The 144,179-nt window shown below is 46.3% G+C and overlaps 3 protein-coding genes across 3 annotated transcripts; 2 read left to right on the forward strand and 1 right to left on the reverse strand.

The window, feature by feature from the left end:
- Nucleotides 1-3,415: 3,415 nt before the first annotated feature.
- MARCHF9 (membrane associated ring-CH-type finger 9) lies at nucleotides 3,416-56,724 on the reverse strand (the record flags this gene model as incomplete). The annotated part of the gene is made up of 4 exons (XM_081844991.1): nucleotides 3,416-4,412; nucleotides 22,967-23,159; nucleotides 24,507-24,662; nucleotides 56,335-56,724. 4 exons carry the CDS (start codon nucleotides 56,722-56,724, stop codon nucleotides 4,084-4,086), a joined length of 1,068 nt encoding a protein of 355 aa, XP_081701117.1. The 3' UTR covers nucleotides 3,416-4,083.
- A 500-nt stretch (nucleotides 56,725-57,224) lies between these two features.
- Nucleotides 57,225-59,472, forward strand: LOC309332199 (uncharacterized protein; the record flags this gene model as incomplete). Its single annotated transcript, XM_081845187.1, has 2 exons — nucleotides 57,225-58,077; nucleotides 59,282-59,472. 2 exons carry the CDS (start codon nucleotides 57,225-57,227, stop codon nucleotides 59,401-59,403), a joined length of 975 nt encoding a protein of 324 aa, XP_081701313.1. The 3' UTR covers nucleotides 59,404-59,472.
- Nucleotides 59,473-116,046: 56,574 nt separating this feature from the next.
- On the forward strand, nucleotides 116,047-139,493 carry CDK4 (cyclin dependent kinase 4). The gene is made up of 8 exons (XM_081844957.1): nucleotides 116,047-116,198; nucleotides 120,048-120,287; nucleotides 126,526-126,661; nucleotides 127,161-127,328; nucleotides 129,155-129,264; nucleotides 133,831-133,881; nucleotides 136,086-136,221; nucleotides 138,558-139,493. Exons 1-8 carry the CDS (start codon nucleotides 116,050-116,052, stop codon nucleotides 138,648-138,650), a joined length of 1,083 nt encoding a protein of 360 aa, XP_081701083.1. The 5' UTR covers nucleotides 116,047-116,049; the 3' UTR covers nucleotides 138,651-139,493.
- Nucleotides 139,494-144,179: the final 4,686 nt, after the last annotated feature.

The raw sequence follows: 144,179 nt of genomic DNA on the forward strand, positions 1-144,179 counted from the left end.
TGATTCCTGGACCGTCCGTAGGCCGGATTGAGAAGGCGATTGGGCCGGCCCTGGCCCTGGCCCCTAGGCTTTAGTTTGCCTACCCATGCTATAAGGTCTCATAATGGGGATTGTTGGACTGGGTGCTAACTCCTACGCTTCATGAAGTGGGTTTCTCTCATCTGGTTTTTCTCCTCACCACTTCCCAGGATTAATTGTACCTAGACCATCCCTCACAAGCAATGATCTAGTCAACTTTTTAAAACCTTCACTGATGTTGTTTCTATAAGATCTCTTTCTGTTTGGTTCTACTGCCTGTCTCCCTGTCCTCGTCCCCCGCATTGAGCAAGACTGTTTTCCCTGATATCCTTAAAACCGAAATCGATGCTTTGGAAACTGCTGCCTGGGGCTACGTAGACTCAACTGTTCCATGAACAAACATTTGCATTTGTTTCTGCAAAAGAGCGTCAAAATTCCAGAGGTTCCTACAGATACAGACTTCCTGAAGAAACCTATTGATAGCTACAAGTCAAGGATTAGGGTCAGCAGCCATCTCCAGCTGCAATCTCTGTGTTGGCCCAATAAAAGATAGAAATTCACCTGTTTTGTATTTCAGACCAGAGGAAGAGATGAGTAAATTGCAGAGACTGTCCTGGGACTAAGTAAGATTCATATCACATACACCATCCATTCCTATACTGCAAGGACCTGTATTTTGGGTCATTTTGTGGCTGCTTTCTGGCAGGTTTCAGAAAGAAAGTAGGGTTGTGGCTCTGGGATCGTGTTTATAAAGCACAAGGCCCACTCCTACTCCGTTCTTCCATCACCTTGGTGTTTCTGTTGCATTGAGTACCCCCAGCCTAATCTTTTATTCAGAAAAGAAACTCCACATTCCATACAGCCAGTCTAACAATGTCGCAAAAATTTGCATAAAATGCTTAATTTGCATAAATGCATTCCGGTTGCAGAATCTTCCTCTCAGTGGCGAATATTCTTCCAGGCATACAGATAGGGCTGGATGTTTAGGCTGCCTTTAAAATACCTTATATGCATGATATGCCAATGCAACTCAGAATCACACTCAGAAGAATCAAGTATGCAAGGTTTGCACCTGGGCATGTATTCACTTTGTACAATGGCTCCTAGGTTTTCATATCGTCAAGGCAGCTGGGAGATTCAGACACGCATACAGTAGAGCTGTCTTGGGACCAAACAACTTCAGAATGCAGGGTGTTCCTGCTCTTAAATTGTATGGATGTGTCTGCACTTTTTTATTTAGGAAACCCTTCCTGAATGTAAAATTCTAAGATATCAGGGAGGTTAGCCTGGAACTCCTCACTAATGTATCATTTCCCCACAAATAGAGTTTTTGACATTGAATACTCCTTATGCAACCCCTACGTTTTGAAGTAGTACTATTCCAGTAGCTGTTTTTACTGAATATGCATATTGCCCCATTTTGATAGATGCAGAAGTGAGAACTACAAGGGAATGGATACAGGGAGAGGCAAAGATTCTGGAAGTATGTTACAGCGAAAGAATGGCAGAGGTGCTGAACTAAGCTAGATGACTGCTATATCCATAGCACGCAGGAACATACCTGTATCTAGGGTGTGTGTTTTTCTTACTTATTTAAACGTGGGGTGAGTCCTTACTGGGAAGGCAAAAGGTAGAGAGGCTTATCTCATTCCACTGCAGTGTGACAGGAATGCCATCTGTCCCCCAGCTCACAAATATGTAAGGGGCTAAGAGTCTTACGAAAAAGTTCCCTTTGACATTAAATTGGACTCCCCACTGGCTCTTGGCCATGCATACAAGATTGGTTTTTACCACTTCCAATCCCTCACCATCAATGGGAACATGGTAGCTCACCATGCAATTCCAACTGCACTGGCGAGGGAAGAGATAACCCCCCGTTCTCCATATCTGTAATTGAGTAAACAAAGCTGGATGTGTAGCTGTATACTATGTACCTAGCAAACACCTAGCTTGGCCCTGATCCCGGCAGCTACAGTAGAAGGGACACTGGTCAAGGCACACAAAGTTCTACTCTCTTAACACCTCCAGCCTCTTCCAAATCTCCATTGGGTTTCCACATAAACAAGACAGCAAACTTTCCTTCTGTAACCGTATGAACTTAAACACACACCCTTTTCAAAAAGCACAGAGCTGAAAATTCCTAGATGCCAACTGCAGCAACAGATGCCATGTTTGCACCGTGACCCCAGGGAACAAAACAACCTACGTGTACAGAGCGTAAATTCCAAAATGAGGACATGTGATTGAAAGTTCTTTGGGAATTCTTACAGTGGGTCATTTCAAGTTTCTCTTGAACTCTGCCCTGATGCAGTACAGGCAAGAAAGAGGCGAGAGATACCGTATTTTTTGCCCTATAAGATGCACCAGACCACAAGACGCACCTAGTTATTGGAGGAGGAAAACAAGAAAAAAAATATTCTGAATCTCAGAAGCCAGAACAGCAAGAGGGATCGCTGCGCTTGCTGTTCTGGCTTCTGTGATAGCTGCGCAGCCTGCATTCGCTACATAAGACGCACACACATTTCCCCTTACTTTTTAGGAGGGAAAAAGTGAGTCTTATAGAGCAAAAAATACGGTAGTTGCCTGGGGCTGCCAAGGCTGCAGTCCTAGGCACCGGTTAAGGTAGGTGTGGTGGGGCAGAACGACGGAAGCGCCCTCCTAACGCCAGCTTACCTGGATGGGGCTGGGGTGGAGTAGAGCAATAGCGAGGTCAGGGCCACACCGATGCACCAGCAGAGCCAAACCAGCACAACCATCTGCACAACCCTGAGCTTGCCACTGCTCTGCCCTGCCCCAGGCCATGCAATGAAGTTGAAGTGACGCCACTCAGCTCTGCCTCAACACACCAGTTGCTATTGCTAGGCGTGATCAGGAGCGAGCCTCAATGAAGAGGTGTACTTCCAAGTCAGCAAGCATAGGATCGGGCCTTAAATGTGTTTGGGTCCTTAAAACCAAGGCAGCAATGGTCGTTCTTAAGGCTTTAGTTTCTTTCTTGCCAGAACCGTCCGTAAAACATGGATGAGGGCCCTGTGGGCATGGCGAACGGTCAATAATAACAGGAGTTGCAGTTCAGCAACATTTGTAGGGCCACAGATTCCCCATCCCTGTCCTAAAAGTTAACACAAGGATCCCTTCGCTGTATAAACATCCCCATCATCTCCACATGCCCGCTAGCCGAAACATTGCACATACCCTGACCTGACTGGAACAGACTTTTTGAGCGGAAAGTGAACAACGCAACTGAAGGACACCTTCATGTATATAAACAATTCTTTATCCTTCCATTGTCAGAGAGAAGGAGAAAAGAAGAGGGGCAGAGGGAGGAAGAGAAGGAGATTTCCATGCATTAAATTAAAGATGAAATGCACAGGTAAATATATCTTATTGCAAGATGCCATTTTGCTTTAAGAAACATGTTTATTGCACCATTATTATTTTGGAGGGATGGGTAAAAGTTCAGAACCTCTCTGGTTGGTGTCTCCCAGTCAGAGAGACCAATGGGATGGGTTGGAAAGGCAGGATGGGTCTTCTGGCAGGATTTCCTTTGAAAGATGAGGTAAAAATGTTTTCAAATATCTGGATTGGTTGGCGCCAAGACTCGTTCAGAAGGAACCAGGCAGGGGCTGGTTGTTTTTTTGTGTGTTGTTGTTGTTTTGATTTTTAAAAAATTAAATAAATAAATAAAAACCCCACCACACTTCCAAGGAGTTTAGTCATAACAAAGGAGGGGTTTTTTTGGGGGGGGTTTGGGGGAGGGGGGGTTGTCTCTCCTTTCACCACAAACTGGATGGAGAGAGAAAGAAAAAAAAAATTCACATTGATGGGAGGGCAGGAAGGTGCAACCAAGTTGAGGCACTCCCCACGCACAACAAGGAAGAGGCGGGTGGGGTCTGCGGCGGCAAGACCACGGAACCAGGCAACCTCCTGCGTTGGACAGTATACAGCGTGCGGCCCGCCCCGTAAGGGCTCGGAATGGAGCCTGTGCGGAAGATGAAGGCATCAGCTTCTTCCTTCCATGGGAACCGTGGAGCCTCTCCCTCCTGGCAAAGGCCCCGTAGGCTGTTATTATACCGTCGTGACCCTCATGACAACCTCGCGGCTGGAACTGGAGCCCCCGCGATGTTCGTTAGGCCGCAGGTGGCTGAGAATGTGCAGAATTGTATAACCACAGTGATGGTTCAAAATAGTCCTAACCCGCTGGCCCCGCTGGGAGGTCCTCTCACTCCCCGAGGAGGGGTTCGTCCGTGAATTCCGCCCTCCGGGCTTTGTGCTCCCGCCAATTGGTTCCCCTAGGTCCTTGGCTTTGTCATAGTTCAGCACCTTCCACTGCTGGTTCACCGCTTGCCAGCGCTTGAATATTCGATACACCGAGGAGCCTTCGTGGATAATCAAGCCTGTCAAAAGAAGGAAGGAAATATAAGATGGTTGCCTGGGTTCAGGGCTGGGGGAACTCTGAAAATAGGGTCCAATAAGGCACCTCAGTTTCTTTTAGCCTCTCATCATGTTGGCTTGATCTTTGACTCCTCACTCTCCTTTGTTCCCCATATTCAAGCACATCACAAAAATACAGCCCTTCTTTGTCTCTTCTGCTCTTCAGCAAAGACTCAAGAAATTCTGACCCTCACCCTGCTTTTCATCTTCTCTTGCAACCTTCTCCTCTCCACCCTTCTGTGGTTTTACCTATGTCCCTTCACTTTTATCAGGCACTCTGACAAACGCATTTGCCTCACTCCTTGCTCTGACCCATATCTCCTGAAATTGCTACGTTGGCTTCCAGTCTGCTTTGTGGTCGATCTCTTTGTTCATATCATCCCAGCAACAAATCCCTGCCCAGGTCCAGAGCCCCTCCACTACCACCAGGCACCACCCTTGCTCCCGCAAGCAATTCCAATTGCCTTTCTCCCTTGCTGCCCCATAAGCTTGGAACGGCCTCCCAGCACACACCTGTGTGACCCCTCACTCTCACTTGCACCAAATCCTTCCTCAATCCATCCCTTGGAGCCTTTGACACAACCCAAGTTCTCTTGCTACACTTTAGGGCACAGTCCTAAGCTTGTCTACCCAGAAGTACTGTATTTTTCACTCCATAAGACACACTTTTTTCCTCCTTAAAAGTAAGGGGAAATGTCTGTGCGTCTTATGGAGCGAATGTGTCGTCCCTGGAGCCAAATTGCCCAGGGGCAAAAAGCAGATCGTGCTTTTTTTTGTTTGTTTAGAAAGAGGGAAAGGGGGTGTTGAAACAAAGCCGCTGATCAGCTAGCGATCGGGAGGGGAGATAAGGGACTCTAGCAATAAAGGAGGCTGCCTAGGAGGGGGGAGGTAAAAGCACATGGATCCTCAGGATGTTTGCACTGGGTCACCCCAAATTCACCATCAGATCACATAGCATGTCCATGGCTACAGCCTGCACCAAAAAATCACACATCCATTGTTTCGTGGGGCTGCAATGGCACAAAAACGTGGTTACAAAGCACGGATCCACATGGATTCTCAGGATTTTTGCACTGGGCTACCCCAAACTCACCATCAAATCACATATCATGTCTGTGGCCACAGCATGAACCACAAAAATCATACATCCACTGTTTTGTTCAGAATATATATTTTATTTTTTTCCTTTTTTTCTAAAAACTTATGGAGCGAAAAATACGGTACGTCAATGGGGCTTCCTCACTGGTTAAGCAGGGTTAGGACTGCAGCCTACGCCTTTAACCAAGGCCAAGCACATGCAATTGGAGTGATGGCACATTATTTTCCCCACTTGCCACTCCCTTCCCTTTCTTCTATCAAACTTCAGATTGGATGCTCCTCAGGGCAGGGAACTGCCTTCTTGCACCACACAGGTTGAGGGTACTATATAAGCAAATGAACAAATGAATACAGTGGTACCTTGGTTCTCAAATGCCTTGGTACTCAAACAATTTGGAACCCAAACACTGCAAACCTGGAAGTGTTCTGGTTTGCCAACTTTTTTCGGAAGCTGAATGTGCTCTGTTTTGAGTGCCACGCTTCTGTTTTGAGTGTTACACTGAGGTCTGTCTGTTTTTGTTATTTATTTTGCATTTTGTTTTTGCGGCTCTTTTTTTTTTGTTAGTGTGTGGAACCCAGTTCAGCTACTGATTGATTGAGTGACTGCAGTACATTGTTTATTGCTTTCATTTTATGGATCAATGGTCTCGCTAGATAGTAAAATTCGTGTTGAATTGCTGTTTTAGGGGTTGTTTTTAAAAGTCTGGAACGGATTAATCCATTTTGCATTACTTTCTATGGGAAAGTGCACTTGGTTTTGGAACGCTTTGGTTTTAGAACAGATTAAGTTTGAGAACCAAGGTAATAATAATAATAATAATAATAATAATAATAATAATAAAAATAATAAAAATAAATAATAATAATAAATTTTATTTATATCCCGCCCTCCCCAGCCAAAGCTGGGCTCAGGGCGGCTAACAACAATCAAAATAATCCAACATTCTAAAAACATTCATTATAAAATTAATTAAAATCAAATTGATGGCAACCATTAAGCAAAATTCTGTGCAGATTGCCAGAGGAGGGGGTCAGGCTGCGACCTGACCAAAGGCCTGGTGGAACAGCTCTGTCTTGCAGGCCCTGCGGAAAGATGTCAAGTCCCGCAGGGCCCTAGTCTCTTGTGACAGAGTGTTCCACCAGATTGGAGCCGCAGCCGAGAAAGCCCTGGCTCTAGTTGAGGCCAGTCTAACCTCTCTGTGGCCTGGGATCTTCAGGATGTTTTTATTTGCAGACCGTAAATTTCTCTGTGGGACATACTAGGAGAGGCGGTCCCGTAGGTACGAGGGTCCTAGGCCGTATAGGGCTTTAAAGGTTTAAACCAGCACCTTAAACCTGATCCTATACTCCACCGGGAGCCAGTGCAGCTGTTATAGTACTGGATGAATGTGATCTCTCAACGAAGACCCCATAAGGAGTCTCGCTGCGGCATTTTGCACCCGCTGGAGTTTCTGGGTCAGTCTCAAGGGCAGCCCCACATAGAGCGAGTTAAAATAATACAGTCTGGAGGTGACCGTCGCATGGATCACAGTGGCTAGGTCAGGGCGAGAGAGATAAGGAGCCAACTGCTTAGCTTGGCGGAGATGAAAAAATGCCGCCTTTGTTATAGCTGTAATCTGCGCCTCCATAGAGAGGGAGGTATCGAAGATTACACCCAAACTCTTAACGGACAATGCTGGCACTAATTGCACCCCCGCAAGAGATGGGAGTTGCCCCCTCAATCCCATATCGCCCCGTCCCAGCCAGAGGACCTCTGTCTTCGAAGGATTTAACTTCAACCGGCTCCCACGTAACCATCCAGCCACAGCTTCCAAACATCTGGTCAGTGTGTCTGGGGCCGAGTCAGGATGGCCATCCATCAACAGATAGAGTTGGGTGTCATCGGCATACTGATGGCAACCCAGCCCAAAACTCCGGACAAGCTGGGCGAGGGGGCGCATAAAGATGTTAAAAAGCATCGGGGAGAGAATCGCACCCTGAGGCACTCCACACACCAAGGAGTGGCGCGATGACAATTCCCCCCCCGAGCGCCACCCTCTGTCCCCGACCAGAGAGAAACGAGCGCAGCCATTGAAGGACTGTGCCCTGGATCCCCACGTCGGCAAGGCGGTGGTCCAGGAGTTCGTGATCGACCATGTCGAAGGCTGCTGACAGGTCTAGAAGAATCAGCAGCCCCGACCCACCTCGATCCAGCTGCCTGCGGAGATCATCTGTTAGGGTGACCAGAGCCGTCTCGGTCCCATGACCAGCGCGGAAGCCGGACTGGAATGGATCGAGAGCCAATGTTTCATCCAGAAACCTACCAAGCTGTTCAGCAACCGCTCTCTCAATCACCTTACCCAGGAATGGAAGATTCGAAACCGGGCGGTAATTGGATAAATCTTTTTTTTTTTTTTAATAAATATTTATTAAGGTTTTTAAATATAAATGCACACATAATAAACAATCTTACTTCTTTTACAACAATTTCAACACTTCTGGATAAATCTAAGGGATCTAATGATGTTTTCTTTAAGAGCGGACGCACCACTGCCTCCTTCAGTTCCCCTGGGAATATCCCTCCAGCTTAGCCTGAGTTCGTCACTTTGCCACAAAGCACCCGTGTCACTGGAATAATTTCTCTTCTGCGGTTCTGTGCGTGCTCATGCGATTTCCACGCAGGGCCTGCACATATGCATTCGGACGGGGGAGACCCAGGTTCAAGTCTCTGCTCAGGAACAAAGCTTTCTGGGTTGCTTTGGGCAAGGTACCATCACTCAACCCAAAGCCATTTCACAGGGCTGTTGTACAAGAAGAGACTGTGCCTTGCATGGCGAAGTAATTCTGTTTATAGCTCGTCCTCATGATTTGTGAAGGGATATTGGAAAAGTATCCACAGGGCACAGGTCCTCTGTCTTGCAAGACTTGTCACCTAGCTTTTTCTCCTGGCCTCTAGTTACTAGGCTGCATCTTTTCCTACGCCCCAACCACCTACCCAAAATAAAACCTGCATATCGAGCTGTGTAAGTTAAGCATATTTGCATGCATTATATGGTTCTGCATGGATGTATTTCTTGAGCGTGGGGTGTTGAGCTTTCCTGGCAGTTCCCTGGGTAGATTTTGGATTATGTTGTGTGCCGTTTTGCTCCTATTCCCTACCCAGATTAAAAAACAAAACATCAGCTTTCATTTTCCATTTTCATGGAACCCAAGCCAAGAATCAGTTTTAGTCTGGCATACATGAACTAAGGGCAACAAAAGCTCAAGAAGACATAGCTGCTTTATGCTACATACTCTGCCCCTCTCACCTCCTTCCCTTCCCTTTCTTTCCCATGTGCTGAAATTTAAATGTGAAGGCCCTTGGGGCAGGGACTTGTCTTTTGCTTACTGTATTTTTTGCTCTATAAGACTCACTTTTTCCCTCCTGAAAAGTAAGGGGAAATGTGTGTGCGTCTTATGGAGCGAATGCAGGCTGCGCAGCTATCCCAGAAGCCAGAACAGCAAGAGGGATTGCTGCTTTCACTGCGCAGCAGTCCCTCTTGCTGTTCTGGCTTCTGAGATTCAGAATATTTTCTTTTCTTGTTTTCCTCCTCCAAAAATGAGGTGCGTCTTGTGGTCCGGTGCGTCTTACAGAGCGAAAAATACGGTATATCACTCTGTGGCATAACATGTAGCATAGTCAGAAACCTACCCAGGCTCCCTTGCACCCTTGGCAAGGAGATGTATCTGTGCCCATGTCCCTTGTGCCCTTTGCAGACGAGCCTATGCACCTTGCCCAGCCACCCAGAGCAATGGAGGACTCCCCAAGGAGTGTGCGGACAGGGGGGGTGAGCTCCGAGCCACTCCAAGCCAGAGCAGAGAGGTGCGATTTTTGCACCCTCCTGGGCCCCCACTCTTGGCAGAGGCCAACCCCTAGGTATGCCACTGGGCATAGTGGTTAGAGTATCAAATTAGAACCTGGAAGAAAACAGGGTTCAAATTCCCAACTGGCCATGAAACTAACTGGGTGGTTTTGGGCAAGTCACTACAAATGTACAAATGATGGTGGCAGAGACATAATATTACATGTAAAAAGGACCCTTTCCTCCCTATGATAATGCACAGACCAGATTCTTGGTAACAAAAGGGTGTAAATGTGTTAATTCATGACAGGGAAACTGCCTTTGGATCATGCAGACTCAGGAGAGTGAATAAACAAACATCTGGGAAATGTTGGTTTTGTGATTAAGCAAATACGAAATACCGTATTTTTCGCTCTATAACACGCACCCGACCATAACACGCATGTAGTTTTTAGAGGAGGAAAATCCGTAGGCATGCCACCCATAGGCATTCCCTCCATAACACGCACAGACATTTCCCCTTACTTTTTAGGAGGAAAAAAGTGAGTGTTATGGTGCAAAAAATACGGTATATTTGGTAGGAGTGTGAAATAATATGAAACCTTTAGAAATAGGTAAATATCATTATTTCGGAGATAATCAAGTACGTTCCACCTGTCTCCATGTTAACCTATTATTTGGGGCATGCCAAAATATTATGTTAACGTCATGCTTGGGGAATTGGCATATAAAATAATTCCGCAAGACTGAATGTTGCAGGGAAACTTTTCCAAAATATTGAAAACCTGGCTAAATCTGCATCACGTGTCTTTGTTAACTATGCGTACCAATAAATTAGCAATGTTGATACAATTACAGCAGCATTGGTGCCCTCAAGTGTTGACCCCCATTAGCAAGGCCCTTGTGTGCTACAACATGCACAGTCTCAGCCAGTCAGGCCCTTTGGCTGGGGTTAATGACAGCTATAGTCCCAAACATCAGGAAGGCGCAGAGTTTGGGAAGGTTTATTTACAGGAATTTCTGAGGGATGCAGGGTGCATTCATTCAGTGTTTTGGAATAAGGTTGCGACGGAGGTTTGATAGATACCGTATTTTTCGCTCTATAGGACGCACCGGACCATAGGAGGGGGAGAACAGTTCCCCCCCTCTAAAACAAGGTGTGTTCTGTGCGTTCAAGGTGCATTCACCCAAAGCCTGCTTTCCCCCACCGCCAGCCCCAAAGACCAGGTCGGGGAGCAGCGGGAAGGCGCCGTGCCACCTTCCCGCTGCCCCCCGAGCTTGTGGAGCTGGCGGTGGGGGGAAGTGCTGCTTTCCCCCACTGCCAGGCCCAAAGATCAAGTCGGGGAGTAGCGCAGAGGCGGCGCGCCCCCTTCCCACTGCCCCTGGAGCTTGTGGGGGTGGCGGTGGGGGCAACCGTTGCAGCCTTCCCCCCACCTTCGTACAGCCTTTGTAGCCTCCATAGGTGAAAGCGCCCTGCTGCCCTGCGAAGGCTTTGCGCAGCCGTCCGCAAGCTAGAACAGCGAGGTGGAGTGCTGCGCAGCCTGCATTCGCTCTATAGGACGCACACACATTTCCCCTTAATTTTTGGAAGGGAAAAAGTGTGTCCTATAGAGCGAAAAATACTGTAATTACATGTGTATAGAGGGTGATGTGCCTGTAACGCCTTTTTTTTGTTTCCTTATTTCTGTATGTGTTGAAAAATAATCCCTCTCCCCTCCCGCAACATATTCTGGAACTCCAAGAGCACCAGCGAGTTATAAATACCATCTCCCAACTGGATGCCACCCAGTGACAATCAATCGCGCTCCCGCCATCCCCTAACGTGGGTCATTACCATGCGACACGTGTCCCTGTTGAATCAATGGGAAATGGAAAAGTCATTCATTCATTTCCCAATGACAGTGCACCGCTCGCTTCCCACAAGGGGCCTAGCTGTTATCATTCTGTCTCACCAGAGCTCATTCATCAGTGCCACAAACGCGGCTCGGCCTCTTTAGTGAATGTCATTGGCTTCCAATTAAAAAAGGCTTTCTCTCCCTTTGACGGTGCGCGGTGCTGGAGGTAAAATCTCTAGCCATCTGCTGAGGAGCCCAAAGGCAAAGGCAGCCACAGGGCGTACCGAGCCCTAATTATGCCGCCCACGCCTTCAACCACGCACGAGGCCATCGACAAAGGCACATGACACAAAAGCTGCCGGCAATCTTCTCATCAGGACACACCTTTGGAGAAAAGGGTAACTGCTGCCCACTGAACAGATTAAACATGCATCTAAATAAAATCACGGGTGCCCAGGAGCACAGCACTTTAACCAGGGACCTTGGCTCTGAGAACCTAGTGGCTATTAAGCTCAGTGGCAGAGTGCAAGGCTTTGCATGTCTACCAGCTCCACCTGGTACGCAGGCGGAGACCCTACCTGCCCACGGACTGTCTCACCAGAGTGGTGCATGCTCTAGTTATCTCCCGCTTGGACTACTGCAATGCGCTCTACGTGGGGCTACCTTTGAAGGTGACCCGGAAACTGCAATTAATCCAGAATGCAGCAGCTAGACTGGTGACTGGGAGTGGCCGCCGGGACCACAAAACACCAGTCCTGAGAGATCTGCATTGGCTCCCAGTATATTTCAGAGCACAATTCAAAGTGTTGGTGCTGACCTTTAAAGCCCTAAATGGCCTTGGTCCTGTATATCTGAAGGAGCGTCTCCATCCCCATCGTTCAGCCCAGACACTGAGATCCAGCTCCGAGGTCCTTCTGGCAGTTCCCTCATTGCGAGAAGTGAGGTTACAGGGAACCAGACAGAGGGCCTTCTCGGTGGTGGTGCCCACCCTGTGGAACACCCTCCCTTCATATGTGAAGGAAATAAGCAGCTATCCTATTTTTAAAAGACATCTGAAGGCAGCCCTGATCAGGGAAGTTTTTAATATTTAATGCTGTATTGTTTTTAATACTTGATTGGGAGCTGCCCAGAGTGACTGGGGAAACTCAGCCATATGGGCGGGGTATAAATAATAAATTATTATTATTATTATTATTATTATTATTATTATTATTATTACAGAATCCTAGATTCAATCCCTGGTGTATCAAGGTAGGGTTGAGAAAGACCTCTGTCTGAAGCCCTGGAGAAGGGTACTTGCCAGGCCTTGTAGACAAGGATGGTAGATTGGGATCTGCTGGTAGATCCCTGGATAATTTGCAGTAGATCAGTGGTTCCCAAACATTTCCCTGCATGGACCACTTGAAAACTGCTGAGGGTCATGGGAGACCACTTAATGATTTTTTCCACCTGTTGCAGCTATTATAATGTAATGTACTGTATGGCTTTTAATTGTATTTGTACAACCTCTTAAATTTCTTTCTATTGTATTGTACTGTATTGTATTTTCTCCCATAAAATTCAAATTTTAATACAATAACATACAATATAAGAAAGGAAAGAAGCAATAGAAAGATAATTAAAAATCAACCTGAACATTTAATGTGATGGATGTGCCATCTCCCATATTCAGCCACAAATCCACAGACATGACGGGGACCATCTGAATGAAGGCGGAGTAGATCAGCCGATGAGCTGGTTCCCAATTGTATAACACTAGCAACATCAAAACAACTTTCCCCATCAAATTAGGCTGCTGAAATGAAATAAGGCTATCCAGGAGGTCAGGTCAGTTCTGATACCGACAACAAACTCCCTGGCTCAAAAAGAACCCTATCCTTTCATTCCAAGTGTATTTCATTAGCACCTGGCTCTCTGGTAAATTTTGAGAGGTTCTAGCTTAAAAAACCCCAACCAAAACAAAACAAAACAAAACACCACAAAGCACACCTGACAGGCTGTGATGTCTGCCCTCCCCTGGTGTAGAGAATGCTGAATTGGACGGGCCAATATTTAAATTTTGGGAGGCTTGGCTCAGTAGTCTGCAACTGGAACCGCAACAGAGCCCGGCTGGAAACCAGAGTGTCAGGCAGAAAACCTACCTCGTACCAAGTCAGACCATTGGCTGTGCAAGTCTAGACCAGTAACTGGACTCTGGGTAGCGGGATGAGGGCCAACAAACTGAGTTTGAAACCACTGGATAGCTCAGTTGGTTACAGCATGGTGCTGATAATACCAAGGTTGCAGGTTCGATTCCCATATGGGACAAAGGCATATTCTGGCATTGCAGGGGGTTGGACTAGATGATAATCAGGGTCCCTTCCAACTCTATGATTCTATGAATCCTGGCAAGACAGAGCTCAACTTCTAGTCAATATGCTTAGGATTGCACACATAGTGGATGGAGCCACGTCAGTAGAGGAGGGAATGTGTGGTATTGACTTGGAACTCTTGTATATAATTCAAGTGAGCAATATATTTATTGCAATATTCAAACCAGATTAAGGGGCATTGAAAAACAAAACATCGGCAGATGAAGGTCATAGACTACATGGGACTAGCAGAAATGACCGGCAGAATCCGAGACCAGGGAAAAGAGTCGGCGGAAGAAGACTGGAAGAAATTTAAAGACTATTTGCAGAGGCATTGCAAAATTAATGGACATTAGAGGGATGTTGGACAGAAATTAAGTGGTTACCAGCTGTAATGTAAAGGTTGAGCAATAAGTTATAATAAGTTATAACAAGTTATAGTAAGGATTTGCTGAGTTAAGAATTTGAACTGGAATACAAAAGGGGGAGGTGAGAGGAGGTCTGGGAAACAAGTTAATGGAAATAAGTAATGGAAACTATATTTGTTTTAACTGTTTTTTAATTTTGTATCTTTGTATTTTTGTTACTTTTTGTTACTTTTTGTTTTTTTCTTCTTTTTTCTTTTTTTTCTTCTTTGTATTAATTTGGAAACTCTAATAAATATTTATTTAAAAAAAAGAAAAAGAAAAACAAAACATCGAGTCAGCTGCACATAAAATTTGCTCCCCCAAGTTCTATGGTTTCAATACAGCAGATAACAGGGGCACTTATATCTCAAAATTAATAATTCCAGTCCAATGCAGGGCCTTTATGTTGGCCTGACTGAACGTTTTCCCCTCAAGTTTTGTCAAGGCCAGATATTTAAACATCCCCAGAAACGACAGACATTGTGCATGTTCTTTGAATGTGTTGGACATTGTAGAGCAGGCTTCCTCAACCTTGGCCCTCCAAATGTTTTGAGACTACAATTCCCATCATCCCTGACCACTGGTCCTGCTAGTTGGGATCATGGGAGTTGTAGGCCAAAAACATCTGGAGGGCCGAGGTTGAGGAAGCCTGCTGTAGAACATATCCCTTTCTACTGTCCATTGTACAACCAGCTACGCAAACACGTGCTGTTCCCTTTTTTGGGTAGCCTAACATCACATCACCATGAAAATATTAGATTCTATCTGTCTGACATTAACCCAGAAGTAACTGCAAGGGTGGCTGAGTTTTTCTCAGTAGTATCTCTTAGAGTGGCGCATGGCACTATTTAGCGGGAAGAAATCCCACTGAAAATCCTCATCATTATATTTACAGATAGGTAGCCGTGTTGGTCTGCCATAGTCAAAACAAAACATGACAAAGCCATTTTTCACCTTTTCACCCCTTGCTTTTTCCTGTAAGACCTATTGCAGTCGTTAAGAGTCGTCAACAGGCTCATCACAGCTATCTGCCAATCACCCATTCCCACCACCCTCCTGAGTAATACCCCTCCCCACCTTCCCACTATATAGAAGGGTCTGGAAACTTCTGTTTCAGTGTATCTGAAGAAGTGTGCATGCACACGAAAGCTCATACCTAGAACTGACTTAGTTGGTCTTTAAGGTGCTACTGGAAGGAATTTGTTTTGTTTTTTCTCATCATTATATATTTGACATGGCTGTTTATTTGTATATATTTTAAATTTTTATATATGGATGTTGTATGATGTTTGTAATGCTTAATACAGTGGTACCTTGGTTCTCAAACTTAACCCGTTCCGGAAGTCCGTTCCAAAACCAAAGCATGCTTTCCCATAGAAAGTAATGCAAAACAGATTAATCCGTTCTAGACTTTTAAAAACAACCCCTAAAACAGCAATTTAACATGAATTTTACTCTCTAACGAGACCACTGATCCATAAAATGAAAGCAATAATCAATGTACTGTACTATAAAATAAATAAGACAGTATTGTAGATGAGGAAAATTAAATTATTATTTTTTCCTACTTGCTCTGATGATAGTCATTGTTTGGAGGGGGTGGCTTTTATCCATTTCCACAGTCAATCAATCAATCAATCAATCAATCAATCAATCAGTAGCTGAACTGGGTTCCACACAGTCACAGAAACAAATGAACCGAAAAAGCCTCAAAAACAAAAATGCAAACTAAATAGCAAATCCAAAAGCACCAAACTTAATCCAATCCGGAAGTCCGTTTGACTTCCTAAATGTTTGAAAACCAAGGTGCAGCTTCTGATTGGTGCAGATGGAAACAATAGCTGACAACTGCATTGGACTTTTGGCTTCCAAAAAATGTTCGAAAAACGGAACACTTACTTCTGGGTTTTCGGCATTTGAGAACCAAGGCGGTTGAGTACCAAGGCATTTGAGAACCAAGGTACCACTGTAAAGGTTTGGTGAAGTAAGCAAGCTGCACTACAGGTGCCATCAGCCCCTGGCCATGCTGGCTGCAGCTGATGAGAGTTAAGGGTCCAACAATGCCTGGATGACCAGTTTCCTCGAACCAGAGCTAAGTTAAATTTGATGTGGAATCAGTAGAAAATAAAGTTATGTAGCCACTGAAGGTTCACTACTGCCCCAGCAAAAATGGATTAAAACACTACCTAAATTCAAGAAAATGACCAAAAGCATTCCTGTGAGGTAAGACTTAGCCTTCCACTATTTTTATTTTGTCTTCAAATGGTTGTTGACATTAGTCAGGGGTCTTCTCTGTACTATTTTCAATGTCCTGCTAAACCCTGTTTTGTTTAGGCAAACCTACCCAGGATCATAAAAGGGACACGGGTGACGCTGTGGTCTAAAACCATTGAGCCTAGGGCTTACCGATTGGAAGGTTGGCGGTTCGAATCCCCATGATGGGGTGAGCTCCCGTTGCTCGGTCCCAGCTCCTGCCAACCTAACAGTTTGAAAACACGTCAAAGTGCAAGTAGATGAATAGGTACCGCTCCAGTGGGAAGGTAAACAGTGTTTCCGTGCGCTGCTCTGGTTCGCCAGAAGCGGCTTAGTCATGCTGGCCAAATGACCTGGAAAAACTGTCTGCAGACAAACGCCAGCTCCCTCGGCCAGTAAAGTGAGATGAGTGCTGCAACCCCAGAGTCGTCCATGACTGGACTTAACGGTCAGGGGTCCTTTACCCAGGGACATATAAAGCTGTCATTCATTTTAAGATGTCATTCTATGTTATAATTTACATTATAACCACTGATTTTATTTCTGCTTTGAAATGTTTAGGTCTTGCTTTTAACTCCTGACTCTCATCGATAATGTTTCTTTCATGTAAACTGCTTAGGGTTTTTTTACAATTCAGCAGTATACCAATTCTGTTAAATGAATAAAAATAAAATAAATACACAATGGCTTATGTGGGTGTGCATCTATCTTCTCAGGTACTTAAAAAAGCACCTCCACACCCAACTACCATATATTTTGGAAAGCTGTTGGGACTTTTCACTATACATTGGGACACCTCTTAAGATACTGTAACCAAATTTTGCATGACAGTTCTGAGATCAAGGAACAGGTTTTGATCGATGCTTGGATACAATGGGCAGCCATTTTGAATCAAGATGGCGGGCTGAGCCTTTTAAGACTGCACTGGTGTTTTGGTTTCTTGCCATTCCTGAGCGAAGCCAGGTACAAGGCTGCTAGTATCAAATATGTTCCTGTCACAATCACACCAAAATGTACCGAAGACTAATTTAGCATCACTGGTCACGCTTCTGATAAGTATCAGGATGTGGCAATGGCAACAAGAGGAGATAGCTTTAAAAGGGGGTTAGACAAAAGCACAGTGGCTGAGCCAATCAGTGGCTAGAGGCTACCTTTCGGATTTGAGGTACGATGCATCTGAAAATCTATTGCTGATGGGTTTGAGGGTGGGAACATGCCTGGGAGATGGAGTCATTTTGGACTCACAGCTGTCCATGGAGGCACAGGTCAATTCTGTATCCAGGGCAGCTATCTACCAGCTCCACCTGGTACGCAGGCTGAGACCCTACCTGCCCTCAGACAGTCTCACCAGAGTGGTGCATGCTCTGGTTATCTCCCGCTTGGACTCCTGCAATGTGCTCTACGCGGAAACTACAACTAATCCAGAATGCGGCAGCTAGGCTGGTCACTGGGGGCGGCCACCGAGACCACATAACACCAGTCTTGAAAGACCTACATTGGCTCCCAGTACGTTTCCGAGCACAATTCAAAGTGTTGGTATTGACCTTTAAAGCCCTAAACGGCCTCGGCCAAGTATACCTGAAGGAGCATCTCCACCCCCATCATTCTGCCCGGACGCTGAGGTCCAGCTCCGAGGTCCTTCTGGCGGTTCCCTCATTGTGAGAAGCAAAGCTACAGGGAACCAGGCAGAGGGCCTTCTCGGTAGTGGCACCCGCCCTGTGGAACACCCTCCCGTCAGATGTCAAAGAGATAAACAACTACCTGACATTCAGAAGACATCTTAAGGCAGCCCTGGTAAGGGAAGTTTTTAATGTATGACATATTAGTGTATTTTTGGTTTTTGTGGAAGCCGCCCAGAGTGGCTGGGGAGACCCAGCCAGATGGGCGGGGTACAAATAATAAACTATTATTATTATTATTATTATTATTATTATTATTATTATTACTTCTTTCATGTCCTGCTTCTGAGCTTCAGTGGAAGAATCTGGGTTGGCACTGTGACAGATTAGAATGGCAGGCTAATGTGGACCTTTGGTCTGAATCGGGCAGGCATCCTTTAATTTCCTTAGCTGCTCACAGCTTTTACTGGGGACAGATTGCGCATGAAAACCTGTAAAATTGGCGTGCTCCGATTGAGGTAGGCAGATTTAGGGGTTTTATGGCACTATGGCAACTAGGCCATATTGAGCCCAACACGGACGTCTGCTGTAAGCAGTTGTCTCCCATCTCTCCCATGCTGTTGAAGCATAAACTTTATTCTGTTAGCAATCAGGCTTCATTCCCAAAGTATTTTATGAACTATTTCAAAACACAAACACGCAAAACAAACATAAATCTGGCACTTGGATTAATATCTTCGCTCAGAAAGGAAGTCAGGTCCAAACGTCCAGAGATCACGGGAAGACACAATTAAATGAATGTGTGTGCACAGCGCCATTGAATGGTCGGGGACCATCTGATGCTGCAGCCAGCGAGGGCCTGGCCCATCCCCTGAATGGGTGGCCACAGGCAGCCCCACAGAACACCATAGATATTGACCATATTTTTCGCTCTATAGGGTGCACCAGACCATAGGATGCACCTTGTTTTAGAGGGGGAGAACAGGGGGGAAAAAATTCTCCCCCTCTCTACGCAGTGCCCCTTCAGCGAAGCAGCAGGAGAAACGGAGCCCCTTCCATTTCTCCTCCCGCTTCACTGAAGGGGCGCTGCGCAGAGAGGGAAAACTGTGCAGCGCCTCTTCAGCAAAGCGAAGCCTGGAGAGCTAGAGCGATCAGTGTGCACTGACCCCTCTCGCTCTCCAGGCTTCCGGCGGCTATCCGCAAGCCTTCAGAGCACAGTGGGAACTCCTGCTGCGCTCCGAAGGCTTGTGGATAGCTGCCTGAAGCCCCCAAAGCGCAGCAGGAGTTCCCACTGCACTCCGGGGGCTTCAGGCGGCTTCAGCGAAAGCAACGCAAAGCCTCCGGAGCGTGGGGGGAGCTCTCCCTCTGCGCTTTGGAGGCTTCGCGTTGCTATCGCTGAAGTCAAGGAGCCTGCTTTCGCTCCATAAGACGCACACACATTTCCCCTTAATTTTTGAAGGAGGAAAAGTGCGTCTTATAGAGCGAAAAATACAGTAAATGGATGCACGCACCACAAAATGAATGTGGCTGTGCCTCCAAGTCTCTGGTTCTGAAAAGCTGTTTGCTATGCTACGTATAGCCTTTGACACATCATCATTACAGTGGGTTCAATTGAGTTCCCAATTTCCCCCCACCCAGGGGTTATTGCAGCATTATTTCTCTGCCTCCCCCCCCCCGAACTCATCATTATGTTGAATATTAAAAGTACTGGAATTGTGTTATGTAAATCACCCAGGGATTTAGAGGGGGGTGATTGGCTTATTACACTTGATGTCACCATAGATGGCTTGGCACACAAGAGGGGAAACAGAAGTGAGGGGGCAGATGGATCCAGAAGGTTGTGCTGGGGTTGAGAGTGGGGAGAGGATGAGGCCTGGATGGTTAGTAAACTGCACTATGACATGCCAGCCTAGATGACTGGCGGCTCCTCCTTCCTCTGAGGATATTAGCTCAAGGGTCACAGCAGAAATACTGCATGAGTTAGAGGCCTGGGACTAATTTGTGTATTACGGCATTGGGCAATTGATATAATTTGTGTCACCACTTTCCTGAATGTGGTGTGTGTCAAAGTCCAATTTGTGGCTTACACCTTAACATTTCTTTCCCCTTTAAATTAAATCCTGCTATTGGTTCCTGAGCTACTTAATGGGTCTGGGCTTCGGCTGTCTCACTGTTTCAGATCCTTCAGCAATTTTTGCCATCCCATTTTCAAGACTCATCTCTGTAGCCATGAGGCCTAGAAACCTTAAGAGAGGAGAGCTGGGTTTCTAAAGCCTGTGGCCTCCTGATGAAGGAATGGGTTTCCCAAACCCAAAACTGACTGTGCAGGCAGTTTGAAACTGCACCAAAATCCCTATTTTTCCTTAGCTAAAATCCATTAACTTGAGCTCTGAGTCAATGTATAAACAAAAACACGGCACCAGTAGAACAGAGAAAGACACATCTGTACCTTAACTTATGTGCTGACCACAAAAGACGCACAGAGTCCGGAACAACGCCAAAGCGTGTTCTCAGGGATGACGACCTCTTCCTCCAAGATAAGAGTAGGAAGAGGAAGATCTTTTTATGGTCAGAAGCACAGGATATATATACTGCATGAAACTTGTCATTTCTTTGGACTTGCTGTGGACTTGATCACGCAAGTGCCTTCTGCTATCCGGAGAGCAGAATAAACTCTTTCTTCGAACCAACCTCGGTGTCATTTGACTTCCTTCCTCCTGTCCCGGAGCAACGCAGACCCAAACGGTGAACTCAAATAAGGCTACACTGAGGCTTTTGTTAACGTTTCATTGCTGGCTGGTTTGTGCCTGTTAAGCCTGCGCAAAGAGCCAATTCCGACATTTTACCCATACGGATCTGTGGAGACCTACGTCTTACAACTTGCTGTCATTTCCCCCTGTGTTCAGAGTGTGGGTGTGTTTTCTCTTTCCTGCTTCCAAATGATTCTCAGAAAATTCCGAACACCTTGGGATGTTTGTGTGTGTGGATTGGTGAGACGTTGCAATGTGCTGTAATCATTCTACGCTTTGACTGACCCTGCCACTTATAGGGGAAAGATGTATCTCACTGGCAGAGCATCTTCTCTGTATGTAAGAAAGTCCCAGATGCAATCTTTGGCATTTCCAGGCAGTGCTGGGAATGTCTCCTGTGTGAATCCCTGGAGAGCGACTGGAAGGCTGGGGATACAATTGTAGATCGGCCAATGGGCAGACTCAGTATAAAGCCAGCTTCCTATGTTCCTGTTCTAGGAAAACAAATGGTTCCCACAGAAGCAGCGGCTAATTTCTAAAATAAAAGGTGCTGGGGCTAACTTCAGCAGGGAAGCCATACCCCCCTCCTCTCAGGTTTTTATTCTTATTCTCAGGCAAGGTGCAACTGGCCATTAGTGGCAAAAGCAAGGTACTCTGAAGAGGCTCAGAAACCACTCTCCAAAATATCATTACCAGGCACGGGGCTGGTCCCAGGCTCTGAATAAAGGTTCTTGGGCTGAATTTGAAAATTCTGTGTCTAGAATGTATGTATACATTCATTGCCGTACACAGTGGTACCTCAGGTTACATACGCGTCAGGTTACATATGCTTCAGGTTACAGACTCCGCTAACCCAGAAATAGTACCTCGGGTTAAGAACTTTGCTTCAGGATGAGAACAGAAATCGTGCTTCCGGCAGTGCAGCAGCAGCAGGAGGCCCCTTTAGCTAAAGTGGTGCTTCAGGTTAAGAACAGTTTCAGGTTAAGAACGGACCTCCGGAACAAATTAAGTACTTAACCCGAGGTACCACTGTATAAACTATGCAAATTAAGCACACCTATATAGTTCGTTTTGTATATTTCCCCCTAGGGTAAAGGGACCCCTGACCATTAGGTCCTGTTGCGAATGACTCTGGGGTTGTGGTGCTCATCTCGCTTTACTGGCCGAGGGAGCCGGTGTATAGCTTCTGGGTCATGTCGCCAGCATGACTAAGCCGCTTCTGGCGAACCAGAGCAGCGCACGGAAACACCGTTTACCTTCCCACCGGAGCAGTACCTATTTATCTACTTGCACTTTGATGTGCTTTCGAACTGCTAGGTTGGCAGGAGCAGGGACCAAGCAAAAGGAGCTCACCCTGTTGCGGGGATTCGAACCACCGACCTTCTGATTGGCAAGCCCTAGGCCAGGGGTAGGCAACCTAAGGCCCCTGGGCCGGATGCGGCCCAATCACCTTCTCAATCCGGCCTGCAGATGGTCCAGGAATCAGCATGTTTTTACATGAGTAGAGTGTGTGCTTTTATTTAAAATGCATCTCTGGGTTATTTGTGGGGCATAGGAATTAATTCATTTATTTTTTCAAATATAGTTCGGTCCACCAGATGGTGTAAGGGATGGTGGACCAGCCCACGGCTGAAAAAGGAAGCTGACCCCTGCCTTAGGCTCTGTGATTTATCCCACAGCGCCACCTGCACCCCATATTTCCTCCTAGCGAGGGGGAAATAGCAAAGCAAAGAACTGGAGCCCACATCCTTCCCAAAGGAAATCTCAATCAGCCCCTCCCACCTCTGCACCTGGGACCCAATGAGATATTGGTAACTATTTACCATCTCCACATCCTTAAACTCTCCCTCTCTGTATATATGATTTACTTAGATTTTTGGGTTGACAAATTCTGAATGTGGTAACAATAGGCTTGCATGATGTTCAGGAATTCAAACAGCTCTGCAATTTAAAAAGGCCAGAGGGGCTGGGGAAGGTGGGTGAAAGAGATTTTAACACACGGTGGCTAATCGTTACAATCTCAAGCAAAAGTAGGATGCAAGAAAACTTGTCTACAGAGAACTGCTTTCTGACCTCAATAGAAGCATACATTCTCCATCCTAATCTCATTTCCTGTGTTACTGTGCTGCCAAGACTATTGCCAGGAGGCACTACTTCAGAACTGGCCTTTCCTAATGGTTAGAAATCTCCTGAAATCTACCATCAAATTCCTTTGCATCGAGTTCCACAAGGGAATCACAGAGCGGACGAAGCATTGATTTTCCTTTCCCCTGCATCCAGCAAGCTGCAGGGATCATGCTAGCGGAGAGAGCAAAACAGGGGGAACCCTCCCGTTTGTTTTTCTAAGCAATGAAAGCGGGCTTGGCTGGCTGGACTCACTCACCTATGCAGACGATGTCCATAAAGCCGTACATCCCATAGCAGATCTGGAAGAGCAGGTCCTGCCGCTGCCACTTGGCCGAGGGGCTGAGCGACGACCAGATGAGCCACGAGATGCTGGCGATGAGGAAGAGGGAACCCAGGATGATGGCTGCGATCTGCACCTTTTCGATCACCGTCAGGGAAATCGCCTGCCACTGGGGGCGGGGAGGAAAAACAGCACATAGGAGCGAATGCCGGCAGGGTGCTTTTGCCAAACGATGGGCAGAACAAGCCAAGATGGGATTTTCCCATGAGGCAGAGGGGTGCAGAATCTTAGGGTGTCGATGCACAACAAATGCAATACAGAGAGCTTGGGCATTGGCAAATATACAAATGTTTAGGGAAGTTTTTTAATGTTTGATGTTTTATTCTGTTTTTAATGTGTTGGGAGCTGCCCAGAGTGGTTGGGGGAACCCAGCCAGATGGGCAGGGTATAAAAAATACATCTTCATCATCATCATCATCATCATCATCATCATCATCATCATCGTCATCATCGTCATCGTCATTATTTATGAGCCGTTCCAAGGGTTGTAGCCAGTGCTAGCCCTGTTCAGAACAGAACCACTGAAACTGATAGGCATGACTAACTTAGACCCATCAGTTTTGATGGGTCTACTCTGAGTAGGACTACTCCCCATGCTGCTGCTTCCCATGGCTTCTTTCCCACACCCTACGACAAAACCAGATAATGGGAATAGAACGGGGGGGTGGGAGGCGGGATGCCACAGGATAGTGGTTTTTGGAATGCGCTGCAGGATATATCCTCAGGTTCCTTGAGAACTTACTAATCTCCTTACTGAGGAAGGCTTGAGAACGGCAGACAGGTTTCTCCAATGTGCAATCACCGGGGGTGCACTGAGTGCTTCCAAAGTCATACCCTCAGTTGGTGGAGCAATGCTGAAGTGCAATAAAGGCTTCGCCAGGTGAAATGTGCACCACACAGAACAATGGGTGAGGAATGTATGGCCATCAGAATCTTTTTTGAGGTAGTTAAGACTGCTTGGCAGGCCTAGATGTGTATGTGGGCTCACACACATGCGCATCATCTGCCATGCTTTGCTGTTGACTCCCCTCCTCCCTGCAACATGTGGCCTGCTGGTAAAAAAGTAATACACCAACCAGGGTTTTAACAGACCCTCCAAGTGTTCCTACATTCCAGGGACAGTCCCAGTTTTACAGAAGCCGTCCTGGTTTCCGATTTGACCCCAGAATGTCCCGCTTTTCCTTAGGACGTCCCTATTTTCATTGGAGATATGTTGGAGGGTATGGAATTATATGACCCCCGAGCCAAGCAGATAAGTAGCTATAAAAAACATCAGAAGGCTGCCCTGCATAGGGAAGTTTGTAAAAAAATGTTTAACGTTTTATTGTATTTTTTTTATATGTTCGAAGCAACCTAGAATGGTTGCGACAGCCCAGTCAGGCGGACAGGGTATAAATAGTAAACTTTTCATCAGAGAAATGTTGTAGGGTATTGCTTTAGCTGTTTCGGTGCTTACCTGCAAGGGATTCTTTGTGCTAATGGCTAAGACCTGGTATTTGAAATAGCACAGTTCACAGCTCCAAGAACCTCTCTCGCTGATCCAGCGAATCAGGCAGGGCTGGTGGGTGCAGCGAACAGACCCGTCGCAGCGACATGGGCTTAACAGCTCCCCCTGCAAGGAAAAAAGCATAGGAGAGTCAGGGAGATCTTCGCTTACTGGCTACAGGCTTCCTGGACCCCGCTGCTGAGACTTCACGGAAGCTATCCATGCCTGTCCAGTACCAATCATGACAAACCATCACCACCACCAAGAGGATTCTGGGTAACACCGGCCATCTCTAAGCCTGGAGTCCATTAAACGTAAAAGGACCCCTGACCATTAGGTCCAGTTGTGACCGACTCTGGGATTGCGGTGCTCATCTTGCTTTATTGGCCAAGGGAGCCGGCGTACAGCTTCCGGGTCATGTGGCCAGCAGGACTAAGCCACTTCTGGCAAACCAGAGCAGTGCACGGAAACGCCGTTTACCTTCCTGCTGGAGTGGTACCTATTTATCCAGTAGCACTTTGGCGTGTTTTTGAACTGCTAGGTTGGCAGGAGCAGGGACCGAGCAACGGGAGCTCACCCCGTCGCGGGGATTCAAACCGCCAACCTTCTGATCGGCAAGTCCTAGGCTCTGCCGATCCATTAGGTCTCCTCTATTTAAGAAACCACCACCACCACACCACAGAAGCGAGCCTGGTTCGTTAGTGCTGCCTGCTTAATGTGCTGGCAAGGAGAGCAATTAGCATCAATATTTCAAGCTCGCTTGCAGGAAGTATTAATGATAGGTTAGGGATATATGCCTGGACAAGGAAATTGCTGTGGATTCCTGTCAGCTGGGGGGGGGGGCAGAGCAAGAGGTCACTACTGGGTCTCTGGCCACGTATCCCAACAGCAGGAGAATCCTGTTGCTAAGATCACAGCAACAAAGGAGGAAAGGGGCAGGCTGCAGAGAGAAAGCAAGCAAGCAAGCAGGGTAGCCAATGACTGGATTAGTCAATTGGTAAAGGAAATTAGGAGCAAGCTCTCAGCTGGATGGAGTGGCCCGTTGGTGCTTGGCATTACCTTAAACATGCAGGCTTAAGTTGCTAACTTTGAGATTGAAAGGAGGTAGGGAGTCATGTAGGGACACGGGTGGTGCTGTGGGTAAAACCACAGAGCCTAGGATTTGCCTATCAGAAGGTCGGCGGTTCGAATCCCCGCGACGGGGTGAGCTCCCGTTGCTCGGTTCCTGATCCTGCCAACCTAGCAGTTCAAAACAACACATCAAAGTGCAAGTAGATAAATAGGTACCACTCTGGCAGGAAGGTAAACGGCGTTTCCGTGCGCTGCTCTGGTTCGCCAGAAGCAGCTTAGTCATGCTGGCCACATGACCCAGAAGCTGTATGCAGTCTCCCTCGGCCAATAAAGCGAGATGAGCGTCACAACCCCAGAGTCAGTCACGACTGGACCTAATGGTCAGGAGTCCCTTTACCTTTACCTCGGGAGTTATGTGGCTCAAGGCTGGCTTTCCACAGAGAATGACCTGCCCCAGCCCAAAAATGGAAAACGAGCGAGGTCCCAACTAAGAAGAATGGCAACATAAGCTGATGGAATATTTGATGCTTGCGGACTTAACATATAGAACAAGAGAACAAGAAGAGCATATGTTTAGAGAAGATTGGAAAGTGTTTATTGAATATAAGGGGAGAAATTGTGTACACTTAAAAACGTGGGCAGCATTAAGAGAAATTCAACAGTGTAAATAAGTTTTGATGGATGTAATAATGGAATACTGAGTGGTTTAGTTTATGTAAAACATGCAGGGATTTTATGATATGCAAAATGAACCATGGGAAGAGAAGAAGGGAAGTCACTGATATTTTAAGGGTGTTTAAACGAGTATTCTAAATTGTGAAACAGAAAATGTAATAAAAATTATATACAGTATATAAAAAAGAGAATGACGTGCCCCCAATAGCTGTCAGAGGGTGGGGCTTGGCAAAAACCTGGCACTTGGCCCAAATAAAGAGCAAGACAAGGACCCACACCAGGGCCCCACACAGCTGCTTTCCCTTCCAATTTAAGTGGCAAGCTTAACACAGGCCAAGCCACACTGGGCCAGCCCAGTGGCCCATCTATTCCAGCATCCTGTTCTTCTGGTGGCTGACCAGAAGGCCACAAAAAGCAAGACATGAGCACAACAGCACCCTCCCTATATCTGTGTCGTTTGGCCCTAGCTCGGAGGGCCAGTGGGCAGAGGGTGAGCTTTGGATATGGGAGACCCAAGTTCCAATCTCTCTAATGATGACTTTACTGGGGATTGTTTTACAGTTCTGCTTCCCCTGTAGAGGCACTCCCCCCCCCCCATTAGCTAACAGAAGCAGTCCTTGAATTCTGATGTTGACTCTTGTTTGCATAGGTGGAGGATACACAGTATAAAAACATGTATAAAAACTAGCCTACCGTAAGGTAAAGGTAAAGGGACCCCTGACCATTACCGGTAGGTCCAGTCGTGGCCGACTCTGGGGTTGCGGTGCTCATCTCGCTTTATTGGCTGAGGGAGCTGGCGTACAGCTTCCGAGTCATGTGGCCAGCACGACTAAGCCACTTCTGGTGAACCAGAGCAGCACACGGAAACACCATTTACCTTCCCGCCGGAGTGGTACCTATTTATCTACTTGCACTTTGACATGCTTTCGAACTGGGCAGAAGGAGGGACCAAGCAACTGGAGCTCACCCCGTCGCAGGGAATTGAACTGCTGACCTTCTGATCGGCAAGTCCTAGGCTCTGTGGTATAACCCACAGCATCACCCACGTCCCAGCCTACTGTACAAAAGGTAAAAATTACATTAGTGACTAGGGCTGGGCGATATCTGGTTTTCAACATTGTGATATATCACCAGCTAAACATTGTGATATGCTGATCTATCACAATGCCTGAAGTAAGGATGGAGCTATGTAGAGGCAACTGGTAGGCTTCGCAGTTTTTCTCAGATTGTGATTTTTGCATAACCCACCCACAATGATTTGTGAATGATTTGTGATGTATTGCGTGGTCAAAAATGGTGAAACCGATATCGCGATGTGGACTTCAAACCAGTTTTGGAGGATAATCAGTATGTCACCTAGCCCTATTAAGTGACCCCCCACCTACTTTTGCCCCTGCCCACCAGTGCCATGTGGCCCTCAAAAGGTTTCCTAGAAGGGAATGTGGCCCTTAGGCTGAGAAAAAGTTCCCCAACCCCTGATCTAGCACAGTAACAATAAGCAAGAGAATGAAACAGAAAGATAAGCAAAATTAGAAGAACGTTTCAAAGCTTACGTCAGACCTTTGAGTGGCACAAAACTATTGGGAAGGAAAGCGGCTTTGAATAATTCAATTATGTCCCTATTGTTACAGTCGTGGGCCTCTGCAGAATTATTAAAAATCCAGCCTTCTATTTTCAGTCATTTAAGCAGGAAGATGGGACAAGACAGGAGAAGATTTAAAAAGAGGTAAAGGAGATGGGGATGAGTTTGTGCGCAAGGAGTTAAGAGTGACGGTTCATGGCAGGTGCTGCTATGCTCAAAGCACACCAGAAAGTAACAGGTTAAAAAACACATTGAGTTTTCATGAAATCCTCGTGAAACTGTACATCATGGTAGCATCGCAAAGCCTTTTTTCTTGTGTATAGATGCTAGGTAAAGGTGAAGGTAAAGGTAAAGGTACCCCTGACTGTTAGGTCCAGTTGCGGACGACTCTGGGGTTGCACGCTCATCTTGCTTTACAGGCTGAGGGAGCCAGCATGACTAAGCCACTTCTGGCAAACCACATCAGCGCACAGAAACGCTGTTTACCTTCCCGCCAGAGCGGTACCTATTTATCTACTTGCACTTTGAAGTGCTTTTGAACTGCTAAGTTGGCAGGAGCTGGGACCAAGCAATGGGAGCTCACCCCGTCGTGGGGATTCGAACCACCGACCTTCTGATCGGCAAGTCCTAGGCTCTGTGGTTTAGACCACAGTTGGCTGTGGCTTCCCATCCTGCCTACCACAATGCAACATGTAATATAATACAAATTCCCAGTCTGGATCCTGGGCACTCCTTGCACCTTAAGTTCATCAAGTATATGCCCCTGTTGTTTGAGGCTCAGAGGATGAACCTGACATCCAGGGCTTTCTCAATGATGGTACATTTCTCTTGGAAACTCCTTACCAAAGGAAGCCCATCATAGAAGTTTGCTCCTTAATTTTAGCCAGTGTATTAAGAAGGCCATTGGAAAAGATATGGTGAATGGGTGGCACATCTGTCAATCTACATGCAAGTTTTGCACCATTTCCCAATGTTCTGTGCAAAGAAAGCCTAACACATGAACCAGCTCAAAGCAGCTTTAGGAAAATCACCATTACTCAACAGAGCCTGCTTTGTGCTCTACACAATAAATTCGTCCTGGAGACTGTTCTAAGTCTGCATTGCAACTTTGCTCAGGCCACGTGGACACTCATTTCTGATCTTCAAACCACCACCAAAAACATATAGAGCACAGCCCTTTTCATGCAATCCTGTCGTTCCCACATGATTTCTTCATTGTTGCCAGTGGGGAACCTTCAGTCCATGGGGAAGTCTTGGGCTACTAACTAGGGGCTCCAATCTGACCTGATTTTTGTGAAAGCACCCCCCTGTCAATCAGGTGACACCATCCTGATGGCAGCTGATGGCTCGGTTCAATGGGTACAGCCAACCTCTGCTTGGTTCAGCTGCTCATGCCAGTTTCCCAGAGGCAACTGGAGCGCACAGCCAATCCCTACAGAAAGCATGATGAACATGAACACACCCCCCCCCCTCACACAACACCTGATATGTGAGATGGTTCAATCCTCAGTGTTTGCTAAACGCAAATAAAGCAAACATGCTGTGCAGGGGTTGCTAACACTGTGTCTTCCAGAAGTTGCTGGACTCCAACTCCCATCAGCCCCGGTCAGCAAGGGATGATGGGAGCTGGGAGTCCAATGGCAGAGGGCACCATGTTATAAATCAAAGTCTTGTTCTGAGCAGTGGGAAAGGGACAGCAGGGTAACTGAGTAGATTCTCCATCGTTCTGCCCGGACACTGAGGTCCAGCGCCAAGGGCCTTCTGGTGGTTCTCTCGCTGCAAAAAGCCAAGTTACAGGGAACCAGGCAGAGGGTCTTCTCGGTAGTGGCACCCGCCCTGTGGAACGCCCTCCCACCAGATGTCAAAGAGAAAAATAACTACCAAACTTTTAGAAGACATCTGAAGGCAGCCCTGTTTAGGGAAACTTTTAATGTTTAATAGGTGATTGTATTTTAGTGTTCTGTTGGAAGCCGCCCAGAGTGGCTGGGGAAACCCAGCCAGATGGGCGGGGTATAAATAAATTATTATTATTATTATTATTACCTTGATATCATGGGATGCTTCTCTCTTGGCTGCCAGAAAGTGATGCTGGTGATCTAGCAAAGAATAAGGGCAACAAAGGACTCCTCTCACTAGGTGATTTAAACAGTGCCCCCCCCCGAGGGAGGGGGCTCCCTCTGTGCAGTTGCTTATTTCTATACCCTCCCAGGTTCTAGGGCTAGATATTTTTTTTAAAAGGACTACAAAAGAGAAAAATGGACCCTCCCACCCCCAGGTGGTGCAGCTGCTATGTGCCACTGTGCTCACAGCCTGGGTTGACTGAAGCACAATGCAGAATCAAACTGGAGGATGGGGGGGGGAGACAGACAGAGTTCCTAAATTGGGTCACTGTATCCAACAAAGGGAAAACAGGAGGAGTGTCTCGCTTTCCTCCTTAATCCGCTGCACACTTAGCTTGTCTGCCCTCCTTGCAACCCAGCCACCCCCCCCCCCCCTCTACAGAACCATAGCTGCAGTTCAGGGCGGCTAACAACAATAAAATAATACAACATTCTAAAATCATTTCATTATAAAATTAATTCAAATCAAATTGATGGCAACCATTGGGCTAGAGTTCTCTGAAGATTGCCAAAGGAGGGAGTTGGGCTGTGCCCTGGCCAAAGGCCTGGTGGAACAGCTCTGTCTTGCAGGCCCTGCGGAAAGATGTCAAGTCCCACAGGGCTCTAGTCTCTTGGGACAGAGCGTTCCACCAGATCGGGGCCACAGCCGAAAAAGCCCTGGCTCTAGTTGAGGCGAGCGTAACCTCTCTGTGGCCTGGGACCTCCAAGATGTTTTTGTTTGAAGACCGTAAGTTCCTCTGTGGGATATACCAGGAGGGATGGTCCCGTAGATACGAGGGTCCTAGGCCGTATAGGGCTTTGAAGGTTAAAACCAGCACCTTAAACCTGACCCTGTACTCCACTGGGAGCCCGTGCAGCTGGTATAGCACCGGGTGAATGTGATCTTGCAGAGAGGACCCTGTAAGGAGTCTCACCGCGCCATTCTGCATCCGCTGGAGTTTCTGGGTCAGTCTCAAGGGCAGCCCCACGTAGAGCGAGTTACAATAATCCAGTCTGGAGGTGATCAGCAGCCTCACCTGTCCTAGGGAGCCTCAAAAATAAGGGATCAGCAGCCTCACCTATCCCGGGGACAGTCTATGGGATACCTAACAATCTGGGGTAGCAGTGGGAAACGGCGCTGGAATAAGAGAATTTCCCGCAAAAAACGGGAAGGTTGACAGCTATGGGGAGGAAGCAGGCTCTGCTCACAGAGGCATTTGATGTTGCCCGCAGCCTCCCGCCTCCCAACATTCCCTGGACTTTATTTGTGGATGCCATGGATGGTAGCACATTCCAGAGAAGCCTTCACTTCAAAGGACAAGAACAGGTTCCTAGTCCTTATGGATGAGATGACAAGCTTTGACAGGTGAAGGAAGTGTCGGTGATAGGCCAGGAGAGAGAATGTGGGAGGAGCCTCCAGTGAAAATAACAACAACCCTGTAGCAAGGGGAGCCAGCACAAAAGATAAAGGCAGGCCCTGTCTGGACCAGTTTCAATGGGGGCGCTGTCACCAATTCTCTGTTCCCTGCACTCCCCGGGGCCAGATGGTGGAAGATGAAACTGCAGGCAGGTTGACAAGAAGACTGCCCACAAATCCTCTTGGTTCTGGGATGCAAGTGGTTCCAAGAGCCAATTCCCTGGCATGAGCTGCTATAAAGCTTTCAGGTCCGTAGCATGCAGGCCTGACTTGTCACTAAGATGGCCAGGTTGTGTCTGAACTTCACAACATGGAACACACACACACACACACACACACCTTCCATCACATACCTATACAGTGGCACCTCAGGTTAAGTATTTAATTCGTTCTGGAGGTCTGTTCTTAACCTGAAACTGTTCTTAACCTGAAGCACCACTTTAGCTAATGGAGCCTCCTGCTGCTGCCGCACCGCCGGAGCCCGATTTCCATTCTTATCCTGAAGCAAAGTTCTTAACCCGAGGTACTATTTCTGGGTTAGCGGAGTGTGTAACCTGAAGCGTATGTAACCTGAAGCATATGTAACTTGAGGTACCACTGTAGTATCTCTGGGTAAGAGTTAGTCTTTAACCCCTTTTCTCTAACCGCATGTTTTCTACAGGCAGTGAATGTCTTCTTCCTGGAGATCTTTGTGCCCTTCTGCTTCAAAAACATGTGTCCTGCTACAGAATTATGACCCTTTCCTTCATATGTTCAGTTTTAATGGTAATATGTTTTACAATGGCTTTTAAAAAGGGGGGGAAGCAATGATACGAGCCAACAATATTGAGCATTGCTATATTCTTGAGGCTCGGGGTGGTGGTGGAATGCAGATCTTCCTGACTATAACTCACTATGAAGATACAAAAGGAACTCACATTTCGCACAGCAAAGGCTGAGTCGTCTTGTTTTGCGCTTCCCCCTTCCCCCCCAAGCAATGGAGAAAACTCAAGGCTGCCTTTGCGCCAAATGTTTCCTTTGGAGGAGGAGAGCAACTTATGGTGTCTCCATAGGTTGGGCAGTTATTCTAGGGGCACAGAAGCAAGCACACAGGCAGGCAGGCAGGCAGGCAGGGATTGCTAAGGACACAAGGAGAGCCCAGCTGGATCACGCAAAAGTTCCCATCTTTTTTTTCTTTTTTCTTTAGTTTTTATTGTTAAAATAATTCAGCATTAATACACACATATTGCAAATACACAAGCATACAAACATACATTTTATACAATCCTTAAAAATATTCAAACATACCTACACTCAATCCCACAGATAATTCCTTTTCCCACCACCATCCACCACCCCTCACCCTCTGTGTTAGACTTCCAATCTACTGAATTGCAATTTCTTTCCACTTCTATTACTTTCTTTCACACACCTTTAACCTAATTTCATGCTCCTTTTTCTATTACACATTGTAATCCATCTTATTTAGTATTTCAGTATTTAAAACGGAACCTGTTTATTCTAATAGGAGTTCTGATTTTTCGATATGGTTTTGCAAGATTCCTTCCAGTCCCTGTCTATTTTCTCTTTTGATATCCTTCCAATTTCTCCCATTGTTTTAGATATATTTGGAGTATTGGAGCAAAAGTTCCCATCTAATTCCAGCATTCTGTTTACACACTGCCCACCCAGATGATTCCTGCAAGGCCCACCACCAGGATATGGGTGCAATAGCACATGGGAACTGGTATTCACATTGCTGCTGGTACTGGAAGTAGCAAACAGCCATCCTGACTAGGAGCTGCCGATAGTCTTGTCCTTATTGCCTATTCCAGTAAACAGGGCTAGAAACTTGGGTACAGAAAAAAAGGCGCCCAATAGCACCTTAAATCTAGGTTGTGGTTGCCACAACTGAATGTCTTTTCACCAGGGACTTGGACTAAAGGACAGGGTCTCTTCCAATGCTACAATTCTATGATTCTGTTGCTTAACTCCTACAACAATTCCCTTGTCCCAGTACAAGAAAGAGAAACACAAACAGTGGAAATGGAAATGGTATTAACGATATGGAGGTTATTAACAGTAGACTAAGACAGAGGTTTTTGAACTGTGGTCGCCAACCTGGCTGGCGCTCAGAAGTTGCCAAATGCGCCTGGCACCTGCCTAATTTCAAACAGGGGAGTGAAACATAAAAAGTAAAAGGTAAAGGGACCCCTGACCATTAGGTCCAGTTGTGGCTGACTCTGGGGTTGCGGCGCTCATCTCGCTTTATTGGCTGAAGGAGCCGGCGTACAGCTTCTGGGTCATGTGGCCAGCATGACTAAGCCGCTTCTGGCGAACCAGAGCAGCGCACGGAAACGCCGTTTACCTTCCCACCAGAGTGGTACTTATTTATCTACTTGCACTTTGACGTGCTTTCGAACTGCTAGGTTGGCAGGAGCAGGGACCGAGCAACGGGAGTTCACCCCATCGTGGGGATTCGAACCGCCGACCTTCTGATCAGCAAGTCCTAGGCTCTGTGGTTTAACCCACATATGTATGTATAATTTTTATTACGTTTTCCATTTCTACATCTGAAAATAAACATTTTACATACTGTTAAATATCCAACGACATCCCACCTTCTCTTTCCTTGTTTCGTTTTCTTAATCTTTCATTCCTGCATATTTTGCTATAACTATATTAATCAGTTATCCACTTTTACATCACTCAGGCGTTAATTACACTGTTGACTTTATCTTAATGCTGCCAGCGTTTTCAGCTGTGTACAGCTATTTTCCATATACTCAATAAATATTTTCCAGTCTTCTTTGAATGTGTGTTCTTCTTGCTCTTTTATTCTATATGTTAAGCCTGCAAGATCTGCATATTCTGCCGTCTTAACTTGGCAGTCCTCTTTGCCTGGGACCTCCCTCACTTTCCATTTTTGGGCTAACAAAACTCGGGCCGCCGTTGTTGCATACATAAAAAAATTTTGGATTATTCGCAACAAAAAAGATTCCAGTCTTTTTGGGAAAGGTATTTTAAACATTTTTTTCAGCTCATTATAGATCATTTCCCAATATTCTTTTACCTTTTACAAGGCCAACAACATACGAAAAAACGTTCTCTTCATTTCTTTACATTTCCAACACATATCTGATTCTGCTCTATACCTCTTAGCCAACCTACTCGGAGTTAAATACCACCTGTGTATCATTTTCACATAATTCTCCGGTCAGCTATTACTATCCACTGCCTGCCGTCAATGACTAGGCCAGGCCAAACGTAAGGAAAGGGCGGTTAACTTGACTCACAACAGCAAATTCAGATTTTCTGCGTGAGAAGTACTATTTCACAGAACACTCGCTTTTCAATTAGTTCTAACCAGGCCATAGGGAACAGGAAATAAAGATTTCTCCCTTTCCCCCAAACATATATGGATCTGAGCTTTAAAATAACAACAACAGCCATGTAATCAGCAGGCAGTGGCTGTCGATGGGGAAAATGTTAGTCTGTGATGCATTCATTACAATACGAAAGGGCCATCAATTGTTCATCTAAATCAATTCTCCGCTGTATGATTATTACCATGTGATAACCACATTGCTTGGCTTCTCTTGATTTTAGATGACGTAGGACCTTCTGGTATAATGGGGTCTGTTTCACATTACAGGAAAAATACTGGGTATTAGAAAAAGGAGAATGCAGAGAAGCAGAACGAATTCTCTGCATCTGTCTCCACTGTGGAAGAAGTAGGGCAGATTCCGATGGCTGAACTAAGTTCCATACGTAAGGAGTCACAGGAACTGAGATAAACAGCGGTGGCAAGAGACAAGTTTGAAGTCTTATTGACAAGTTTAAAAGGTAAAGGGACCCCTGACCATTAGGTTCACTCGTGACCGACTCTGGGGTTGCGCTGCTCATCTCGCTTTATTGGCCGAGGGAGCCGGCATACAGCTTCCAGGTAATATGGCCAGCATGACTAAGCCGCTTCTGGAGAAACCAGAGCAGCGCACGGAAATGCCGTTTACCTTCTCGCCGGAGTGATACCTATTTATCTACTTGCACTTTGACGTGCTTTCGAACTGCTAGGTTGGCAGGAGCAGGGATCGAGCAACGGGAGCTCACCCCGTCGTGGGGATTCGAACTGCTGACCTTCTGATCGGCAAGCCCTAGGCTCTGTGGTAACCTACAGCGCCACCCGCGGCCCACTGACAAGTTTAAAAAGGACAAATCACTAGGTCTGTATGGCATCTGTCTGAGAGTTCGTAAAAGAAGTGAAATTGCTGATCTTTTAACAGAAAGGTATAACTTGTCCCGAAGAATAATCTCCATAACCAAGAAGAGGGAAATGATTAACATAACACCAATTGGTGAAAAAGGGATGGAGGTGGGATCTGGGAAATTTCAGGTCAGTTCTAGGAAAACTGGTAGAAAGCATTATTAAAGGTAGAATTGCCAAGTGTATAGAAGAACAAGTCTTGCTGAGCAGAACCAGCAAGGCTTCCGCAAGGGTAAGACTTTAAGGTGCTTCTAGGTGGATATTTATTGTGGGATGAGTGTTCCTTATGCATGCCAAGTTCTTGCAGTAGCATCAAAATGACAGTCCCTATTCCTGTCCCTAACCCCCACCCTTCATTTAATCCAGATTCACTCTTTCTGGGGGAAATCCAGTAAGTTTAAAAACAAACAAACAACTGATGCCAACAACCTGTTTGTGATAGATGAATGAACCAGTTATAATATTAAGCCCCCATCTGAAAACACCCTAGCTAGCCTTTTAAAGCTCTTTCAGAGTGTCAAATGTGGGTGGGAGGGAGAAAGGTGTGTGAATACAGTAGCCCCTGTGTGCTCAAGACTTTCAGTAAGCTTTCAATAAAGCCATAGTATCATAGCATTGAGGGACACGGGTGGAGCTGTGGGTTAAACCACAGAGCCTAGGACTTGCCGATCAGAAGGTCGGCGGTTTGAATCCCCACGATGTCGTGAGCTCCCGTTGCTCGGTCCCACCTAGGTCCAACCTAGCAGCTCAAAAGCACGTCAAAGTGCAAGTAGATAAATAGGTACCACTCCGGCAGGAAGGTGAACGGCGTTTCCGTGCACTGCTCTGGTTCGCCAGAAGCGGCTTATACATGCTGGCCACATGACCCGGAAGCTGCATGCCGGCTCCCTCAGCCAATAAAGCGAGATGAGCGACGCAACCCCAGAGTCGGCCACGACTGGACCTGATGATTGGGGGTCCCTTTACCTTTACCTTATCATAGCATTGTAAAGCTGGAAGGGACCAAAGGGTCATCTAGTCCAACCCCCTGCAAGGCAAGTCTCTTGCCAAAGACTCCTGAGCACGCTTAGCAGTCATGATATAAGAGAGCAGGTCCTCTTTTGGATCAGTAACTGGGTAAAGAACAGGAAGCAACCCATAAGAATAAACTGACATTTCCTACAATGGAAGGAGGCAAGAAATGTGTGTCTATGTCCCTCTGCTAAGTGTTGAATGCTGGAAGGTTCAGGATGGACAAAAGTACCGCTTCGTACAGCACACAGTTCAACTATGGAATTCAAAATGTACTGATGGCCACCAACCGAGACAGCTTTAAAAAGCGTTTACAGTGGTGCCTCGCAAGACAAAAAGAATCCGTTCCGCGATTCTCTTCGTCTAGCGGTTTTTTCGTCTTGCGAAGCAAGCCCATTGACGGCTTAGCGGATTAGCGCTATTAGCGGTTTAGCGGCTTTTAGCGGCTTATCAGTTTAGCGGATCAGCTGATAAGCGGCTTAGCAGCTTAGAAAAAGGGGGGGGGGAACCCGCAGGAACTCGCAAGACATTTTCGTCTTGCGAAGCAAGCCCATAGGGAAATTCGTTTTGCGAAGCGCCTCCAAAACGAAAAACCCTTTAGTCTAGCGGGTTTTCCGTCTTGCGAGGCGTTCGTCTTGTGGGGCACCACTGTAGCTGAATTCATGGAGGATTTCTTTATTTAACAAAAGGTCAATCAAGATCGCTTGATTGCAATAAAACCTCTAAGTGGCTGGCAAAAGGAGTAAAAAGACAGTTAAAAACAGGATTTTAAATTAAAGTAGTATAAGGAGTATCAATGGCAGCTATCTATGATGGCCACGTGTCACCTCCAGCAGCAGAGGCCGTACGTCTCTATATACAGTTGTACCTTGGTTGTCGAACGGCTTAGTTGCTGAACAAATTGGCTCCCAAGCACCGCAAACCCAGAAGTGAGTGTTCCGGTTTGCGAACGTTTTTTGGAAGCTGGACATCCAACGCAGCTTCGATGGCTTCCGATTGAGTGCCTTTGTTTTTGAACTGTTCTGGGAGTCGAACGAACTCCCAGAACGGGTTAAGTTTAACAACCAAGGTACCACTGTATTAGTTTCTAGCTATCGCAAGGGGACAGGAGGGCAGTTGCACTCAGATCTTGCTTGCCCCTGTGAAAAGGCTACAGGGAACCAGGCAGAGGGCCTTCTCGGTAGTGGCGCCCGCCCTGTGGAACGCCCTCCCATCAGATGTCAAAGCGATAAACAACTACCTGACATTCAGAAGACATCTTAAGGCAGCCCTGTTCAGGGAAGTTTTTAATGTGTGATATTTTAGTGTATTTTTGGTTTCTGTGGAAGCCGCCCAGAGTGGCTTGGGAAACCCAGCCAGATGGGCGGGGTACAAATAATAAATTATTATTATTATTATTATTATTATTATTATTATTATTATTATTATGCTGGGCTTTTGGTTTGATCCAGCACAGCTCTCACGGGTCATTTCCACCGCTCTTCTGCTTATTATCATAGAATCATAGAGTTGGAAGAGACCACAAGGGCCATCGAGTCCAACCCCCTGCCAAGCAGGAAACACCATCAGAGCACTCCTGACATATGGTTGTCAAGCCTCTGCTTAAAGACCTCCAAAGAAGGAGACTCCACCACACTCCTTGGCGGCAAATTCCACTGTCAAACAGCTCTTACTGTCAGGAAGTTCTTCCTAATGTTTAGGTGGAATCTTCTTTCTTGTAGTTTGGAACCATTGCTCCGTGTCCGCTTCTCTGGAGCAGCAGAAAACAACCTTTCTCCCTCCTCTATGTGACATCCTTTTATATATTTGAACATGGCTATCATATCACCCCTTAACCTCTTCTTCTCCAGGCTATTAGCTTTTTTTCTGAAGATCAGCATACCTGCGCATTCCCACACAACTCCCTCTGTCCATCGAGTGCCAAACGGCATTCATCCTCTTCCATCCCGCAGGTGAACTGGAAGCCCCCAAACCTCACAGCCCTCCTCTGAACCCACTGCTGCATGCAACAGTGTCTCTTCCCTGAAAAGGTGTGCAGGGGACTCATCTGCCAGCTCAGGCCAGGAACATACCATTGGCTCGGCTGGCTATTGTAATCGGCAATTTCACGGCTGGCTAATTCCCTTTGCTGCTGCCTTGCCTACACTCACTCTCTCTCGCGCGCGCACACACACACTCTCGCACACACAAAACTCACCCGCAGAGCTGCAGGGCTGCCGATAGCACATGGGATGTGGGAGGCAACAGTGGAAACATTTCAGGGGCTCGCAGCATGGCGCATAGACCTGCTGGCTCTGTTCAGTTCCGCTCCTCACCTCAAACTACCTGCTGCTGCTGTTGCCGCCACACGTAGGGTGAAAGGGAGCTTGATCTAAGGCTTATCTAGACTGCTGATGTCGCTCTGGAGCAGCTAATTTGAATGGGGGCCTCCTGGCACCTCCAAGTTGGCCCAGGAAAGGCCCTCCTTTCTGCACCCACTTACTTGATACCACTCTCTCTCTCCCTGGGCAATAGGGTGGCTAGGATCAGGCCAAGAAAGAAAGTGTGGGACAGCAAGCAGGGGCTGCTCCCTGCCACTGTTATAAAATTTTAGGGTGCATACACACGCTCCGCAGAAAAACAACCCTTCAGAATTTAGGAAATATTCCCTGAGAAAATCACACTTTATTTTAGCACACAGAACAATCCCAAATGCTATCTTGGCTCTCCAAATGACTCTTAAATATTCCCTCTGCAGAAGGAAAACTCTAGGGGAAACCTTTCCCAATCATTCTTCCGTTTACAAATCCTTCAATTCCTGTCTTCAAGGCATATTTTGTGTGTGAATCGGGTAGGTCTGTGACCTGGATTCAAGAACTAAGGCATTTACCATCTCAAAGGAATGGCCAGGTAATTTTCAGTCAGCAAGCATTATCTTGACAAACAGGAGACAAGCCACACTCTCAAATTTCTGTTGTAGACCGCCTCCTTCTGTGAAACACGTATGGTGCTTTTTGAGTGGTCTTGGCTACGGGGCTGGGCAATTTCAAAGGTTTTTGAAGGTTCTTGAACACCTTTGTTCTGGGTCCTCACCTCCTCGCAAAGGGTGGGGGTGGGGACTCTGTTGCAACAGGAAAATTAATATATTCCTTGCTTTCCTTCTACTAGTTCCTGCCTCCAGCCATTGTCCTCTGACCAGTCATGGACTTAGGGGACCCAGAGTCCTTTGGGGAGCTGGGCTGCAAAAGTGAACCCCATTTTAATTTTTTTACAACTTCCAAAGAGCAGCTACAGAGAAGAGGGGCCCACCCACACAAGGGAGCCCAAACCCACCAATGGGTCCTCTTGCCAATTCTGGTGTTTGTGGTGTCTTGATGGCAGCTAGATAGACATGGATTGGTATTAGTGCGCCCTTTTGAGGTGCTGGATCTCGACAGCTATGCAGTTTGCACCAACTAAATGCCAGCCCTGGGACGCAGGTGGCGCTGTGGGTTAAACCACAGAGCCTAGGACTTGCCGATCAGATGGTCGGCAGTTCGAATCCCCGTGACGGGGTGAGCTCCCGTTGCTCGGTCCCTGCTCCTGCCAACCTAGCAGTTCGAAAGCACGTCAAAGTGCAAGTAGATAAATAGGTACCGCTCCGGTGGGAAGGTAAACGGCGTTTCCATGTGCTGCTCTGGTTCGCCAGAAGCGGCTTAGTCATGCTGGCCACAAGACCTGGAAGCTGTACGCCGGCTCCCTCAGCCAATAAAGCGAGATGAGCGCCGCAACACCAGAGTCGGCCACGACTGGACCTAATGGTCAGGGGTCCCTTTACCTTTACTTTTTTAATGCCAGCCCTGTCTGGCCAACCAAGAGGGCTCATAACGTCTGCCAATCTCAGGCCTAAAAGTTGCATGCTTCCTGCATAACTGAAGAGGGCTCAGGAACCTGAGCCATATGCAAGATCTAAGGTAGCTTTGCTGTGCTCAGTCCCAGTTCAAAACTGCCATGATGGCTCATCAATACTATGAATTAGCGCCCCCAACAAGACGCCATTTTCCCATGCTACTAAGCTCTCTCCAGATGTTACAACAACCACACTGCCAACAGATAGATAGATAGATAGATAGATAGATAGATTCTTTATTGTCATTACACAAGTGCAACATTGCACAAGTGCAACGAAATTGGATGCCATCCCTTAAAAACAACAAAAGCAAAACAACAACAACAACCAAACAAACCACATTCTAGCCACACCCACACCCACACCCATCAAACTCCCAGGTCACACTATCGAGTTACTGCATTTAAGAAGGCCACAGCTCTTGGATAGAAACTATTTTTCAGTCTATTTGTCCTTGACTTGATGTTTCTGTATCTCCTGCCAGAAGGCAGTAGTACAAACAGACTGTGTCCCGGGTGAGATGCATCCTGCAGGATATTGTTTGCTTTCCTAAGACAACGGGAACCGTACAGTTCTTCCAAAGATGGGAGGGGATGACCAATAATCCTTTGGGCTGTGGTTATGACCTTCTGGAGCACCTTCCTCTTCCTAGCTGTACAGCTGGAGAACCAGGCACAAATACAGTATGTGAGAATGCTCTCTATGGAGCCTCGGTAGAAGGACACCAGCAGTCTTTCACTCAGATTGTTCTTCTTTAAAAGTCTGAGGAAATAAATAACAGCAGGAACTCCAGAGCAGTTTGGGCACTGGGCAGGGTGTCAGTCATGACAGGAGGGGAAATTGCCATGTATGGATTCAGAGGCACAGGAATGCCCATTTTCCTCCCTTTCGTTTTGCTTCTCTTGCAGAGAAGAGGAGGATCAGAAAGTTATCTGTGGCCCACAAGCCCTGACTGCTTGAAATCCTGCCCGGTTCCTCTTCTGGCTTCTGAAATTTCACTTGGCATTGCACAAACACACAAACACGTGCACACAGCACTGCCAAGGCCATTAATTAATTAAATGTAGAAACAATACAGTAAATAAAAAAATGACTCTTCACCCAGACTTCTAAGGCACAGCTTTAAGATCCAGGGGGATTTAAAAAATAAGTTCTCAGGATGCTGAATTCTGCGCCCAGCAAAATGACTCATTCCCTGCAATGAGTCTATTGTCTGCAAAGCTTCTGTTGACTCTCGTCTATGCAAGCCAGTTTTCCACTTGAATGGCATAACTGCAGAACAAATAAACACCGTTCTCCCTAGGATGGTACTGAGTTCTGTGGCATTCTTTAAGTGAGCAATGTGCTTTGGGTGTGTGGGGTGTGAGAAAGTTCATCAGGAACTACCAGTGATTTGCAGTAGATCTGCAAGGGTTTCCATCTCTCAACAACAAGACAACCAATGCCACCTATATTAGGCTGCTGAAATAGCTAGCCAGGAGTGGATTTCTGTGTGGAAGGCGAATTGCATTGCGTGTCCAAAGGCCAGCACCCTGTTCACATGTCAATAGTGGTGGTGCATAAATGCCAGTGTGCTAGCACTGCACACAAATCACTGGTGGACTTGCATGCCCCATTAAATGTGGCCGGTGTCTGAAATTAGCCAGGCGCTAGCCACATTTTGCACCGAGCTATTGACCACTTGTAACCAAGTGAATATGCTGGGCTCCAGTATGGGGATCATTGGATCTTGACTGTTTTCACACACTAATGCCCCATCTGGTAAAATTCTATCCGTTATGTTTTATCTGCACATTCAGAATTAATTTCTGGAACCAAAATGCTTTTTTCTGTGCAGCCTGAGCAGGAGCAGTGAGCAACGTTCTAGTTAATGGTCATAGCTTGTCTTCGCTCACCCCACCCCACTGCCCTGCTCACAGTTGTGAAGAATATCCTTACGGTATGAATGGCTTGACTGTGTCACCATTAAGAAAAAGAGGTCGGAATAGGCCAATAGATATATGGACGGTCCCTGGATAAATGGACTTTTCTTCTTTAAGTTTCAAAGTTCTTAACCTAGCTCAAAGGTTGTCATCTGAACCAGCCAGATGTTTAACTGATAATCGCATCCATCATTTGAAAAATGAGACCTTAGAGCTGTCTTGCCCCAAAATGGCAGCTAGACATTCCATTTGGGCGACTGTAACTTTGGTTTAAGGAGCCATTTGGTGCCTACCTTATATATCTGAGTTTCTAACACTGCCCACTCCCCCATCGTACTGATACAGGTTGGGCGACAACTGCAGCACAGCAATAATGTGGGGCTGTGGGGCAGGTTAGCCCCAGATGCGGAAGGTTCCCTCTCCCCCTGTTGTGTGCTTTTTCAACAGCAACTACACCATAGTGACAGCGCAGAATCAGACCACTGTTTTTGGACCACTCGACAGCAAGGCCTCACCAAGACTTTGAGTAGCAGTACGCATACAACTTTAAGGCTGTCAGTCCCTCAGGCAAAGAACTGTCACTTCAATGTTCTGTACAACTTCTGGCAAACTGTTGGCACTAAATACATGTTAAATGGTAGTAAAGCAAGCCCTCACACAGAGGTTGTAGTTATGTCCTCCAAGCAACAGTAGAAGTTGTGGGTCGGCCATTTTGGTTCTCCAGAGAGGAAAGGCCAAGAAGTTTTGGGAGCCCTGTTCTTAAAGCAATGCTGACTTTTTGCCCACCAGGTCACCCCCAATTGTCTTTCGATCTGCAAACGGAATGACATACCCTCCAACATCTCTTCAGTGAAAATAGGGATGTCCCATTCCACAATGATAATTTTACTATTTATACCCTACCCGTCTTATTGGGTTGCCTTAGCCACTCTGGGCAGCTTCCAACATATATAAAAACATAATAAGTTACAGATAGGTAGCCGTGTTGGTCTGCCATAGTCAAAACAAAAAATTCCTTCCAGTAGCACCTTAAAGACCAACTAAGTTAGTCCTAGGTATGAGCTTTCGTGTGCATGCACACTTCTTTCGTGTGCATGCACACTTCTTCAGATACACTGAAACAGAAGTCACCAGACCCTTCTATATAGTGGGAAGGTGGGGAGGGGTATTACTCAGAAGGGTGGTGGGAATGGGTGATTGGCAGATAGCTGTGATGAGCCTGTGGACGACTCTTAACGACTGCAATAGGTCTTACAGGAAAAAGCAAGGGGTGAGAAGGTGAAAAATGGCTTTGTCATGTATAATGAGATAAGAATCCAATATTACCAAACTTAAAACCATGGAGAGACCTGGTCTGAACAAAGACATTGGATTCTTATCTCATTATACATGACAAAGCCATTTTTCACCTTCTCACCCCTTGCTTTTTCCTGTAAGACCTATTGCAGTCGTTAAGAGTCGTCCACAGGCTCATCACAGCTATCTGCCAATCACCCATTCCCACCACCCTTCTGAGTAATACCCCTCCCCACCTTCCCACTATATAGAAGGGTCTGGTGACTTCTGTTTCAGTGTATCTGAAGAAGTGTGCATGCACACGAAAGCTCATACCTAGAACTAACTTAGTTGGTCTTTAAGGTGCTACTGGAAGGATTTTTTTGTAAAAATATAATAAAACATTGAAAAACTTCCCTATACAGGATTGCCTTCAGACGGCTTGGGGGGCAGATAACTCGATACTCTCCAACATTTCTCCAATGGAAATAAGGACATCCTAAGGAAAAGTGGGACATTCCAGGATCAAATCAGAAACCGGGACGGCTTCTCTAAATCAGGGGCGCCCCTGGAAAATAGGGACACTTGGAGAGTCTGGAATTACCAGCCACCGGACTAAAAGAAAATAGAACAGAAGGTTTGGATTTAAGCTGCCAGAGTGCAACTTGACTAGGCAAGCTAAAGGGACCCCTGACCATTAGGTCCAGTCGCGGATGACTCTGGGGTTGCTGTGCTCATCTCGCTTTATTGGCGTACAGCTTCCGGGTCATGTGGCCAGTATGACTAAGCTGCTTCCGGCGAACCAGAGCAGCGCACGGAAATGCCGTTTACCTTCCCGCCGGAGTGGTACCTATTTATCTACTTGCACTTTGATGTGTTTTTGAACTGCTAGGTGAGCAGAAGCAGGGACCGAGCAACGGGAGCTCACTCCGTCGCGGGGATTCGAACCACCGACATTCTGATCAGCAAGCCCTAGGCTCTGTGGTTTAACCCACAGCACCACCCGTGTCCCTGTCACTTGACTACTTCGCCTAAAATCCAAATATTCCACTGGCTTGTGGATTAACTGGGTTTCAACCCTCCCTGGGAATGGATTTATATTTTCCCTACTGCTGCCCCTTTGCGACAACTTATTTCTACGCCACCATCTGGCTATAAAAATCCACTTCCTGGCTGAAAAAGCCACCTCTCATCCCAAGGTGGCTAGGGACATGGGAAGCTGCCATCCCATTCAGTTCTGTCTACACTGATTGGCTGGGGCTTTCCAGGGTTTCAGACATGGGTAATTCTTCCCTGGGTCCAGGGAAGCTTGGACCCAGAATCCTTTCCCCAAATACCCAAATACCAAATACACCAATGCAGAATTTGAGCTAATCATTTGCAGGCATTAGTGATATAATTAATATACAGGAAGAGGAAGGAGAATTAGCAATGCAAATCTTCTCAGTATTTACCCTGAGACACTGGGGTACTCAGGTTCACAGCGAAACTATGGAAATAGGAGTGCTGGTCCATTGATCTTTTTGTAAGCACTTCTTGGGCTTGAATGCAGGAAAAAGATTTTGTATTTATTGTTGCACGATGTTTTATTGATTTATTTATTTTGAAAAAATATTGTGAGCCACTTCCTGATGAAAGGAATGTGGGGCATGAATTATTAAAAATAAAAATAAAATTTAATACATTCAACTCCAGGTTGGGCAAAAGCCTTTGGAGTGGCAGTGGGACATTAATATGTATTCATTTCATCATTATTAATATTCCCTCAATTAACACTTGCCTCCAGGCATGCCCTAACTCAGTTGCTCAGCACTGCCAGCTTGCAGAACAAGTTCAGCCAGGACTGCTCTAGGAGGAAAAGGTGAATGCATAGGTCTTCCCCAAAAGCAATGAAATTGTGGGCTCTCGTCCTGGTTCTTCAAGGGCTAATCCTTCATCCAGCCTTCACCAGCAAGGCAGCCTCCATGTGCTGTTGGACTTCAACTCCCATCATCCCCCAGCCAGCACAGCTAGGAAGGGTTGGGGCAGATGGGGAGTTGGAGTCCATCAACACATTGCGGGTACCAGGCTGGTAGAGACCACTTTGGCCTTCTCTTCACCCCTGAAGCTCCTCCCTGGCCATTCTCCCTCCACAATCTCTTCTCTCTCTGGTTGCCCTGTCTCATCTTTCCCTTCTTTGCCTGACCCACTCCTTTTCCCCAGCTCTCCTTTATCAGCAGCCTACCATTCCACAGCTACTAGAGCAGAACACAGGTGGGTGGCAGAGCACATCCTTTGTATGAATGAAAGTCCTTGTCTCAATTCCAGGCATCTTCAGGCAGGGCTAGGAAAGACTCTTCTGCCCCAAAACCCTCGCCAGGCAGTGCGGACAATACTGAGCTAGATGGATCAGTGATTAGATTATGTAACAAACCTAGACAGCATCTTAAAAAGCAGAGAGATAACCTTGCCAACAAAGGTCCATATAGTTAAAGCCATGGTTTCCCCAGTAGTGATGTATGGAAGTGAGAGCTGGACCATAAAGAAGGCTGATCGCCAAAGAATTGATGCTTTTGAATTATGGTGCTGGAGGAGACTCTTGAGAGTCCCATGGACTGCAAGAAGATCAAACCTATCCATTCTTAAGGAAATCAGCCCTGAGTGCTCACTGGAAGGACAGATCCTGAAGCTGAGGCTCCAATACTTTGGCCACCTCACAAGAAGACTCCCTGGAAAAGACCCTGATGTTGGGAAAGATGGAGAGCACAAGGAGAAGGGGACGACAGAGGACGAGATGGTGGGACAGTGTTCTCAAAGCTACCAGCATGAGTTTGGCCAAACTGCGGAAGGCAGTGGAAGACAGGAGTGCCTGGCGTGCTCTGGTCCATGGGGTCAAGAAGAGTTGGACATGACTAAACAACAACAACAACAACAACAAAACAACAGTTTCTAATACTGCTCTATTCCACTGGCAGCATCCCAGAAATGCTGGTGTTGGTTACATGGCACTCTGCACATGCTCAAAGGCATGGCCTCCTTTTTCCGAGGTGGAACCCAGGCAGCCAGAATGTACACTGATTCCGCTTTAGCCTTGCCTGCTGATTGGCTAGCCAAACCTCCCACAGGGACAGCTCTGCGTGGGATGGAAAACGTTTTGCCCGCTGCCCCGAAGCCAGGATGGTAAGTCAAGCCTACAATTAAAGTGACATCTCAGTGTGCATTGTGCCTCACCAATGACTCATTCCTCCGCTGGACGCCACTCCCTGCAAAGCTTCTGGGGACTGTAGCCTATGGAAGCCGGTGAACGGAGGAAAAGGTCTCCCTTTGGCCACGCAGCTGCTCTGCACATTGCCGGCTGGGCCAAAATGCCTAGATCCAAGTCCTACCCTCCGCCAACAAGCCTCAACAGCAGAAAAAAGTTATTTGAATAGCCTGCATGAGATAATATTAATTTAAAAAACTGCAAAGCAATTGGGAGGATGGAATGATGCGTGCACACTTGTTTGAGTTGGATAACGTAAACATTTAAATATTTCAACAGTGTTTGAAAAGGTAAGGAATGCATAGCATCGTGTGAGCTTTTACATTTTTTATTTATTCATTATAAAACAAATCCCCTAGGCGTTGTATATAGACCCCCCCCAAAAAAGCAGAATAAAAATGTAACCATAAAGCCATACTTCCATAAAAGCACAATAAACTTGAGAACCAACCACATTAAAAAACCAACAGCAGCAGCAGCAACACAACATATGATGAACAGCGCAAAAATAAAAAAAGCCACCAGACACTAAAACCACCAACCACACCAGAGGGACTTAAAGGCAGATTGTAAAAGGCCTGGACAACAACAGACAAGTCTTAACTTGATGCTGCAAAGATAGCCATGAGGGCACCAGGCGAGTTTCATTAGGGAGAGCATTCCAAAACTGGGATCCCACCTATTAAAGAGGCCCCGAATTACCAGCATAGTTGGTTACTTCCATTTCAGCCTTCAGTCTTCGGTGGAAGCACCTTAATATTCCTTATCAATAATTTGTGCATCACAGTAAAGCAACAGGTCATGATTTAAGTCGGCAACTCTGCTCCATCCCTCGAGTGCACGGAGGAAACAAACCACAGTCCTTGACTAAGTGTCCTGTCCAAACCATAGCTGTCCATGTTTCCCTTTTTTTAAAGGGAAATTCCCTTATTACGAATAGGATTCCTCACAAGAGAAGGGAAAAGTTGACAGCTATGTGTCCAAACTAGTGCTTGTGGTTTCTTTCACCGCAACAAGCCCCGGCTACAGATCATGGTTTGCTTGTCACGTGACAGTGAATTCCATACACTAATAACCACTATCGAGAAGTATCTGTAGGCATTAAGTTGCTCAGTGTCTAATTGGCTCTGCAAAATGGCAGCAGTAGAAAGCTTGCTGACATCTCCCACCTAACTGCTTGGGCACTCTGAAGATTCGATTCTGGCACCCAAACATCCAAAACATTGTTTCAACCCATCCCTACTTCTACTTCCAAAAAGCAGAGCCCATGAGACCTGAAACTTGGCTTTTTGTTGCATTCCAGAGAGACTTTTCTCTTCTATACGCACTACAGAAGAAAACATCAGACACTAAATCCAGACTTCCAAGGCCCAGCTGGAATCTCTGTTTATATGTGAGGCTGATGAGTTAGGAGGAAAATGACGGTCGACTCTATGTTGGTAACGGGTAGCCCAGGTGTGGGAAATCTTTGTCCCTGAACTACAACACCCATCGTCCCCAGCAAGCATGACCAACAACCACAGATTCCCCACACTTGGGGTAGCCACCACAACAAGGATGTGGTCTTGGTCTACATGCCTATACCTTTCTGCAAAAGTGCAGAATACAAGTGCAATAAATAAATAAATGGATCCAATGATGTTCTGCAGCGATTCATGGTTCTGATTTCTAGCCTAAACCCATAATCCAGTCAGGGATGCTTAGAGGGCCGGATTTATGATCTAAATCTATTTGCTATCCATTTTGGGGTGTGTTTTATATCTTGTACTCACAGCTTTCTTGCCCCTTTTGATCTATCTGTAGAAAATGCTCTTACGCATCCTCTCTCAGACACAACATATTCACATTTAATCTTTCCTCATGAGGGAAATTGTTTGTTCCTCTAATCGTTCTTGTCGCTCTTCTCCGAAACTCTTCTGACTCAAAGTGAGGGGCCTGAAGAAAACAACACTTCCCAATGCCAGGCTGGGAGACATTCCGACCTTAACTACTGCAGGATAATGTCAAATAGCTCAGAGCTGCTCAGTTGGTTGAGCATGAGACTCTTAATCGCAGTGTTGTGGGTCTGAGCCCCACTTTGGTCAAAAGATTCCTGCATTGCAGGGAGGTGACCTAGATGACCCTTCTGGTACCTTCCAGCTCTATGATTAAATGATTCTAAGGTGGCAGACATTAGATCTTGCAACTGGATAGGCACAGTGGAAACTACTGTCACTAAGGCCTGCCTGACCCAGAACATTTTATAGTCCTTTCAGGTGAAAGAATCAATGGCAAGTGAGAGTGGGCAGGTCACACCATGGCACAGAACTACTGTATTTTTCGCTCCAAAAGATGCACCCGACCATAAGAGGCACCCAGTTTTTAGAGGAGGAAAACAAGATATTCTGAATCAAATGTTGTTGAAGAGGCTTTGTGCGGCTATCCCTGAAGCTAGAACAGCAAGAGGGATTGCTGCGCAGCCTGCATTCGCTCCATAAGATGCACACACATCCCCCCTTACTTTTTGGGAGGGGGAAGGTGCATTTTATAGAGCGAAAAATACGGTATTTCATTATCCAGAGAACCCTCTTACCTGCAGATTGAGAGTGGCTTGCTATGTGGGGTTAGTTGTGGAAACCCTGAAGATTCCCAATCCGAGCCTTAGGACAGGAATGGAGAGCCTGTGGACTCCAGATCTTGTTGGATTCCAGATCCTATCAGCCCCAGGCGGCAGTTGCTAAACAGTCCCTAATTCATTCATAATATTCCTAAATAATCAGATGCTATACAAAACTTAAAGACGTGGGTGCCGCTGTGGTCTAAACCACTGAGCCTAGGGCTTGCCGATTGGAAGATTGGCGGTTCAAATCCCCGCGACAGGGTGAGCTCCCGTTGCTCAGTCCCAGCTCCTGCCAACCTAGCAGTTTGAAGTGCATGTAGATAAATAGGTACCACTCCGGCGGAAAGGTAAACGCCGTTGCTCTGAAGCGGCTTAGTCATGCTGGCCACATGACCCGGAAAAACTGTCTGCGGACAAATGCTCCCTCGGCCAGTAAAGCAAGATGAGCGCCTCAACCCCAGAGTTGTTCCCGACTGGACTTAACTGTCAGGGGTCCTTTATACAAAACTTAAGCACTTTGTTTTGCAGGTCAGCCCAGCTAGCTAAGGTCCCAGCCTTCCCAGGCTGTATCCTCTGAACTTTGCAGCAAGGAATATTCATTTGTTCATTCGTAAGCATCAAGTTCCAATTAATTTTCCCACAATCCTGCGACTTGCTGTTCAGAATACATGCTCTCCTTCTGGCCCTCCCATGAAGCCAGCAACCCTTTCCTATTTCAGGCTGCTGTCCTGAGCCAATCACAGTCAATTCAATAGTTCAGGGCAAGCCTTTCAACCTTTAATTTATCCTCATTGTTAAGCGGAGTGCTTTTTCATACATTATGCAGAGGGAAACCTAGGTTGGTCACTGAGTGTGCACTCAGCAGGGAGCCTGCAGCCCATCGCAGGTCCGACTAGCATGCCTCCACAATATGCATGTTTGCAAAACACCTGCTTGTTGCAGCTGCATGCATTCATACACAAACATACATCTAAACAATGCAATATGCCATGGGTAGACAAACTAAGGCCCGGGGGCCGGATCTGGCCCAATCGCCTTCTAAATCCGCTCCACGGACGGTCTGGGAATCAGCGTATTTTTACATGAGTAGAATGTGTCCTTTTATTTAAAATGCATCTCTGGGTTATTTGTGGGGCCTGCCTGGTGTTTTACATGAGTAGAATGTGTGCTTTTATTTAAAATGCATCTCTGGGTTATTTGTGGGGCATAGGAATTCGTCCATTTTTTTTCCTTCCAAAATATAGTCCGGCCCCCACAAGGTCTGAGGGACAGTGGACCGGCCCCCTGCTGAAAAAGTTTGCTGACCCCTGCAGTATGTGACACGGCCCCAGTAGGCACCACCCTAAGGCATAGAGAGGTAGACTGAATGCCATTAAGGGCCAAACCAACCTAGCAGTTCAAAAGCATGTCAAACTGCAAGTAGATAAATAGGTACCGCTCCGGCGGGAAGGTAAACGGCTTTTCCGTGTGCTGCTCTGGTTCGCCAGAAGCGGCTTAGTCATGCTGGCCACATGACCCGGAAGCTGTTCGCCAGCTCCCTCGGCCGATAAAGCGAGATGAGTGCCGCAACCCCAGAGTCGACCACGACTGGACCTAATGGTCAGGGGTCCCTTTACCTTTACCTTTAGATCTCACATGAGTTAGCCCTGGCATGGATGATGCACTTAAAATAAAGAGCTGGTACAGGGCTTCTGCGGAGGAGAAAAGCCAAACTGGAGGCTCCCACACCTGCTTTTTCGCAATGGGATGAAAGCCCCCAATAGTAACAAGTGTCAAGACCAAAGCCTGTTATGCTATGCATGCTTACTGGGGTGGGAACCCAACTGAATACAGTGAGGCTTACTAGAGAGTAAAAAGAGACACAGGATAAGGCTGTAAGGGAGGCAGAGCAGATGCTAGTGTGTCATGTGCCAACAGGGAAGTTCTCCTGCACAAGCTCCACTGAAACAAAGGGGACTGCACAAGCGTGCTAACTGGGTTCCACCTTAAGTTAATTATTGGAGGGCGGGGTGCCACTTGGTTCTTGTCTACAGTCACCCAAATGTCTTCAGCTGACCATGTATTATTTCATTACTTTGAAAGGGCTGAGACTTGGCATTACTAACAGGTCCCAGGGGCTAAATGCCAGCGAATCCTGGCTCAAATTAAGCCGCAGAGACATCATCCAGGTCATGGCAGGCCAAGAGCAAAAGAAAATGGAACTCACATCATTTACAATAAGTGCACATTCATGCTAATAAATGGCCACATGGAGGTGTGATTATATGGATACAGAACAAAAGCCAATTGACTGTATATGTGCATATACTCATAGAAAATCTCCACATCTAGACTCTTCTTCCACCCCGAAATCAGGCCCATTTTTACAAATGCACTATGTGTGAAATATGCACACACATATATATTTGGAAATGTGAATTCAACTACACACACACACACACACACACACAGCTACCAATGCAGGAAGTGAGCACAGATAAACACAGGAGCTTCTTCACAAGCGCATACACAGATGTGGAAATCTTCAAGTATTTTCCAAATCTGAATGTACAGACAAAGGGAAATGTATAATTATTATTCCTGCCCTTCAAATTAGAACAGATGTGTGCATAGCCACAGAAACATAAAACCAACCACACCGGACACACACACACACACACACACACACACACACACACACCAGCACAGCCACCTGGGTTTCCTTCGTTCACAATCATTCAGTATAATGATGGAAGCAAACGAAGTGTCCATCCTTTGCACAACAGATTCCTTTCTTCAAAGGTATGCAAGATGGGGGATCTGAAAATGGATTTTCTGCATGGGCTACCGACACTCCCAACTTATCCCTGTGCCTTCATCTCAGCTGAGAATTATAAACAACCCATCCGCGGAAGGTTCAGCTGCCTCTCTCAGCTCACACTACCAAACTCTTCGCCTACGGGGCTTCATCTTCCTCTTTTGTACACACACACACACACACACCACTTAACACAGATGAGAAACTCCTTGGCACACTTCAACTTTCCTATTTTTGAGGGGGCTATACTAAGTGGATAGGGATGCGGGTGGCGCGGTGGGTAAAACCTCAGCGCCTAGGACTTGCCGATCGTATGGTCGGCGGTTCGAATCCCCACGGCGGGGTGCGCTCCCGTCGTTCGGTCCCAGCGCCTGCCAACCTAGCAGTTCGAAAGCACCCCCGGGTGCAAGTAGATAAATAGGGACCGCTTACCAGCGGGAAGTTAAACGGCGTTCCGTGTGCTGCGCTGGCTCGCCAGATGCAGCTTGTCACGCTGGCCACGTGACCCGGAAGTGTCTGCGGACAGCGCTGGCTCCCGGCCTATAGAGTGAGATGAGCGCACAACCCTAGAGTCTGGCAAGACTGGCACGTACGGGCAGGGGTACCTTTACCTTTTATACTAAGTGGATGAGCACAAACTTTGCTCCAGGTCATCGCCACTGAAAATGATCAGGAGCAAGGGACAGGTAAGACTCCTACCTGAGATCGTGGGCAGCCACTGCCAGTCTGAGGAGACAGCACTGGGTGAAGAAGAACCAACAGCCTCATCTAGTCTTAACGGTAAAGGGACCCCTGACCGTTAGGTCCAGTCGTGGTCGACTCTGGAGTTACGACACTCATCTTGCTTTATTGGCCGAGGGAGCCGATGTACAGCTTCCAGGTCATGTGGCCAGCATGCTTAAGCCGCTTCTGGTGAACCAGAACAGTGCACGGAAACGCTGTTTACCTTCCCACCGGAGGGGTACCTATTTATCTACTTGCACTTTGATGTGCTTTCGAACTGCTAGGTTGGCAGGAGCAGGGACCGAGCAATGGGAGCTCACACTGTCGTGGGGATTCGAACCGCCGACCTTCTGATTGGCACGTCCTAGGCTCTGTGGTTTAACCCACAGCACCACCCGTGTCCCACTAGTCTTACACGCACATAAATCAACTCTTTCAAAGTGATTTGGAGCTATAACAGCAATCACAAGCATGGAAACAGAGTGCTGGTCATTCCAGGTTAACTTTTGAAAAGGTGCAATTCTATTGGGCTCCGCAACCTTTTTAAACCATTCCTAAAAGTGACCGACTTCCCCCAGTATAACCTTCAATGTTGCCATTGGTATGGTGTTTTCCTCGAGGGCCCTTCACAAACATGACACTTCCCCCAACATGACTGTTCTCTCCTTACTGTGCGCAAAGCTGCTTGCCTCTGCACCTTGCCAAAAAAGGCTTTCACCTGCAAGCTCTGGCATCAAGAGCTTGAGACAAGACTCCCCAGACCAAACTTCTCCAAGTGTAGCAGTGCGAGCACATTCTGAATACACCCTTCCTTGTCTTAGGCAACCCGCATGGGGAAATTGTCAATATTAAATACTGTGGCTGCCTGATCTCTGAGAACATGATTAATTACGGGTTCTACCACACACACACAAAATTAATCTTCACTCCAGTTTCTGCCTGTATTTAAATGAGTTCCCATGAGGGAAGGATGAAGCAGCCCAGAGTAAGGATAGGGCCCTGCCTCACACATCTTCCAGCATCCCCAAGGATTTCAAAGGTAAACAATGGCCACCTTCCTTTTATCCTCCAGAAAATGCTACAAGCTATGTCAACTTCCTACATTCTAGCTCCTCTTAACTAGGGCATTGACACCCTTAGGAAGATGCTCCCATTGTCTACAATACGGTTTCTCATGCACAACGGGGGGGGGGGGGAGGGAGGGAGAGAAAGACACAGAGACGCACACACAGTCAGTCCCCCTTTGCAAACTGGTGCTCTCCTCCTCTGTGTGCCGTTTCAAAAGCTTCAGCCCAGGCCGCTGGTGTGACCATTGCTGAAATGTCTGAAATAGAAAACACCTCTTTGCTGCAAGAGGTGGCAACAGAGATCAATCGGAGGCATGCCTCCGAGCCAACCAGACTATTCCTGGAGGTGTGGTCTTCTTCCCAGGTTCAGCTTTTAAACACCCCTGCCGCTTGCTGTCTGCCGGAATTCCAAAATTCTCCATCATACACTGTTCCAGCAGCTAATTACAGTCTTCTTGTCTTCTTGAAACAGCTCTCCCCCCACCCCGCCCCAGCCACCCCTCCGCCTTTGCACTATTCAAAGAAGAAGCCTCCTTCTTTGTCTTACAGTGTAGAAAACCATCTCTCTGCACTCCTTAAGGCAGCTGTTTGGGGGAGGAGGGAGGAGAAATTCCTGGAGATAAGAAAACAGGGCGCATTCAAACGTCCGTGCAAGCAAAAGGGATTCGTGTTGCGATCCTCTGCATGTTTACTCCAAATCTCACTATGTATACTCAGTGGGCATTACTCCTTGGTAAGCGTGCTAAGGATGGCAGCTTCCAGCTCTGGTCCTCCCTGCTTAGAGAAATTCAACCTTTCCAAGCATCCCAAACACCACACACCTTTTGGTCCATGCAAGGAGGGGCCTTGTTTATAGTTTCAAAGCACTCTCCAGTCCCCAAATGCCAATGCAACCCATATCTACAGGTGACGCCCTCCCACAGACTGCTAGCTACCTATATGACCATGAGGACAGGCAGGCAATCATGTCTCAGCTCAAGCGAGCCCAGGTTCAGCATCATATACATCAGGGTTTCCCAAAACTTTGGGTCTCCAGCTGTTCTTGGGACTACAATTCTCATCATCCTTGACCACTGGTCCTGCTAGCTGGGAGCTGTAGTCCAACTACAGCTGGAGATAGCAGTTTGGGAAACCCTGCTCTACATTTATGCTGTTTCCCCATATACCCAGTTCCCAAGAACCATAGTCACCTGGGCATACAACAAGCGAAGGGAAGCTGTGGTCCTCCAGATGTTGTTGCACTACAACTCCAACAATCTGGGGCTCATGGGAGCTGGACTCCATTAACATCTGGTCCCCCTTCCTGATGTACAACATTTCCTAAAAAGGTGTACAGTGGTACCTCGGATTAAGAACTTAATTCGTTCTGGAGGTCCGTTCTTAACCTGAAACTGTTCTTAACCTGAGGTACCACTTTAGCCAATGGGAGCCTCCTGCCGCCATGCAATTTCTGTTCTCATCCTGAAGCAAAGTTCTTAATCTGAGGTACTATTTCTGGGTTAGCGGAGTCTGTAACCCGATGTACCACTATAATGCCATGAACTTGGCCAACATTGCTGTAGCATCACTAAGTCTCTTCCATATGAACCCCACAACACACACCCCAGTCTGTGCTCCTATATATCAAATCAGCTGGCATCCTGGAAGCTAAGTCACAAGTCAATGGTCTGGCCCACCCACTGGCCAGACCATCCTCCTCCCTTGGGTCAGCGTCTCTCATCCCCAGATCATCTGGAGCCTTGACAGCCACTTCCTAAGTGAAGAACCTGGTCCACACTTTGGGAACTTCGTTGATAAGGTGCCAGCCGACACCCTTGGCCCATCTTGGCCTTGTATAAGTGTGTGTGCGTGTTTTTCATTTGAGCCCAGATCATCTGAAACCATGCCCCTGTTTTTAAAGGCCAGGTAAGCAATACAGGCCACACCTGAGGTGGAAACCTGTGGCCTCTCTGATGCTGTTGGACTCAAGGGATGATGGAAGTCCAGCAAAATCTGGCAGGCCACAGGCTCCCGGTCCCTGGGCTACACCTGGGTTTGCAAACCCTCCTCTCTGGTACCCGGATCCCCTGGCATTCCACCACCAGGTCAGTACCACTAGGCCAGGGTGCCAGGGGCAGGGGGTCTTCCCCATATCCAGCTGCACCCCACACTCAGCCCGCTGCAACCCCCCACCACTAGCCCCCCCCGCCAAACTTCTGCCCCACTGACCTGCTCTGGTCCCTGGAAGCAAATCCGGCACTGCGGGGTCCTCATGCCACTATCCAAGCTGCTGCTAAGCGACACCGAGTCCAAAGCTCCCCCCGCCCCGCCGACCGCGGGCTGCTGCCCGGGCTGTTGCCCGGGGGGTTGGGGTCGGGGGTCCTTCTCCTCCAGGGCCAGGCTCCGCGGCCGGGTCTCGGCCCCTCCGCCGCCGTAGTATTCGGCCTCATCGTCCTGGCGGGCCGAGCAGTCGGCGAAGGGGGGCCAGCCGCAGCCGCTGCCGCCCAGCGCCCCGCGGCTTCCCCCGGCTCCCGGCTCGGGCTCCGGGCGGCCCCGCCGCATCAACACCAGCAGCTTCAGCTCGTTGAAGAACATGCGGATCCGGTACTTGAACATCATTTACCTCCCCCGGTGGCGGCGGCAGCAGCAGCAGCAACGACGACGGCGGCGGCGGCAGGGTTTAGCTTTCTTGGGGGGCGGCAGGAGGGGGCGGGGGGACAAGAAGGGTAAGGGGCCAAGGGCGCCTAGCTGTGCCCCTGCCCCGCATCGGGGGCCGGGGAAGAAGCGGAGGAGAGGAGGGGCAATGGGGAGCACCGGGGGCCGCAGAGGGGCGAGCGGGGGGCCAGCCTGGGGACCCACATCTCGGGCACAAAAGGCGCCGGCGCTGGGAGAAAGGAAGGCTGTGCGTTTACAGGTGTGCGCAGGGTACCCGGGGTGACGGGGCGCACGGAAGGAGCGAAGGGGCGCAGCCGGGGGCGAGGAGAAGAAAGGCCTTCCAGAGGGGGGGGTGGCGAGGGGGTTAATCCTGGGACGGGGGAGTCTGTTGCTGGGGGTCTGGGATAAGGGCAGGGGGGGGTGAGGAGGGGTACGACGGGTGGGCCTGGCCAGAGGCGCAGGGGATGCGCTGGGGCGAAGGCGGAGGCGCAAAGGCGGCCGCGCTGGGCGAGCGGCGCGCTCCGCTCCCTCCCGGGGCGGGTCTGCCTCCCCTAGGACGCGGCGCGCCCCGTAGGTCCCTCCCGGACCCCTCTCGGACAGCCCGCGTCCGGATTCCCGGGGGCCATGGCTGGCAGCGCGAGAGGAAAGCTTTCCCGGCGTCCGGGGCCTGCGAGCGGCTCCGCAGAGGAGCGCGGACCGGGGGCCGGGTGGGTGGAGGCGGCCGAGGCTCCGGCAGCCAGCGCGCCGCGAAGGCTCCTTCTCCTCTCCGCTCTTCCGCTGCTGCCGGGCGCGGACGAGGCGCCTCTTACTCTCCGGGATGTGGAGCGCGCCTAGCCGCCGCCAGGCCCTGGTCCGCCGCCTCCTCCCCTCGGGGGGCCGGCTGGGCAGCTGCAATCGCAGGCGGCTCTTTTGTCTGCAGAGCTACGGGCATGTCCGCTCCCTCCTGCAGCCGCAGCCGCGCCAGCGGGCCTGGAGAAGCCGCATCCCGGCTCCGCTCGAGCCGATCTCCCGCAGGAAGGCAGGCAGGCAGGCGGGCGGCGTTCGGCCCCAAGCTTGGCTCGCCTGGCTCGGGGGGCGCGGGGCGCGCGGCTCCGGTTCTGCGGCGGCCCCTGGCGAAGCCGCGGCTCTTTATACGGCCGCCCCCCGGCATGCAACAGGGCTTCGTCCCCGGGCGCCCCCCACCGCGCGGGGTTGCCAGCGGCCCCTACGCAGCCTCCTGCAGCCGCCCCCGAGGTCCGGGGGCTGGGGCGCGCGGCGGCAGCCCGGATGGCAGCGGTGGCGGCGGCTCAAGGCTGGGGAATATGGCTTCTCCTTCCGGTACAGCATGTTAAATAAAACATTTCGGGAGGAGAGCGAGCGAGAGCGCGGAGCGGGTGGCTGGATGGATGGATGTCTGCGCGGGGAGGGGACTCCGGGGCTCAGAGGCGGGCCGGCGGCGGCCCCAAACCGAGGGGCTGGTGCGTAACCGCTGCGCCACCGACCTCGACCACGTGGAGGGGGGAGAAAAATGAGTCCCCGGGAAATGTGAAAAGTGCCCGGGAAGACATCCTCCCCTTTCCCCCCATGCAGACACATCTGAGAGATTCCTAGATAGAGGCAGGGGAGGGGTTTCGGGGTGGGGGGGGGGAGAGAAAGAAGCCATTTTATTTTATGTTACATTTTTATTTTATGTTATTTTTTAAGAAAACCGGCTTGCTATATCCATCTGGCTGATAAAATCACATCTCGAAATTCGACCGTTTGGAGAGATGGTTGGAATCCGCGGAAAACGCGCACTAGAAACCAGCAACGTACCTTTTCCCTTCCCCAGGAGGAAGGAGACTCGCATTATTTGCGCCTTGACCCAGTTTGCACCTTGGCCAATCCTGTGTGTAGGATTCCAGTTCTACTGAACTATCGGAATAGGAATTTGCCTCCACCTGCTAAAGCTCCATATATGCCTCACTATGCATATGGAGCTCAGGGTGTGGTGTTTAAGAACAAAGGGACTTGAGATATCCATAATGACACAGATTTTTATTTGGGGGGTGGGGGTGGGGGTGCCGAAAGAGAGGTATATGGCATCCTGTCTTCAGCCTCACCTGTATTACATACAATACACCTGCTTTAGAGCTGAAACATGAAGTTTGGCAAGCGTGTCAGATTCAAAATTTGACAAGGATCCTTCCCAAAACAATGTCAGCATCCGTTACAAGGCTGAATTGCTCTCCCAATCACATGACAAAAAACGAATGACAGCTGTCTTCTCTGTTAGAGTAGAGGTTTCGGTAATCCAGAGAAACCTGCTTTAAGTCAGGGGTGCAATTTAACTCAATAATTCTGGGCGCCCACAGATGACACCAGGCATGTACATTTCTAGTTTCTCACAGGCCATCAAACACTTGACATTAAATACCCAGCCCCTCCCCAATGTATTCTTTTAAAAAACGGAGGAATTATGGAGCCTGCTGTAAATGGGGCTGGGTGTGTGTCTAAACCCACGGTTAATTTTCTAACTTTCTATTGTTTTCTGTTTACCCAGGGGTAGCCAACATGTTGCCGTCCAGATGTTGCTGGCTTGCAGCTTCCTTCAGCTGCAGCCAACATGGCCAGTGCCCAGGGATGGGGGAAATTACAGTCCAAAACATATGGAGAGTCCTGTAAAAGGTTAAGTATCAAGACCCCAATATAGAAATAACGAGGTAGTTTAGGCCCAACTGAGGCCCCCTGCACCGAATTCCATGCCTAGTTTAAGTCCCCTTGAAATTGTTCATTCTTATTTATCCAAAGCATTTGGGCAGCTGTCAATGAGGCACGTTATTTGCAGCTAAGGTTGCAATCCTAAACACACTAGGGCAATATTCCACTGAACTCAGCAGGAATAGTTTTGGGTAAAGGAGTTTAGGATTGCAGTGTATGTCCCACCCATTTGAGTAGGACTTAACCAGAACAAACATTTCCTGCTATTTTTGAGATCACAGAAATTTGCTGTTTACAACCCTGTCCTCAATTCCACCGAGTTCCCAGATATAGTAGGTGTGTATAAAATCGCTGCCTTAATTAAGTATTTTGGCTAAGCTTGAATCTCGTAATGCAAATCTCAACACAGGCACATGGATTTAGAGCTGAGTCCAGGGAGAGCTCAGTGAGGGACCTGGGATACAGATACCTGCTATGTATTTATTATTACATTTCTGTCCCAGCTTTCCTCCATTCATGGCACTCCCTCATTGCAGTCCTGGGACATGGATACTCGCAAGCGGGGATGGGGAGACTGGGTGAGAATGGAGCTTTACATGCATGTGTGCTTGTGTAAGCCTTTTAAAAATGTATTTTATTTATTACTAGCAGCCTTGTACCTGTCGTTGCTTGGGAATTCTAAGAAACCAAAAAATCAGTGCAGTTTGATAGTTCATTCTGCCATCTTGATTCAAAACGGTGTCCAATTGTATCCAAACAGAGATGGAAACCACCTCTTTTCTTTCTGGAACCATCCTGCCAAATTTGGTTATGGTATCTTAAGAGGTTGGGACGTGGGTGGCACTGTGGGTTAAATGTGGGTTAGACCACAGAGCCTAGGACGTGCCGATCAGAAGGTTGGCGGCTCGAATCCCTGCGACGGGGTGAGCTCCCGTTGCTCGGTCGCTGCTCCTGCCAACCTAGGAGTTCGAAAGCATGTCAAAGTGCAAGTAGATCAATAGGTACCGCTCCGGGGGGAAGGTAAACGGCGTTTCCCTGCACTGCTCTGGTTTGCCAGAAGCGGCTTACTCCTGCTGGCCACATGACCCGGAAGATGTACGCCGGCTCCCTTTGCCAATAAAGCGAGATGAGTGCCACAACTCCAGAGTCGGTCACGACTGGACCTAATGGTCAGGGGTCCCTTTACCTTTACTTTATCTTAAGAGGTGCCCCAAATGCATAGGCAGACAACTTTCCAAAATATACCATAGATTACATTACAACATATTCGGACTCCTATCTCAGCGGCGTCTACACTGCCTTGGTCATGTACACAGGAGGAAAGATGGCAGAATCTCCAAGGACGTGCTCTGTAGGAGCTGGTTTCAGGTACCAGGCCTGTTGGCAGACCAAGACTGCCTTACGAGTAAATATGTCTGCAAACATGACATGAAGACTGGCAACATGAATCCCACCGTGTGGGAATCCCTTGCCGAAAACTGCATCACCTGGAGACAGACAGGCTATGTATCCACAACAATGACCAGAGGAGGAATGACGGCTGGGAGGAGTGTAGAGAGAAGAGATACTATCGTGTACTTGTAGCAGCCTTTATCTGCCCCACCTGCAATAAAACACGTCTCTCCCATATACGTCTCTCTATAGCCACAGCAGCTGCTGTAACGCTCCTATGGTTTGACTTCTGCCCTGAAGGAGCACTGATGGATGCCAACAACAACATGTATTTTACCCTTCCTTCAAGAAGCTCCAGGCGCTGCACATGGCTGTGCTGCCTCATCTTATCTGCACAACAACCCTGCGGGGTATATTAGGCTGACGCGGGGGGGGGGGGGGGGAGAGAGAGAGAGATTGGTCATTCATGGCTAAGTGGAGATATGAATGAACCTTTGTCTCCCCAGTCCCAGTCTAACATTCTAACCATTACACCACCCTGAGAATACAGAAGTCTCTGTTGTGTTAGATGGAAAAGACAGAAGTAGAGGGAGAGCTTAAGTCAGTGGTTTTTAACCAGTGTGCTGTGCCACCCTGGGGTGCGTTGAATGATGGCCAGGGAGGCCACGGGAAACACTGGCCTCAGTCCCTTTTCCCTTCCCTCCCTTCTCTGATGCCCTCTTGTGTCTCTGCCTCCCAAAAGCTTGCACAGCTGTTTCTTGCAGCAGCCCTGGCTACAAGCTCCCCAGGTGAATGGTGCTTCTGGGACTGGCCAGAGGGTGCTGGTTGCCAGGAGCTGAGGCGGCCTCTGAGTAAGCAAACAAGTGGGTGAGGGAGCCCAGCCAACCGGTCCACCAGCCCTTGCTGTTGGGAATGGAGTATGGACAGACAAGACCACTGCAATGCGCTCTACGTGGGGTAACCTTTGAAGGTGACCCAGAAACTACAAGTAATCCAGAATGTGGCAGCTAGACTGGTGACTGGGAGTGGCCGCCGAGACCATATAACACTGGTCCTGAAAGACCTACATTGGCTTCCAGTACGTTTCCGAGAACATTTCAAAGTGTTGGTGCTGACCTTTAAAGCCCTAAATGGCCTCGGTCCAGTATACCTGAAGGAGCGTCTCCACCCCCATTGTTCTGCCTGGATGCTGAGGTCCAGCACCGAGGGCTTTCCGGCGGTTCCCTCACTGCGAGAAGCAAAGCTACAGGGAACCAGGCAGAGGGCCTTCTTGGTAGTGGCACCTGCCCTGTGGAACGCCCTCCCATCAGATGTCCAAGAGATAAACAACTACCTGACATTTAGAAGACATCTGAAGGCAGTCCTGTTCAGGGAAGTTTTTAATGTGTGATATTTTAATGTATTTTTAATCTTTGTTGGAAGCTGCCCAGAATGGCTGGGGAGACCCAGCCAGATGGACGGGGTACAAATAATAAATTATTACGTGGGCGGCGGCGGCGGCTGCCCAGAGGACTGCCAAGGAGAGGGGAGAAGAGGCTGAGGGAACACTCCACAAGGGAGGGTGTTTGAGAAAGGGTGAGAGGCTGCCAGCTCTGCAGACAAGGGGGGACCTGACTGGGCTCCCAAGCCCTAAAGGGGAGCCTCAGAAAGAATGTAAGGGAGCCGTGAAGGGTTTGGCAATCATACAATCATAGAATCATAGAGTTGGAAGAGACCACAAGGGCCATCGAGTCCAACCCCCTGCCAAGCAGGAAACACCATCAGAGCACTCCTGACATATGGTTGTCAAGCCTCTGCTTAAAGACCTCCAAAGAAGGAGACTCCACCACACTCCTTGGCAGCAAATTCCACTGTCGGACAGCTCTTACTGTCAGGAAGTTCTTCCTAATGTTTAGGTGGAAACTTCTTTCTTGTAGTTTGGAACCATTGCTCCGTGTCCGCTTCTCTGGAGCAGCAGAAAACAACCTTTCTCCCTCCTCTATGTGACATCCTTTTATATATTTGAACATGGCTATCATATCACCCCTTAACCTCCTCTTCTCCAGGCTAAACATGCCCAGCTCCCTTAGCCGTTCCTCATAAGGCATCGTTTCCAGGCCTTTGACCATTTTGGTTGCCCTCCTCTGGACCCGTTCCAGTTTGTCAGTGTCCTTCTTGAACTGTGGTGCCCAGAACTGGACACAGTACTCCAGGTGAGGTCTGACCAGAGCAGAATACAGTGGCACTATTACTTCCCTTGATCTAGATGCTATACTCCTATTGATGCAGCCCAGAATTGCATTGGCTTTTTTAGCTGCCGTGTCACACTGTTGGCTCATGTCAAGTAAATGGGAAAGGGCAGTGTGTGGCGGGAAGAGAGTGGAGAGTTAGGTAAAGTGGGCTAGGGAAAACTGCAGGTCTGGGGAGGGACTTGGCAGAAGGAGTAGGAGGTAGCAGATATAGAGGGGGCGGCTTTCCTAGGCATCATCACCAGCCTGGAGGGAGGCAGAGAGGCTGGAGTGGGAGGAGGCAGTTGATAGCAGATGAACCTGTTCAGCAACACCATGGAGTGAAGAAGGGAGTGATCCACAAATACAGGCATGCATGACGAGGGTGGGTTGGGTGTGGAGGAGAATCATCGCTGTTCTGGTTAGCATCTTCCTTGCCAGAGTGCTCTCAGTGTGCCTGTTTTATGGAGCAAGATGTTCCCAGGAAGGCTATGAAGAAGACAGTACTCTTCCCCCAAGGATCTTACAGTCAAAAGTGTTGACAGCAGTGGAGAAGGGGAGCTGAATGTGAGCAAATGCAACGGCCCACACTTGGGCTTCCTTTGAGCCTGGGGTGGCAATTAAGGGGTTAAGGCAAAGGCCTCTGCTAAAGGCAGGTTTTCAGAGGGGTTAGAAGGAAGCGGAAGAGGGGGAGCCATGCAGGTGTTCTGGGAAAGGGCTGCAAGCATGGAGGGCAGCATGGGAGAAAGGGTGGAGTAAGCAAAAACAATGACAAACCTAGACAGCATCTTAAAAAGTAGAGACATCACCTTGCCAACAAAGGTCCATATAGTTAAAGCTATGGTTTTCCCAGTAGTGATGTATGGAAGTGAAAGCTGGATCATAAAGAAGGCTGATCGCCGAAGAATGGATGCTTTTGAATTATGGTGCTGGAGGAGACTCTTGAGAGTCCCATGGACTGCAAGAAGATCAAACCGATCCATTCTGAAGGAAATCAGCCCTGAGTGCTCACTGGAAGGACAGATCCTGAAGCTGAGGCTCCAATACTTTGGCCACCTCATGAGAAGAGAAGACTCTCTGGAAAAGACCCTGATGTTGGGAAAGATGGAGGGCACAAGGAGAAGGGGACGACAGAGGACGAGATGGTTGGACAGTGTTCTCGAAGCTACCAGCATGAGTTTGACCAGACTGTGCGAGGCAGTGGAAGACAGGAGTGCCTGGTGTGCTGTGGTCCAGGGGGTCACGAAAAGTCAGACACGACTAAACGACTAAACAACAACAACAACAAGCAGGACACTTCTGGGTGACTTAAGGGTGAAACTAGAGAGCATAAATAGGCAGCATAGGTTACAACAATTTGGTAACTTACAGGTGACATTAATGTGTCCAAAGGATAATTTATTCTCTTCAAACCTGATGCTCCATAATCATGCTCTAGTGCACCCCAGTGGTTAAAATTATGTTGTCTGGACAATAGGAGCTATTGCATTATAACCATTTAGGAGATCTTCAGGCATTCAGTCTTTTACGGAAAGACCATAGCTCAGTGACAGAGCATCTGCCCTCCATGCAGAATGTCTCAGATTTAATCCCTCGTGTCTCCAGTAAAAAAATATTCAACTAGATTGACCCATGGGTGTGATGGGATCTTGACGGCTTCCTGTGTTCCTGTGGATTTTAACTGGATTTAAGAAGAGTCTTTTTAACTATCTTTTTAAAGAATTGTTTTAATTTATTTTGACTATGGCAGACCAACACGGCTACCTACTTGAATCTGGATTTAACTGTTATCTTAAAGTGACGTTACTATGTATTTATATGCTGCCCAAAAATGTCAGCCCAAAAATGTCCCGCAAGGCAGCTCGCAAAGAAACGACACGCAAGCGCCAATTCCAACCAATGAAAATGAAAAAAGATCTGAACGCTTCCTAAAGAGGGGGGGACAAAATGCATCTGTGTGCCGGAAAGGCAAAGGACATTCCCCATGCAAAGATAAAATGTTCAGAGCAAGAGTAAATATGGTTCCTGTGGAGACTTCCAGCAGTTTCTCCTCATCCTTCCTGTTTCAAAGACTGGGCTCAGGGCGGCTAACAACAAATTTAAAACACTTATAAAAGCAGCATAAAATACAGTATAAAAACATGAATAACAATAAAATTCAAAAATCAATTTAGGGGAAATAAGCATTGGATAATCCCCAGGACTAGCTAGCTGAATTGGTCCTACTTGGGCCAGCAAAGAGGCCAGGGGAGAATTAGCTGTGGGGTCTCAGGGTGGGTGATCTTCCCAAAAGGGGAGGGGGAGGGAAGAGAAGGGAAATAAAAGATCAGGCTGAATTCAAATTAAAGGCCAGGTGGAATAGCTCTGTCTTACAGGCCCGAGGGAAGGAGGTTAAATCCTGAAGGGTCCTAGTCTAGGCAGACGCTCCTCCTTCTCAGGGTCCCAGGCAAGAGGATGGGGCAAGGCAGGTGCGAAAGCCTGCCCCTAATGGTTCCAGCAGTCTGAACTTTTTTTAAAATAATAATAATAATATTTATTACTTTTAAAGCTTACAAAAAAGAAAAGGAAGAAAGAAGACAAAAGGACAAAAAAGAGAAAAAACAATACAATACATAAACAATACAAAACACAACCTTAACATATTAAACTAACACAATAAACTAAACCAAATAAAACAAAAACAATTTAAAAACATACATCATACCTTTTCCATATTCTATCTTTCATTCCCTTGTATCATTGACCTCCTCTCACCTCCCTCTTTGTATTCCACCTCCATTAATTGTTTCAGCAATTCCTTTCCATCTTTCCCTATTTTCTATCATATAAATGTCTTAACATATTTTTAATCTTATTTCCATTAAAATTAGTATACTTATTTAAACTTAACTCCTTATAGCATTTCAGCTAAAGCCATAAAATTTCCTTCCAACATTTTTCTATCACTCATTAATTTTACAATATTTCTATATATAGACTTTAAATTTCCAATCTTCTTCCACCATCTCCTCTCCCCAGTCTCGGACTCTACCAGCCACTTCCGTCAACTCCATACAGTCCATCAACCTGGAGATCTTATGTCCGAGGCTCTTAACTCTTTTCCACATCCCTTCTGCCACCAGCAGTCTGAACTTTATCTATTTGTCTGTCTATCCTTATTTTGGGGGCAGGGGTGCTCCTCTTCCCTGGGCCCAGTCTCTATAACAGTGCAGCACCTGTTTACAGCCAATCCATTCACAGGATTCCTGTCATGGTCCGGTCTACAGGCAATCAAAATCCCGGCTGAGGACGTTGGGACCGGGGGCAAGATTGCGGGGTGGGAGCAGGAACGAGAGTCCAGCAGCCAGGGGTCCGAGGGTCAGGAAGCAGGGAGTCAGGAAGTCAAGGGTCCGAGAGTCGAGAAGCAAGGAGTCACAAATTCAAGGGTCCGAGGGTCAAGAAGCAAGGAGTCAAGAAGCCGAGGTCCAAGGATTAGGAAGCAAGAAGCCAAATGCAGCAAGGCAGGAGACAAACTTAGGAAGGCCCCAGTCCTGCGAAGCCCTACTGATCACAGGGCCTGGCTCCTGCATGCACTCCTAACAGTTCCTACATCTCTCTCTTAATAAAATAAAAAAAAAACCAAGGGATACATGTTGTAGTTTTCCTGAGTTGTGCCATCTTGCATTGCATTATAGTCACTCGTTAAATTATGCAGCTTCTCTGGGATTTCAACACGTTGAACATCCTTGACGATTGTGCTGCTTAACATACACATGTTAACTGGCCCTTGGATGGCTTATCCGTTGCCCTGTGTGTGTGTGCGCGCGCTCTGCTTTGCATTTGACAATGCTGGGGTCTGCTGCATTGTTGCTGTGCTGCGCTGCACTGCCTCACGCACGTTACGGTTGTTGTGCGAGGACCGTTCAACTTGGAAGGTGTGTTTCGCTGCAACATGCAACAGACCTTGGGAGCGTGCACATTCTCATTTGTCCCACGTTGAAAGCTCGTTGGCTTTTGTTTGCCTTCCTTGCTAGGCGTTTGCAAATTTACATTCTGTCCTACAGCAGGAAGATCACGCAGGGCACGATTTGCATGGAAATCCAATAGACTAATTTGCCAGAGAAAACACCGTTGGCTCCTTTGACGTGGGGGGCTGTGTCTGGAATTTTTACATGGGCTACAAACAAAAGGAATTGTAAAGAGAGTTCAGGGAGACCCATGTCAATGTTTGCACTTATATGATAGAATTATAGAATAACAGAGTTAGAAGGAATCCTGAGAGTCTTCTAGTCCAACCCCCTGCCCACAGCTGTCCCTGGGTGGGCTGGAACCACCAGCCTTCTGATTTACAGCCAGATGCACTGACCTATTGTGCCACAGAAGTCTTGACCAATAGCTCAATGAAAACATGAATCTAGTATGCAGCAGCAGCAGCAGCCGCAGCAAAAGAAGTACACTTCTTGAGAGGATTGGGAAACAAATTAGAAAATGCAACTGCTGGCATCACAGAAGTTGTTCTCCATCTCTGGAACTTGGGATCATCCAAGCTAAAGGTTGGGAGATTCAGGGTAGAGAAGAGTAAGCACTTTTTCACACATTGGACATAAAACTATGGAATTCGCTAGCACACGAGGTGGTGATGGCTGCCAGCTCAGACCAGCTTCCAAAGAGGATTAGGCTAATTTGTGGAGGAGAAAAGCCATCATTGGCTACTTGTCACAATAGCAATATTGTGCTGGCCCCAAGGGTAACCTGAGAAATGTGGTCCAGGTCCGGTCCAGAATCCAAAGATTCCACTAGTAGTCAGTCCAATGGGGCCAAGGCAGGACACGAGGCAGGAAACCAGGCAAGTAAAGGTACAGGATCTGGCATACAGCAATGTTGCTCTCACAACCTGGGGTGGGGTCCGACAGCCTTTTATCTTTGTTGGGGTAACGACCGGTCCTGATCCCCTGGCCACTCACCTCCCTGTTTCGCCCAAAGGCGAGCACTCCTCCTGCGAGTACTCAGGTCTCTCCTTTTTTAAAAAAATAAATTTTTATTAAGATTTTAAAGGTTACAGAAAAAAAGAAGAAAAGAAAACAATCAAGGAAGAAAAAGAAAAAACAATACATATTTAAAAAAAATCATCAAAAAACAGAAAAAAGAAAAAAGAAATAAAAAAACAAGTCAAACCTTTAACTCACTTACTTACATTCACTTATTTCCTTGACTTCCTCACACCTCCCATTTTTGTATTCTAATTCAATTAAATATTCCAGCAAATCCTTCCAACTTTGTTTTTATCCTAATAATTTATCTTAACATATTATAATTTTACCTTCTCTCTTTCACCAATTCATTTTTACTTAATCCTTTATATCCTTTCTGCTAAAACCACATAATTTTTTCCCCCAACATCTTTCTAACATTCCTTAATTTTACAATATTTCTGAAGATAAACTTTAAATTTCTTCCACTCTTCTTCCACCAACTCTTCTTCTTGGTCTCGGATTCTGCCAGTCATCTCAGCCAATTCCATATAGTCCATCAGCGTCATCTGCCATTCTTCCTGGGTGGGTAAATCTTGTATTTTCCAATACTTTGCGATGAGTATTCTTGCTGCTGTTGTGGCGTACATAAAAAAAGTTCTATCCTCCTTTCGCACCAATTGGCCGACCATGCCCAAGAGAAAGGCCTCTGGTTTCTTCTGGAAGGTATATTTAAATACCTTTTTCATTTCATTATATATCATCTCCCAAAAGGTCTTAATCTTTGGGCAAGTCCACCAAAGGTGAAAGAATGTACCTTCAACCTCTTTACATTTCCAACATTTATTATCGGACAAATGATAAATTTTTGCAAGCTTGACTGGTGTCAAGTACCACCTGTAAATCATTTTCATTATATTCTCTCTTAAGGCATTACATGCCGTAAACTTCATACCTGTGGTCCATAACTTTTCCCAGTCAGCCATCATAATATTATGTCCAACATCTTGTGCCCATTTGATCATAACAGATTTAACCATTTCATCCTGTGCATTCCATTTCAACAGCAAGTTATACATTCTTGACAAATTCTTAGTTTTAGGATCTAACAATTCTGTTTCCAATTTTGATTTTTCCACCTGAAAGCCAATTTTCTTATCCAGGTTATAAACCTCCCTTATTTGATAATAATGAAGCCAATCTCATACCTTATTTTTTAGTTTGTCAAAACTCTGCAGTTTTAATCTATCTCCTTCTTGTTCCAAAATTTCCCAATATTTCAGCCAATTTGCCTCCATATTGAGTTTTTTCAGAGCCTTAGCTTCCATTGGTGACAACCACCTTGGACTTTTATTTTCAAGCAAGTCCTTATATCTTATCCAAACATTAAATAGTGCTTTCCTGACAATATGGTTTTTAAACGCTTTATGTGCTTTGAAATATCATACGACAGATATGCATGCCACCCAAATACATTGTTGAAACCTTCCAAGTCCAAAATATCTGTGTTTTCCAGAAGCAGCCATTCTTTCAGCCAGCAAAATATGGCTGATTCATAATAAAGTTCAAGGTCTGGCAGGGCAAATCCCCCTCTTTCTTTAGCATCAGTTAAAATCTTAAATTTTATTCGAGGCTTCTTGCCCTGCCAGACAAATCTAGAAATATCTCTCTGCCACTTCTTGAAACAATCCACCTTGTCCAAAATTTGCAATGTTTGAAACAATACAACATTCTTGGCAGTACATTCATCTTTATCACAGCAATTCGGCCTAGCAATGATAACTTCAAATTTGACCATATTTCTAGATCCTTTTTCACTTCCATCCAACATTTTTCATAGTTATCTTTGAATAAATTCACATTCTTAGCAGTCATATTAACCCCCAGGTATTTCACTTTCTTAACCAATGTTAATCCTGTCTTTCCTTCTCTCAGACCTCAGTCTCTGCAGCTTGGGAGACATCGGTGGGTTACTAGACCCAGAGGCCGCCTCAGCCTCTCCTGACCCAACTGGTAGTGGAGCAGCTGTACATGATCACCCAGCAGAGGGTAATGAGGTAATCCCCGCATCTGGAGCCAGGGCAGGCTCAGGCCCCTGACTCGGCCCAGTTGGTGCTTGTTGCAGGGGCACCTGTGCAGACTGGGACTCTTCAGGATCAGGCCCCAGACTTGGTTCAGATGATGCCTGAGGCAAAGGATCCGGTGCGGACTTCGACCCCTCTGGTTTTGAGTCTGAGCCCGAGTCCCAGGCCATCACAAATATATGCCACTATCAGAGGCTGTTGATGGAGATCATGCGCAGGGAAAGTGCAATCTGTACTGCATTGTGTGAGGCAGTTCGATACACACTGTCGTGCAATGATATGTTACAACATTATGATATCAATCCTGTGCACATTTATCTTATTCCGGGGTGGGGAGCCTGTGGTCAGGTGTTGCTGGCCTACAACTCCCATCATGCCTGGTCATGCTGAAAGGGGTTGATGGGAGTTGTAGTCCAGTGACATCTGAAAGTCCACAAGTTCCCACCCCCGTTTTATATATTTATGCACCTTTTTTCTTCATGGCACATACATGGGGTTCCAAAGTAGTTTCCCATCCATGTACTGACCAGGCCCAGGCCTGCTTAGCTCCACATTGCGTGCCTTCAGCTCATATCCTTGGATTCCTTTCCAGGAACAAGTGCTATTGAATAGACAGAGACATCTGTCCAAATAAACGTGTGGAATGGAACCATAAGATACAGCGCCCTGATAGTTTTGTGTTGTGCAGATTACGTTTCATTGGGTTTCACACTGTGCCGCTTGAATAGTGTACTGTGATAATAAAACAGATTTGTATGGCATGAATACATATAGGTTTCTTGGAGGTATTCCATAACGTACAGATTTGTCTTGCTTGTCTTTGTCAGCAAAGCTGACATTCCAGTGAAGGTTCAAAATTTGATTAATAAAGACAGTCCGAGAATGTTGACAGCTCAATATGAATTTTTGCAAATGGCCCAAAACTCGAGAGATACACCGGTGAGCGTTGACAGTTGCCTAAATGTGATGTTCATTATTCATTATTCACTGGTGGATGTCCAGCAAGTGGAAAGATGTATGTTTATTTTCAGGCATAAATAATTAGATATGAGATGATGTGTGCTCTGCACCATTAGACTCCTCCAGGCCACTGGCATCCTCTGAGGGATTATGAAGCATGCCTAACTATGTGCTGGATTGTAGCCAAAGTGTCCAGCTAAAACACTGTTATATTTGCAGGTCATTAATTCCACACTTCCTAGGTATTATGGCAAGATAAGATCCATACTAGGTCACCTGTTATGACTTCATTGTAAACCTGGCCCACATTATTTCATTGCATGTATAGCAGGAAGCTGAAGTAGTGTCAACCTCTATAAAGGATAAGTGTGCCATCTGTCATGGATACTTCAGCTAAGATTTCTGCACTGCAGCGGGTTGGACTAGATGACCCTTGAGATCCCTTCCAACTCTGCAATTCGGTGACTCTAGGACAATATACCGTATTTTTCGCTCTATAACACGCACCAGACCGTAACACGCACGTAGTTTTTAGAGGAGGAAAACAAGAAAAAAAATATTCTAAACGAAATAGTGGATATATGATTTTTGTGGTTCATGCTGTGGCCACAGACATGTGATCTGACAGTGAGTTTGGAGTAGCCCAATGCAAAAATCCTGAGGATCCATGCTTTGTAACCACGGAGGAGGGAAGGAAGGGGAACCATGGATCCTCTGCTCAAGACTGCAGCAGATCCCCCCCCCCCCCGCCACCCGCAGGCATTCGCTCCATAACACGCACAGACATTTCCCCTTACTTTCTCGGAGGAAAAAAGTGAGTGTTATGGTGCAAAAAATACAGTACTTGCTTGCTTTTCCTTTGATGAATGAAGTTGCACAGTTTGAAGGCTCACTAGCTGAATTACTTTGAGATCTTTGGTCCATTTGGAGAAAAAACAAAACCATGAATAAACAAACAATCAAAATCAATGAGGTCAGTTTGCAACGTTATCATTCCCCAAGTCTCTGCTACTTATGTATTAAACATGGAATAAATTACTAGCTGAGCCCATATGCTTCAAAATCTTGGTTGGGTGTATGTTTACCTGGGGCTTGTTCCCTTTCTCATGTGCTTTGAAATTTTGTTTACTGGGCTGTATGCTCTTTGGTGGCAACTATCCCATATTCTCTAGTCTGTTCCTGGCATTCAAAAAACCAGAAATAAATATTTTAAGATCCTGTAAAGCAAAACTCCTGCTGTGTCTTGGAGGAAGGAACTGTGGCCACCAGACAAATTTTATTTGGAGGGAAGACATAAGGAAAGGATGGGGGCGGGGGGGGGGACGACACACACAAGCAGAAGCCTTAGTGTGTAAGTGCAACAATTTCTCCTTATAAATGTCATAGTGTCAAGCCGATTGCTCTCTGCTAGAGTGAGCAAGGCCAGAGAATGCAAAGCTCTGTCCGTGGTGCTGAAATCTCGCCACAAGGGCAGTTCCCCGAAATGCTGTACCGAAGGCACAAACCCAGTGGGAGGCACACGGCTTTGTACAGAGTTAAAGCAGAAATACAGAAATGAATACAAAGCCATGTCATCAACCGATGACACAGATATATTGCAACAAATTGTTCTGTCTGTCTGTCTTTCATTTTTCCTGTCTTCCTTTTGCACCCCTAAACATCTTCAGGCTGATTTTCAGGTGAAACTCGGAAAATTAGAATATTGTGGAAAAGTTCATTTATTTCAGTAATGCAACTTAAAAGGTGAAACTAATATATGAGATAGACTCATGACTGGCAAAGCGAGATATGTCAAGCCTTTATTTGTTATAATTGTGGTATTTTACAGCTGATGAAAACCCCAAATTAACAATTTCAGAAAATTAGAATATTAAATGAAATCAGCAAAACAAGGATTGCAAATAGAGCAATATTGGACTTCTGAGAAGTAGAAGCATGCATATGTACTCAGCACTTGGTTTGGGCCTCTTTTGCATCAATTACTGCCTCAATGTGGCATGCCATGGATGCTATCAGCCTGCGGCACTGCTGAGGTGTTATGGAAGACCAGGATGCTTCAATAGCAGCCTTCAGCTCTTCTGCATTGCTCGGTCTCATGTCTCTCAGCTTTTTCTTGGCAATGCCCCATAAATTCTCTATGGGGTTCAGGTCAGGCGAGTTTGCTGGCCAATCAAGCACAGTAATCCCACAGGCATTGAACCAGGTTTTGGTACTTTTGGCAGTGGAAAATGAAGTCAGCATCCCCATAAAGCTCATCTGTGGAAGGAAGCATGAAGTGCTCCAAAATCTCCTGGTAGACGGCTGCATTGACCCTGGACTTAATGAAGCACAGTGGACCAACACCAGCTGGTGACATGGCTCCCCAAATCTCTTTTCTGATGAGAGCAGTTTTTGCATCTCATTTGGAAACCAAGAACCCAGAGTCTGGAAGAAGAATGGGGAGGCACACAATGCCAGATGCTTGAAGTCCAGTGTGAAGTTTCCACAGTCTGTGTTGATTTGGGGAGCCATGTCATGAACTTTTCCACAATATTCTAATTTTCTGAGTTTCACCTGTAAGCATGTTGTATGGGTGGGTTTTTCCTCCATTCTTTCAATGAGCGTTTGAAAGAAGAGATTGTCATAATCCCCTTTAATGATCATGCATCTCAGCTCCTTACAATGAAGTAAGGGCTCATCCATACTGTCGTTTAACGTGTTTCTTACTATCACTTCCTGTACCTCCATTAATTCTCAGTTGTCAGTATGGTGCTTTCCTCCAAATCACTGCCTTTTCATAGTACAGTGGTACCTTGGTTCTCAAACTTAATCCGTTCTGTAAGTCTGTTCCAAAACCAAAGTGTTCCAAAACCAAGGCGTGCTTTCCCATAGAAAGTAATGCAAAATGGATTAATCAGTTCCAGATTTTTAAAAACAACCCCTAAAACAGCAATTTAACATGAATTTTACTATCTAACGAGACCATTGATCCATAAAATGAAAGCAGTAATCAATGTACTGTACTATAAAATAAATAAGACAGTTTTGTAGATGATAAAAATTAAAATTATTATTTTTTCTTACCTGCACTGATGATAGTCATTGTTTGGATGGGGGGCTTTCATCCATTTCTGCAGTCACACAGTCAATCAATCAGTAGCTGAACTGGGTTCCACACTGTCACAAAAACAATTTAACCAAAAAAGCCTCAAAAACGCAAAATAAATAGCAAAAACAAAAGTGCCAAACTTAATCCATTCCAGAAGTCTGTTTGACTTCCGAAATGTTCGAAAACCAAGGCGCAGCTTCTGATTGGTGCAGGTGTCCCGGAAACAATAGCCTGACATTTGGCTTCCAAAATACTTTCAAAAACTGGAGCACTTATTTCTGGGTTTTCGATGTTTGGGAACTAAGGCATTTGAGTACCAAGGTACCACTGTATCCCTGGCATGTTTACCTGAGACAGTGAACTCAGTGAGGCTTAACTCTGGATAGATATTTACTCTGAGTGGCTATTTACATACCTGTTCTAACACAGAAAGCTAGTTTCAGGTCATTTCATGCCATCGTCTTATAGCAGGACTAGACAAAAGGCATTCTGCATTCTCCCAGTGATCCATTGGGTTAATTTATAGTGGACTACTCAGCACTTGCCTGGGATTTTCTCAAAGACAAGCTGGACTAGGTGGATTTGAGCCAGCCTACAAGGTTCTGAGTATGTAAGGGTGCATACTCAGAATCATTTAAGGCAGACAAATTGTTAATTTAATTTTAGCTGATAAGTGATCCTAAATACACACTTGAGTTTTATACATTTAAAACATATTGGTGGATAATGAAGATTATAGTGTAAAAAAGGTAGACCATACAAGGTGAACTTAGATCACCCCGATCTACAAGATCAAAGGTTAGATGAAAATGCTTAAAATAAAATAAATCCAGAGTCATACAAGATCAACAACCCAGCACTCTCTTATCCTGATAATGTATATTACAGCAAAGAATGAGTTCATAGTTCAAAAAATAAGCAAAGTAATCTTCATCTGAAATAATTCCCTGGAGTTTCTGAACATAGGCAAAGAGAAGAGTTGGAGGATAATGTTATGCATCAGACCCGCTAAATGATGAATGGTATGTTATAAGAAGACTTGTAGCTGAACACTTGCTTAATTCTCAAGCTGAATGGCATGCTGTAGGGATGTATAATGCTAAATTGGCCAGAAACCCAATTAAATTATGCACAAGGAAAATCCATATTTGGCACTTCAGAAAAAATTAGACAGAATAGTTTTATTTTATCCATTAAATTTCCAGTGAGGTTTTAAAACTGCCTTCTAAATTCAATGTATGGCTTTTTGTTTGCAAAAGGCAACAAAGCTGAATGCTAGGACCATGAGGGTTTTAAACATGCTGAGATCTACTGAGCCCTGACTCAAGTTATATTGTTTATTGATGGCATCTAACATCCTGCCCCCCCTTTTTTTTTAAAAAAAATTATTAATAGACCAATCACATCACATTATCCTAATCACATTAGTTCCAAATTATACAGCCAAATTTTAAATTTTGTTGGGGGCACCCATACATCAAGCTCCGAACGAGTCCAAAACTCCGAACGAGTCCAAACATCACTTATATTACTGCTTTAATTAAACAGTTCTATCCAGTACAATCCAGATAGTCCTTTATTACTTTCTTCATCTTCTTGTTGTTATCGTATATTCCTTTCTTTGCAATCTCTGATAATTTTCACAAGCAGATTGAAAACAGGCACCCTCTGTGTCCCCCCCCCCCTTTTTCAACGGAAAACCTTAAGGCGGCCAACAGTAATCTGCTTGCTTTCCTTTTGCTTTGGTCTTTATTTGTTTTCTGTGTCCTTCTTCCTTTCCACAAAGTGAGACTGTGGCACTAACTGTCCAACCTACTGTAGATCATTGAACTGTGGAGTTCTATGATCCCAATGCTCATATAGTCCAACCCTATTCAATGCTGCAATCACAGCTAAAGAATCCATGACAGATGGCCATCCAACATCTGTTTTAAAATTTCCAATAAAGGAGAGTCCACCAGCTTTCAAGGAAGACCGTTCCACCATCAAATGGCTCTCACCCTCAGAACTTCATTCATAATATGTCCTTTCTTGTCCTTTGAATCCATTGGTTTGGGATCTGTCCTTGAGCAGCAGATGGCCGGCATATCATTTTTCTGGTTTCTTCAGGCTAGACACACCCAACTCCCTCAACCATTCCTCATAAGTGTTGGTTTCTATTTCCCTCACTGAGCAGCAACTGCAGTCACGGGACATTGTTTTGCATTCCACAGTCAGAGTTACTGTTGGGTTCCCACGGAAATAGGAGACTGGATGTGACGTTCACTGGTTTCCTGTTTTTCTCTGTTCTCTCAGTGTTCTTTGTTTCCGAGAGGGGTTGCTTCTCTGCTCTCACAGAGGCAAGATGCATGTTTGTATTCTCTCAGCATAGAAGTGTAAATAAAGTTGAGAATGTGGCACATACTGCTTATCCTTCTGCTGTGTGACGACGCTCTGCTTGGGGTCAAGATATGATGAGCCTGTATCAGCTTCAGCTTCCAATGGGCCGAAGCTGGTCAAAATCTCACAATAAGGTCATTCATTAGATCACAACCCAGCTGTGGATGGCAGCCTGTTAAAGACAAATGATATATGCCAAAGAGCAGGGCCTTTTCGATAGTGGCATCAATTGGGTGGCATCAAGCTCTTCCTAGGTAGGCCCACCTGGTCCCCAAAGTCAACACTTCAGCAGGGCAACCCTATATTTATCCAACTAGACATAAGCCCCATTTATTTCCAAGATAAGCAGGTATAGAACACCTAGTTAAGACCAAGGTGTGACTTTACAGAGAGACGCTGGGAGTGAACTGAGTCTGCTTGGTTGTTTTGAATCAACTGGTGCCTTCATTTTTTATTGTATGGGTTTTGCTATTTCATGCTGCTGCTCTCTTTTGGTAAAGGTAAAGGGACCCCTGACCGTTAGGTCCAGTAGCGGATGACTGGGGTTGCGGCACTCATCTTGCTTTACTGGCCGAGGGAGCCAGCGTACAGCTTCTGGGTCATGTGGCCAGCATGACTAAGCTGCTTCTGGCGAACCAGAGCAGCGCACGGAAACACTGTTTACCTTCCTGCTGGAGCGGTACCTCTACTTGCGGTAGAGGTCCAGCGGTACCTGGAGCGGCACATCTACTTGCACTTTGATGTGCTTTCGAACTGCTAGGTTGGCAGGAGCAGGGACCGAGCAATGGGAGCTCACCCCGTCACAAGGATTCGAATCGCGGACCTTCTAGGCTCTGTGGTTTATTTCTATCCTACCTTTTGACAAAAAAAGTAGCTCCATCTCTCAAAAGAAGAAACAGTCCTGACCACAGAAGAATGGCAAACCAAGTTGATAGACTATGTTGAAATGGCAAAATTAACTGGAAAGCTCGGGAACCAAGAGGACAAGAACTTTATAAAAAAAATTGGGGGGGGGGTTATAATTTATTTAGGAGACCATTGTAAGCAGATGAAAACATTAGCAGGATTTTTATCACACTTGTAAAGTAGTAAAAACTATGGACAATTTGGATGGATAAAAAAAATCTGGATAATGCACTGATAGGAAGTTGTAAATATTGACATTAGGACCCAGGGAGGAGATGCGGGGAGGTCTCGAGATTCAGAGCAATCTCTGAATTTTTAATGGACTTTGTTATAAGTTTATATTTTCTAAAATCAAATAAAAATTATTATTAAAAAAGTATTTTTAAAAAGTAGCCCCATCTCTCCCAGCAGCTAGGAGCATATGTAGCTATTTTATATTGACCCAGACAACACTGAGCAAGATGCTGCAATGATGCCGTGTATCCCAGAAAAAAATAGGACATCCCCTTTTTTTATCGCAAAGGAACGGCAGCTGTTTTGGTTGTCGTGATCTCACAGAATTTCACAACACAATCCCCTGGCCGTGATCTTGTGCGATGCCCCCAAATGCACATTTCGGGCATGGTGCAAAAAATAAATAAATGTTCTTTTGTGGGGGATTGCAGAGCGAAATCACACAAGATCATGGCAACCAAAGCGGCTGCCATTTTCTCATGATAATGGGGAGATAAATGGGGAGGTGGTGTCCAGGAAGATGGCAGATGGAAGATTTGGGCTTCAAAGTGTATTCAGTGGTCTGACACATTATTAGACAGCTTCCTTTGTTCCTAAGTTCGGATGTGAGCACCAAAAGGCTGAGGAAGCCCAATGTGGGTCCCCTGCCCCCAAGTCCATACAGTCTAGAGGAAAAGGATGCTTTTCCTCTTCATGCATTCTAGGTGCCCAGTTCAATTGCCCTGACATCACAAGACATATTTCAGACAACCCTTTCTGAAGTAGCCTGTCCAGTCCTATCCAAGAGATGTCTCGTTGACATGGTTGCCTAGAGAAAAAGCATTGGGCTAGAAAAACTGCGAGCTTTAACTAATGCTGCAAAGCCAGAGATTCAGCTGAAGGGAAGATCTTGAAGGAGACAGCTGGGGCCTTATTGCCTGTCTTTCAAGGAGAGCACCCGATTAGATTTTCTTTTCTTTTTTGGCCAAGGCCTTCGTAGTACTTGATATCTATCTAGCACATTCAGAAGACAATCAAGGTAATGGACAAGGAAGTTGTGTGGTCAGAGCTGCAATCAAAGTCATTTCCCTGGGGATGGAAGAAGATCCTTGAGTCTTTAACCCTTTCCAGAAGAGGCAGGGAAAATCTCTGCGCCAAAGAACATTTAATTAGTTCCATCTGGGATTCTCTCTAGTCCTTGAAGCCTTTTAATATGTTCCTCTTAATCGCCTCCGAGCCTACGGGGAGATCGAACAGCGCTTTTTAATTTTAGCTTGATGGCACAGGGTGGGGACTGAGGTGCCATGCTAAGTGGCTTGCCGCAGGTCGCTCAGGACATCGGTGAGCTAACCTGGGACTTGTGCACTAAATACAATGAAATCATTTTTGTTTGCTTATGTGTATTACTGCGGTGGAGATATGACACAGATGGTCCTCTGTGTTAGTTTTCTGAGTTCTCGTGACCAAGGCACAGCCATTCTCAAAGTATTAGATGTGCTTGAAGGTTACCGGGCCTCCTTATCTTATATTCTGTTTATACAGTGGTTGTGAATATATCCCACATCCATTCATTTATTCCCCTGTTTACATGTGCAGATGATTTCCTTCCTCCCCAAGGGGCTCTAGAACTGTTTTGGAGAAGGATTTTCCCCTCTCCATCCCAACGTCTCCAATTCAACGTGCTCCCTCTGCAAATAGGCCATCTGATGAATCAAAACATGCCATTTCCTTGAAGCCTCCTTTCTCAACCACGTGGCTTCCCCATAACATTGTACAGTGGATGCTCGGGTTGCAAACGTGATCCGTGCGGGAGGCACGTTCGCAACCTGCAGCATTCGCAACCCACGTCTGTGCACATGTGGGTTGCGATTCGGCACTTCTGCGCATGTGCAAAGCTCAATTTAGCGCTTCCGCGCATGCGTGACTGCCAAAACCCAGAAGTAACCCGTTCGAGTACTTCCTGGTTTCGGCGGGTCCGTAACCTGAAAAAACGCAACCTGAAGCGTCTGTAAACCAAGGTATGACTATTTTAAGAACATAAGAAGGGTTCTGTTGGATCAGGCATCCTGTTGTCACAGTGGCTGGCAACATGCCTACGGAAATCCAACAAGGCAGGCAGGACCTGAGTGATTTCCATCATCTGGTATTCAAAGGTTTCTTCTTCTTCTTCTCTGGCGATCACTCGTAGCCGAGTAAGATTGTCTTCCACAGGGCGGAAATGACCGGCAGAATCCGAGACCAGGGAGAAGAGTCGGTGGAAGAAGATTGGAAAAAATTTAAAGACTATTTACAGAAATACTGTAAAATTAATGAATGTTAGAAAAATGTTGGAATGAAGTTATTCGGCTTTAGCAGAAATGTTATAAGGAATTAGGTACAGATAGATTGTTAATGTATTAAAGGGGGAGGGAAGGAAAAAAGGTTAGAATATGTTAAGAATTACAGGACAGAAAACAGAGGAAGATGGAAAGGATTTGCTGAAACAGTTAAATTGAAGTGGAATACAAAAAGGGAGGTGTGAGGAAGTCGATGAAACAAGCAAATGAAAGATAAGATATGGAAATTACTGGATGTGTTTTTAATTGTTTTTGTTTTGTTAATTCAGTGTTTTATGTAGTGTTTTTGTTTTTGTATTGTATTGTATTGTTTAATTCTTTTTCTTTTTTTGTAATTTTTAAACAGCTAATAAATATTATTATTTTTTTTTTAAAAAAAGATTGTCTTCCACAGGGCCGTCTTAAGTACAGTGGTACCTCTAGATACGAACGGGATCCGTTCCAGAGCCCCGTTCACATCTAGAGGTAAACGTAACTAGCGACGGCACGTCTGTGCGCGTGTCACTTTTCGCTGCTTCTGCGCATGCGCTTGATGTCATTTTGAGCATCTGCACATGCGCAAGCGGTGAAACCCGTTACTTCCGGGTTGCCGAGGAGTGCAACTTGAACGCGCTCAACTCGAAGCGAGGTATGACTGTATATCTGGCGCCGTGGTGCAAAGATCCCTCCGGCGGCGCCCCCCCCCCCCGTTTCCCAGAGTTGCTGACCTTTTTACAGCACTGCGGGCAGGTTTGTGGGGCTGGAGGAGGCGGCGTTGCTTCAGCGAGGTGGGCGTGGGGCAGCGAGCTGATGCCGGGAGGTGCCACACCCAGCCTCCGCCTCTTCCTTGGCGCCCTCCAGAACTTGGCGCCCCGTGCAAGATGCCCCTGGTCTTCTGGTTTTAAAAGTGAGTCTGTAAGTGACTGTGGAGGCCAATTCTGGATCCACACGTCCTTCCACAGTGGGGACATAGCTTTCTGGGCAGGAGTTTATCATGGTGTGGGTTTGCCAAGCGTGCCTTCCTCTTAGCACGTTTCTCCCTTGCGTCCTGAGTTTGAGCATCTTCAAAGCCCATGACACCGTTGGTAAAGGCTGTTCTTCCATTGGAGCACTCACAGGCCAGTGTTTCCCAGTTGTCGGTGTTTATACTACTTTTTAAAGATTTGCCTTGAGAGAGTCTTTGAACCTCTTTTCTTGACCACCAGCATTACACTTTCCATATTTAAGTTTGGAATAGAGCAGTTGCTTTGGAAGACGATATTCAGGCATCCGCACAACATGACCAATCCAACGAAGCTGAGGTTGAAGAATCATTGCTTCAACACTGGTGATCTTTGCTTCTTCCAATACACTGGCATTAGCTCGCCTGTCTTCCAAGGTGATATGTTACATTTTTCGGAGACACTGTTTGTGGAATCTTTCGAGGAGGTATTCAAAGGTATTCACATCTTTCTGGGTGTGCCATTCCTTTTTTAAAAAAATGCTTCCAACTAGTCACTGTCTTACCTTTTTAAAAAAGGGCAATTTCTGTCCCTGGAATGGTAGCAGAAATGTCTTTCTCCCAGCAAGGGGCAGGTGCTTACCTGGATAATCAAGGTAAGAAGTAAAATATAGCAAAGGTTGCCTAAAGTATTATTTATATATATATATAAAATTCAATAATCAGCCTAAACAGGACAAAATTATCTGTTATATTCACAAAGCAGCACAGAAGATTAAAGAAAGAACTAGACCTATTGTTCCAAAGTTTGAAATGTGATTAAAGACTTGGATTCAGGGTTGTTGCTGTGATCCGTCTGTCTTGAGAGACAATGGAATGCTCCTCAAGGTGTGAAATCAAACTGCTGTGTTAGCAGCACCGAAAGTGACCTGCCTGGGGCGTAAGCCTGGGCATTGAGTATGGAGGTCCTGGGCTGCCCTGACGACAAGACTGTTAGGATTCTTGCTCCGTGCTTGCAGTCATGGGATTGTTTTCTATCACATGACGGTGTATGTTTTCATTCCACATAGTGGGAAGTGACGGAGACAGGATGTTTTGTGTTACTGTGTTCCGTGATGTGGGACTATTGTCCTTTGTTTCTTTCTCTTTGTTGTCTGATGAGAAAGAGGAAGGAGCTGAGGCAGAATGTTCCGGGTGTATTATATGTAAATAAAAGTAGTTTAGCCAAAATGCTGTGCTACTGAGTTTGTTACGCAAACTGCTAATACTCTGCTGTTCCTAAGCCTTTTGGTATCAGTCACAGTGATGTTCGGGCTGGAGCAAGCTTTTGAAGCTCTTGAAAGACTGACCAGGAGGGAGAGAAGATTCCAGTCGGGCATGTGTCATTGCCGGGGTCCTACTTGCGAGTAGGATGATCCTAACAAAGACTCCCTTCTTGGCCTAGCTGACGTGGTCCAAAGGAAAGCAGAGCAATACGTTTTGCACTGGCTTGGCTGCTCTACAACAAAAACTGACAGATTACAGATCTGACGATTCCTCCTAAATGTCCCGAAAGAGCCAATGTGGTATATGTGGGTATAGGACTTAGGGCCGGAGAAACCTGGGTTCAAATATTTTCTCAGTCATGGTGCTTGTTGGTGCCCAATTATTCTCTTTCAGCCTGCTCTATCTCACAGGGTTGTTGTGAGGATAAAATGGGGAAGAGTGCAATCACTCCGAGTTCTTCGGATGACATGCAAATGGCAGAAATGCCTGAAAGGCAGGCTAGTCCGGAAACCCGTTTCAGATTCTTTGTCGATGGAAATAAACTGATTTTCAATGGTCAGTAGTGAACACACAAATGGATGAGAGTATTCCTTTCTAGGGATGGAACTTGTTGTTGTTTAGTCGTTTAGTTGTGTCCGACTCTTCGTGACCCCATGGACCAGAGCATGCCAGGCACTCCTGTCTTCCACTGCCTCCCGCAGTTTGCTCAAACTCATGCTGGTAGCTTCGAGAACACTGTCCAACCATCTCGTCCTCTGCCATCCCCTTCTCCTTGTGCCCTCCATCTTTCCCAACATCAGGGTCTTTTCCAGGGAGTCTTCTCTTCTCATGAGGTGGCCAAAGTATTGGAGCCTCAGCTTCACAATCTGTCCTTCCAGTGAGCACTCAGGGCTGATTTCCTTCAGATGATTTTGGGACTACAACTCCCATCATCCCTAGCTAACAGTGGTCAGCAGTGGCGTAGCGTGGGTTGTCAGCACCCGGGGCAAGGCAAGTAATTTGCGCCCCCTAACCCGTGGATTTGCGCCCCCTAACCCGTGGATTTGCCCTAACCCCAGATGTTGCGCCCGGTGCGGCCGGCCCCCCCTGCACCCCCCACGCTACGCCACTGGTGGTCAGGGATGTTGGGAAGTGTGGTCTCAAAACAAATGGAGGGCCCAGTTTGCCTATGCCTGCTTTAGATGTTAACTGTAAACAAAGAATATTTTTGTGCCATAAATGCTTAAATGTCTGCAAAATAACTGCAGTGACCGTTTGCAACAGCAGTGATAGGTAATGGCACATTTTGGCTATGGTGAGTCAAATGCTGGTTGTGTTATCACCTGTCACTGGTGTTGTGAAGGGTCCCTGTGTTTATCTGCAGACATCCAAGCTCTAAATGAATCATCCCTGTCTACTTTTTGCACTGCATTTCCCTCTAACTTCACTGCTTACAATCCCTACCTGCAACTAAGGAGGACACTTTGTGAGTATAAGTCTACTTATGTGCCATGATAAATGTTTTAGGTTAGGCTGCAGTTCCAACCCCATTTATCTGGGATTAAGCTCCATGGAGTTCATAGCTGCCTTTTTTGTTGTTGTTTAGTCATTTAGTTGTGTCTGACTCTTTGGACCAGAGCACGCCAGGCACTTCTGTCTTCCACTGCCTCCCGCAGTTTGGTCAAACTCATGCTAGTAGCTTCGAAAACACTGTCAACCATCTCGTCCTCTGTCGTCCCCTTCTCCTTGTGCCCTCCATCTTTCCCAACATCAGGGTCTTTTCCAGGGAGTCTTCTCTTCTCATGAGGTGGCCAAAGTATTGGAGCCTCAGCTTCAGGATCTGTCCTTCCAGTGAGCACTCAGGGCTGATTTCCTTCAGAATGGATCGGTTTGACCTTCTTGCAGTCCATGGGACTCTCAAGAGTCTCCTCCAGCACCATAATTCAAAAGCATCAATTCTTCGGCGATCAGCCTTCTTTATGGAGGGATGGAACAGACTGGCAGAAAAGATTGGGGAAGGAAACTAGAGTGCAGAATGGCTTTGCCAAATTGGAGCACTTCTCCAGCTTTGCTATGGAACCGAAATTTCGGTTGCTGTGCAAAGGTCAGAGGCTGTGAAGGAGTGATAGAAAGGCAGCTTTCTGTTTTAAAACCGCCCTCCCTTGCCCTGGATTTGTCTAGTGGATAAGCTCGCAAAGATCTTCATAAGCTTGAGGCACCTGCAGCTAGAAAGCCGCTTCTGCAGGCCTGGAGATGTGTCTAGCTTCAGAAGCAGAGGGCAATTCTTGCTACCCAGAGTTCAAGCCTGTCTGGAGGCGCTGAGAATGGCAGTCAAATGCAGACTTTCAGGAAATGGCAGCAGCAGCTGACAATATTTCCATATCAGATTTTGTGTGTGTGTGTGTGAAGCCAGGCCTTCTGACTCACCTCGGCTCCTGCTGTTGGGTGCTCATTCCACGTGTCTATTTGCAGTCCAATATCCACCTTGCAAGAAGGGACGTGGGTGGCACTGTGGGTTAAACCACAGAGCCTAGGACTTGCCGATCAGAAGGTCAGTGGTTCGAATCCCCACAACAGGGTGAGCTCCCGTTGCTCGGTCCCTGCTCCTGCCAACCTAGCAGTTCGAAAGCACCTCAAAGTGCAAGTAGATAAATAGGGACCGCTCCGGTGGGAAGGTAAACGGCGTTTCCGTGCGCTGCTCTGGTTCGCCAGAAGCGGCTTAGTCCTGCTGGTCACATGACCCGGAAGCTGTATGCCTGCTGCCTCGGCCAGTAAAGCGAGATGAGCGCCGCAACCCCAGAGTTGGTCACGACTGGACCTAATGGTCAGGGGTCCCTTTTCCTTTACTTTATCCACCTTCCAAAGATTGTAGCACCCTGCTTGTGGTTAACGCTTAGCTGGAATGAAATATTCAACGCAGCAATAGAGAAATTAAAATAGTAATTTATTTGTCAGACAAATAAATAAGAGGCACAGTGGTACATGGTTACCAAGCTCTGGCCTGGCCTCCTGCCATTCTGGCCAGCACTTATATTCCCTTAATCCAGCCCCCTTTGCTCCTCCTGTGGCTGCCTCTGTCCAATCAGCCTGGTTGAAATTCCTATTGGCTGTTTGCTAGAACCAATCACAAAAAATACACCCACAAAAGATACACCCATTTCCTTGCCCTTATAAGGGAGACAAAGAGCTATATATATGACATATAAGTAATAATATATCTTACATGGAATCTTAATTACCAGCTCACCTCTTGCCCTTCTTGCCCTATTGCCTTCTAAAACAAATGTTTAATCTTACATTTTTATGTTCAACAGATGTCAAGGATCTTGAGTTTCACATCAACATTGAAAGATTTCCTTCATTTAATGTTTCTAAACAAATGCCTGACAACTATATATCAAGACTGCTTGGATGGCGTCTTCTGTCTGGCAGGGGGGGGGGCTAGGCTCATTTGCCCCTCTGGTCTCCTATTGCAATATGACTCTATGAAATAAGAATCTAGCATTCCTTAAATCCTTTGCATAATTACATTTAAGCCAATATATTTAAGCTAATATATTTCATACATTTATCATAGGTAGCCTCTTAAAAGAATAAAGCTTTTCAAAGTAAAAAGGAAGAAACTCAGTAAAACAGCTTTTAAAAGAAGCCTCTTCAGTTTAAGAAAGAATGGCTTTAGAAAAAGACTTCCCCAAAAATGCTCTCTTTCTTCTAGCTAAATGTTTTTCTTTCCATTTGCTCCTGGCCTTTCAACCTTAGAAAGAAGATCTGGCTCATTTTACTGGGAGGCACATTGGTATTATCTTCCCCATTCCTAATGGTGTTTTCTCAGCCTTGGGGCAGCATATGTAATTCTCCCTTTTTATGACTTTGAGAATTGTTTTTCTACTATAAATCAATGGGGCCCTCTTGTCTTAGGAGAATGGCCAAGGTTTTCTCTGCCTGGCATGAAACATTTGAAAATCCTTTTTTTAAGCTCATTTTTAAATACAAGCCTTGATTGAAATATATAGAAGCTTTGATAAAAATGCAGGCTTATGGTTAGGTGCCTCATTCCCCCCTTTCAAGCTCAAGGACCTTCATCCCAAGTGTCCTTGATAGCTTGACCTTCATCATATTCCTGAGGTAAAGCTCTGTATAGGGCCATGATATGAGGTAGAGTTTCATTTGAAACCATCTTGCTAATTGTACTTCTAAAACATGAAATGATACATGGCATCATACATAAAACCAATACTACTACTGTCAAGAAAAACAAGCAAGACAATAGTATCCCTTTGAGTCCTGTGACATTAGGTAACCAATTGGTGAGCCATCCCATATCCCATCCTTCCCATGTTTGTACTGGGACATGTGCTATATTCTCCATCTTTGTGGCCAACACACGGATTGCCTCACCATTATCAGAAATGTTAAAGCAACAGGCATTCCCTGTCAAGTTCAAGACTCCACATAGGCCTCCCTGCCTGGCAAGTACATAATCCATTCCCATTTTCAGCTGCAAAATGGCGGCTCTACTTTCATCCAACTGTTGTGCAATAAGTCTCAAACTCTGGGCCGTTGCATTGGTTACAAGTTCCACTACTGCTTGCAATCGAATTATTCTGTTTAGATTATAAATAGGATCCCGTGCCCCTTGTATGAGCTCACCAGGATTCCAGGTGGCAGGATCATAATAGGCTATAATGCGCTCTGGCGGCCAATCATCAGTACCGCTCCAACTTTGGGTACTTCCTCCTGCTATATGAGAAATATCAGCATTCCTTCGTGTTCGCCTGGCCGAACTAGTGGGCATAATCCACATTGGTGGTAATACCCAACCCAAGAAACAAGTCCCACTCCATTTGGAAGGGAGTTTCTTGTACGCCCATTCTCCACATATCCACCACAACCATCGGGTCTGAGGTTTTTGGTACGGGGAGTACAGAAGGCGAAATACCAAAAGGGGTAGAGAGTTCACAGTGCAGTATGTTAGATTGCCTTTCTCTGTCACAGTTATGTTCCACACCACTTTCCATGCATGAATAAAAGGAGGTGCACAGGGCAAGGTATTCCGAGTTCGATAGGTAGTACCGTGTGCCCAGGTATGACTATTCTTCTTATAATCCCAAGTATAGTGACAATGAGAAGAGCCTATCATGGGAGAATCAGCTGCATCTGATGATTTATGTACACAGAATTCCCCTTGTACAGGTATAACTCGTAATGGTTTAGTTGAGTTCCATCCGGGGAAATTCTGTATTTCAGTTTGGTGTGGCATTTCGCTTACCATACCAATAGCATCTAATGGTATCGGTAATAAGGGCATACCTCCCTCTGAATCATCTGGCCCAAGAGAGCAAACAAGGCAATTGGTCCTATTTGCAACATTAGCTACCATTTCAGCTAAACCTACCCACATATTGTGGTCATGGCTGAATCCATATTTAGCCAATTTGGTCAGATTCAAGGACCCTTCCCCTTCCCAAGGGATCAGGATTAATAATAAAATCATGTTGATGTCTAGTATATGCATTCCTTCCACAAAAGATTACCTTATTGTGATAGCAAATAATTATTAGCCCCAATATAATTCCCCCAGTGACAGAAATGGGGAACCACCAAGACCAAAACATATATCCCGAGGATCCCCAATGAGTAATATCTCTGATAATTGTTCCACAAGGGGGGCAGTCAATCAATTGTATTAGAGAATCTTTCCGTTCACAGTCGCTGGTTCAGACGCTCCTCAAGCTTCAGGCGTGCGCAGGTCAGCCAGCTTCCAGGTTGTGGCTGCAGCAGGCCGGTCGTCAAATGTTGCCCGTGACCTAGCCCGTTCCCGGTAGGGCTAGATACAGGGGTTTTTGGAGAGAGTTAGTTTTAAAGGATTAGAGGGGTCACCTTTGCACGTCCAACTGCCTTCGGACTTCTTCAAACGAGAGTGATGAATCCAGGGGGTCACCTCAGCTACCTTCACCGCTGTTGGAGTAGAGAGCAAGACGGTGTAAGGTCCACGCCACTTAGGTGCAAGTGGATCGCGTTTCCACTCTTTCACCCATACGCTATCGCCAGCCTGGAACTGATGAATCGGCTCGGCAATGCTGCACGGCGTGCGCTCGAGGGCCCACCTGTTAAGAGAAACAAAAACACGGGAGAGAGATTGCACTTGTCCCTGTGTCACATGATCTCCTATTTGTTTAAGGTCAGCTGGAATATCCTGAACAAAGGAGGGCGGTCTCCCATACAGGAGCTCAAAAGGTGACAACTTAAGTCTTTTTGTGGGTGCACACCGAACACGAAACAGTGTTATGGGTAACACATCTACCCTTCTGAGACTTTAGACATATTAGTGGGCTTCTGGCATGCCCTACGGATACCTTGCACAAGTGTCTGGCGGTAGGTGGTGAGTCTGGCCAGGTGAATTGCATTGTTTGGATCCCAATTAGGATCTTCCAAGGGAAAGTTATCTTGGAGATGACGGTCAATATTATAAATATTTCCCACTCTGGCCTGCTCACGCAAATATATCTGTGCCTTTTCAATTATGTCTCTCCTTTCCTCAGTGGTGAACAGAGTATTTAGGAGCTGGCGACAATCTGTCCAAGTAGGGCTATGAGTATTTACTATTGAAGTCACCAAGTCCATCATAGCCTGAGGTTTTTCTGCAAAAGATGGGGTGTGTGTTTTCCAATTCATCAGATCTGTAGTTGTGAATGGAATATATTGCAGGGTCGAAGTTCGAGGTGGCCGTGGTCCGGGTTGCCCATTAACCAGCGCAGGCTCCTCAAGTGCATCAAATACTCTTCTAAGAGGGGCTACTACGTGATCTTTCTCTTCACTTTGCTCTAGGGGCCTCAAATCATAGGGGATGGTATCTGTCGCAAGGCGTTCTTTTAGCAGCTTTATACGCCTGGCTGTATTGCTTGCTGACCGAGCAAGGTCTCCCTGTAACTTCTGTAACATTTCTCTGGGACTTGGATGTACAGGGGTTTGGGGTGGGCAATCAGTTGTTCCACTAAAGGAGACTGTAGATGGAGGTCTATTAGGAGTCACAGGTGGAATAACCACTTCTGCTTGGGCTTTATTATAGGACTCCAATGCCTCCTGAAGATATTTATCATAATCTATCAAGGAATCAAACTCTGTGACTCCACTCCCATTATTCATTCCAGTTTCTTGCCTTGGGGTTACAACTGGTGGAGTGTTTGGATTAAGCTCCCTTCGATGTGGAGCATAGGGTGGAGGTGGAAGCACCTCTTCCTCTGGTCCCTCAAAAATGGGTTTGAGTTTATTTGGCAAGATTCCTTTCCTAGCTTCGGCTTTTACAGCCAATAATTTGCATCGTTTGACTTTGCATTCCCTTATCCATGGAGGATTTTTATTTAATGTGCTCAGCCAGGAATCTATATATGGAAATTGTTCTGGGCACCCTCCAGTTTCTTTGGCGATATCAGTCCAAAGTTTGCTCACTAAATTTATATCAAAAGTTCCCTGAGATGGCCATCCAGTATTTTGTTTTGGCCATTCTAGTTCACATAACGTTCTCAAGCGCTCTGGCGTCATTTTGACTCCATATGCCCCTGAGAAGGCTTTCTTAAAATTATTTAACATACACTCAAGAGGTGTATTTTCCCCCTTTGAACCCCCAACTCCCATTGTATGGCCCTGTGAAGTATCCACTCAGTCACTCACAGACGCGCTTTGTGGGTTTCCTTGCCTAGATGGAGTCGCCTCACTAGGAACCGAAGTACTGCCCACTCCACACTCAGGTCAGCTACAGATTGCTCTGTACTTTCTCACACATACAATGCGCTGGATACTTCACCACACTCTACCTCCCAATTTTTCCCTTTCCCTACACCAGATCACCATCTGATGTACCCAACCACCTAGCGTACTCAGTTTCCCCTTACTGAGACGCAGAAGTTTGATCAAGACTTCTCTTCCTCCTAATTAATTGGAGGGCCAAAAATCCCTTTGTGCACTTACCCTTGGTTGGTTCCCTGTTTCCCCCGGTCCGTCGCCGCCAGTGAGCAGGGTATCAGACAGACGAGTCTTCTGCGTTCCCCTGGAAAAATTTACCAGTGCGCGCTTTGGGTAAGCAGTTGTCCTCTCTCTTGTACCCTGCCCAGTAGGGCGAAGGGGCTGCGTTCCAGCAGACCACTTATCCGAGTCACAGGGCACCATAAAATGTAGCACCCTGCTTGTGGTTAACGCTTAGCTGGAATGAAATATTCAACGCAGCAATAGAGAAATTAAAATAGTAATTTATTTGTCAGACAAATAAATAAGAGGCACAGTGGTACATGGTTACCAAGCTCTGGCCTGGCCTCCTGCCATTCTGGCCAGCACTTATATTCCCTTAATCCAGCCCCCTTTGCTCCTCCTGTGGCTGCCTCTGTCCAATCAGCCTGGTTGAAATTCCTATTGGCTGTTTGCTAGAACCAATCACAAAAAATACACCCACAAAAGATACACCCATTTCCTTGCCCTTATAAGGGAGACAAAGAGCTATATATATGACATATAAGTAATAATATATCTTACATGGAATCTTAATTACCAGCTCACCTCTTGCCCTTCTTGCCCTATTGCCTTCTAAAACAAATGTTTAATCTTACATTTTTATGTTCAACAGATGTCAAGGATCTTGAGTTTCACATCAACATTGAAAGATTTCCTTCATTTAATGTTTCTAAACAAATGCCTGACAACTATATATCAAGACTGCTTGGATGGCGTCTTCTGTCTGGCAGGGGGGGGGGCTAGGCTCATTTGCCCCTCTGGTCTCCTATTGCAATATGACTCTATGAAATAAGAATCTAGCATTCCTTAAATCCTTTGCATAATTATATTTAAGCCAATATATTTAAGCTAATATATTTCATACATTTATCATAGGTAGCCTCTTAAAAGAATAAAGCTTTTCAAAGTAAAAAGGAAGAAACTCAGTAAAACAGCTTTTAAAAGAAGCCTCTTCAGTTTAAGAAAGAATGGCTTTAGAAAAAGACTTCCCCAAAAATGCTCTCTTTCTTCTAGCTAAATGTTTTTCTTTCCATTTGCTCCTGGCCTTTCAACCTTAGAAAGAAGATCTGGCTCATTTTACTGGGAGGCACATTGGTATTATCTTCCCCATTCCTAATGGTGTTTTCTCAGCCTTGGGGCAGCATATGTAATTCTCCCTTTTTATGACTTTGAGAATTGTTTTTCTACTATAAATCAATGGGGCCCTCTTGTCTTAGGAGAATGGCCAAGGTTTTCTCTGCCTGGCATGAAACATTTGAAAATCCTTTTTTAAAGCTCATTTTTAAATACAAGCCTTGATTGAAATATATAGAAGCTTTGATAAAAATGCAGGCTTATGGTTAGGTGCCTCAAGATGTTTGCCTCTCATGGAAGGGGGAAAGGTGCTTTCTTGATTCAAATCATCAAAGGTATCAGGCTATATGGATGTCAGGTGAGATCTATTACTAGAGGGGTGAGGAACTTCAAACGTGGTCCTCCAAACCTCTCTCTTTCTCTTTCTCTGCTTCATTATCACCATGTGCAAACTGAGTTCGTGCCCTGGAACATATTCAGGACTCCCATTGCATTACTTTAAAAAAAAAAAAATATTGAGTTTTACAATTTTTGTGTCATCACAATAATATTCTCTCAGAAAGAAAAAACAATACAATTCCCCAACTCTCCCACCCCACCCCCATGTCTTCCCTCAACTACCTCTTCTGGTTCTTTACTAAATAACTTCTCCTGCTTGTTTTATTATACAGTATGCTGTGGGTTAAACCACAGAGCCTAGGACTTGCCGATTAGAAGGTCGGCGGTTCGAATCCCCGTGACGGGGTAAGCTCCCGTTGCTCGGTCCCAGTTCCTGTCAACCTAGCAGTTCGAAAGCACATCAAAGTGCAAGTAGATAAATAGGTACCGGTCTGGCGGGAAGGTAAGCGGCGTTTCCGTGCGCTGCTCTGGTTCACCACATGACCCGGAAGCTGTACGCCGGCTCCCTCGGCCAATAAAGCGAGATGAGCGCCACAACCCCAGAGTCAGCCACGACTGGACCTAATGGTGAGGGGTCCCTTTACCTTTTACCTTAATATTACGTTCTTTAAATTAAATATTTTTGTATTCTTATCTTTGTTATACCATAATTGTTTTCAAATTGCCTCTTATACATTGTTGTTTTTCGATTATTATGTCGTATCCTCTTTATTTTGTTAGTTGTAAGTGTTTGCCAATTGCATGGTCGGCGGTTCGAATCCCCGCGGCGGGGTGAACTCCCGTCTTTCGGTCCCAACTCCTGCCCACCTAGCAGTTCGAAAGCACCCCTAAGTGCAAGTAGATAAATAGGTACCGCTTTATAGCGGGAAGGTAAACGGCGTTCCATGTGCTGCGCTGGTGCTGGCTCGCCAGAGCAGCTTTGTCACGCTGGCCACGTGACCCGGAAGTGTCTCCGGACAGCGCTGGCCCCCGGCCTCTTAAGTGGGATTGGCGCACAACCCTAGAGTCGGACACGACTGGCCCGTACGGGCAGGGGTACCTTTACCTTTACCTTTTTAACTGTTTACTCAAACCCTGCTAGTGAGTCCACTTCATTACAATGTTTCTGTAGATACAACATGAATAGTTCCCAATCTTTTTTAAAGTCTCTATTGTCTTTATCTCTAGGTTTTCCAGTTAGCTTTGTCATTTCAGCATACTTCATCAATTTTTATTGCCATTCTTCATTAGTTGGTATTCTACTGAAATTCCATTTTTGGGCTAGTAATATCCTAGCCGCTGTGGTAGCATACATAAAAAAAATCTTCTATTCTTTTGGCAAGTCTTGACCTATAATGCCTAACAAAAAGGCTTCTGATCTCTTAACAAAGGTTATCTTAAACATTCTTTTCATTTCATTATAAATCATTTCCCTTTTTTAAAATTGTTTTACAATTCAACTGCATATGAAAAAATGTGCCTTCTTTTTCTTTACACTTCCAACACTTGTTGGAGCCTGTTCTGTACATTTTTGCCATTTTTACAGGCGTGATATACCATCGATACATCATTTTCATATAATTCTGTTCCAGCAATATACAGTCAGTAAATTTTAAGTTCACTTTCCATAGTTTCCCCCAGTATTCCATTTGTATATTATGTCCTATGTCTTGTGGCAGCTCTCATTGTATTACTGATCCTCTCTCCAAGGACTCTGAATCTCTAGAAATCTCAGGTTTTCCGGTACGTTTTTGATGGCAAGGGGTGTGTGCACACACGTTTTACCCACTTTCTGTTAATGGGCCATGTTGTGTGTGGACAGGTTATATGAGCTATGAATAGCAACAGGAATCTTGGATTCAGATCTGGGAGAGGTGACCATGGAATGGACCTCCTTTTCTGGGGTGTGATCATGTGCCAGGCATCAGCACACCAACATGAGATGGCCGAAGGGTGTCGTGGGAAGAAGGAAGTAGTGACATTAAAGGTAAAGGGACCCCTGACCATTAGGTCTAGTCGTGGACGACTCTGGAGTTGTGGCTCTCATCTCGCTTCACTGGCTGAGGGAGCCGGTGTACAGCTTCCGGGTCATGTGGTCAGCATGACTAAGCCGCTTCTGGCGAACCAGAGCAGCGCACGGAAATGCCATTTACCTTCGCACCGGAGCGGTACCTATTTATCTACTTGCACTGACGTGCTTTCAAACTGCTAGGTTGGCAGGAGCAGGGACCGAGCAACGGGAGCTCACCCCGTCGTGGGGATTCGAACCGCCGACCTTCTGATCAGCAAGTGCTAGCTCTGTGGTTTAACCCACAGCGCCACTGCTGGCAAATCTGTTGGAAAAATGCCCGGGAATGGCTGCCAACTTCCCAAGTCTTCGGAGAGTCTCTCCGGTGGTCCTCTTTGGCTATAAATCTCCCTCAGTGCAGAGAGACTGGTAATAGGCGACCCTCCTCTCCTGAAAAGAGCACACCAGTCTTCTGGCATATCATAGCAGAAGAAAGACTAAATTGTAGTTTTAAACTACTTTATTTACAGTCTATAGACAGAGACTCCATCAGTACTCCATCAGTTCTCTGAACACCAGAACAGAAAACCTGCGATACACACAGAAGTGAAACTAACTTCCAATAGTACTCAGGAAGGAAGAGATAAAACGGACTTCCTTTCTCACACTCTCTCAGACACTCACTTGATATATACAGTCATAATAGTACCACTCGCTGGAGCAGCTCGGATAGATAAAAATCCTAACAAAATCTGCCCAACTTGGATGGTGAAAAGAGGATAGCCAGCCTTGTGTTTACTCTCTCAATGCAGGCAGCAATTTGGCACATAAAACATAATGGGAATGCACATTTTAATAAGAACATATAGCGCTTGTTACTTGACCAATTCCTAAGCAGATTCAGCTACATGCTGTATTTCAGGATGCAAACATATGAAGTTGTCTTATGTTTGTATTGGTCTGTCTAGCAATACTGTCTATTGTGCCCTGTAATGATTCTCTGGGCAAGATTCCCAGACAGAGAGAGGTCTTTCCAGTCCTGCTAACAGGACCACTTTCTCATGTACTTCCTCCATTTTTAAAAGGTCCAAATATTAGAAGAAGTCTGGTATATCTTCTCCCAAAAGGTAGTAGCATTTTTAACTGGAGACACTAAGGGTTCTTTCCAGCTAAGCTTTACTCAGAGTAGACCCAATCAATAGACCTAAATTTGTAATGTCCGTTAATTTTCATGGATCTACTGTGAACATGGGTAATGTTGGCTACAACCCCAGAGATTTAACTTCAGGTGTTCTGCATGCAGAGCAAATGTTTAACTACCAAGTTATGAGCAATGGATGCCAGGATTCAAAAGTGACTTAACTGTGATGTTTGACCTGAATTCTGATCTGCTTTTTTTAAAAAAGAACAACTAATAATTCAGCAGCAAATCTGTTATGATTTGATCCCATTACTTCATGATTCATTTTTTCCTCTCCAGACTGTGGGGATTCACATCCTCCTCAAAATCTGTGTCCCCCTCACACCCACATTTTAAGTGACAAGTTGCAGACGTGACGTCTTCCCTTGAGGGCTTCCTTATTTCATGAAGAACCCCAAAACTGAACCTTTACTCTTCGTGGCAGCAGGCTCAACAGCCCCACTGATCAATAGGGAACAGTTCAGGTTAACAGAGTATTTAATTAAGGGTGAAGAATTCTTTAAGTCAAAGCTGCAAAACCTCATACCCTCCAACATTTCTCTGATGAAAATAAGGACGTCCTAGTCAATAATAAAAATAATAGTAACTATACCCCACCTATCTGTATAGGTGGTTGCCCCAGCCACTCTATCAACCCCCGAGCCAAGGAGATAAATAACTATACAACCTTTAAAATACACCTGAAGGCAGCCCAGTATAAGGAAGTTCTTTTAGTGTTTAATGATATTATTATTATTATTATTATTATTATTATTATTATTATTATTATATATGTTGGAAGCCACAATGGGTGGGGTATAAATAATTAAATGATGATGATGATTGAATAAGATGTCCCTAGGCGCTGTGGGTTAAACCAACTTGCTGATCAGAAGGTTGGCAGTTCGAATCCCCGCAACAGGGTGAGCTCCCGTTTCTCGGTCCCTGTTCCTGCCAACCTAGCAGTTTGAAAGCACCTCAAAGTGCAAGTAGATAAATAGGTACCGCTCCGGCGGGAAGGTAAACGGCGTTTCCGTGTGCTGCTCTGGTTCGCCAGAAGCGGCTTAGTCATGCTGGCCACATGACCCGGAAGCTGTACGCCGACTCCCTCTGCCAATAAAGCGAGATGAGAGCCACAACCCCAGAGTTGGTCATGACTGGACCTAGTGGTCAGGGGTCCCTTTACCTTTAATTTCATTGGAGAAATGTTGGAGGGTATGCCAGGGGAGTTGGTGCTTCTGCCAAGTGGCAAAGAGGATAGTTTGCTTTTAATATACAGCCGTACCTTGGATCCCGAACGGCTTGCGACTCGAACGTTTTGGCTCCCGAACGCTGCAAACCCGGAGGTGAGTGTTCCGGTTTGCGAATGTTCTTTGAAACATCAGGCACTGTTTCCGTGGTTCCGACTGAGCGCAGGAAGGTCCAGCAGCCAATCAGAAGCCGCGCCTTGGTTGTCTAATGTTTTTGGAAGTCGAATGGACTTCCGGAATGGATTCCGTTTGACAACCAAGGTACGACTGGAGAGAGAGAGATTCTTAGTGTAAAATGGCTAGTGATTAAGCTACTTTAAAAAATAAGCTTAAACCCTAAAATCATTTCAATTTATTCAGTTTACTTATATTCCCCCTGCTGCCGCCGCTGCCACCCCTAAGGATGACTGGCTATACTCAGAAATAGGTTAAGATCCTTGGCCTTGATCATTTCCTCTGGAGGTAAGTTTCACTGTCAAATTAGACGCTCTGTGAAGAGGTATCCCTCCTTCGTGCCTGAGGCCTTTCAAGTTGCGCTGAGCTTCTCCTTTGCCCTTGGAGTGTGAATGAAGGAGAGCAGCAACATTCTGGGCTCGGTTCTCAATCCCGTCCATTCATCTGTGATTTGAACATCTGCCAAAAATAAGTCAGAAAGACTTTAAATTTGCTACGATAGTACAAGGGCAATGATTACATTCCCTAGTCCTCTGGCTCTCCTGGAGCACAACGTCCATCATTTCTGGTGACAGAATACTTTGGCGAGGTGGGTGGATTCATGCTTTTCTATAGTGCCTTCCTAGGACAAACACGGTGACAGCATCCTTCCATTTCAAGCTGACAAGCCCCAAAATGGCCCCTAAATATCTGTGGCAGTTTACTAATACGACAAGCTGCAGGGATACACAGGAGTTGCAGCCACTTCTGGAAGGAAACTCGGTCGCTGCTTAACAGCTGTATGGAAACACTACAAAAACAATTGTGCCTGGCTTGTGCTCATGAGGAATGATTGAGGGAGTTGGGTATGTTTCGCCTGGGAAAGAGGAGACTGACAGGAGATACGACAGCCATCTTCAAACATCTCAAGGGCTGTCACACGGAAGATGGAGCCAGCTTGTTTTCTCCTGCTCCAGAGGGATGGCCTGGGACACAGGCTCGGAACCAAAGGAGTCTCAGTCCGCACCTGTTATGTACTGAGTTGAATAGGATCCAAAATGCAGCAGTCTGATTGGTCCTAGAACAGTAGGATGCAGAATGCAGCAGTCTGATTGGTCCACAGGAGCCACCCAATCCAGCTCCAGGTGGAAGTGAATCTACCACCTGATTGGCCTACAGGAGAATCCCGGAATTAGCCAATCAGGTGGGGCCCATTGTGTAAATAATGTATATAAAGCAGACATTCTGGGGGAACCTCCGTTCCTCCTCACCACTATGAGGTGAATAAAGAGCATGAAATCCACTCTCGACTCCAAGCATATTTCAGCACCGGATCCTCTGCCTTAGGCAGCATCTGAACTGAGTCTGGGGCCTGATTCTGAAGAGCCCCAGTCTGCACAGGTTCCCCTGCAACAAGCACCAGCTGGGCCAAGTCAGGGGCCTGAGCCTGCCCTGGCTGCAAATGCGGGGATTACCTTGTTGTCTCCAGCTGGGCAATCACTTACAGCTGCTCCACTACCAGTTGGGTCAGGAGAGGCTGAGGCAGCCTCTGGGTCTAGTAACCCAGCGACATTTCCCAAGCTGCAGAGACTGAGGTCTGAGAGAAGGAGAGACCTGAGTACTCGCAGGGGTTACTAGACTCTGGGGTTGTGGCGCTCATATCGCTTTATTGGCCGAGGGAGCCGGCGTACAGCTTCCGGGTCATGTGGCCAGCATGACTAAGCCGCTTCTGGCAAACCAGAGCAGCGCACGGAAATGCCGTTTACCTTCCCGCCGGAGCGGTACCTATTTATCTACTTGCACTTTGACATGCTTTCAAACTGCTAGGTTGGCAGGAGCAGGGACCGAGCAACGGGAGCTCACCCCGTCGCTGGGATTCAAACCGCCGACCTTCTGATCAGCAAGTCCTAGGCTCTGTGGTTTAACCCACAGCGCCCCCCACGTCCCTATTAGACCACTTACACATTGTCAAATTACTCCCCACCCCAAATTACAAAAGTGGCAGTGGATTTGTGCAAAAGGTTCACATGCTCATTTTTATCAACAGATGCAAATTTAAAAATACTGACCATAGTTTAAATAGAAATACCACGCAAGGGACATGGGTGGCGCTGTTGCATTGGGGGTGCCAAATGGATCAGAGCAGCAGCAGCAGGGTCAGGGAAAAGATGTGTTTCATTGTTCCACCCCGTGTCATTTCTCAAATAAAAATCCCACCACGGCTACTATTCTTCCCATAAGAGAAGTATCCCCTTTCCCCAGGCCACAGACAAACAGCAGCTGGGGAATCAATTCTGAACAGGAAAAAGGCATGAAGGAAAACAGAAATAAAATTACCTCCTACTCTGCTCCAATCAAACTTGCAGGCCAACTGCTCAATTTCATTAAAAAAAAAGAAAATGTGTGTGATCCAGTCATGTGCAGCTTAGCCTCTATTATCTACATAACTGACAGAAATCAACCTGTGAAGCTTTCTCTCTCGTGGCAATGCTGTGATAAAACCTTTCTGGCTTTGTTTTTGTTTGTTTTTAACTTGTTGCACAGCTATTAAAGCACAGGACTAGAGTTGGTGAAAATCCTAAAACGGCTAATCTCGCCGTTCTCAGATAGGGACTGAGCTGCTCTGGGCGTTTTCGTACCCAAACATTAATTAAATAAGCTGTGCCTGGAGACAGGCACTGAATGGTTTTGAAGACAGTTGAATAGTGTGTGATGGAGCCATCCGCTCCTATGTTGGACACACATACTGCTTTTCTGGCGCATTATCATCGCGGAGCAAAGAGGTTTCACAGGTTTATGTAAAAAATAAAATAAAATTGAAACATGTTTGCCCAAAGATGCAAGGGGTATAGAAATAACGAATGTGGCTCACCACCCACTATTCCACTACGCAGCACAAAACCTTCAGGTAAAAACCTGGCAAGCCAAAGGCTAATACTGCCTAGCAGACTTCTACAAAAATAACAAACCCAGGTCGACACAAGAAATACAAGACGAACTAGAAGACACCCAATTGCAGTGGCTAACACACCACCAATTACACGCCTTCTTAAACAATCCAGTAGTAAAATCAGCAGCAACTAGGCCCCTGACAACCTTCGGAAACACGGCAAGGGGATGGTATCCACAATATACAAAATACTGCTCCAAAAATCCCACAAACCCCCTCGACGTAATAAAAACAAAAACAAAGGGAGGACAACATAGGCTATGAAATTAACCCCACTCAATACAGGCATGTCCAACAGGTAGATCATGATCTACTGGTAGATCGTGGAGTGTTCATGGTAGATCCTGGTTGACCTCTGACCCCTCAGCGATCTCCTTACAAAGAAACCAAAAAACAACAACTTTGGCTTCCTAAAAAAAGCTCAAGGTTCAAGCTCCACAACTTCGACTTCCTAAAAAAAGCTCCACAACTATTGGTAGATCACTGCCAGTCTTTTTATGACAATGGGTAGATAACTGCCAGTTTTTTTATACTGTGAGTAGATCGCAATCTATTGGGAGTTGGACATACCTGAATGTGGCCTAAACCTCCCTTTAAATCCATCTCATCTAAAAGGAAAGAACTCATTCTGAAACTCACCTGCAGGTGATACCTAACACCACAGAAACTAGTGCTGATATGCCCAGGAGCCTCACCAAAATGCTGGAGAGGATGAACCTCCACAGGCACGTACCTCCACATGTGGTGGGAATGTCCCAAAATCCAACTCTTCTGGACATCTGTCATACAAGAAACGGGCAAAATAACTAAGCAATTATTAGAAGTGACCCCAGAACTGGCCCTACTGAACATCTTCCAAGATAATAATGCCCACTCACATTATAAAGAGCTCGTAACCCACCTACTCTCAAAAGCCAGAAGCATCATAGCCAGACACTGGAGAGACCTGTCAGGAGTAAACACGGACCAATGGTATCAAATAGTATGGGAAACAGCCTTAGTAGAAAAGCTAACCAATAAACAGAAACAGACACGAGGACAAATAGAAGAAGATGCCTTCAGCCCGGAATAGTTCCCCTTTATCACTTACACAGCCCAACAAGACAACAACAAGACAAACAGCAGACAAATCAATATGGCTAACCTGACCCCACACCCACTCCCCACAAAAACAAATCTCACTACAGCCAACCAAAGACAACCAACCACACCCTAGGCCACCACCCAACCTCTCTCACCACCAAGGAAATGCACCAAGCAAACAGAAAGAGGACCCACACAAGTGATGCTGACACAAACCCCACACATTCACTAAGCGGAGGAATAGAAGCATTGCTACCCCGCCCCACTCACCATTCCCCCTCTCCCTCTTTTCTTCCCAACCTAATACAATGGTACCTCTGGTTACAAACTTAATTCGTTCCGGAGGTCCGTTCTTAATCTGAAACCATTCTTAACCTGAAGCACCACTTTAGCTAATGGGGCCTTCCGCTGCCGCCGTGCCACCACTGCACGATTTCTGTTCTCATCCTGAGGTAAAGTTCTTAACCTGAGGTACTACTTCTGGGTTAGCGGAGTCTGTAACCCAAAGTGTTTGTAACCTGAGGTGTTTGTAACCCGAGGTACGACTGTACTGCATGTCTCGCAACAAATGAAAGTGTTCTGTAGAAAACACAACTTGAAAAAAGAGACAATGCACGTATTTTTGTAAACAAATAAATCTTTAATAATTTTATATATATATAAAACAATAACAATTTAGGCTCTCCAACCCAAGCTTCCACAAGTCCACTCCTTGCTCTGATTGCCTGCTCTGTGTTCAGTGGCCTAGCTGAGCACTAGGGGGACATCTTGGGCTGTGAAATATCTGTTTGACCTCAGGCACATCAGGTGAGATGAAAGATTTTAAAGGCTGCGTGGCTAATAATCGAGATCCATCTTTCCCATAGGGCTTAGTGGTGCGTTGCACCAGGGCACCAGCCTCTCAGGGGCGCCCCAGCAAGTGGGGGAGCTGCGCGGCTTTGCCGGCGGCCTCCCCTTTCTCTGCACGCACGCCAGCTGTGCCCTGCCAACCATAAGGCTGGTGGGTGTGCAGCTTCCCTCCCAAGCCTCTGTGAGGATCGCTCTCCCGCAGTGGCATGGGGGAGAGTTGCTGGGGGCACCCCCCATGGCTGGCATTGCACAGCTATAGCCACCCCAATATGAGCTGTAGTAATTTGGGAGCGCTGGGCGGATATTTGCACCCCGGTGCCGCATCTGGTCAAAGGCCTGGAAACGATGCCTTATGAGGAACGGCTAAGGGAGCTGGGCATGTTTAGCCTGGAGAAGAGGAGGTTAAGGTGTGATATGATAGCCATGTTCAAATATGTAAAAGGATGTCACATAGAGGAGGGAGAAAGGTTGTTTTCTGCTGCTCCAGAGAAGCGGACACGGAGCAATGGTTCCAAACTACAAGAAAGAAGATTCCACCTAAACATTAGGAAGAACTTCCTGACAGTAAGAGCTGTTTGACAGTGGAATTTGCTGCCAAGGAGTGTGGTGGAGTCTCCTTCTTTGGAGGTCTTTAAGCAGAGGCTTGACAACCATATGTCAGGAGTGCTCTGATGGTGTTTCCTGCTTGGCAGGGGGTTGGACTCGATGGCCCTTGTGGTCTCTTCCAACTCTAGGATTCTATGATTCTATGATCCTCTAAAGATGGCCCTGGTCCCAGGTAGGATACAGGGAGGGGGGAAAGTATTTGATCCCCTGCTAATTAGGTGCTTCTAATCTCAGCTCGTTACCTACAGTGAAGATACCAGGTAGCCTGACATCTGGCTGGTTGATAGGGGATCAAATACTTATTTCACTCATAGGTAAAGGTAAAGGGACCCCTGACCATTAGGTCCAGTCATGCCCGACTCTGGGGTTGCGGCGCTCATCTTGCTTTATTGGCCGAGGGAGCCGGTGTACAGCTTCCGGGTCATGTGGCCAGAATGACTAAGCCGCTTCTGGCGAACCAGAGCAGCGCACAGAAACGCCGTTTACCTTCCCGCCGGAGCGGTACCTATTTATCTACTTGCACTTTGATGTGCTTTCGAACTGCTAGGTTGGCAGGATCTGGGACATAGCAACGGGAGGTCACCCCGTCATGGGGATCCGAACCGCCAAGCTTCTGATCGGCAAGCCCTAGGCTCTGTGGTTTAACCCATACTGCCCCATCTGCATCACAAGAAGACAGAGTGGAATATGTGGCATTGCTGGCATTATGCATCCATCTTGTCCATCCATACCCACAGCAACTTGTGACCTGTTGCCAGTGATATCCAGGACCAGCCAACCCAAAGAGAAGGAAGACCTTTTGACCTGTTCTTTTTGCCTATGGCCAGCTGTATACAGCGCAGGTTTGCTCATATACAGCAGTGGTTCCACAGGTACACAAACCTCTTACCTGAAAGCAAACTGATTGCTTTGGACAGCTGTCTGGGATAGCTTGGTCAGTAGAGCAGAGACTTTTAATCTCAAGGTCATGGGTTCGAGACCCAATAAGGGCAAAAGATTCTTGCGTTGCAGGGGGTTAGACTAGATCAGTGTTTCCCAACCCTGGGTCTCCAGCTGTTTTCAGACTACAATTCCCATCATCCCTGACCACTGGTCTTGCTAGCTAGGGATGATGGGAGTTGTAGTCCAAAAACAGCTGGAGAACTAAGGTTGGGAAACACTGGACTAGATGACCCTTAGGATTCTGCTCTGGTCAGACCTCACCTGGAGTACTGTGTCCAGTTCTGGGCACCACAGTTCAAGAAGGTTCAAGAAGGACACTGACAAACTGGAACGTGTCCAGAGGAGGGCAACCAAAATGGTCAAAGGCCTGGAAATGATGCCTTATGAAGAACGGCTAAGGGAGCTGGGCATGTTTAGCCTGGAGAAGAGGAGGTTAAGGGGTGATATGATAGCCATGTTCAAATATATAAAAGGATGTCACATAGAGGAGGGAGAAAGGTTGTTTTCTGCTGCTCCAGAGAAGCAGACACGGAGCAATGGTTCCAAACTACAAGAAAGAAGATTCCACCTAAACATTAGGAAGAACTTCCTGACAGTAAGAGCTGTTTGACAGTGGAATTTGCTGCCAAGGAGTGTGGTGGAGTCTCCTTCTTTGGAGGTCTTTAAGCAGAGGCTTGACAACCATATGTCAGGAGTGCTCTGATGGTGTTTCCTGCTTGGCAGGGGGTTGGACTCAATGGCCCTTGTGGTCTCTTCCAACTCTATGATTCTATGATTCTATGATTCTATCCCCTTCCAACTCTACTATCTTGTGATTCTATGATTCTCTCTTTACAAGACTTTGAACTGCTGTCCTAATATTCTTCTGGAAGCAAATTGCTGCCAGTGGAACTTGCTTGTGTAAGTATTCTTAGGATTACAATATATAGATAATTCTGTTATAATCAGGATTATGTAACCGTGTATATGTGTATCACACTATATAATCAGGGACCATTGGCATGATTTTGCGGGAGCACAGGAAAAAATAACGTGAGCATTGCATTCAGAATTTGCTATCCTGAAAATATTGGTTTTCACTTAAGAAAAGGTTTTAGTCCTTATGGTTACAAAGATCTGGATGGAGCCATTTTCTTCTGAAATCTTTCAAATTGGTGAATTGGCTGAGTAAGATTTCACATGGTCCGAGAAGAACTTCTGTGCCCTTCCTTTCAACTAGCAAAAAAGAAAGAAAGAAAGAAAGAAAGAAAGAAAGAAAGAAAGAAAGAAAAGAGTAAAATCATAAGGAAAATTCTGTAAATTTGCTCCACATTCCAGAATGTATACATGCGTTTCTAAATTCAGCTGTATCTGATCCAGAATTTGGTTTCTTGAGATGCAGACTTCTCTTTAAGAGAAAAAGACAAGGAAGAAAGCACGATATACATGTAAGACTAACTAAAACGTACAGCCTTGGTCTATCTAGCTCAGTAGTGACACTGGCTTGCAGACAGGAGTTTTTCCCCAGTCTCACCTGAAGACACCAGGGATTGATGCTCTGCCATTGGGCTACAGCCCCTGTTCTAAATATAAATATGTTTTAATTTGCATAATTCCTTAGTTTGATCCGTGCTCCCCTTTTACTGTCTTTTCTTATAGAAAATTGTTATTTTATTGTATCAAGCTTTCAATAATCTATTCTTTATATCATCGTACACTGCCCTAGAATCTGATCTGATGAAGGGCGGTATTTTATTTTTTATTTTACCTAAACCGACAAACAAACTGAGTAATATATTTTCACTTTGCTCCAGCCCATCTCTCCCTTGCCTTCGCATAGTTCCCAAGTCTGTCACCGTCACTGCAGCAAGGAAAAAATGAAAAAATTCTACACAGAATTGGCTGCTTGCATATCATCAATCATGTGGCGTCTCTCCAATAAACACCTCTCTGAAATTTATTTGGGGAAGTTGGGGGATGTCGTCGGATCTCTGTGTCTGAAAACGTTGGAAAACGCAACAGACGCCAAATGGTTTTGAAAGTAAAATCTCGGCTCGCAGGCCTCTCCCTTCCACAACCTCCCTCCTGCCTTATCTGGGACAGCCGCCTATTCCCAGAAGCCTGGCAGAGCTCAGATTATCTCCCACAGAAACACGCACTGCTGAGTCAGGCCCGCTGGGGTTTCAGCTTCTGGTTGAAAGAACTGGAGGGGACCTCAAAGCAGATGCACCAACTAGTAAGCCACCCCCGTTAGCAGGTGCACCGGTTGGGATCTTGGACGGAGACCAGGCACCTGGAATGAACTGATTGTGCTACAGGCTGGTGTCTGTTCCAGGGGGTGGGAAGGCAAGAGCAGAAGCCGTCATGAGCGCAGCACCGAGAGCGGCAGACCACACGCTTTGCAAAAAGGAGGTCTCATCTTCAGTCCCCTGGCATCCTCAGGTAAGGGCTGAACAAAACTCCTCCCCCTCTGGAGCCTGAGAGAGGTACCTGCTGCCAGACAGCGTGAGATTGATGGATCTCTGGTCTCACTTGTGTTTTCCCAACATTCCAAAAGCATTTCTTGAAACTGGAATTTCATTCTGCCTGGAAGCTGCTTGCCTCTCTAGGTTAATGCTGGACCAAAAGAAGAAGAAGAAGAAGAAGAAGAAGAAGAAGAAGAAGAGGAGGAGGAGGAGGAAGAGGTTGGATTTGATATCCCGCTTTATCACTACCTGAAGGAGTCTCAAAGCGGCTAACAATCTCCTTTCCCTTCCTCCCCGACAACAAACACTCTGTGAGGTGAGTGGGGCTGAGAGACTTCAGAGAAGTGTGACTGGCCCAAGATCACCCAGCAGCTGCATGTGGAGGAGCCGGGAAGCGAACCCGGTTCACCAGATTACGAGTCCACTGCTCTTAACCACTACACCACACTGGCTCTTGTTAAACCTTAATTCTAATTGCATGGGGTATGCAATTTTTCCAATAAAAATAGGGAAAGCAGGATATTCTGGGATCAAATCAGAAACTGGGACAGCTTCAGTAAATCCAGGACTGTCCCTGGAAAATAGGGACACTAAGAGGGTAGTTTTTACATTAAAATCGCAGGTACTGGAAATGTAATACAGTGGTACCTCGGGTTACATACGCTTCAGGTTACAGACTCCGCTAACCCAGAAATAGTGCTTCAGGTTAAGAACTTTGCTTCAGGGTGAAAACAGAAATCGTGCTACGGCGGCAGCGGGAGACCCCATTAGCTAAAGTGGTGCTTCAGGTTAAGAACAGTTTCAGGTTAAGAACGGACCTCCAAAACGAATTAAGTTCTTAACCTGAGGTACCACTGTAATAATAATAATAATAATAATAATAATAATAATAATAATTATTATTATTATTATTATTATTATTATTATTATTATTACTATACCCCACCCATCCGGCTGGGTTTCCCCAGCCACTCTGGGCAGCTCCCAACAGATTAAAAACAGAATAAAACATCAAACATAAAAAAACTTCCCTAAACACGGCTGCCTTCAGATGTCTTCTAAAAGTCAATTTATTTCCTTGACATTTCCTTCCCTCTGCCTGGTTCCCTGTAACCTCACTTGCAGTGAGGTAACCGCCTGTGAAAAGTAATACTGTTTAGAGCGACTCGCCAATGTTTATAGCAAGAAAGCAAAAAAAGGAAGGTCCCTGCCCCAAAGAATTTACAGTGTAAGTTTTAAATATTGACAGTTTAAGAGTCAGCAAAGAGAAGGGAGAGGCAGCGAACAGAAACAGTGAATGAATGGAAGCACTGGTGCACTTAGGTGCAGTTTGGACTTTGGGCATAAATATATTCTGGGGTCCTCATCTTTAGATGGCAATGCGGATTGCTTCACTTCCAAATGTTAGAAAAATGCAACCTGTGATACTGATAGTATTATGACTCATGCAACACGTTGGCGACTAATATACACACAATAATTACCAAAATGATTATACAGGTGAAACTCAGAAAATTAAAATATCGTGGAAAAGTTCATGACATGGCTCCCCAAATCAACACAGACTGTGGAAACTTCACACTGGACTTCAAGCATCTGGCATTGTGTGCCTCCCCATTCTTCCTCCAGACTCTGGGTCCCTGGTTTCCAAATGAGATGCAAAAACTGCTCTCATCAGAAAAGAGATTTGGGGAGCCATGTCACCAGCTGGTGTTGGTCCACGGTGCTCCATTAAGTCCAGGCTCAATTTAGCCGTCTACCAGGAGATTTTGGAGCACTTCATGCTTCCTTCCACAGACAAGCTTTATGGGGATGCAGGACTTTGGCACCTGCCCACACTGCCCAAAGTACCAAAACCTGGTTCAATGCCCGTGGGATTACTATGCTTGATTGGCCAGCAAACTCACCTGACCTGAACTCCATAGAGAATCTATGAGGCATTGCCAAGAGAAAGATGAGAGACATGAGACCGAGCAATGCATAAGAGCTGAAGGCTGCTATTGAAGCATCCTGGTCTTCCATAACACCTCAGCAATGCCACAGCCTGATAGCATCCATGCCACACCGTTTTGAGGCAGCAATTGATGCAAAAGAGGCCCAAACCAAGTACTGAGTACATATGCATGCTTCTACTTCTCAGAGGTCCAATACTGCTCTATTTGCAGTCCTTGTTTGGCTGATTTCATTAATATTCTAATTTTTTGAGATTGTCAATTTGGGGTTTTCAACAGCTATACGCTATAATATCACAATTATAACAAATAAAGGCTTGACATATCTCACTTTGCATGTCATGAGTCTATCTCATATACTAGTTTCACCTTTTAAGTTGAATTACTGAAATAAATGAACGTTTCCACGATATTCTAATTTTCCGAGTTTCACCTGTACATTCTTTATCAATCTTCTGAGAAAAATACAAAACCTCATACAAAGCTACAGAGACTTGCGAACTACCCAACCTAAGACGAACTTATAATGTCTGATTTCAATGGATTTTTCAAGCGCTTAACTCAGTCTTTTGTTTTCTTTATCTATTTAGGTAAGTTCATGAAGATACCAATAAAGGGTAAGTTCGGTGTTGTTCACAATACTGAGAGATTGTGAAGTTAGAAATGACCGGCAGAATCCGCGACCAGGGGAAAGAGACAGTGGAAGAGGACTGGAAGAAATTCAAAATATATCTTAAAAATTGTTGTAAAATTGAGGAATGTTAAGATGTCAAGGGGTAAGAAGTAGAGAATTACAGCTGTAACTAACAAGCTTATGGAAACGTAATGAAAGGGAACTAATAGACAAACTGACTAAAGGGTTGCTAAAGAATTCCAAAATAAGGATGCAGCGAAAGGGAGGTATGGGGAAGTCGGAGGAAAGAAGGTGTATGAAAATAAGATTATGAAATTATACATGTTTAAATGTTTTGTATGTTTTTGTCTTGTGTTTTGTTTGTTTTTATTATGTGTTTGAAAAATGAATAAAAATTATTAAAAAAAAAAAAAGAGAGAGAGATTGTGAAGTTGTAGATGGATGTTAATGAAGTTGTAGACAGGGTGCTGGCGTTTTGCACCTGTTTCACCCTGGCAGTCCAAGTAATCAAGAGGCCGCTGTTCGCCCCTGATGGAGTCCTTTTACTAAGAATATTATTTCTTGGCTTAAGCTTAAGAGACTGATAGTATTCTCTATGAAACTGAATATCAATATACGTATCAAGGCTTCGAGATTAGACCACTGAAGAAGCCCGGAAAAGTACCTTGGGAGTGTGGTACCCGCAAGCCCCAGTAAAAGCGCCCCATCTTAGGTTGGGTAGTTTGCAAGTCTCTGTGGCTTTGTATAAGGTTTTGTATTTTTCTCAGAAGATTGGTAAAGAATGTATAATCATTTTGGTAATTATTGTGTGTATATTAGTCTCCAAGGGGACGCAGGTGGCGCTGTGGGTTAAACCAGAGCCTAGGACTTGCCGATCAGAAGGTCGGCGGTTCGAATCCCCGTGACAGGGTGAGCTCCTGTTCTTCGGTCCCAGCTCCTGCCAACCCAGCAGTTCGAAGCACGTCAAAAGTGCAAGTAGATAAATAGGAACCACTGTAGTGGGAAGGTAAACAGCATTTCCGTGTGCTGCTCTCGTTTGCCAGAAGCGGCTTAGTCGTGCTGGCCACATGACCCGGAAGCTGTACGCTGGCTCCCTCGGCCAATAAAGCGAGATGAGTGCTGCAACCCCAGAGTCAGCCACGACTAGACCTAATGGTCAAGGGTCCCTTTACCTTTACTTTTACCTTACTACACCACACTGGACTGAAAGAAGGTATGCAAGGTATGCAAAGAAGCAGGAACACTTTAAATCAGGTGTAGGCAAACCCGGCCCTCCAGATGTTTTGGGACTACAACTCCCATCATCCCTAGCTAACAGTGGTCAGGGATGTTGGGAAGTGTGGTCTCAAAACAAATGGAGGGCCCAGTTTGCCTATGCCTGCTTTAGATGTTAACTGTAAACAAAGAATATTTTTGTGCCATAAATGCTTAAATGTCTGCAAAATAAGTGCAGTGACCGTTTGCAACAGCAGTGATAGGTAATGGCACATTTTGGCTATGGTGAGTCAAATGCTGGTTGTGTTATCACCTGTCACTGGTGTTGTGAAGGGTCCCTGTGTTTATCTGCAGACATCCAAGCTCTAAATGAATCATCCCTGTCTACTTTTTGCACTGCATTTCCCTCTAACTTCACTGCTTACAATCCCTACCTGCAACTAAGGAGGACACTTTGTGAGTATAAGTCTACTTATGTGCCATGATAAATGTTTTAGGCTGCAGTTCCAACCCCATTTATCTGGGATTAAGCTCCATGGAGTTCATAGCTGCCTTTTTTGTTGTTGTTTAGTCATTTAGTTGTGTCTGACTCTTTGGACCAGAGCACGCCAGGCACTTCTGTCTTCCACTGCCTCCCGCAGTTTGGTCAAACTCATGCTAGTAGCTTCGAAAACACTGTCAACCATCTCGTCCTCTGTCGTCCCCTTCTCCTTGTGCCCTCCATCTTTCCCAACATCAGGGTCTTTTCCAGGGAGTCTTCTCTTCTCATGAGGTGGCCAAAGTATTGGAGCCTCAGCTTCAGGATCTGTCCTTCCAGTGAGCACTCAGGGCTGATTTCCTTCAGAATGGATAGGTTTGATCTTCTTGCAGTCCATGGGACTCTCAAGAGTCTCCTCCAGCACCATAATTCAAAAGCATCAATTCTTCGGCGATCAGCCTTCTTTATGGTCCAGCTCTCACTTCCATACATCACTACTGGGAAAACCATAGCTTTTACTATACGGACCTTTGTTGGCAAGGTGATGTCTCTACTTTTTAAGATGCTGTCTAGGTTTGTCATTGCTTTTCTCCCAAGAAGCAGGCGTCTTTTAATTTCATGGCTGCTGTCACCCATAGCTGCCTTATACCAAGGCAAATCTAGCTCAGTAGCATCCAAAATGACTGACAGCAGTTCTCCCAGGTTTCGGACAGAGGTTCTCCCAGCCCTGATACCAGGAATTGCACCTATGACCACCTGCATCCACCACTGAGCTGCAGCCCTTTCCCTATTGACTAGGCCTTACTTCTGAGTAGATGCTAGCATTGCACTGCCAGTCTCTATGGTGCCACAAGACTCTTGTGTTCCCATCTGAAAGTCACTTCTTGTGTTTGTTATTTATATCTCTATGAAACTTTTGCATAATTTTTATCCTTTCTTTTATATGGAATAATGGAAGATACGAAATTCAGGCGTTTGGCCAGTTTGACGTTCTATGGCCTTTTAGATGCGTCTGTGGGAGGCGGGTTATTGGTCTGTTTTGCTTTTTGTTTTATTAGGTATTTGGTGTTTTCGTTTTGTATTCTTATCTTGTGAACCGCTCTGTGGTCTTCGGATGAAGGGTGGTATACAAATTTATTAAATAATAAATAAAAATTATTATTAATAATAAAAAAACCTAGCAATTCACAGGGATAATTCATTGTATTCCTTTATTTAACAAAATGTATAGGCTGCTTGATTGCAGTAAAGCCTGTAAACAAGAATTAACTACTGTAAATTAAAAAATTCAATTAAAATGTTAAAAATATTTGAAGTATGCTATCATCTACATTTAAAATATGCAAGCAATAACAGAGATGATGCTAACTTGCTTGAGAAGCAGTTTATGCCCCCCCCCCCTTAACAGACAGCAATCATTTATCATCTGGCCAGGAGGTAAAATTGAAGACTGTCTCAGAATAGGATCTTCTACAACTACAGCTGTGAAACAGCTGGATTATGGTTAATCAAGAAGTTCAATACCATCAGTCATGGTCAGTGGAGACAAAGGATTTTGCTAACACACTACTTAGATTAATCCACTTACCAATGCCAGGATATCTGTGCTATCTATGACTATTTTTGCATATAAATTCCTGCCCCGCAACAGATGTTAATTTAATCATCTCAACAATGATCACTGCAAAAGGCTAAAGGTTTAACATAGAATCAAGTTCTAATCACCACTGACTGTGATTTTTGCATCTCATTGCCATTCAGCTCCCAGCTTACAATTTTCCCCTTTATATACCTGTCTATCAGGATTTTACTTTACGATTCTGACAAAATGGGCTTGCAGCCAGGAAAGCTTATGCCCAATAGGCTATATTTGGCAGACTATAAGGTGCCCAAAGATTCTCTTATTGTTTTTGCTTTTTGTTGTTGTTGTTTAGTTGTTTAGTCATTTAGTCCTGTCCAACTCTTCGTGATCCCATGGACCAGAGCACACCAGGCACTACTGTGTTCCACTGCCTCCCGCAGTTTGGTCAAACTCATGCTGGTAGCTTCGAGAACACTGTCCAACCATCTTGTCCTCTGTCGTCCCCTTCTCCTTGTGCCCTCCATCTTTCCCAACATCAGGGTCTTTTCCAGGGAGTCTTCTCTTCTCATGAGGTGGCCAAAGTATTGGAGCCTCAGCTTCACAATCTGTCCTTCCAGTGAGCACTCAGGGCTGATTTCCTTCAGAATGGATCGGTTTGATCTTCTTGCAGTCCATGGGACTCTCAAGAGTCTCCTCCAGCACCATAATTCAAAAGCATCAATTCTTCGGCGATCAGCCTTCTTTATGGTCCAGCTCTCACTTCCATACATCACTACTGGGAAAACCATAGCTTTAACTATACGGACCTTTGTCAGCAAGGTGATGTCTCTGCTTTTTAAGATGCTGTCTAGGTTTGTCATTGTTTTTGCTACAAGACTCTTAACACAACCACTCCCCTGGAAATGCAGCCTTATCCATCAGGACTTTGGAAGTTGCTCTCATATGCCAATTTAAGCAGACACTTCTGAACACCCTCCCATTCTGAGCAAACAATTATTCTGTGGTTTGATGGTGTCCTCATTGGTGTTGTAACAGTAGGTGTAATTTAATTATAGCAGTGCCAACCTTTATTATTGGCCCTGCTCCTCTGCCTTTAACTGGCAACCTAAAAGCAACATGGCAGGTTGCCAGATTTTTCTGTTTGCAGCACAGGGGAGAGTCCCCATCCTGCCATAAATTTAGCAGGCAAAGCTACTCCTCACATGGAAATGAAGGGAAATTTCGCTTCCTTAATTTATATAATTTGTTTTTTTAAAAAAGAACTTTTACTTTAAAATTATCAAAATATTTTAGTGTTTCTAATAATTGAATTTTTCAAATATCAACTTTTTGTTAGCAGCTTTGAACCTCCAAATGAAAGGGGAAAACAGCCCCTCCAAATTTTACAGGGACTGTCTCATGTTTTATAGAAGCCGTCCTGGTTTCTGATTTGATTCCGGAATGTCCCGCTTTTCTTTAAAGGTAAAGGGTAAAGGGACCCCTGACCATTAGGTCCAGTCGTGACCAACTCTGGGCTTGCAGCGCTCATCTCGCTTTATTGGCCGAGGGAGCCGTCATACTGCTTCTGGGTCATGTGGCCAGCAAACAAACCAAAGAATTATATATATATATATATTTGCAATAATTTTTATTAAGTTTTCTACAATTATAACAAATACTGCAACAAGCGTTGCACAACCGAAAAACAAACCAAACCAAAAACAAAAGAATACATCTATGAAAAACAACAACAAACAAATATACAACAAAAACAAACTGAATTATTTTAAAATCCAACTTTATAAACACATTACTTGACTTCCTCTAGTCCCTCCCTTCTGAGTTTCCTTGTGTCTGAATGTAACAGCTTTCCAATATCATTATTAAACAACAATATTCCAATTATAATCAAATTTATTCACTTTTCTTTGTGTTCTAGATCCCATTTATTTAAATAAATCCTAATTTAATCCTAGGCCTATTTGGTACTTTCAAGTAATTTCTAATTTTTAATATTACAATATTTATTCAAATAGTCCTTGAATTTCCTCCAATCTTCTTGGTATTCCTCTTCATTCTGGTCATGGATTCACCCACTAAGGTCAGCTAGCTCCAAAAAGTCCATCATCTCAAACCAAAGAATTATAGGTCACACTTCCCAGTGCAGACCCTTAGCTATCATCCCAGAAACATAACCACAGCATCCTATGAGCATTGATGTGCAAGGTGAAAGAGCACAGGAGGAAACCCACAGCAGCTGCTTGTACATTCATCAGCAGCTGCTCATTTTTAACAGGAAACACTGAGCAAGGTCTGAAACGCCTGTAACATGGGCTCTGCTGACTTGCACCCTGATGAGCCCAGACCGCAGGCAAAAGGCCCTTGAACCCCAGATCTTCCTGTGTGAACAAAAACAGCCTTCAGCGAAGTCCTTCCTCTAGACCGGCTCCCCTTGTACCAATAGGAGAAGCATGCTTTTTGCAATCTGCACGTGCTCAGAGGCTCTCTCCCCTTCTATACACACACACAGGTTCTGGGGCTCAGCGCATCTCCTGACTCCCCCCCCCCCATCACTTCCATGGGTCCTAATGAAATTATTTACAATTGCATATCAATACTTATCCTAATTTTTAATCCTTCTAAATTATCCATACTTTCCATTACTTTACAAGTGTGGTTAAAATCCTGCCAATGTTTTAAACTGCTTATAGTGGTCTCGAAAGTAAATTATAAACTTTCCCTATTCCTCATTAAAGTTCTTGTCTTCTTGATTTCTGAGCTTCCCAGTTAATTTTGCCATTTCAGCATACTCCATCAACTTGGTTTGCCATTCTTCTCTGGTCTGGGTTATCTCTGGGCTAGTAGCATCCGTGCAGCGTACATAAACAATCTTTTCTGGTCTTTTCGTATCTCGCTACGTATGATTCCTAGTAAAAAAGCTTCTTCTTTTTTTAACAAAAGTTATTTAAAACATTTTTTTTCCTTTCGTTATATATCACCTCCCAGAAATTTTTAGTTACTTTACACATCCACCACATATGATAAAAGGCACCGTACCTTCTTTTTCTTTACATTTCCAGGAGATATTTGAACTTGTTCTGTACATTTTTGATAACTTGACAGGTGTCAAATGCCACCGATACATCATTTTCATATAATTTTATTTCAGTGAACATGCTGTGAATTTCATTTCTGTTTTACATAGCCTCTCCCAATCTGCCATTTGTATATTATGTCCTGAATCTTTTGCCCAATGTATTCTTACAGATTTAACCTGTTGATCTCTTGTAAACTGTTTGAATTATTACTTGCTGGTGTTTAATTTTAATGTTTACTATTGGATTCTAATGCATTATACTGCTTTATTTGGTATAAGTTGTTTATTTTAAAGTTATTGTGACTTTTCATATAGGAGCTGATTGTTACTATTAATGTTTGATGTTTTATTATTATTTGGGTGTGTTGGAAGGTGCCCAGAGTGGCTTGGGCAACCCAGCCAGATGGATGGGGTACAATGATAATAACAATACTGTAATTATTATTATTATTATTATTATTATTGTTGTTGTTGTTGTACAGGAGGGCGTTGCTTTAACCAGGGCCGGATTTAGGTTTGATGTGGCCCTAAGTTACTGAAGGTAATGGGGCCCTTTATGTCCAGCTGTCCTTTGTCAACAAAATAAAAAAATACCAAAAACATACCAAAAACTAACTTAGTTGGTGTTTAAGGTGCTACTGGAAGGAATTTTTTTATTTTGTTTTGACTATGGCAGACCAACACGGCTACCTATCTGTAACTTTGTCAACAAGAAATTGTTGCTGTTCTTTGTGTTGAATATATACTATACGGTACCGTAATTGATGGACCTAATAGGTATCTAAAGCCATTTGCACATAACAAAAATATGTATTTTATCAAAGTAATTGTTGAACTGAAATACAATTAAGAAGTGATATTTTAGGGAGCAGGTTAGCAGGCGGGGCCCATTATATCACACACAACACAAAACACTGTTGCTGTATGGAGGTGTTATTTTACAGTGGTGCCCCGCAAGACGAACGCCTCGCAAGACGGAAAACCCGCTAGACGAAAGGGTTTTCCGTTTTGGAGGCGCTTCGCAAGACGAATTTCCCTATGGGCTTGCTTCGCAAGACGACAGCCCATAGGGAAATCTCCGGGACAGTGGGGAAGCGCAGCTCGTCTTCCCCGCTGTCCTCGGACCTCCTCCGAAGCCTGGCGGCGGGGCGGGGACACCTCCTCCCGCCGCCGGGCTTCGGAAGGATGCCCCGATGCCGGGCGGCGAGGCGGGAACGCCTCCCCCTGCCGCCCGGCATCGGAACGATGTCCCGAAGCCGAGCGGCGGGGCGGGAACGCCTCCCCCCGCCGCCCGGCTTCGGGGCGGGAAAGCCTCCCCCCGCCGCCCGGCTTCGGGGCATTGTCCCGATGCCGGGCGGCGGGGCAGGAACGCCTCCCCCCGCCGCCCGGCTTCGGGGCATCGTCCCGATGCCGGGCGGCGGGGCGAGAAAGCCTCCCCCCACCGCCTGGCATCGGAACGATGTCCCGAAGCCGGGCGGCGGGGCCGCGAAGCCTGGGCGCGCTGGCAACTCTCCGCAAGGAGCGCTCCCGCTGCTTGCGGAGAGGTCCGCGAAGCCTGTCCTGGACCTCTTCTGAAGGCAGGCGGGGGGCAAAAGTCTTTGTCCCCCCTGCTTGCCTTCCCAGGGGCTTTTAAATCGCCCGGACAGCGGAGAAGTCCTCCGCTGTCCCGGGCGATTTTAAAATGCCGCCCGCCAGAAGAGGTCGGGGGAAGGCGGTTTCCATAGGAACGCATTAATTGATTTTCAATGCATTCCTGTGGAAAACCGTGCATCGCAAGACGAAAAACTCGCAAGACGAAGAGACTTGCGGAACGAATTAATTTCGTCTTGCGAGGCACCACTATATTTGTTTTTTTAATCTTATATTTTGGAAATGTACATCCAAGTTTTTTTTTCCTTTTATTTTTTTGGGGGGGCCCCCAAGCGTGTGGGGCCCTAAGCTACAGCTTGTTTAGCTTATACGTAAATCCGGCCCTGGCTTTAACCACTGAGCGCGGCTGCCTCTTTACCAGGGAGGGAGCTGAGAGCAAAGACCAAGCGCCCGGCCCCTCCCACAACCCTCAGGCCCGGTCGCTATGGCGACCCACTTCCGCTCGGGGGGCCGCTCTGGCCGCGCCGCCTCGCTGGCTGGGCCAGGTCTTCCAGCCCCGCCCCCTCCCTCCTCCCGCTTCCCTGCGCTCCACCGCGGCGGGGACGGAGCAGCCCCTTCGCCGCTTGCAGCTGGGTGAGTCCGGGCCCGGAGGGTCGCTGGCAACGGGGGGGGCGGCGGCAACGTGCTCGCTCCTCTGGAGACAAAGGCACCTGCTGCCCCTCCGTGCTGGGCAGAGGGAAGTTTTTTTTGGGGGGGGGGCTTTATTATTATGGGATGGCAGTGGGGATGGGTGCATGCGGGGGGGGGGGAAGTATTGCACTGGGTTGCAATCTGGGGCAAGAGGCTTTGGCCCCCTTTTGCAAACTTGCTGTCAAGTTATTGCAAGTTATTGCAAGAAGCGCGGGGCGGCGGGGCTTTTGTTTCCCTGCCCATCTGGGCTCGGAAGGGAGCATGTGGCGGCGGCGGCGATCCCCGGGGAGGAGTTGCAAGCTTGGAAGAGCGCACAATGGGGCTTTGTTCGGGGAAGTGGGGCGGGGGCCCGCATGGTATGGGGTCGGGGCCGAAGGGGGTGCGCGACCTGCGCGCGGGAAGCCGACCGATGAGTCGCAATGGGCAGAGGCTCTCTGGCTTCTGCTCAGCAAAATGGCCTGCTGCTGAAATCTCCAGCGCTCAAAAAGGAAGTTTGCATTGCAAGCCCCGAGGCCAACAAGGTCGTGCAGCTGAGCAACGGGGGACTCTTGCCTCCTGTGCGGTTGTTCTTTCAATGCCTGCAAAATGCACGCTTTTGCAGACACCAGCTCAACGTGGCGAAGCCCTCTTGAAAACATGGCACCGCCAAGTTGGAAGGGACCCTGAGGGTCATCCAGCCCAACCCGCAGCAATGCAGGAATCTTTTGCCCAACGTGGGGCTCGAACCCTTGATGAAGAGCCTAACGCTTTGTTGACTGAACTGTCCCAGGTGGTGGGGAGCAGCAGGGACGCATAAGTGTTGTTGGATTGTGGGGTTGGGTGTGTTCTTGTAGGCCAGTTGGTGCCTCGACTGGATCCTGAAGAAGATGCCGGCGGGATTTTTGTGTGGAGCAATTATTGTGGTGGGAGAAAGTAAAGGTATTGAGACCCCTGACCATAAGGTCCAGTCGTGACCGACTCTGAGGTTGCAGCGCTCATCTCGCTTTATTGGCCAAGGACGCCAGCGTACAGCTTCCGGGTCATGTGGCCAGTATGACTAAGCCGCTTCTGGCGAACCAGAGTAGCGCACGGAAACACCGTTTACCTTCCCGCCGGAGCGGTACCTATTTATCTACTTGCACTTTGACGTGCTTTCGAACTGCTAGGTTGGCAGGAGCAGGGACCGAGCAACAGGAGCTCACCCCGTCGTGGGGATTCGAACCGCTGACCTTCTGATCGGCAAGTCCTAGGCTCTGTGGTTTAAACCACAGCACCACCCATATCCCGGGAGAAAGGTGCCCCTGTAGTATTGCCCAGCAGGCTGGGCTCCTGAAGGACAGGGCCTCCCCATGTTGCTAGGCTCCCAAATTCCATAATAACCAGCCAGCATAGCCGTTGGCCATGGATGATGGGAGTTCTGGAGCCTAACATCTACAGGGCCTCATGTTCCACCATGCCTGTAGCAGTGGCATTGGTGCATTCACAGTGGCCAAGAAACAATCCGTTTAAGTTGACGGTGAATTACGAGAAGCAAGGTGCAAATGAGTCAGTAAGTACTTCGGATGACACACTTGTACCCTGTGTGAGTGATCACCCTGGGTTCTGTAATAACGTGAGTTGGAATTCCCATTTCGCCCACATGCCTTGAGAGGGTGGGGAAAACACCCACTCTTCCTGGTTTGCGATTATGAGACAGGAGTCCTTTTTAGTCAACGTGTGTGTGTGTGTGTGCTTGTGCTTGTGTGTATACTCCATGAGTGAGGTTGGGGCAAGAGTGGGAACATGGCAGCATGCTTTGGCCTACACATGTTCACTAAACTGTCTGCTGAGTACACACCCACACAGTTGTGCATGATCGGGGATGCTGCTTTTGCAGGGTCCCTGATGGTGTGTTTATGTGGGGCCTAGTTTATACAGCATGTGCGCTTAGTGCAGGGGTCAGCAACCTTTTTCAGCCATGGGCCGGTCCACCGCCCCTCAGACCATGTGGGGGGCTGGACTATATTTTGGGGAAAAATATATGAATGAATTCCTATGCCCCACAAATAACCCAGAGATGCATTTTAAATAAAAGCACACACTCTACTCATGTAAAAACACGCTGATTCCCGGACCATCCGCAGGCCGGATTGAGAAGGCGATTGGGCCGCATCCGGCCCCTGGGCCTTAGATTGCCTACCCTTGGCTTAGTGTCTCTGCAGTTGCAGTCCTGCTCACCCCCACCCCCAATGCACATGGAGCAATTGCACATGAAAGGTGCTAGCAACTAATGGTGTTCAGTGGAACAAATGTATCAGCTAGCCCAAAATGGAGTGGCTGGGTGTGCATGTGTCGAGGGATCAGTTGGCAGGGGTGGAACTTAGAAAGGCTCGATTGAAAGCCTTTGAAGGCTGGATTTTTTTGTCGCTCTTAACGCTGTAAATAATGGTGTACTAAGGAGGAGATATTGGAAAGTGAAATTAGCTGTGCCCCTGCTGAAACTCCCTCTCCTGCTTAGGTATTCAAAGCATAGCTTCCCTGCTTGTCTCCTTTTATCTGGTTACTATAATCTGCGCATGCCCAGGAGCACTCTTTCTTGATAATGGAAACTGGGCTTTGGGGAGCTCTGGTCCAAGGCCAGTGTTAAGGCAGACTGTCTTTTCAACCTTAAAAGAAGGTGCTCCAAACTCATCTAACAAGGGAGCCAACTTTTCCCCTATGGTTTCCTCCTGTCTCAGGGATGGGAAAGTAAAGGGTTAGAGGAATAACTAGAGAGGAGGGGAATCCTGGAATCTGGAGTGAGGGAGGAGGGAGAGAATAAAGAGATAGGCCGAGGTCACATTCACACCATACATTTAAAATACATGGATCGTGGGAACTATAGTTTTGTGAAGGGTGCTGGGAATTGCAGCTCTGTGAGAGGTAAACCATAGTTCCAAGAATTCTTCGAAGTAAGCTGTGTCTCTTAAAATGCTACAAACGCGCTTGGTGCGGTTGTGACATCAGAAAAAAGTGTACCACCTGGTATGCAAGCTAAGACCCTACCTGCCCGCAGACTGTCTCACCAGAATGGTGCATGCTCTAGTTATCTCCCGCTTGGACTACTGCAATGCGCTCTATGTGGGGCTACCTTTGAAGGTGACCCGGAAACTGCAATTAATCCAGAATGCGGCAGCTAGACTGGTGACTGGGAGTGGCTGCCGGGACCACATAACACCGGTCCTGAGAGATCTGCATTGGCTCCCAGTACGTTTCCGAGCACAATTCAAAGTGTTGGTGCTGACCTTTAAGCCCCAAACAGCCTCATCCCAGTATACCTGAAGGAGCGTCTCCATCCCCATCGTTCAGCCCGGACACTGAGATCCAGCACCGAGGGCCTTCTGGCAGTTCCCTCATTGCGAGAAGTGAGGTTACAGAGAACCAGACAGAGGGCCTTTTCGGTAGTGGTGCCCACCCTGTGGAACACCCTCCCTTCAGATGTGAAGGAAATAAGCAGTTATCCTATCTTTAAAAGACAGCAGGAGGCAACTCTGTTTAGGGAAGTTTTTAATATTTAATGCTGTACTGTTTTTAACATTTGATTGGGAGCCACCCAGAGTGGCTGGGGAGACTCAGCCAGATGGGCGGGGTATAAATAAATTATTATTATTATTATTATTATTATTATTATTATTATTATTATTATTATATTACATGGGAGGAACAGACTGGTGTTTCACTGAAGAATGAAGGAGAGGGAGCTGAGCGTTGGGACACTGCTGTCCTATTATAAGGGGAAGTCGACTGCCCAGCTAACCATTGTTAACCACCTTCTTTCCCTTCAATCTCGTGAAGCCTCTTGGAACAGACTGCCAGCATGGCCATGGGAGTGCGGGATCAGTACGAGCCCGTGGCCGAGATTGGCATCGGGGCGTATGGCACCGTCTTCAAGGCCCGCGACCTGCAGAGCGGCAAGTTTGTGGCCCTCAAGAACGTGCGGGTGCAGAACAGCGAGAACGGGTTGCCGCTGTCGACCGTCCGCGAGGTGGCCTTGCTGAAGCGGCTGGAGCACTTTGACCATCCCAACATTGTTAGGTGAGGGGCGTGACTGCAAGGATCCCAGGGTGGGGCTTGGGAGTGTGTGCTTTGTGGCATGTGCTGAAATCGATTTCTTTCAGGGGCGGGAGAGGAAGGAGGCCGGCATTCCAAGGCTACCTGAAACAATGGCCTCTGAATGTTAAGACACACCTATTAATTCCAAAGGTATAGGTTGGGGCGGAGAACCTGTGGCCCTTCAGATCTTTTATTTTTAAACACACTATTCATATTTAAATTTTGATCTATAGGAAACGTAGCTGAAGTTTTAAAGACCAATGATGTGCATGGTTTTTGCTTCTGTAGTAAATTAGCTGTAGAGTATCCATGATGATGTTATTTTTCATTGCGTTCCAAGTATTTTAACAAGTTTACCATTTAATCATTGTCCTTATCCCAATAAGGCTCTCCAGAGAGTTCAGTGGGCGGCAGCAGGATTTTATTAGGGCTATCTTTTGTCCATCAAGTAAATCTATACCATTGAACAGAAAAGTAATCTATCATGTCTCATTCCTTTTATTTGTAATGTCAGTTTTTCTAGTAGAGCAATGTGCCAAATTGTATTTGTCCATTCCTGTATTTGTCCATTCCTCTGGCCCTTTGGGTGGTCAGGGACATCTGAAGGGCTGCAAGAATAGTAGACGGGAAGGCTGAGGCTAGAATGGGAGAGAGACGCGCTCTGTACATACTCAGATATAATCTTATCACAGTGTGATGTTCCAGAATTGATGGGACGGTATTGAATATGAGGTTATGATCAGAGGCCTATCTCAAATTAAGGCCTTGGTCTTGACTCCTGTAAGCCAGGAGGAACTTGTGTTATTGCTTGGCTTAAGTCCCGCCATTTTTAATGTTCCAGAACCCTCTTTGAGAATTGCACTAGCATGAACACAAGCTAGGGACAGGGTGAAGGACGCTCACGGACGAGACCTATAGTGTTTGGGCCTGGATTGTTGAAATGGGTGGCTTATATCCTGACCTATAGGAGGCATGGAGACCCTCCTGAAAGAGCCCATTTCAGAGTGAATGGCTCTCCTTTGACTGGAGCAGACATGTCTTTGTTCTTGGGCCAGTTGGAATTTTGCCCGGTTCGCCTTAAGGCTGGGATTTCTTAAGAACTAGGAAGGAAGCGGGCTTCTTGCAGACACACACAGTGCATTTGTCTGCCTCTGTTCCTGCCTCTGGTTCAAATCTGTCTGCTGCACCCTTACCCCACAAAGTTATGCAAACTTTAGGCCAAGTTCCTGTTCACTTAGTGAAGAGCAGAGCAAGGTAGCCAGCGGATGTCGCTGGACTCCGATTCCCATCATCCCTTACCATTAACCATGCTGACTGGGGCTGATGGGAATTGGAGTCCAGCAATACCCGAAGGGCCACATGTTCTCCATGACTGGCTATGCCAGCTGGAGATGCAATTCAGCTTCCCTATGGAGGGCGCCACTTTTACTGCCCCCTGGAGTCTTGCGATTGAAAACTGGCACCCCAGGAAGGTGCTGGCTGACGGGAAAGATGCCCCTGATTGCTCCTACCTTTTAGGAAGTGTTTTTTTTTTTTTTTAGATAATTTTTATTAATTTCCAAAACAGAAAACAGAAAACAAGAAAACAAAACAAAACAAAACAAAACACAGAGAAATAAATAAAATGTGACTTCCCCATACCTCCCCTTCACTGCATCCTTGTTTTACAATTTTTTAGCAACCCTTCAGTCAATTTTTTCATTTAACTTTTTTGGGTTTTCTCAACTTAAACGATTACAGCTCTAATTCTCTGTTTCTTACCCCTTGACATCTTAACAGTCCGAAATTTTACAACAGTTCTTAAGATATACTTTAAATTTTTTCCAATCCTCCTCCACTGCCTCCTTCCTCTGGTCTCGGATTCTGCCGGTCATCTCTGCCAGTCCCATAAATTCGGTCACCTTCATCTGCCATTCTTCCAGAGTGGGTAGTTCTTGCATCTTCCAATACTTTGCCAAAAGAATTCTTGCTGCTGTAGTTGCATACATAAAGAATATTCTATCCTTCTTTGGTACCAATTGGCCAACCATGCCCACGAGGAAAGCCTCCGGTTTCTTTACAAATGTCAACTTAAGGATTTTCTTAATTTCATTATAGATCATTTCCCAGTAGGCCTTGATCTTTGGGCAGGTCCACCAAAGGTGATAGAAGGTTCCTTCAGACTACCTTTTAGGAAGTGTTAGAGACTCAGATCTATAAGCTAGGCACCAAATGACTCCTTAAACCAAGGTTATAGTCACCAGAAAGTTGCCATTTTGGAGCAGGATGGCCCTAAAGTCTTTTCAAATGATGCACGATCAATTAAACATCTGGCTAGTTCAGATGACAACCTTGAGCTAGGTTAAGAGCCTTGAGAACTTAAAGAAGAAAAGTCCCTTGATCCAGGGACAGTCCACATATATATATATTGGCCTATTCCAACCTCTTTTTCTTAATGGCGACATGGACCATTCATAACATTATTTTTTCACAAGTGTGAGCAGGGCAGCAGGGGGTGGGGGGTAAGTGACGACGAGCTGCAACAATTACGGTAACTATCGCGTTGTTCACTGCTCCTGCTCAGGCTGCACAGAAAAAGCATTTTGGTTCCTCAAATTCATTATGATTGTGCAGATAAACTACAGTGGTGCCCCGCAAGACGAATGCCTCGCAAGACTTCCGCTCGCTAGACGAAAGAGTTTTCCGTTTTGGAGGTGCTTCGCAAAACGAATTTCCTATGGGCTTGCTTCGCAAGACAAAAATGTATTGCGAGTTCCTGCGGGGTTTTTTTCTTTCCTCCCCCTTTTTCTAAGCCACTTATCCGATAAGCCAAGCCGCTAAACTGCTAATAGCGCTAAGCCGCTAATGGGCTTGCTTTGCAAGATGAAAAAACCGCTAGACGAAGAGACTCGCGGAACGGATTCTTTTCGTCTTGCGAGGCACCACTGTATAAACTGATAGAATTCTACAGGGTGGGGCATTAGTGAGTGAAAACAGTCCAGTTCCAGTGATCTCTAGGCATGCACCTCCAGTTGCCATCCTGGCGCCAAGGCATCTTAATTTGGTTGCAAGTAGTTGAAAGCCTGGCACCTGGCTAATTTTGAACACTGCTTTCAGGGGTGGTAGCAATTTCTGTTCTTGGCCCATTGGTTTGGTGTGTTTTGTGGGGTTTTTTGCTTTTTGCATAGAGGCAATAGTTGGGTTTGTAAGGGGAAGGGTAGAGTCAACCTTGGAAGATGGGACTTCTTCTTTAATTAGGGCTGCAACCCTAATTACGCTGAATGGGAAGCAATTCTGTAAGCAGTGACAGCTGGGGTGGGGAGCCTCAGGCCTAGAGACAGCCATGGTCCTCCAGGCCCCTCTGGTCCTTGACACTGCCAAGCCACACCTCTCACTGGTCCTGCTTTGTATTCTCCTTGAGAGTTTTTGCCTGGCTGGAATGTGTCCTTGATCTCTGATCTTGGTTCTTGCTTCCCTGGATGGAGAGAGGGGTTGCATTTGTGTGTGGAAACTAGCCTACTCCATCCAAAGCTCAGCTCGCATTTACTGCTTTGCTCTCTTGCCTTTAGCTATACAGTGGTGCCTCGCAAGACGAAAAGAATCCGTTCCGCGATTCTCTTCGTCTAGCGGTTTTTTCGTCTTGCGAAGCAAGCCCATTGACGGCTTAGCGGATTAGCGCTATTAGTGGCTTAGCGGATAAGCAGATTAGCGGCTTAGCGGCTTAGAAAAAGGGGGGGGAGGGGAAAAAAAGTCGGAAAAACTCACAAGACATTTTCGTCTTGCAAAGCAAGCCCATAGGAAATTCGTTTTGCGAAGGACCTCCAAAACGGAAAACCCTTTCGTCTAGCAGGTTTTTCATCTTGCGAGGCATTCGTCTTGCGGGGCACCACTGTATCCACCACCGGTATCCCAAAGAGGGCTAAAAATGGTTCCCTATCCCTGAACCAGCGTTTGAATGTACATTTTGGAAAAGGCAGCTGATGCCTGCACAAGCTGCCTGTGGCCTTTACACAGCCCACTCTGTTGGCATTTTCCTTCAGGCCCAGACTGGGTTTTCCAGGTGGTGAAACCTGTTTAAGGCTCCCCCCTAGGTAATTCAGACAGAGCAAAGGCAGTGGACTCAGCAGAGGACCCCTGCTCTCATCCCTTCCCTGGAAACCTAGAGAGAAAGGGAGCAGGACCAACTGGCCCCAGAGTGAAAAAGAGGGGATGTGATATACATTCCCTGATTGTCCTGTTCCTTGGATCCTGAACCTTTAAAAAAGCAGCTCACTTCCCACAATGCTTTGCTTCAGATTTCACTTATGGTCAGTGCTTTAAAAAAAATGTTTGGGGTATTCTCATTTTCCTACTCATATTGAAACACTGCTCCTCAATGAGGCCAGACCTAGATTCACAAAATGTTTAGGGGTATGCATACCTGCCCACACAGGCTACATGGTACACTGGTACCTCGGGTTAAGTACTTAATTCGTTCCGGAGGTCCGTACTTAACCTGAAACTGTTCTTAACCTGAAGCACCACTTTAGCTAATGGGGCCTCCTGCTGCTGCTGTGCCGCCGGGGCACGATTTCTGTTCTCATCCTGAAGCAAAGTTCTTAACCCGAGGTAATATTTCTGGGTTAGCGGAGTCTGTAACCTGAAGCGCATGTAACCTGAAGCGTATGTAACCCGAGGTACCACTGTATATGTTCATCTGCTTCCACTCTTCCTGCTGGCTGCAGGTTGGGTTGATCACTCCTTCCTTTGGGGAGACTCAGAAAGGCCAAACCCAGAATCTGGGTCCTCCGGCTTCAGGGCCTGCAGATAAGGGGCATTGAATCAGACTGGTTCCCCCAACCCCAGCTCTCTGAGTTGTTTCCTGACTAAGGGAGAGCAGAGGACTTGGTTAGGCAGACGGTTTACAACCCCGATAGTGTTTGCCTTGAGGGACAATTCTCAGCAGAAACTGCAGGTGAATTGTGGGGGAAATTGCAAGGCTGGAATGGGAGGAGGACTTCGGAGAGGAGCAAGCGAGTGTGGAGCCGGGGGGATATGGGAGGAGAGAAAGTGTGAGGGCCGAAGGATGCCACACCTGTGAGAGGTGGGTCTTGAGGCCGGAACGGAAGGGTTCTGGCAGATGAGCAGGCAGTGAAAATACCCTGTGCCTACAGCAATATGGGTCTGGAAGGTGCAGTTTGTTATGATCTGGGCCAGAATTAACAGTGGGTGGGGCGGCATAAGTTAGAGCAAGTGATGTTCTCGCAGTTTCAGTGCTGTGGCCTTAGCCTGTCGGCAGTCTGCATCATTTCCAGCCTTATTACAGTCATACCTCTGGATGAATACGCTTCAGGTTAAGCATTTTCAGGTTGCGCTCCGCAGCGACCTGGAAGTAACGGAACGCATTACTTCTGGGTTTCACCGCTCATGCATGCGCAGGCGCTCAAAATGACGTCACACGCATGCACGGAAGTGGCGAAACACGACTCACGCAGTCACGTGTTACGCTTGCTTTGGGATTTGAACGGGGCTCCGGAATGGATCCCGTTCGCATCCAGAGGTACCACTGTAGTATTATTATTATTATTATTATTATTATTATTATTATTATTATTATTAGTTTATATACCACCCTATACCCAGAGGTCTCAGCATGGTTCACAGAAAAAAAACACACTATATATAATCAGAATAAAAACAACCCAATAAAAAACCCCTCAGAAAAGAGCTCCATTTTAAAAGGGTATAGGATCTCAAACAGATCAACTAAAGGCCTGGTTAAAGAGCAACGTTTTTGCCTGGCGCCTAAACGTGTATAATGAAGGCACCAGGCGAACTTCCCTGGGGAGAGCAGTCCACAGAATTCATCACATCAAGACAGGGGTGGGGAATCTCCATCCCCCTGGCCTCTACCTGGCCCCCAGGCCACACACCCCTCACTGACCCTTGCTTTTCACCCTCCTAGGGTGTTTTGTACCGTAGGGAATGTGCCTTCGGACTCTGAGAGTGCCTCTGGCTTATCTACGAAGGTCCAATTTATGTTTCTCCTCCTACTTTTTCCGTCAGCTTTGGGCTATGAAAGGTTCCTGATTTCTGCGTTTGGAGAAGTGCCTGGATCGCACCAGCCCTATTTGAGGCTCTTATTTGGATTGGAGCTGACTTTTTTTAAAAAAAATTAACTTCCCAATGTCACAAGCTCCACCCTTCCCTCCCCCCCCCCGTAGTTCTGGAGCACTTTATAAGCATCTTCCTCACCCTATAGGCTAATGGATGTTTGCACGACAACACGGACGGAGCGCGAGACTAAAGTGACGCTGGTCTTTGAGCACGTGGATCAGGACCTGAAAGCATATTTGGAAAAAACACCACCTCCCGGCTTACCCGTGGAGGTAATAAAGGTAAAAATCCCTGCAAGCATCCTGAATTGATGTTGGGATGGTACTTGGGAGGGGGCATCTGAATATGGGGTCCCTAAGGCATTTAAAGGGATGCGGGTGGGTTAAACCACAGAGCCTAGGGCTTGCCGATCAGAAGGCCGGCGATTCGAATCCCCGTGACGGGGTGAGCTCCCGTTGCTTGGTCCCTGCTCCTGCCAACCTAGCAGTTCGAACGCACCTCAAAGTGCAAGTAGATAAATGGGTACCGCTCCGGTGGGAAGGTAAATGGCATTTCCATGCGCTGCTCTGGTTTGCCAGAAGCAGCTTAGTCATGCTGGCCACATGACCCAGAAGCTGTACGCCGGCTCCCTCGGCCAGTAAAGCGAGATGAGCGCTGCAACCCCAGAGTTGTCCACGACTGGACCTAATGCTCAGGGGTCCCTTTAGCTTTACCTTTTTAAGGCATTTAGAGTGTGGCTGTTGATGCAACATGCTCTTCTTTCCCCTCTCCTCTTCCCAGGACATGATGCACCAGTTCCTGAGCGGCTTGGAATTCCTGCATTCAAACTGCATTGTCCATCGTGACCTCAAGCCGGAGAATATCCTGGTGACCAGCTCTGGTCAAGTCAAGCTGGCTGATTTTGGCCTGGCTCGCATCTACAGCTGCCAGATGGCTCTGACGCCACTGGTGAGTCTACTGGGTCCCGTGAAAGGTCCAAGGGCTTTTGCTCTGTCCAGCTTGGCACATTGACTAGGGAATTCTCAGATCTTTGGATCTTTTCAGCCGATACAGGGTGGGCGGCTCTCTGTCTGGTTCTTCTGTTGATTTAAGCACAGCACGAAAAGGAGACCGCCAGAGCATCCATGGGGCAGGTACGTTACACTGTAGGGATGGAGAACAACCTATGGCCCTCCAGGTGTTTTGGGGAACTCCAGCTCCTGCCGGCATGGCCAGTGGGAAGTGGTGGTGATGGGAGTTGCAGTCCCAGCAGTATCAGGAGGGTACCAGGTTTTCCACCCATGTTACACAGAAGACCATTTTCAGGCCTGGGTGTCGGGGACTGGCTTAGTAAATGAATAAATGCTCAAGTCAGGAAAGAACTTAGCATATGAAATTGAATGTATGTAAATACACCAAAATCTTGAGGGAGAATTTCCTGAAGAAAGAAATTATATATTGTAGCTTAATCTAAGAAGAAATGTAACATATGGACTTGAATGTTTATAAATAAATCAAAACCGTGAGAGAGAATTTACTGAAGAAGCCCAAGACTCTTCATGGGCGAAACAGGTGACAAACGCCGGCACCCTGTCTAACTCCTGTGTGTAACATCACCAACTCTTCATTTGATCAAACTTACCGTATTTTTTGCTCTATAAGACCCACTTTTCCCCTCCTAAAAAGTAAGGGGAAATGTGTGTGCGTCTTATGGAGCGAATGCAGGCTGCGCAGCTATCACAGAACCCAGAACAGCAAGAGGGATTCCTGCTTTCTCTGCGCAGCGATTCCTCTTGCTGTTCTGGCTTCTGAGATTCAGAATATTTTTTTTCTTGCTTTCCTCCTCCCAAAACTAGGTGCGTCTTGTGGTCTGGTGCGTCTTATAGAGCGAAAAATACGGTGCTTATTGATATCTACAGGAGCCTGGCTAAAGGAACTTTAAAGACTGAATCTTCCTATTGAACACAATTTGAATGAGTTTTCTCTTTGTGGCTTCTGTAGTAGATCTTGTACATAGCTCTCTCAATTTTGGATTATTAATATTAATTTAGATTATTAATTTAGAATGTAGAATGGTTTGGTAGCGTTTTGTGTGCCGCTTATGTACTGCTTACTTCATTCTGGTCTACTACGTGAAATATTGGGAGAGCAGCAGGAAGTAGAAGCACCAGGGGAGAGACAGTTGACAGACTCAGTGTTTTTAGAAAGCATTCCTGACCCCCCCCCCCAGGACCAGGCATGCATTGAGAGTAGTAGAACAGAAAGCTCAGAGGCAGAGAGCACAGATCAGCCAGCACAGGGATAACGTAGAATAGGAGGGACTGAGGGGATGGGACTTTACTCAGAACAACACCATTATCTGAAAGTTGACCTCATCCATCTCTCTCTGTGAATATTGAGTGAAATATCATGGTAGGAACTTCTTGTTTTCCCATTTCTGGCTGCCAGCCGTGATCTGATTCCTTGAAGCCTGACTCTGGGACACAGAGCTGCAGAGTGTAAGGCTCTGCTGAATCCCAGCCGAGGGTGGCTGACCAGGAGCCCCCTGGGAAGTAGAACGGGCTGGGTGTATCCCCTTGCCAATCAAAGTAGCAGCCAGAAAGGCCATCATCCCATGTAGCTGAAAGGAATGGCACTTGGCCCCATGCCCAGCCTGTCTCTTGAGAACTAGGTCCAAAGTGCATGGGCTGCTCAAGGGATTTTCGTGGTGATGCATTGAGCGGAAGCGGTGGGGGGCCACTTTATAAACAAGCTGCCTCCTTCACCTGTGAACCCTTGCTAAATCTCTGCTGCAGGTTGTCACCCTCTGGTACCGGGCTCCAGAAGTGCTGCTCCAGTCGGCCTACGCTACCCCCGTGGACCTGTGGAGTGTCGGCTGCATCTTTGCGGAAATGTTTCGGAGGAAGTGAGTGGCGCGGGGAGATCGTTTGCTTGTGGGGCGGTGGCGGCAGGGTTAGCACATCTCACCAGGCGCAGGGAATGGGGTGGTATTTTGGCTGAGCAGATGCGGCCTTTGTCGTTAGAGGGGGTTCCAGCACAGCTGTCGGGGGCACCGCTGTTGGATGGGAAGTTGATTTGCTGCAGCTCTAGTGCTGTGTGCCAAAGGCACCGTATGTTCAAAGCAGCAGCACCCACTTCAAACAGCTCCAGCTTCTCCCAAAGCATCCTGGGAACTGTAGTTTGTTATGGGTGCTGAGACCTGTTTTGGAGAGTTCTTGGAGTGGTTTAACAATCAAGCACACTTCCCAGAATTCAATGGGGGACGCTATTGATTACTCAAAAGTGGTACAGTGCTCCTTTCAATGGGTAGTATGGGTGGAGGCAATGTGCATTCAGAAACTGGCACAGCAGGGCACATTCTGTGGCAAGGACACCCCTCTTTTGGGAAAGAGCAAGTGCTTTGCCTGGAGAAGGTCCCTGGCACTTTCTGACAGTGGGAAACGACCCCTGCCTGAATCCTGCCAGTCAGAGCAGACTTTTGTAGTCTTGTGCATTGTATTTTGTTAAAAGCTTTGCGCAAATTGGCATGGATTGGCTGTTTGCAGAGGCGAGGGAGGACTAGGTGAGAAAAGAGGTTTGCACACGTGTGTGTGTTGGCCTTTTTGAAAAATCATATTCATTACAGTGGTACCTCGGGTTACAGACGCTTCAGGTTACAGACTCTGCTAACCCAGAAATAGTACCTCGGGTTAAGAACTTTGCTTCAGGATGAGAACAGAAATCGTGCTCCGGCGGCGCGGCAGCAGCAGGAGGCCCCATTAGCTAAAGTGGTGCTTCAGGTTAAGAACGGACCTCTGGAACGAATTAAGTACTTAACCTGAGGTACCACTGTATTACACTTATTTTCCACTTCCTCCAAGTAGCCCAAAGTGGAGTACATAGTTCCCCCTTACCTCATTTTATCTCACAACAACTCTATGTCAGAGGCTAAGAGACAGTGCCTGGCCCAAGTCATGCAGCGGGTTTCATGGGCTCACGGGTTATGTCAAATGTACCCTGCTTAATGGGAGCAGTGAGGCACAATGGGGTGGGTGGTTTAGACACAAGTAGCATGTGAGATGTGAGTCCCAAGAATACGTTATGTCTCCTCACTCTTCTGAAGACCTGCATGCTGCCCCTCCTTGCTTTCCGTGCGCTTCGACAATATAAACTCTGCCAAGGATTTGCAAACTGCAGTTGGGGGACTGATATTGTGAATTTCTGGGGCACTTTCCACTTGCTAGATCTCCAAGCCATCGGCACAGCTGGAAGACAATAGATTAGGGCTGGGCCTGGCCAAACCTCCTGTCTTGCTTATCTTTTGGGCTGAGGACTGCTAGGCAGGGAGGAGCTGGTGACCTGCTTTGCAGAAGATGGAGTGACAACAGATGCCGTTGGGGGCAGAAGCTTGCAAATGGTTTGGGGGCTTTCTTTTTCTTTTTTTCCTGCTACAATCACGCAGGCACTTCTGCTATGTTGTTCAGGCTTTGGGGAAAACGACTGTTTGGGAAGGAATTTGTAGCTGTAGTAGTAGTAGTATATTATTGCCATATTTTTCCATGTATAAGACTAGGTTTCCCCCCTAAAAAATAATGTAAAAAATTAGGGGGCATCTTATACATGGATACATCTCCCTCCATTTTCTTAAATCTGTGTCCCCAAAAATAAGGGGGCGTCTTATAGACGGGAAAATACAGCATTTATATGCCTCTCATCTGACAGGGTTGCCTCAGCCACTCTGGGCGGCTTCCAATAAATTAAAACATCAAACACAGTAAAACATCAAATATTGAAAACTTCCCTATTAAGAGCTGCCTTCAGATGCCTCCTAAAAGTCAGATAGTTGTTTATTTCCTTGACATCTGATGGGAGGGACTCAGGATCTGGCAAACTAACAAGACAGAAAAATACAATAGTTAAAAATAAATTAAGCAAAACTTCTAAAAAAATTAAGAGCATCCAAAAACGTTTTTAAAACGATCACATATCCTCACAGCTAATAATGTTAGGGTTGCCAGGAAGATTTCTAGGTGCCTTAATATTAGGGGGGAAAATCAAAACAGTGTACAATACATAGTAAAATAGAATATCATGATTAAAAAAAATTATTCACATCATAAAAACATAAAATAGAGCAACATTATCCTCCCACTGCTTCTTGGTGAATTAATATGATTCAGTATTTGGCTCAACGTTGGCTTGCAACTGTGTGCTCATTCGCCTTGTGTGCTTCTGAGATCACTGTCTTTGTTCAAGACGCCGCTGCGGTGAGGTGGCAGCTAGATTGGTCTGTCAACTCAATCTGCGTATTATTTGGCATTTGAGAATGCTCATCAATCTCTCTGCAAACCCTCCTTGTCACGCCTTCTTGACCACCCCATCCACCCCGCTAAGAAAAAAAGCTGCTCGAAGAGACTTTTGTCAATTGGTTTTGTGTCTAATCCACTGGTTTTCAACTGGAGAGTTGGAGGCCACTGCTGCCTGGCGTAAGATGGGTAACAGCAACCATTTGTTGTTGTTTAGTTGTTTAGTCGTGTCTGACTCTTCATGACCCCCTGGACCAGAGCACGCCAGGCACTCCTGTCTTCCACTGCCTCCCACAGTTTGGTCAAACTCATGCTGGTAGCTTCAAGAACACTGTCCAACCATCTCATCCTCTGTCATCCCCTTCTCCTTTTGCCCTCCATCTTTCCCAACATCAGGGTCTTTTCCAGGGAGTCTTCTCTTCTCATGAGGTGGCCAAAGTATTGGAGCCTCAGCTTCAGGATCTGTCCTTCCAGTGAGCACTCAGGGCTGATTTCCTTCAGAATGGATAGGTGTGATCTTCTTGCTGTCCATGGGACTCTCAAGAGTCTCCTCCAGCACCAGAATTCAAAAGCATCCATTCTTCGGCAATCAGCCTTCTTTATGGTCCAGCTCTCACTTCCATGCATCACTACTGGGAAAACCATAGCTTTAACTATACGGACTTTTGTCGGCAAGGTGATGTCTCTGCTTTTTAAGATGCTGTCTAGGTTTGTCATTGCCTTCCTCCCAAGAAGCAGGTGTCTTTTAATTTCATGACTGCTGTCACCATCTGCAGTGATCATGGAGCCCAAGGAAGTAAAATCTCTCACTGCCTCCATTTCTTCCCCTTCTATTTGCCAGGAGGTGATGGGACCAGTGGCCATTATCTTAGTTTTTTTGATGTTGAGCTTCAGACAATATTTTGCGCTCTCCTCTTTCACCTTCACCTGCCATCAAGGTTGTGTCATCTGCATATCTGAGGTTGTTGATATTTCTTCCGGCAATCTTAATTCTGGTTTGGGATTCATCCAGCCCAGCCTTTTTGCAACCATAACACCCTACAAATAAATAATGTTGATATATTAAGAAGTGGGTCCCCAGATGGTTATTTAGATTAAGGTAGGTTTCAGGTTTGAAATGGCTAAAGACTGCTGTTTAAAAGCACTTCTGTTTGAGGCATGGCACACCAGGTGTCCACTTCTGTTCAGATGTTCAGGTGCAGAATGGGGCACGGTGCAACAGGGAGTAGCTGCCAAAAAGATGTCTGCCTCCTTCCAGAGCATTTTTACATGAGTGCTTCCTGCACTTTTGGCTCTCCACCTTGACATCGAAGTGCAGAAACCTGGCATGTAGACTTGGCTTCACAAAGTCCTGTTGAAGGGATCTTCTTGTGCAAATCGCTGGTTCCACCAAAACATGGGGGGAAGCAGAGCCATTCATGAGCCGGTGTGGTGGTTAAACTCGGACCTGGCAGACCAGGGTTCAAATCCCCACCCAGCTGTGAAACTGCGAGACTTTGATGAGCCAGTCACTATATTTCTTCTAGCCTGACTTACCTCTCAGAGTGATGGCTAGGGTCAAATGAGGGAGAAAGGGTTGGTCGGAAATACAGCAGTGGTGGTGTTTCTATAAACCTTTTTAAATAAAAAGTTCTTAATTTTGAAAGTTGTCGTGCTTTCCTTGAAGACTTCCTTGGTTGTGTGTGTGTGAGAGAGAGAGAGAGAGTGGTTCATGAAGTTGCTGTGTATATGATGAAATCCTCTGTCATTGCTTGGTGACATTACATGGACAACTGGGAAAGGGTTAGCCTTCCAGTTGACCAGTGGGATGAGTAACTGGACTATCCTGAGGTGCTACAACCTTATCAATAGACCTGTTCTTCGCCTACCTTATCAATAGACCTGTTCTTCGCCTAACCCCTGCCTCTCATTGTTTGCTAGTTACCATTGTCTGGGGTATGGCTTGGGCCAGGGAACCCTGTCTTTGCCCGGTGCAATTTTGAATGTTACGTTTCCTGGTTCTGTGGATCAAGTCGCAACTGCCTTGTGACAGACTGCCTGTAATGCAGTCCCAGTATTGCAGTGACACAATATATCACATGTCCTACACGTGAACTCAAAAAAAACTGATGACAGAGGTTTCTGGTAATTCATGTTTAGGGCTTGCGATGACAAGTAACCACAATTCCCTTTTGTCTTCTCTGCAGGCCCCTCTTCTGTGGCAACTCTGAAGCTGACCAGCTAGGCAAGATCTTTGAGTGAGTCTCGCCTTTTTGTTTGCTCCAAAGGGCTGGTGAAAGTCCCGGGGGTGGGGGGGGAGGGAGATCTCTTTCGTTAGGTCATCAGCCTTACTCAGCATAATCGTGCATGACTCTGCTTGTTTTTATGAGCGTGCTAAGCCAAGGCATGTGTATGCATAAGAGAAGTTCCTCATTATTATTATTATTATTATTATTATTATTATTATTATTATTACTACTACTTAGTAAATTCTGGCTTGGGGTCCTGAGGGATTTCTCCCCACCTTTTCACATTGCCTCATCTTAGTGACTAGTGTGTGTTGTCCGCTGCAGAGCACAGACCTGTCTGGTGATGTCGGCTGGAGCTATCTGCTCTGACAGCCCCAGTTAATTGAAGGTTGCACTGGGTTTGATGATTGGTGGTTAGCAGGAAAAGATCCTGACTTGTAGCAAGGAGTTGAAATAGGTGGTCTCTGGATCATTCACAATGAAATTCGTGCGTGTGTGCACAAGCCGGAAAACTTCCAAGTTTTCCACATATGCCACTTGCATAATAAATGCAAATGTTGGATTATTTAGTCTGTCAGGTCTCTTAAACTCATCCCAACATGGTGAGAAGCTATAGTAGTTCAAGGTGCATGTCTCACTCTTGAAGTGGGACGAACAGTAGAAAGGAAGGGAAAGAGGAGTGGCAAGAATGATCTATGAAGTCCCCCACTTAGACAATCCTGTATGTGTCTACTCAGCAGTAAGCTTAATTGGGTTCACTGGTGCTTACTCCTGGGTAAGGGGGCTCAGCCTCACAAAAATCAAAAGGATTGTTTCCTAAAGGTTTCCTTGAAAAGCAAAGAATTTGAACTTTAAAGAAACCGAAAAGTTACGAAGGTTTCAGAGTGACTTAAACTGTAAAACGTGGAAGAGGTGATTAAAAACAAAAATCGAAGCGGATAATTTTAGGGGATCTACTTCTGGCACAAGGGACATGGGTGGCGCTGTGGGTTAAACCACAGAGCCTAGGACTTGCCGATCAGAAGGTCAGTGGTTCGAATCCCCATGACGGGATGAGCTCCCATTGCTCGGTCGCTGCTCCTGCCAACCTAACAGTTTGAAAGCACATCAAAGTGCAAGTAGATAAATAGGTACCGCTCCGGGGGGAAGGTAAACAGCGTTTCCGTGCGCTGCCCTGGTTCGCCAGAAGCGGCTTAGTCATGCTGGCCACATGACCCAGAAGCTGTATGCCGGCTCCCTCGGCCAGTGAAGCGAGATGAGAGCCACAACCCCAGAGTCGGTCACGACTGGACCTAATGGTCAGGGGTCCCTTTACCTTTACCTTTACTTCTGGCACAATCACAAGAGCAGTGTGATATGGGAATAGGTGAGGCAAGGGGACTGGGCTGCTGCAGTCCAAAGGCCCATCTAGTCCAGAACTCTATGCTCACCGTGGCCAACCCCATGGACAGGAGCTGAGCACAACAGCACTCCCACGTTGGCCAACGCTGTTGTGGTGGGCATGAACCAGACGTCCCGGGTTCAGGTCTCAGGTGACTTGACTAAAGACCAGTTTATTACAGATCTTAAGGCAGGGGTGGGGAACTGGATCCGCCTTGTGGCCAGATCCTTATATCTCTACCCCACCCCACTCCTATGCTCCAGGTCTGATAAGTGGACATCTGCCATCATGGGCGATTGACCCATTCTTGCCCACATAGTTTGAAATTAAACTGGTTGGGCAAAGACACAGCCCACAGTGTTGGTGACAACTCATCACCAGGGCTCGTGAAACCAGGTGAAGAGAGCATGTGTGGCCGGGGAAACCCAGCCAGTTGGGTGGGGTATAAATAATAAAAATTATTATTATTTATCAGTTATTAATAGCAGCTGCTAATTGGTGGTTCTGGCACACTTACTTATCACCCAGTAAGGCAGGTGAACATGGCCTGACCGAACTTGACACATGGGCCAAATGGGGGTGCCTGGTGAGCAGAATTCGGTCTGTGGGCCAGAGCTGTGCTCAGCATCAGTTAAGGCTGTGGAGACATTGAAATAGACCGGCAGTGGCAAAATTAGGAGAAACCAGTTTGCGTAGCTCAGGAACTGACATGCTGCTGGGGTGATGGTCTTGAACCCTGGTAACCTCCCGGGCCCCACACATCTTGGCAGAGGGCTGCCTTCTGGGGAAGCCACCAGGCGACTCTGGCTCACGATCTCTCCTTGACTTGCAGCCTGATCGGGCTCCCATCTGAGGAGGACTGGCCCCTGGACGTGTCTCTGCCACGCTGCGCCTTTGCTGCTCGCTCCCCGCAGCCCGTCGAGAAGTTTGTGCCGGAAATCGAACCCCTGGGAGCTCAGCTGCTGCTGGTACGTTCCATAGAAATGGGCAGGTCACCGTGTGAGGCAGGGAGAATAGATCAGGGGAGCGGGTGGATCTGAGATCTGGAGTTGGAATGATGGTTAAAAGCATGAGCTGTGCCTCCCTCCCCCCATATTTAATCCTGAATATGCTGCATGGCCTTGGCCTCACCGTTTCCGCCACGGTGGCTTCAAGAGTGGATGAAATGCACTTAATATTTATGCAGCGCTCTTCTCCAGTAGTTGGGATCTACTCTTCTTGTGCACTGTGAGGGCAGATCTTAGTGTGGTTTGGGCAGCACTGCATGAGCGATGTGCATATGCTGAATGCCTTCTATCCATGCCCAAGGGATGTGGGTGGTGCTGTGGTCTAAACCATTGAGCCTCGGGCTTGCCGATCAGAAGGTTGGCGGTTCGAATCCCCGTGACGGGGTGAGCTCTGGTTGCTCTGACCCAGCTCCTGCCAACCTAGCAGTTCGAGAGCACACCTGTGCAAGTAGATAAATAGGTACTGCTGCGGCGGGAAGGTAAATGGCATTTCTGTGTGCTCTGGTTCCTGTCATGGTGTTCCGTTGCGCCAGAAGCGGTTTAGTGCTGCTGGCCACATGACCTGGAAAGCTGTCTGTGGACAAACACTGGCTCCCTCAGCCTGAAAGCGAGATGAGTGCCACAACCCCATAGCCGCCTTTGACTGGCCTTAACCGTCCAGGGGTCCTTTACCTTTTTCTTTTTTTTTTTTTAATCCACGCCCATCATTAACCTATAAATCCACCCTGGAGAGCAATCTAAAGCAGCAGTATTTTCCAGTGGCAAAACCAGTCCTGATCGCTTTGGCTGGAAAGTGTGAGGGACATTATTAAATCCCCCCCCCCCCATTTATCGAAGTGCACAACAAAACTAAATATGCCTAGACTAGCTGAGCTCTCAGAATGTTGTTGGGACTCCCAACTCGTGTCCTCTTCCCTGACCATTGGCCTTGCTGGTTAGGGCTGACGGCATTTGGAAATCCGGCAGTATCTGGAAGTTGAGGGAGGGTTTATCATTTCTGCTAAGCAAACTGTTTGAAGAAGTTGCCACACAGCCAAGTCGTTGGCTCTTAGTGACCTGCCTTTGGGGAAAATTTGTCTGTGGAAGTAAACAGGCAACAAATGTCGGTGACTCAAATGTTTGGTAACTGGGAGGGACTGCTGGCTTTTCATCTGTTCAAGCTGTTGGCGATCACCGCCGTATGAATAATGTGCCGTGTGAACTCGCCCTTAGTCATAGGATGATGCGGGGCAATGTTTTCGAAATAGGGTGCTAGAGACGTTCGAGAGCTGAAAGCTGTGTAGCAAGAAGAATCCTTGGAGTAAGGCACACTGTGTCCCAATTTGGGGTTTGCACACATTCAGGGTACCCTCCTGCAGATCTTGCACAGAGGAGGTCTGGACCCTGTTCTGCCTGCGATGAAAAATGATGTGATATTCATTTTACATTTTGTATAATTTACTGTTGGAGTGGCACACAAAGGATGAACAAGTTAAATCTGTGATGTTGGGCACAACATAATGTTTGAGGATTGTGGAGGAAAGGGGTCAAGTTCACTGCATGTACGGTGTTAAAGGAAAATGTTATGAAAATGATGTATAGGTGGTACTTAACCTCTGTAAAACTAGCAAAGATTTCTCATAAGAGTGATAATCTATGTTGGAAATGTAAAGAAAAAGAAGGTACTTTTTACCATATGTGGTGGACTTGTCCCAAGGTGAAAGACTTCTGGGAAAAGATTTATAATGAATTGAAAAAAATGTTGAAATATACATTTATCAAGAAACCAGAGGCCTTTCTTCTTGGAATAATAGGTTTGGAATTGCCCAAGAAATATGTTAAGATTGTTCTTGTATGCCACAACTGCTGTTAGAATTTTTCTGACCAAAAATTGGAATAAGTACCAACAGTGGAGGAATGGTAGATGAAGATGATTGACTTTTCGGAGCTAGCCAACCTGACCAGAAGAGTCAAATAGAATTACTTGCGAGTACCAAATTGGCCTAGGATTTAAATATGTGATGTTGTAGAATACTATGGATAAAAGTTAAAATGAAAAGAAAGAAAGATTAGCTTTGGAAAACTGCAACAATGATTTATATGGAAACTCAGCTGGGGGAGTCGAGGAAGTAATCTAACAATGTTAACAAAAGTGGAACTTCTATAGTTAGGATATATGTTTGTTTGTTTTTTGATGTTTTCTTTTTTTGTTCAATGATATGTTTGTTTTAAATTTGGAAAATTTAATAAAAAAATTTGGGGGGTGGAAAGAAAAATGATGTGATATTCATAATGTTTCCCACTCTGTCTCCCTCTAGGAAATGCTGACATTCAACCCGTACAAACGGATCTCTGCCTTCAAAGCATTGCACCACCAGTACTTCAGAGACCAGAGTGCAGGTGAAGGCTAGCGGTATCCCAGCAGGTCCCTGGCAAGGGGCGAAAAGACTGTACACAAAAAGACTTTGCGTGTGTATGAGGATAATTGGCCCCCCGCCTGGAGGCTGCAGTCAGACCGTCTCCCAAGCCCCCTGGCTGTGCTGGGACTTTGAGGGGCGGGGAGGGGGCTGGAGCCGTTGCCAACATGCGGAACAAAAACGAAAAGGTGCCTGTTGCAGGAAGTGCAACGCCGAAATCCTTCCTGCCCTGGAAATAACTAGGATTCCTGTGGTATCTCTGTGCCAACAACACCCTCACAGATGTACGCGCACACTCACTTTCTGTGTTCCTGGGTTGAGTCCCAGCACTGTTCTTGAAGGTCAGTTTGTGTTTGAGACAGCCCAGTTAGAGGCTTCTCTCTCTTGCCATCCGAGTTCATAGCCAAAGGCGTCTCCAATAACTTTTTTTTAAAATGAATAAATTTTTTATAACAGTTTACACACAATAATGTTCCTGCCTTTTATCACATTCCTGTGGCTAACAGTTTGACACTAAAGCCTTGCCTTAACTTGTTACACCGAGCGCCGTGAAAGCGGGTGCAGAGGATATTTTTGTATAAAGTATTCACAATTCATTTTCAAAAAATTTTTTGAATTGACACGACACTGGTCAGGAGAGACCTACATAATCGGGGATCTGGGCATGGGAGAACTGCTCAGATGGAGAGATCAGCTGATTCCAGTCATTGATGTGAAGTTTTTCTTTTCTTTTTAATATTAAAAAAAGCTTCCGAAAACGAAATTTCAATAAAGAATATGGATGGGCAGGGGGCCAGGCAAGTATAGTTTGGTCTTCCCCCGTTTCTGTCACTTGAAGATGTATAGTGTTTTTATTAGTATGATGAATGAACAAGTGTGTGTGTGGGGGAATGGGCTGCTTGAGTGCTGAATCCACTGATATGTGGGGGCAATTTCTGCTAGGTCCTGAAATGGAAATCTCCCACCAACTCAATCTGGTGGTGAAAAATCTTTGCTTTTTGAAATGGGAATCTTAAACGTTGGTTCCAAGAATCTGATTTTAAGCTGTTGTTTAGTCATTTAGTCGTGTCCGAATCTTCGTGACCCCCTGGACCACAGCCCGCCGGGCACTCCTGTCTTCCACTGCCTCCCGCAGTTTGGTCAAACTCACGCTGGTAGCTTCAAGAACACTGTCCAACCATCTCGTCTTCTGTCGTCCCCTTCTCCTTGTGCCCTCCATCTTTCCCAACATCAGGGTCTTTTCCAGGGAGTCTTCTCTTCTCATGAGGTGGCCAAAGTATTGGAGCCTCAGCTTCAGGATCTGTCCTTCCAGTGAGCACTCAGGGCTGATTTCCTTCAGAATGGATAGGTTTGATCTTCTTGCAGTCCATGGGACTCTCAAGAGTCTCCTCCAGCACCATAATTCAAAAGCATCCATTCTTTGGCGATCAGCCTTCTTTATGGTCCAGCTCTCACTTCCATACATCACTACTGGGAAAACCATAGCTTTTACTATACGGACCTTTGTTGGCAAGGTGATGTCTCTACTTTTTAAGATCCACTGATAAGTGGGGGCAATTTCTGCTAAGTCCTGAAATGGAAATCTTCCACCAACTCAATCTGTTGGTGAAAAATCTTTGCTTTTTGAAATGGGAATCTTAAACGTTGGTTCCAAGAATCTGATTTTAAGTATAACATTACAGTTCCCTTTAACCTTTATAAAAAACAAAACAAAAAAACAACCCTGTCCATAACAGATAATGTTGTATTTTGGGCTCATCGAAAGAGCCCAAAATTTGCATTCAGAAGGATGCCTGGTTCACTTCCCATCCTAAGAGTAGCAGATGTGGTAATGAGGTTGGGAAAGCAATACTTCAGTGATTCAGAGCTATATGATTCAGTATAAAGCAGATTTGAATGGCCATCTTCTTAGGGGGGAAATTGCTTCCCAAAATCCAATAACTGATTTTTGGCACTTGTGATTGCAGCTGCTCCGTCCCATACAGTAACAGTGCAGGTAACTATTTTATACTGTAACACGACATTTGGCAAGCCTTTGTGGTATACAGGAGTGCTTTCCTGGGCTCCATGATCACTGCAGATGGTGACAGCAATCATGAAATTAAAAGATGCCTGCTTCTTGGAAGAAAAGCAATGACAAACCTAGACAGCATCTTAAAAAGCAGAGACATCACCTTACCAACAAAGGTTTGTGTAGTTAAAGCTATGGTTTTCCCAGTAGTGATGTATGGAAGTGAGAGCTGGACCATAAAGAAGGCTGATTGCCGAAGAATGGATGCTTTTGAATTATGGTGCTGGAGGAGACTCTTGAGAGTCCCACGGACTGCAAGAAGATCAAACCTATCCATTCTGAAGGAAATCTGCCCTGAGTGCTCACTGGAAGGACAGATCCTGAAGCTGAGGCTCCAATACTTTGGCCACCTCATGAGAAGACTCCCTGGAAAAGCCCCTGATGTTGGGAAAGATGGAGGGGACAAGGAGAAGGGGACGACAGAGGACAAGATGGTTGGATAGCGTTCTCGAAGCTACCAGCATGAGTTTGACCAAACTGCGGGAGGCAGTGGAAGACAGGAGTTCCTGGTGTGCTCTGGTCCATGGGGTCACGAAGAGTCGGAAACGACTAAACAACAAAAAATACAGGAGTAAGAATTTGCCCAGTGTCTGAGTCGGGTCACTCCTGCCAGGATGTGTGGGTGTCCCTTTGAAGATTGCCAGAGCGCCTTCCTAGGAAATCACCCTCTGCACTCCCCTGTCTAGTGAGCCAGCGCTCACCCATTGAAAATCTTCAATCTCTCCACCAAATCCCTTTGGAATATCTCAATTATGAACATATAACTGGAGAATTGTAGATGCAAATATACTCTTGGGCTTCCTTGTTGCCAAATTTGGAGGGTATTTCTTTGTTTCAGCCCTGGGTGCAAGAGGCAATCTTATCTCAAGTAAACTGCCTACCACTCTCAAATGAGAACCTTGTCAGAAGCAGTTTCCATTTCTGGTAAGCAGCAGCCACCACTTGAAAGATAACTTCACAGAGCCTCTCCAGCCTGCAGTTGCCTTGCAGGCAAATCAGTCAACTTCCTTCATTAAATCACATTGCTTGGAGGAGAGGCAGCAAGCTGTCACACATACAAGTCTTCCCTTGACAGCTTAGTTACTGGAAGAACTTTTAATAAGAAAGCTTATTACCTCTGTATAGTAGATGTTAGGGACAAACTCTAAAGGAAAGCCTGTTGTCTTCTCGCCTGCCTGGTTTGCTGGACTGTGGGGAGACCTGATCTGATCTTGCAAAGCAATTCTAAGTAGCGGACAACGCTCACTTAAAAGATGGCAAGAGCTCGCTGTCTTTCACCGCTATTCCTTTGATATAGGCCTCTTGAGAAGTTAATTGACGTAAGTAAATTTTATGAGAAAATAGTTTTGGAAAACTGTTACAATGATATACATTAAAACTCAGCCAGGGGGATTTGAGGAAGTCACCTAACAATGTTAATAATAGCGGAATAATTACAGTTAGGATGTTTGTTTGTTTATAAATTTGGAAAATCAACTGAAAAAAATATATATAGGCCTCTTGAATTGGCTTAAATCCAATGGGGGTTATGTTGCCCTCTGCTGGCAAGAATGTTGATATGCAAAAATTTTGAGAATGGCTTGAAGATTTTCATTTTTCATACATTCTTTTAGTAGATGAAACACCATCCCTGCTCTGTAAAGATGGGTCCTTGTTAAGAGTTTGAGAATGAAGGAAATGTGACTTGAGCATCATTTCTCTTTGGGAAACATAAATCATGCAAATTATTATTTATTAATTAAATTTGCGTCTCAGGGCGGTCACAACATAAAATTGCATGACAAGCAAGATGGCTGGTGGGATTTTGCACTTGAGTACCATATTGTTTTTTTTAGTGTGCTCTCTACAACCCTCCTCCCCGAGACTCACAAGGCCTGGGTTTGAGAGAAATGTACTTTATTCAAATAGTAACTCCAATCTACAACGGCAGCAGTCAAGAGTGTACATAATGGTAGAAGTATATTGATTTTAACAAAGCCATCTGGTGATGTGAACTTCTGAGCATTGCGTCTTTTCCCCTCACACATTAAGCCTGTGCCACTCTTATTCCCCCCACTGCCAAAAGTTCAGGGCAAGGATAGTCTCTAGCAACTAGGCAGCGCTGAATGAAGTCTCCCAGGGCCCTGGAAGCAGCCAGCAAAACTGCCTGCCCTGTGGTTGAGCAGGCATATTGTTTAGTCTTTCCTCTAAAGTAAATAGGATGACAGACCTGCTCGCAATACTAACCTGGCTAGGAGTCATAGCCACGTTTATGTGCTCTATACCCTAAATAAAGTGCATTTTAGCTTGTTCTGATCAGCCCCTGCTGCTGCAGTTCAGCTTTGCCTTGTGTCTCCCACCCCAGCAGTTTAGCTCAAAAGAGTGGTGCCAACAGCTTTGCTTAATAGAGTAAGTCTCACTCTAGGGTAGTACAGAGCAGTATCATCTCTATCTTTTAAATATTGTTAGCCCTTGCTAAGCTGAAGCCAGTAACTAGCTGTTTTACACCTGATCAGTACACGCCTTGGCTCAACTGTTTCTGCAGAAGCTGCCACCTTATCCAACCTGCCTCATACTTTGGTGCATGTTTGCAAAAAGGTGTCTCTCCCCCCCCCCACCCCAAATTAATAAATAGCATGGTGCCCATTAGAGCAGTCACAGCGGTGTAGTATAAAATCTGGTTTTTGTGTGTGTGATGATAAGTCTAACCATGGCTTAGTGTGAATGAGTGGGGGTCCTGGAGAAAAGATGGCGGTTGCATGCTCCCCAGGGCTATGCCATGGTTCGGCTCAGCATTCATTGTACACGAACCACAAGCTTTTAACCAAGATTTGTTTTGTTTAACGTGCATTTGTGGGAGGGGGAGGCAGAGAGAATGGGTTGGGTGGCGGCACTGTCAAACCATGGTTTAACCAGTGTCTTCACTCTGAAATTCCTTGTTTGCTCATTCACATTGAGCCAGGGCTGAGGAACGTCTGTCTGTCTAGATCAGCGGTTCTTTACCTGTGGGTCCCCAGATGTTGTTGGACTACAACTCCCATCATCCCTGAGCTCTGGCCTTGCTAGCTAGGGGTGATGGGAGTTGTAGTTCAACAACATCTGGGGACCCACAGGTTGAGAAAGGCTGCTCTAGGTGGTGCTGAACTAGAACTCCTATCACCCCTGACAGGGGCAGAGAGGAACTGGAGCCCAACCGCTGTTGGTGAGCCACAGGTACCATGACCCTGAGCTAGCCCAGGCTTAATGCTATCCATGCATGTTTTTCTACACAACCCGCCTCCCTCTAAACCTAGCTTTCCAACGTCTCCATTTCTCCAGGGAAAGCGGGTATGTGCCCATTTGTGCTGATGGCTAAGGGAACAGACTTTTGCTTCTCACCTGAAGGCACACCCATCTTCCCCCTTATGGGAGAGTCCTTGCTGCCCTAAGAGGCTTGGTTTGTGGGCAAAGGAAACATTCTTGTTGCAGCAGTA

Source organism: Podarcis erhardii, assembly GCF_964252035.2.
Source record: "Podarcis erhardii genome assembly, chromosome: 2".
In the NCBI taxonomy this organism is placed as follows: Eukaryota; Metazoa; Chordata; class Lepidosauria; order Squamata; family Lacertidae; genus Podarcis; species Podarcis erhardii.

Coding starts and splice junctions, on each gene's coding strand:
- CDK4 (XM_081844957.1), top strand. CDS start 116,050: ATGGCGACCCACTTCCGCTCGGGGGGCCGCTCTGGCCGCGCCGCCTCG. Junction 120,288..126,525: donor GACCATCCCAACATTGTTAG/GTGAGGGGCGTG, acceptor CTCACCCTATAG/GCTAATGGATGTTTGCACGA. Junction 133,882..136,085: donor CAGCTAGGCAAGATCTTTGA/GTGAGTCTCGCC, acceptor CTTGACTTGCAG/CCTGATCGGGCTCCCATCTG.